This window comes from Gobio gobio, assembly GCF_949357685.1.
Source record: "Gobio gobio genome assembly, chromosome: 3".
NCBI lineage: Eukaryota > Metazoa > Chordata > Actinopteri > Cypriniformes > Gobionidae > Gobio > Gobio gobio.
In genome coordinates, this window is record NC_137099.1 from 13379130 (window position 1) to 13523308 (window position 144179).

The window sequence follows — 144179 nt, forward strand, 5'->3', positions numbered from 1 at the left end:
ATACTGCTGTTTAACATTAGTACTCACATCTGGCGGTAGTAAATAATAACTGTATTAATATATGTAGCAATTAGTATAATGTTGCCTTTTCTATGGGTCTCATTCACATTTCTGTTATGCCATACAGCTGATGCAAGCCAGTCAGATAGCCAGCCAGAAGCCCTGCCCTCTTCAGAGAGAGCTGCACCCATCAAACGGCCGGTGCCCACTGTAGAAGTAAGATACATGTTCAAATGGTGAATTAAATAAAGCCCTCAGAGATAAGATACACACTATTTTTCTCTTTTTCTCCCACAGCTGCTGCTGCCTGAAGGTTGGAAGCAGACGCTTCCAAAAGAGCAGCACCTATGGGTCAGCAAGGCGCTGTTTAGCAGGGACAAGTCTGGGAGGTTGGCGCTGACGAAAAGTCTGCGCCTATGGTGGTCTCCCCCTGGACCCCGCCCGCTCTACACTCAGCCTCCTTCCAAACCTGATGGCTTCTTTCACAGCAGGCTGTTCCTCTGGGTTCCGTACCGGATGTGGGCGTACAGGCTGCTGTGCTCCCAGCCCAACTGCCGTCGCCTTGGCATCCAGCTCACGGCTTGTGGCCTGTACAAGACCGTCCGAAGGGTCTTGGACATAAATGGCTGGTACTTTATGGGAACCGAGTACCTGGAGTGCCGGTCCTGTAAGAGGAAGGTAGCAGCCTGGTCACAAGATATCCTGGACCAGTTGGATCCCAGCCACCGTGATCAATTCCCTGCGGTCCTAACCTACAAGTATGAGTTTCTTTTAAATCTCTCAACATAATACACACTTACACACGTTATGGTCTGACAATGTGCTTTGGTCCTATTTACTTCATATAGGTTGTCCTGTGACAGGGAGGTAGTGAGACTGATGCGGGGGCGCACACTGGGGAACAGTGCCACAGCCCTTTACAGACACCTGTGTGTCAGGCATAAGGAGCATTGGCTGGGCCAGTGTACAATGTACCTCTCTGTGCTGCGGAAATTCATCACCCAGGACACTGATCCCACCCGCCTCGTTGCCCCACTGCCACAGATTGTGCCTGTGCCTAGTCCAGGTTGGCTGTTGTCAGTATATGCCAAAGATGTACTGACACGCCTTCCTGAACTTAAGGCCCGGGTCACATCTGTCTATGGCTCCATCTTGAAGATGGACTCCACCAAAAAGGTAAAGCCTGATTTAGTGTCACATTTAGCGTTATTTTTCATTGTAAAATAAAAAGGTCTTGTTCCTTTGATATTAATACTTCTTATGGTACACTTTAGGTCACCAAGAAGCTAGCAGGTGATGCTGCTGGCACCGCTGCATGGGTGACCGACGTGGGGAACGAAATTGGTCAAGTCCTAATGTGTGTCCTCACAGAAGGAGAGGGAAAAAGCCTGCTCCCTATGTGTTCCGGGATAGTGGATCGCTACCGCCGAGCTGGTGAACCTCCTCCCCAAGTCCTTTATGTGGACCGGGACTGCTGCTCTGCAGGTGGTAAAGGCAAGGCCGCTGCCATGTTTAGTGAGTGGGACCAGCTGGTGGTCAGGCTGGATCTGTGGCATTTTATGCGACGGATCGCACTCGGGGTCACCACGGACAGCCACCCGCTGTACGGCCCCTTCATGGGACGGCTCTCAGCCTGCATATTTGAGTGGGATGCTGGTGATGTGGAGAAGCTGAAGGAGGCCTGCAGCTGCAATCCCACCTCTAAAGAGTTGGCAAGGCACTGTCGTCGTCGCACCCGTGGAGCCCAGGAAACTAAGGAGCTGATAGAACAGCTACTTAAGGACTTCACAGGTGCAACAGACACTATGGGTATCAAGCTTCTGGACAAAGACAGGATGGAGGAGATCTGGCGGATCCAGCAACGACACATCGAATGTATCCAGGACCCACCAGGTGTGCAGCTATACAGAAAGATAGGGCAGGCAAACAAAGGGGGGTGCATTTTGCCCCTGTATCGCTGTGCGCGTGGCTCAACGTCCCTGGAGTCCTTCCATCTGCACCTAAACCGCTTTGTGCCAGGTATGCATGTTTCCTAAACAATGCAGTTGTTTGTTCATGTGTTTTTCATGGTGTTAACTTCTTTCTGCCTGATTTTCTAGGTACATGTGCCAGTGACATGCACTTCCAGATGTACCTACTGGAAGGGCTCGTACAATGGAATGAGGTTCGTGCTGTTGCTGCCGTTGAAGGTGGCAGCAGAAAGGATGTCTGCTATGGTGGCCAACTGCAGCAGTATGCTAACACACTGAGCCAGCAATTTATGGGCCTTAATTTGGCAGAGGATTATACCAGCCCTGGTGAATACACAGGTAACATGGCACACATGAAACTTTTGTGTAGCAACTGTGACAACTGCATTTCACCCGTGTGCTCATCACACTTTGAATGTCTACAGGGGAACTAATTGGTGTGGAATACTTATATTCCCAATCAAATACACCTTTTGAGGAAGACTTTGGTGCTGATCCTGATATTCCGGATGGGATTCAGGATGAACACCTGGAGAGTAATCTGGAGAGTGATGAGGGGTTTGAAGATTTGGACTTCGATGGTGAGCCCCTCGAAATTATGGAGCTCAGCTTCAATCCCCCAGAACCCTTTCAGCAGCAGGCAGCAGCCATACAACCTCCTGTTCTGTCATCGACCCGGACAGATACAGCAGTGTCTTCTTTGCCTGAGACCATGAGAGATGAGCCAGCCACTCAGAGCCAGGTAAGTGTTATATAGGTATTAATACTGTGAAAATAATCAGTTTTTTTTTTTTGAAGTGTAAATTACTGCACTGTCTTAGTTTCAGAGGGTGCAGGGTCATTCAGTAGTGTCTTCCCTGCCTGAGACCATGAGAGATGAGCCAGCCACTCAGAGCCAGGTAACTAAATTACCCTATAGGCATTAATACTGTGATGGTCCATTATTTTGAAGTAGAAGTTACTTCATTACTTTACTTTTAGATGTTTCAGAATAAGCATGATAAGACATATAAGAGAGTGTAATAATTTTCTTTAATGCACAGATGGAGAGCCTGGGACCAGATGGCAGACCTGGTTATGACCATGTCATCAGGTTAGCCAACAGGCTGGTGGACCTCAGACATGAGGGGTTCATCACACAGCACAAGGTGGACGAGATGGTGACTCTGTGGAATAAACTGTCAGAGTTTGACAAGGGCGCTCTCATTTACCCAGCTCGTCATCGTGACAGACTAGTGAAGGGGCGCTTCAAAGTCAGTCATTCTGCAACGAATGTGACCCCTGGAGCTGACAGTTTGAAGCGGTTAATATTTGCCAATCCGTTTGTATAATCTGTATTTAATTCATTTGTTTTTAATCTTTGTATTATACTTAACATTAATGTTTTATTTTGTTTCACAGCTGCTTCATTGGTCAAGGCAGTGGACCTGCTCAGTGGCCCGATGCCAGCCGTCTCGTCGAAGCGATCTGCTTGGCTCTATGCCGTATTTACCCTGCCGGACAGACAGTTGCTGGTGTCAGGTTAAATAGGTGGGGTGTCATTCTGCGGGACTACAGAATGATCAGAGATGTGGTCCTGGACAGCCCCAGACTCATGGCTGAAACGAGGTTACAGCTGTTTGACCTCAATCAGCACACTCTTTCCCAATGGTATGTTCAGTAATTAATTGTTTATGTATGATTATTATCATATACCAACCTTCTCTTCATGTACTAATTGGTAACTTTTTTTTATACATAGGCATAATGGACGGATGAAGAGGCAAGAAAGGGAGGTCTTGGAACAAAGTGTTCCGACTTTTACTTCTTCCTTGGTGGCCTCTGAACCCCTCCCACCTGTGCTTTTTAAGCACCCAGAACCGGTGCGGCATGGCCACCCAGGCTATGTGTTTAGCATTGCCGTGGATGCATCAGGGCAGGCAGTACAGCGTGGGTCAGTGAGCTCCGCAGCATCAGCAGCTGTTGCCATGCCTGTTACCATGCCTGCAGCACAGCATACCCAAGGGCAGCCTCCTCAAGTCCGGGTGGTTTTTGCAGTCCCTAACCCTGCCCACTTGGTTCAAGCCACAGACACTGCAGCTATTGCTGTACCTGCTGCTGCTGCTACGTATTCACCTCCTGATCCCAAGGTGCCAAAGACCACAGCTTGGCGGCGGAGGAAGGCGGCAGAGGCAGCTGCGGCACAAGGTGCAACACCTAAAAAGAGGCAACAGACTGAACAGTACAGGTGCCAAAAGTGTGGCCAACCAAAAACTAAAGCGTTTGGCCACAGTCAGTTCCGAGGTATTCATTTTTGTGCCAAGGCCTCAGGAAAATCTGTGGAGCAGTGGATGGAGGAGATGAAAAAGGGACAAAAATAAATATATTTACATAATACATACAGATTTTTTGTAAGTAAATACAGAGTTGTATATAGTTTAAGTATATTCTGTTGTTCTGTATATAGTTAATGTTAATAAAGATTGTTATTTTTTAATTGATATGTGTTTGGTTTATTAGATATTCATATTTAATGTGCAATATGCAGTCCCTAAAGTATACCTATAGTTAATTCAAACTTTAAAAAAAAAGTTAATTAAAGTTACGTATATATGTGTAGGACTATGGGGGAAAAAAGGAGAGCAAACACATGTTGTTCAACTCGGAGGGTTTGTTTATTTCTTGTTTATTTTTAGTGCAGACATTTGTAGTGTCGGTGCTCTTGTGCTTCTGTTGTGAGAGTGCAGGAGAAAGAAGAAAGGCAGCTTCAAAGCTTTTAAGATTATTATATGAATTTTTTTTTTATGTAAATACTTTTTAAATATATTTTATATATTTTAGATATTCATGTTAATATATCTTAAAATATTGTATCATACATTATAATATTTAAATTGTAAATGTTTTAATTCATTCATTCACTACAGCACATGGCTACTTAATATGCGTACGTATGTATGTCATGACACATGGCTACTTAATATGCCAATGCCGCCCTCCCCTTGAATAACCCCAATTCACTCATTTTTCTCATTTAAGCAGAATGAGTATCTCACGACTTCACAGGGACCCTTATTGGGTTCCTAGGGTCGCCGCTAGGGCTGTCACTTTTGTAAAAAAAATCCTGTTCGATTTTTGAGACACAAGTGTTCATTGAATCGATTCTAAAATCGATTTTAAATGACATTTTCATTTTCAACGCTAAATATATCCTACACCAATCCACGGACAACTAAAAGCATTAGGATGAAAGTAAAGAGGGCGCTTGAGACGCACAAGTCAGCAATATTTCTGATGATTTATTTTGTGCACAATGACAAACAGGAGTGCAACATTCTGGGAAAAAAACATTAAGCAGAGTGGACTGCCATAAGGTCAAAGAAAAACATTAGCTACAGGCTTTAACATGGCTTTGTTTACGATTATAAATTCCACTCCACAACAACAACAAAAAAATTGTAGCCCATGAAAAGAGGTTGAAAATAAATCTTAAAAATTTACTAGCCTACACTGAATGTGAAGTTTGTGTGGATAATAATTTAACGTAATTATTCAACCGTTCAAAATGAAACTTTGAATGAACTTAGCTTGTGAACAGGCCATGTGTTTTTTTTAATTGAACGTAACCGACACTTAGGCTATGCGGGCGTTACTGATGAAACGTGCAAATAAGGCTCTATTACAAATTATTGGACAGGAAAACAAGTCTATCAACATTTTCGGGGTCCACAGCAGAGCGTTTTTTATTCACTATATATGTCCAGCTGTTGAGAAGACGCGCTCCGACCGCACTGATGCAGGGACACTCAGGTACTTCATTGCTAGCGCAAGGTGCGGGTATTTCGAACTGCCAATCTTATACCACAAAAGCGGGTCGCTGTCAGCTGGCAAAGGTGGTTCCTTTTCATAAATCAACATCTCCTGTAAGAGGTCGCTTTCGACGTCATTCACTCTTTCGTAGCCCCTAAGGGCATTTCGGGTTGAGCGAGCGGCGCTGAGAGGAATGAGAAAGCTGCTCTCCATTCTGGAGGAAATAGCGCTCATTCTTTTCTACGCACACAGCATTGTCACAATATGACCACATGCAAGTTTTAAAAACATATTTAAACATATTAATAATACCTGTTAATAACTTTTTTATTTGTTTAATTTGTTCAAAAATAATAGTGTATATTGGTTAAAATCGATTCCCTATTTTCGTTTTCGAAACTTATGTTGGTTGGTCCGATCAATTGTGCAATCAATTTTCGAACGTAAAGTGACAGCCCTAGTCGCCGTCTTTGAGTCCAGTGCCTTGGAGAACTCCCAGGGCCACAGGGGGACACAGGGGGGCCACAGAGAAGATCCATCAGGTTCTTTCGCGCCTCCTGCAAGCCGATCTTCGGTCCAATTTGGTTCCGATTTTCCTATTTGCCTGCACGCTGGTTGGCGCAAAATATAGATCGTGATTGGTCAGTAGGGCATTTCAATTAACGTGCACCCTAATTGGTTCCTGATGCGAAGCTTGCCATTTGTCCGTTTGGGGTTCCGATTTTTTTTATTAATGCTGATTGGCTGATCGGTCAGCGCGTTTTTCAAACGGGAGGAGGAGATCGTCAGAACTGAACAGTGCTTCGGTGTGTGTGCAGAACTGAACAGTGCTTCGGTGTGTGTGCAGAACTGAACAGTGCTTCCATCACTTGAAGGATTATATCATTATCTAATTATCTTATTACATTCATTTCTATGCAGCAGGTAAGGCCAATCTAATATTAGCATATTTTTCGGTGGACTTTGTTAACTGTAAATACTGTAAGGGATGAATGAAGTTCAAACAGCTAAGGGTGATTTAATATTTAGATTGCTGTCGATTCAAGATTTTTAAAAATCAAAAATGTTTGTACTTTTGTAGTAACTTAGTTGAAGTGTCACTTTTATGTTAGGCATTATAAATAGTTTTTGTTAAATACAGTAGTTCTATGATGAATGCATCCTCTATGACAATTAAAAAGTGGTACATTAATGTGTTAAAAGTTTTAGTTTATAAATATTATAAACATCACCATGGTTTTGCTGCCAATTATTGACATGATTGAAATATGGTTACTTTAATAAAACAATGAGAAGTGACTGTGGTTTTGGCTTTACTAAAAATACATTGGTGGACCTTTGCTTTACTGTAGTAAACCATTAATTATTTTTATTTGTGGCTCAGGTGTTGTTTTAAATTACAAATTACACATTGTTATTTGGGTAACACTTTAGAATAATGGTCATTAGTTAACATTAGTTAACTGCATTAGTAAACATTAACTAATAATGAACTGCACTTATAAAGGGTTTATTAATCTTTGTTAATGTTAATTTCAACATTTACTAATGCATTATCACAATCTTGTTAACATTAGTTAATGCACTGTGAACTAACATGAACAAACCATGAACAGCTGTATTTATATTAACTAATGTTAACAAAGATGAACAAATACAGTAACAAATGTACTGCTCATGGTTAGTTCATGTTAGTTAATACATTAACTAATGTTAACTAATGACCATTATTCTAAAGTGTTACCGTAATTTGCAATAACGTACAGTAAATATGAACAGTTTCAGTGTTTTTGTACAGTGCCAAGTGAACTAGTTCTGTCATTCTTTGTGTTGACAATACAGTTTACTCTATGAAATTCTAAATACATTTTTTAATGATGAAGTTCAAGGTACAGTTTACTGTATGCAAAAAACAACCCCCCCCCCCCTGCAGTGCTGTGCTCCCTGGGACAAACATGAAAGATCAGATGTCTGATCTTCTTGCCTATTTGTTTAGTTTGTACTTTGTAGTGGGAAATAGACCAAAGAGTTGATTTTACACACTTTTATGTCTTCCTCTTATCATTGCAGTGCTTGATGTATTGAATAGCTAGATTCGACTAGTGTATTTGTGTGATTTAACATTGCTCTGTCATATGTTTCTCTGTGCCTTACAGAACATGGATTTCAAGTTGCGGAGAGAGGCCTCTGGTGAGCTGACACTAATGCCATCACCTGAGGCAGTGGCCCTGGCCACTGCCTACCGAAAAAATCCCACCCCTGGACGGTCCTGGCCTGTTGCCAGGGTCAAGGAGGAGGCCATGGCTCGTGTTGCCACTGCTGGAGGTGACACAGGGAATCGGCAGCTAGTGTTGAGCGAGAGCGCCTTGCAGTTTGGCCAGTACCGTGGCAAAACCTTTAAATGGTTACTATCCAATGATGTTGGCTATGCAGCCATGGTACTGGCCTCTCATCAACAAGAGCGGGAGTGTGGTGACACCTCAACAAATGCTGTAATGGGCAACAAAGATGCCTTGTTGCAGTACGCTAGCATTTTTACTGACATTGTGGCAGTCATCCAAGAGCGGCGGGTTCGAGAGGGTTCTGGGACACCGGCCCAGGAGGACAAGCTGCTCGTCGGGTTTGGCAATTTTGCCACCTTGACTTTTAAAGATTTATATAATGCAAATGACAAGGAAAGAAAGAGGTGAGGAGATGTTGGTCTAATAGAAGATGCTGGCCGCAAGAATGTGTGGTGTATGGGCTTAAGTTGGTAAAAAACAAAAAATTCTCATTTCAGCTTCATTAGGTGGGTGAGGCAAAAAAAGGACACCCGACCTGGCACTAAGATGGAAGCATTAAAAAATTATATAAGGCGTAGAGATGCTGAGAAGCGCCCAAACATTCCTGGAACAGCACCTCCAGGTACAAGGCTTAATTCTTTTTTTGCTTGCTATTGCATTTTATTGTTTTTATATCTTGTAATTATTAATGCTGTTCATTCTAATATTAACAGCAGTCGCCTCTACCTCGGCGTTTAAAGAAGAGCCATCAGATGCTGATTTGCTTGCTGCAGCTGCACATCTAGATGTTATGGGTGAGTGTGACATTTACATGATTGGGTTTACATTTGTGGTTTCATTTTCAGCAAAACTGTTGTGCATTGTTTAACATGTTGTGCGATTCTGTATTATCAGTCTTCAGATGATGGTTTTGGAATCAATAAGGTAGGAGGTGTATTACACCTTCTGATCATGCCAGCCCGATAACCTGGCTTTTTTACCTCTCTTTTCTGCCTTTTTATAAATTGATTTGCTTTTTAAATTCCATTGCAACTCCATTTATACTTTTTTCTACCACCACAATTTCAACTTTGGGCTTCTAACTTTTTTTAACTCAATGCTACCACAAGCAATTGTGTGTTTGTAACAATCTTATTATTGACACCTTTTTCGCACATCTTTTCATCAATCTCATCATTAAGCACATCTTACACAATTGGTACAGTTCTAATCATTAATCCTAACATACTGCTGTTTAACATTAGTACTCACATCTGGCGGTAGTAAATAATAACTGTATTAATATATGTAGCAATTAGTATAATGTTGCCTTTTCTATGGGTCTCATTCACATTTCTGTTATGCCATACAGCTGATGCAAGCCAGTCAGATAGCCAGCCAGAAGCCCTGCCCTCTTCAGAGAGAGCTGCACCCATCAAACGGCCGGTGCCCACTGTAGAAGTAAGATACATGTTCAAATGGTGAATTAAATAAAGCCCTCAGAGATAAGATACACACTATTTTTCTCTTTTTCTCCCACAGCTGCTGCTGCCTGAAGGTTGGAAGCAGACGCTTCCAAAAGAGCAGCACCTATGGGTCAGCAAGGCGCTGTTTAGCAGGGACAAGTCTGGGAGGTTGGCGCTGACGAAAAGTCTGCGCCTATGGTGGTCTCCCCCTGGACCCCGCCCGCTCTACACTCAGCCTCCTTCCAAACCTGATGGCTTCTTTCACAGCAGGCTGTTCCTCTGGGTTCCGTACCGGATGTGGGCGTACAGGCTGCTGTGCTCCCAGCCCAACTGCCGTCGCCTTGGCATCCAGCTCACGGCTTGTGGCCTGTACAAGACCGTCCGAAGGGTCTTGGACATAAATGGCTGGTACTTTATGGGAACCGAGTACCTGGAGTGCCGGTCCTGTAAGAGGAAGGTAGCAGCCTGGTCACAAGATATCCTGGACCAGTTGGATCCCAGCCACCGTGATCAATTCCCTGCGGTCCTAACCTACAAGTATGAGTTTCTTTTAAATCTCTCAACATAATACACACTTACACACGTTATGGTCTGACAATGTGCTTTGGTCCTATTTACTTCATATAGGTTGTCCTGTGACAGGGAGGTAGTGAGACTGATGCGGGGGCGCACACTGGGGAACAGTGCCACAGCCCTTTACAGACACCTGTGTGTCAGGCATAAGGAGCATTGGCTGGGCCAGTGTACAATGTACCTCTCTGTGCTGCGGAAATTCATCACCCAGGACACTGATCCCACCCGCCTCGTTGCCCCACTGCCACAGATTGTGCCTGTGCCTAGTCCAGGTTGGCTGTTGTCAGTATATGCCAAAGATGTACTGACACGCCTTCCTGAACTTAAGGCCCGGGTCACATCTGTCTATGGCTCCATCTTGAAGATGGACTCCACCAAAAAGGTAAAGCCTGATTTAGTGTCACATTTAGCGTTATTTTTCATTGTAAAATAAAAAGGTCTTGTTCCTTTGATATTAATACTTCTTATGGTACACTTTAGGTCACCAAGAAGCTAGCAGGTGATGCTGCTGGCACCGCTGCATGGGTGACCGACGTGGGGAACGAAATTGGTCAAGTCCTAATGTGTGTCCTCACAGAAGGAGAGGGAAAAAGCCTGCTCCCTATGTGTTCCGGGATAGTGGATCGCTACCGCCGAGCTGGTGAACCTCCTCCCCAAGTCCTTTATGTGGACCGGGACTGCTGCTCTGCAGGTGGTAAAGGCAAGGCCGCTGCCATGTTTAGTGAGTGGGACCAGCTGGTGGTCAGGCTGGATCTGTGGCATTTTATGCGACGGATCGCACTCGGGGTCACCACGGACAGCCACCCGCTGTACGGCCCCTTCATGGGACGGCTCTCAGCCTGCATATTTGAGTGGGATGCTGGTGATGTGGAGAAGCTGAAGGAGGCCTGCAGCTGCAATCCCACCTCTAAAGAGTTGGCAAGGCACTGTCGTCGTCGCACCCGTGGAGCCCAGGAAACTAAGGAGCTGATAGAACAGCTACTTAAGGACTTCACAGGTGCAACAGACACTATGGGTATCAAGCTTCTGGACAAAGACAGGATGGAGGAGATCTGGCGGATCCAGCAACGACACATCGAATGTATCCAGGACCCACCAGGTGTGCAGCTATACAGAAAGATAGGGCAGGCAAACAAAGGGGGGTGCATTTTGCCCCTGTATCGCTGTGCGCGTGGCTCAACGTCCCTGGAGTCCTTCCATCTGCACCTAAACCGCTTTGTGCCAGGTATGCATGTTTCCTAAACAATGCAGTTGTTTGTTCATGTGTTTTTCATGGTGTTAACTTCTTTCTGCCTGATTTTCTAGGTACATGTGCCAGTGACATGCACTTCCAGATGTACCTACTGGAAGGGCTCGTACAATGGAATGAGGTTCGTGCTGTTGCTGCCGTTGAAGGTGGCAGCAGAAAGGATGTCTGCTATGGTGGCCAACTGCAGCAGTATGCTAACACACTGAGCCAGCAATTTATGGGCCTTAATTTGGCAGAGGATTATACCAGCCCTGGTGAATACACAGGTAACATGGCACACATGAAACTTTTGTGTAGCAACTGTGACAACTGCATTTCACCCGTGTGCTCATCACACTTTGAATGTCTACAGGGGAACTAATTGGTGTGGAATACTTATATTCCCAATCAAATACACCTTTTGAGGAAGACTTTGGTGCTGATCCTGATATTCCGGATGGGATTCAGGATGAACACCTGGAGAGTAATCTGGAGAGTGATGAGGGGTTTGAAGATTTGGACTTCGATGGTGAGCCCCTCGAAATTATGGAGCTCAGCTTCAATCCCCCAGAACCCTTTCAGCAGCAGGCAGCAGCCATACAACCTCCTGTTCTGTCATCGACCCGGACAGATACAGCAGTGTCTTCTTTGCCTGAGACCATGAGAGATGAGCCAGCCACTCAGAGCCAGGTAAGTGTTATATAGGTATTAATACTGTGAAAATAATCAGTTTTTTTTTTTTGAAGTGTAAATTACTGCACTGTCTTAGTTTCAGAGGGTGCAGGGTCATTCAGTAGTGTCTTCCCTGCCTGAGACCATGAGAGATGAGCCAGCCACTCAGAGCCAGGTAACTAAATTACCCTATAGGCATTAATACTGTGATGGTCCATTATTTTGAAGTAGAAGTTACTTCATTACTTTACTTTTAGATGTTTCAGAATAAGCATGATAAGACATATAAGAGAGTGTAATAATTTTCTTTAATGCACAGATGGAGAGCCTGGGACCAGATGGCAGACCTGGTTATGACCATGTCATCAGGTTAGCCAACAGGCTGGTGGACCTCAGACATGAGGGGTTCATCACACAGCACAAGGTGGACGAGATGGTGACTCTGTGGAATAAACTGTCAGAGTTTGACAAGGGCGCTCTCATTTACCCAGCTCGTCATCGTGACAGACTAGTGAAGGGGCGCTTCAAAGTCAGTCATTCTGCAACGAATGTGACCCCTGGAGCTGACAGTTTGAAGCGGTTAATATTTGCCAATCCGTTTGTATAATCTGTATTTAATTCATTTGTTTTTAATCTTTGTATTATACTTAACATTAATGTTTTATTTTGTTTCACAGCTGCTTCATTGGTCAAGGCAGTGGACCTGCTCAGTGGCCCGATGCCAGCCGTCTCGTCGAAGCGATCTGCTTGGCTCTATGCCGTATTTACCCTGCCGGACAGACAGTTGCTGGTGTCAGGTTAAATAGGTGGGGTGTCATTCTGCGGGACTACAGAATGATCAGAGATGTGGTCCTGGACAGCCCCAGACTCATGGCTGAAACGAGGTTACAGCTGTTTGACCTCAATCAGCACACTCTTTCCCAATGGTATGTTCAGTAATTAATTGTTTATGTATGATTATTATCATATACCAACCTTCTCTTCATGTACTAATTGGTAACTTTTTTTTATACATAGGCATAATGGACGGATGAAGAGGCAAGAAAGGGAGGTCTTGGAACAAAGTGTTCCGACTTTTACTTCTTCCTTGGTGGCCTCTGAACCCCTCCCACCTGTGCTTTTTAAGCACCCAGAACCGGTGCGGCATGGCCACCCAGGCTATGTGTTTAGCATTGCCGTGGATGCATCAGGGCAGGCAGTACAGCGTGGGTCAGTGAGCTCCGCAGCATCAGCAGCTGTTGCCATGCCTGTTACCATGCCTGCAGCACAGCATACCCAAGGGCAGCCTCCTCAAGTCCGGGTGGTTTTTGCAGTCCCTAACCCTGCCCACTTGGTTCAAGCCACAGACACTGCAGCTATTGCTGTACCTGCTGCTGCTGCTACGTATTCACCTCCTGATCCCAAGGTGCCAAAGACCACAGCTTGGCGGCGGAGGAAGGCGGCAGAGGCAGCTGCGGCACAAGGTGCAACACCTAAAAAGAGGCAACAGACTGAACAGTACAGGTGCCAAAAGTGTGGCCAACCAAAAACTAAAGCGTTTGGCCACAGTCAGTTCCGAGGTATTCATTTTTGTGCCAAGGCCTCAGGAAAATCTGTGGAGCAGTGGATGGAGGAGATGAAAAAGGGACAAAAATAAATATATTTACATAATACATACAGATTTTTTGTAAGTAAATACAGAGTTGTATATAGTTTAAGTATATTCTGTTGTTCTGTATATAGTTAATGTTAATAAAGATTGTTATTTTTTAATTGATATGTGTTTGGTTTATTAGATATTCATATTTAATGTGCAATATGCAGTCCCTAAAGTATACCTATAGTTAATTCAAACTTTAAAAAAAAAGTTAATTAAAGTTACGTATATATGTGTAGGACTATGGGGGAAAAAAGGAGAGCAAACACATGTTGTTCAACTCGGAGGGTTTGTTTATTTCTTGTTTATTTTTAGTGCAGACATTTGTAGTGTCGGTGCTCTTGTGCTTCTGTTGTGAGAGTGCAGGAGAAAGAAGAAAGGCAGCTTCAAAGCTTTTAAGATTATTATATGAATTTTTTTTTTATGTAAATACTTTTTAAATATATTTTATATATTTTAGATATTCATGTTAATATATCTTAAAATATTGTATCATACATTATAATATTTAAATTGTAAATGTTTTAATTCATTCATTCACTACAGCACATGGCTACTTAATATGCGTACGTATGTATGTCATGACACATGGCTACTTAATATGCCAATGCCGCCCTCCCCTTGAATAACCCCAATTCACTCATTTTTCTCATTTAAGCAGAATGAGTATCTCACGACTTCACAGGGACCCTTATTGGGTTCCTAGGGTCGCCGCTAGGGCTGTCACTTTTGTAAAAAAAATCCTGTTCGATTTTTGAGACACAAGTGTTCATTGAATCGATTCTAAAATCGATTTTAAATGACATTTTCATTTTCAACGCTAAATATATCCTACACCAATCCACGGACAACTAAAAGCATTAGGATGAAAGTAAAGAGGGCGCTTGAGACGCACAAGTCAGCAATATTTCTGATGATTTATTTTGTGCACAATGACAAACAGGAGTGCAACATTCTGGGAAAAAAACATTAAGCAGAGTGGACTGCCATAAGGTCAAAGAAAAACATTAGCTACAGGCTTTAACATGGCTTTGTTTACGATTATAAATTCCACTCCACAACAACAACAAAAAAATTGTAGCCCATGAAAAGAGGTTGAAAATAAATCTTAAAAATTTACTAGCCTACACTGAATGTGAAGTTTGTGTGGATAATAATTTAACGTAATTATTCAACCGTTCAAAATGAAACTTTGAATGAACTTAGCTTGTGAACAGGCCATGTGTTTTTTTTAATTGAACGTAACCGACACTTAGGCTATGCGGGCGTTACTGATGAAACGTGCAAATAAGGCTCTATTACAAATTATTGGACAGGAAAACAAGTCTATCAACATTTTCGGGGTCCACAGCAGAGCGTTTTTTATTCACTATATATGTCCAGCTGTTGAGAAGACGCGCTCCGACCGCACTGATGCAGGGACACTCAGGTACTTCATTGCTAGCGCAAGGTGCGGGTATTTCGAACTGCCAATCTTATACCACAAAAGCGGGTCGCTGTCAGCTGGCAAAGGTGGTTCCTTTTCATAAATCAACATCTCCTGTAAGAGGTCGCTTTCGACGTCATTCACTCTTTCGTAGCCCCTAAGGGCATTTCGGGTTGAGCGAGCGGCGCTGAGAGGAATGAGAAAGCTGCTCTCCATTCTGGAGGAAATAGCGCTCATTCTTTTCTACGCACACAGCATTGTCACAATATGACCACATGCAAGTTTTAAAAACATATTTAAACATATTAATAATACCTGTTAATAACTTTTTTATTTGTTTAATTTGTTCAAAAATAATAGTGTATATTGGTTAAAATCGATTCCCTATTTTCGTTTTCGAAACTTATGTTGGTTGGTCCGATCAATTGTGCAATCAATTTTCGAACGTAAAGTGACAGCCCTAGTCGCCGTCTTTGAGTCCAGTGCCTTGGAGAACTCCCAGGGCCACAGGGGGACACAGGGGGGCCACAGAGAAGATCCATCAGGTTCTTTCGCGCGGAAACCATGCTAATCTTCTCTGTATCGATCCAATTTTAGTATATGTGCTGCCTAGACAGCACGACTAAATGGTGGAGAACTACCCACATTTATAGTTCAAACAATAGCTATAAATGTGCTTGATGGTAGCCAAAATTAAGTATAAGAGCTGTCAATTATACAAAAAGTTGGCTATATCGTAGAGCTGTTTATGAGAGATCCCGAGAACATCAAAAAATAATAAAGACGTACATTTTAAGAGGGTTTACTTCTGTTGTAACAAGCATTCTTGGAGATATGCAAAATACTCGCGTCCCTGATTGGCCTTCTCGTTGTTTACGTCATGCCCCACCCCCTCGGCGTGTCTGAAAATCTGAAGCGGGGATTGTATATAATTATATAATCATCGTTTTTATGTATATTATGTTTAGTGCACTCGGAATTTCGAAAATAAAATTATTTCATATCAATTCGAACTATTGTAAACTTGTAATTATAATAGCCTACATTTCTACAGTTCAAAAAAGGCCGACGTTAGCCTTTGTAATCATGCTATTTTCTTATTCCATGTTAGTAATAAATTGTTTATTTATTTCTCGTTTATTATCTTTATCAGTAGCCTGTATAGAAATAATGTTCATCCAGGACTTTTATGGAGCGGATGTAGGTCTTACAATAGACCCGGAAATACACTTACGTACACAAAAATTTTGCGCGAAAATTTCTGTTGTCCATTTATGTACACTCTACCACTTGTTTATATTAATTTGCCACATTGGATGTAAATTCCCTGTCAAAACAGACAAGACACCGCAAACATGGACGAATATGACGAAATGTACGGGATTGAAGATGATTTTGAACAGCAGTTTGCTGATGAATTGGAAGTCATGGCTGACATGGATCGTAAGTTTGAAAGATATGCTCATGTCTACGACTCTCAGGGTTCCTACGGGGTTTGGAAAAGTATGGAATTTAATTTGAGTAATTTCCAGGTCTGGAAAAGTATGGAAAAAATAAATCAGAGTATGGAAAATTATTTATGTTTCCAGACTATTGTCCCTATTTCATTTTCTAAATAATAAATTAAGAATTTCTAAATGTATATAATAAATATATACACAATCGTTTTTTTCAATGAATGAAAAACTTGTAGCCAAGCTATGGCAGTAAAGGTCAGACCTGTGTGTTCCCTCCTTTCCACAGTTCAACAGTGGTTAACACAGCACTTTGTAGTTTGAGAAAGCAAGTTGGGTTTGAGGATAAAACAGAGTCGATAGTGGAGTCCCAAATAGTACACCCAAAATTTGTCATTTATTCACCCCCATGTCTTTCAAAACCATAAGACTTTATTATATTAATATTTTTTTATATTTTAAATCTGAGATGTTTTAGTCCCTTTATTAAAGGACTAGTTCACCCTAAAATGAAAATGTCCTAATCATTTACTCACCTCAATTCCATCCAAGATATCCATGCCTTACTTTCTTCAGTGAAAGATAAATTAGGTTTTTGAGCAACCAACTGAGTTGGTGCCATTTTGGATGGCATTGGGGTGAGTAAATGATTAGGACATTTTCATTTTAAGGTGAACTAATCCTTTAAATATCTTCACGTGTCCAAGATTTCCAAGATTAACAAAAGTCTTATTAGTTTAGAATGACATGAGGGTAAGTATATTATGATAGAAATTTCATTTTTGGGTAAATTAATAACCCTTTAAAAAATTGACTGATTTAGCATTTTGATCGTTAAGGTCACAAAAGGCAATATTTTAATATAGGATTTCTAAATATTAGATAGCCTACATAGAGGTTTTTACTCAGAGTGTAACATACTTGTCGGTGCCGATATCATTGTGGGTACGTGCGTCGCCATGTAGTAGTGCTGTTGAGCTTCTGGAGACCCGAGTTCGAGTCCTGCCTCATGGAATTTTCACAATCCCGCCCCCTCTCTCTCCCTCCTTACTTCCTGTCTAGCTACAATACTAAATCTTTAGAATGTAACACTTGTTAGCAGTTGAATTTGAAAACAATTTATCAGAACAAGTTAAATATGGTTGGAAAAAATCTGTAGGGAAGTCTGGAAATTCGAGTCTGGAAAAGTATGGAATTTTGAAATGAAAATTGTGTAGGAACCCTGGACTCTGATGGCATAATGGCTGACTGTCTGTATTAAAAGCTGGTTTACCTAATAATAATAATAACTCTAACAAAACATGGTTTCTATACATGTACTGTAATATCACGGTATTCTTTGAATAATACCAAGTGCCATTACATATAATAACATTAATAGCATTGTACCATGACATTACCACAATACGTTTTGTTAAAGAAACAAAAAACTTAAACTGCTCTTGGTTAGTGTATTATTATTATTACGTGTATTTGTATTCAGCCTACAGGTAAAAGCTCCTAAAGTGATATACATTGTCATACAGTATTTTGTTTATAGTTTTCACCCCATTCTAACTAGTCAGACTAGTTGATAACTCTAGCTAGATGACATGTTTTTATCAGCTGACTTTGCTCAACATTGCTCAATATATAATATAATCACATAGAATTGAACTAAAACTGTTCATTTTGAATGTATGAATGTGTGTGTGTGTGTGTGTGTGTGTGTGTTTAGGTGAGAATTCATCAGGTGCAAAAGTGTCAGAGTTCCGCAATAAGAAGCCAATCCCACAGACGTTCGAGGAAGCCATTGTGTCCGGTGACGTGCCATCGAGGAAATCAGTAAATAACCAGCATCCTGAGAGCATCTCACCTCTAGTATATGAGGAGGATGAGGAGGAGGAGGAGGTGGAGGAATCCCTGAGTCAGTACATTTATATTGAATTTTCTCACTTGTGTAACAACACAGTACCTCCATAATAGAGCTACAGTACCCAGGGTTTGGGTATCAGCTTTGACATATTTAAACCTGCATATTTGTGATATTTTTTTACCTTTTATTGTCTTATTAAATATAGGCTATGGTTCAGCTTTAAATTTATGTTCTTAAATTTGATCAATAAATGAAACTAGAATAAGACACTGGCTGTTACCAATCAAACTAGTGATAATAGTTTACACTGAAAAATTACAACTGTATTAAATGTTATGAGATTGTTGTAAATATTTTTTAAATATACAAATAAGAAAAGTTGGAAAGAATGCTTAAACATTAAACTAATTTGCCAGTAGGTGGCGGCAGGTGACCGTCTTAATGAGCGAGTCATTGAGTCGATTCGTTCAAATGGCTGATTCATTCAAGAAATAGGCGTGCTGCGTCCCAATTCGCATACTATCCGTACTAAATAGTATTCGAAAAAAGAATTAGTATGTCCCAAATCGTAGTATGTTGAAAAGAGTATTCCAAAGATTCCCGGATGGTCTACTATTTCCGGTCAGAATTCGAAGTGCAGATCGATGCGCACTCTTACGGCTGATATTGCCCACAACCCATTGCGAGATGGACGAGGATTCGATTAGAACTACAAACGCGGATAAAAAGTGTTAAAGAACTACAAACATGACGGTTACGCGAGTCTGACGGTTAAGTGGAGAGGATTAGATAAAGGGGTTTGAGTGAGCAATTATCAGTATTTAACCTGACGAAAAGATATTTATTCAATGTTAGTAACATTATATTTCACCTGCAGCAACATTGAGAACGTTTGTAATGATACGTTTGGCCATTAACTTTGCAAACACATGAGGGGAGTCTCTGCATTAAAGACCCACGAATGGCAGATCAACGTGAGGCTACATTTCTCTCCGATACGGTAGGAAATTAAATTGAATGTGGAGGATTTGAACTGTGACGATGATTGACAGGGCAGTTTAAACGGTGACGGGTCGCACGTAAATAAGCAACAGAGTCCGTTAAAGATGACGAAGTAGTATGTCCCAAAGCTTGCATACTCTTCTGCTACACACTCAAAAGTATGTACTTTTTCTTCACAAAAACAGTACATACTTTTAGGACGTAGTATAAGTAGGCGAATTGGGACGCAGCAGCGGTTTTTTATGAATAGGTCAGTGAATCTTTTATTCAACCGATTCGTTCAAAACGCTGAATCATTCAGTAACACACTGTTGCTGTGAGATGCGTTATGGTTCTGCTGTGATCTTTGTTTGGAACTATTTTCGCTGCTGAAATCGAACAAAAACACTCAATATTGCATCAAAAATGTAAGTGACTTGATGTTAATTAATTGTTTATGGAACTATCATATGAAATCAGTGTCACGTTTTCAGTCGTGATGGTATTCAGGAAAACAGCACTCTTGCTCGTGTGGTGTTGCGTAACTGTATCATATGTTAAAAATATAAAAACTCCTTTTTAAACACATTTTTATCGCAGTATGTTAACTGAGTTTCTCTGTTTGAGCGGCGCTGATTTGTTGTGATTTCTCCTCGAGAGGCGCGAGCATCAACAGCGCAAGCTTGTTACGTCAGTTCATTACATTATATATTATTATCTACTATCGATCGCCACTTACACTAAATTAATGCATAATCATTCTTGCATTTTGGTGATTCCCTAGATTTTTTTTTGTTTTTGAAGTTTTACTCACTTGTCCGTCGGGCAAGTCAAATTCTCTTTCACTTGCCCCTTCAAAAAATCCACTTGTCCCGGACAAGCGTTAATGTCGAGCCCTTGTACCGTTCAAAAGTTTGGGGTTGGTACGATTATTTTTCCATTATTTTGAAAGTCTCTTATGCTTACCAAGGCTGCATTTATCTGATAAAAAATACAGTAAAAACTGTAAAATTGTGAGTATATATTTCAATGTTTAAATAATTTATATTAAAATATTAAAAAAAAAAAAGTAATTTATTCCTGTGATGGCAAGATATTTTAGCTAGATGTTTTACTTCATAAAGTTTTAAATATGGATATTTTTCTTACACAAATGCGCCACTTCACTTCAGAAGGCCTTTATTAAAGGGATAGTTCACCTAAAAATGAAAATAAGATATTTAACACAAAAGAAGATATTTGGAAGAATGTTTGTAACCAAGCAGATAAAGCAACCATTGACTACCATAGTATTTTTTTCCCTACTATGGTAGTCAATGGTTGCTCTATCTGCTTGGTTACAAACATTCTTCCAAATATCTTCTTTTGTGTTCGGCAGAACAAAGAAACTCATACAGGTTTGGAACAACTTGATGGTGAGTAAATGATGACAGAATTTTCATTTTTGGGTGAACTATCCCCTTAACCCCCCGAAGCCATGTGGAGCAGTTATATGATGGATAGATGCACTTTTATGCACTTCAAAAACAAAGCAACAATTCCCTGCCATTATAAAGCATGGAAGAACCAGGACTTTTTAAATATAACTCAGATTGTATTCATCTGAAAGAAGAATGTCATATACACCTAGGATGACTTGAGGGTGAGAAAATCATGGGCTAATTTTCATTTTTGGGTGAACTATCCCTTTAATTACTTTAAAAAAAAAATCTTATTGACCCTAAACTTTTGTTCACCACTAGTGTAAACTTTTTGAGAGTGTATAAAAGTAAAACAGTGTGTCTAATGGTGTTTGTGGTTTCTCGCAGATCCTAAGCCCAAGAAAAGAAGACAAGATGTGGCAAAAAAGCTCCAGTTTGGTGTTGAACACAGTGATGACATCACCCCTCCGTCCTCGCCAGAGGTTTACGACAGACGAGTGGGAGATGGGTAAAAGTTTATGCACATCACAGTTAATCTGTGCTGCTGCATGGAACACATTTCACATCATAACATTACAACCATTGGTTGTTGACGCTTCAGTATGATTTTTGGTTACACTTTATTTAAAGGTGATGTAGTTACATTGTACTTACTCAAATAAGTACTGAGTAATATGAATTAACTACATGTACTTACTATATTACGGTTAGGATTTGAGTTTTGTTTAGGGTTAAGGTTAGGGTAGTGTTAATTTCGTCAGTTATTTTTTAACTTAGTCCTGTGTTAGATATGGTTTTTAGGTATCATCATATTTAGTCAACCGTGTCCTTTTTTTTGGGTTTGTTTAGTCAAGTTTTAGTTGTCTAAATGTTTGAGCATTTTAGTCTAGTTTTCGTCAATGAAAACATTTCCGTCATGCTGCATTGATATTCCTGATTATTTCGCTCAAAATTATAATCACAATGATTGTTGTCATTTGAGAAATGTATTTATTGTTGCACTTTCACCTTTAAGCACAAATTAAGAGAATGTCGACCCATACGCATGTTTTATTTTACCTCATCTAGTTTAATGATTTATTATAGGCTATTTATCATAGAGGCTTAATGGAAAAATAAGAAACTTCTTTAAAGGTTTAAAACAGTGAAATTCCACATCAATTTAATGTTTTTATATTAAAATAACAGCAAGAAAGACTTTGTATTGTCACACAGAGTATGTAAGTGCATTTATTCAGGAAACACAATCACAAATGCTTGGATTTATTACAGTTCATCATTGAGAAGGTTTGATGGCAGATTTAGTCGCACAAGTCGTGACAGAACACAGACCGTCTGAATGACGCTTTAATTTAAGCAGAAAATCTCAAGTATGGGGGATCTATACTTGGAATTTGTGCTTTGCATTTAACCCATCCATCCAAGTGCACACATACAGTAGTGAACACACACACACACACCGTGAACACACACACCCAGAGCAGTGGGCGCCCGGGGAGCAGTTTGGAGGTTCGGTGCCTTGCTCAAGGGTTTCACCTCAGTCGTGGTACTGAGGGTGGAGGAGATCACTGGTTATTCACTCCCACCACCTGCCGGACCTGAGACTCGAACCTGCAACCTTTGGGTTACAAGTTCGACTCTCTAACCATTAGGCCACGACTGCCCCATAGAGATTGCTGAAATGCAGCCTACTTGTTTATGGGTGTTTTCAGATCATCCACACGCGCGAGAAAAGAGCTTGTGTGTACATGGTTGCCAGATTGCACAGTTTAAATAATTTAAATCTGGCAACCGCAGTGTGATTATGGTTTTTATTTTTTTAAATACATTTAAAGACATTTTTAGTGTCGTCTTTTTTCGTCAACGATATTACATGTTGATATAGTCACAGTTAGCGTTTAATGACCTTTGTGTCATCTCGTCTTCGTCTCGTTTTAGTCATTGAAAAAAAAAGGTCATCAACGAAAATTTTTCGTCATATTTTTGTTAACGGAATGAACCACTAGGTTAGGGTTATGTAGTTACATGCAAATACGTCACTTTAAATAAAGTATTTCCTGATTATATCTGACTTTTTTCTTGACTTTTTACAGACCTGCAGTTTCCCTATCCTTAAGTCCAGATACACCAGCAGCCACAAAAATAACAACCAACGTGTTAGATATAAGTGGACTAACTGCATTACAAGAGTCACCAATGCGGGTTACCTCAGCTAGACGTCATGCCCAGAAACGGCCCCCTGCAATTGGAGATTACATCACAGTCACAGACTCCGTGGGAAACAGAGTCTACCTTAACAAGAAAGAGGATGAGGAGAAGGTTTCAGACCCTACCAATAATTATACTTTACGGCTTGCTGGAGTACATTGTGTGAAGTTTATTGATTTTTCTTATCCTTTTTTCTCAGACACCAGACCCAAGAGCCTTTCGTAACTCACTGAATGGACTAGGGCTGCTAGCGGTTCCAATAGAAGTGCTGAAAGAGCAAATTACAGAGAGAGTAAGAATATGTGTGGACATGCAGGCACACCTAAATGAATGATTTGGAGGAAATCTGTCTGAAATGGTTTTGTTTTTTCAGCGCCATCGACAAGTGGTGGAGGAATCCCAAAGATTGACAGAACTTATGAATAGGTGCGTGCACATTTTTGTGTTTATTGTACCAGTCAATTCTTTACTCTTCTCTACACATATTAACTCTGAAATGACTTTTTAGTGGTATCGATCCAGAGCTTATTGCAGAAGAGCAGGCAGGCTCTGGTGTGGATGGCGATGGCGGGGAAGATAAAGGCTCGTCCTCGCGACTGTGGGTGGATCAGTTCTCGCCACAGCACTACACTGATCTGCTGAGTGATGATGTGAGTAAACCCACTCATTTGAAAAACGAATTATTGACAGGGATTTGCCTTGTAATTATTTACATTGTCTCTCTTTCTCTTTAGTTTACTAACCGCTGTCTGCTGAAGTGGCTGAAGCTCTGGGACACCGTGGTCTTTGGGCGAGAGAGGAAAGCTCGTACGGCCCCTGCAGATGTCAGAACGAATTTTACAAATGGTCAAAACCAAAACCAGTCCCAGCGTTTCAAAACCAAGTCTCAAATCACAGAAGAGATACTAGAGGCTGAGCTAGACCAGTACAAAAGACCTAAATTTAAGGTGAGTGAAACTGAGCAACCACAACAGATTTGTTATATTTATATTCGGTTTAGACTTATTTAAGTGAACCTTTTTATATTTGTATTAGAGATTAACATTTAAATGTATTTTTAAGTGTTAGATTGAATAGTGTTTATATTTATATATTTGAGTTTAAATTTATTTATATCATTTAGGTTTTTAATTATGTATTAACATATAAAAATATATTTTATATTGGTTATTTATTTATATATTTAATATTTATAAGAATATATGTATTAGGTATATTCATTATGTAATGAATATGTAAAAAATGTACTTAAATTTACTAAAAATATTGGGATTGACGTTGCTAAATTTGCCAAATTACCATGTTAGCTTGACCGTGATCAAATGTTTTTTATTGTAAAAAAATTAACACAAGTTGCTTGATACATGGTTGGACCATTAGAGAAGTAGTGAACGTAATGCTACAAAGTGTGTATTTCCTATTTTTTAACATGTTCAGTGTTGTTTAACTGTATGTATCACACACCACAGGTGGCACTCTTATCAGGTCCCTGTTGCCAGGGTCAAGGAGGAGGCCATGGCTCGTGTTGCCACTGCTGGAGGTGACACAGGGAATCGGCAGCTAGTGTTGAGCGAGAGCGCCTTGCAGTTTGGCCAGTACCGTGGCAAAACCTTTAAATGGTTGCTATCCAATGATGTTGGCTATGCAGCCATGGTACTGGCCTCTCATCAACAAGAGCGGGAGTGTGGTGACACCTCAACAAATGCTGTAATGGGCAACAAAGATGCCTTGTTGCAGTACGCTAGCATTTTTACTGACATTGTGGCAGTCATCCAAGAGCGGCGGGTTCGAGAGGGTTCTGGGAGACCGGCCCAGGAGGACAAGCTGCTCGTCGGGTTTGGCAATTTTGCCACCTTGACTTTTAAAGATTTATATAATGCAAATGACAAGGAAAGAAAGAGGTGAGGAGATGTTGGTCTAATAGAAGATGCTGGCCGCAAGAATGTGTGGTGTATGGGCTTAAGTTGGTAAAAAACAAAAAATTCTCATTTCAGCTTCATTAGGTGGGTGAGGCAAAAAAAGGACACCCAACCTGGCACTAAGATGGAAGCATTAAAAAATTATATAAGGCGTAGAGATGCTGAGAAGCGCCCAAACATTCCTGGAACAGCACCTCCAGGTACAAGGCTTAATTCTTTTTTTGCTTGCTATTGCATTTTATTGTTGTTTTTATATCTTGTAATTATTAATGCTGTTCATTCTAATATTAACAGCAGTCGCCTCTACCTCGGCGTTTAAAGAAGAGCCATCAGATGCTGATTTGCTTGCTGCAGCTGCACATCTAGATGTTATGGGTGAGTGTGACATTTACATGATTGGGTTTACATTTGTGGTTTCATTTTCAGCAATACTGTTGTGCATTGTTTAACATGTTGTGCGATTCTGTATTATCAGTCTTCAGATGATGGTTTTGGAATCAATAAGGTAGGAGGTGTATTACACCTTCTGATCATGCCAGCCCGATAACCTGGCTTTTTTACCTCTCTTTTCTGCCTTTTTATAAATTGATTTGCTTTTTAAATTCCATTGCAACTCCATTTATACTTTTTTCTACCACCACAATTTCAACTTTGGGCTTCTAACTTTTTTTAACTCAATGCTACCACAAGCAATTGTGTGTTTGTAACAATCTTTTATTGACACCTTTTTCGCACATCTTTTCATCAATCTCATCATTAAGCACATCTTACACAATTGGTACAGTTCTAATCATTAATCCTAACATACTGCTGTTTAACATTAGTACTCACATCTGGCTATAGTAAATAATAACTGTATTAATATATGTAGCAATTAGTATAATGTTGCCTTTTCTATGGGTCTCATTCACATTTCTGTTATGCCATACAGCTGATGCAAGCCAGTCAGATAGCCAGCCAGAAGCCCTGCCCTCTTCAGAGAGAGCTGCACCCATCAAACGGCCGGTGCCCACTGTAGAAGTAAGATACATGTTCAAATGGTGAATTAAATAAAGCCCTCAGAGATAAGATACACACTATTTTTCTCTTTTTCTCCCACAGCTGCTGCTGCCTGAAGGTTGGAAGCAGACGCTTCCAAAAGAGCAGCACCTATGGGTCAGCAAGGCGCTGTTTAGCAGGGACAAGTCTGGGAGGTTGGCGCTGACGAAAAGTCTGCGCCTATGGTGGTCTCCCCCTGGACCCCGCCCGCTCTACACTCAGCCTCCTTCCAAACCTGATGGCTTCTTTCACAGCAGGCTGTTCCTCTGGGTTCCGTACCGGATGTGGGCGTACAGGCTGCTGTGCTCCCAGCCCAACTGCCGTCGCCTTGGCATCCAGCTCACGGCTTGTGGCCTGTACAAGACCCTCCGAAGGGTCTTGGACATAAATGGCTGGTACTTTATGGGAACCGAGTACCTGGAGTGCCGGTCCTGTAAGAGGAAGGTAGCAGCCTGGTCACAAGATATCCTGGACCAGTTGGATCCCAGCCACCGTGATCAATTCCCTGCGGTCCTAACCTACAAGTATGAGTTTCTTTTAAATCTCTCAACATAATACACACTTACACACGTTATGGTCTGACAATGTGCTTTGGTCCTATTTACTTCATATAGGTTGTCCTGTGACAGGGAGGTAGTGAGACTGATGCGGGGGCGCACGCTGGGGAACAGTGCCACAGCCCTTTACAGACACCTGTGTGTCAGGCATAAGGAGCATTGGCTGGGCCAGTGTACAATGTACCTCTCTGTGCTGAGGAAATTCATCACCCAGGACACTGATCCCACGCGCCTCGTTGCCCCACTGCCACAGATTGTGCCTGTGCCTAGTCCAGGTTGGCTGTTGTCAGTATATGCCAAAGATGTACTGACACGCCTTCCTGAACTTAAGGCCCGGGTCACATCTGTCTATGGCTCCATCTTGAAGATGGACTCCACCAAAAAGGTAAAGCCTGATTTAGTGTCACATTTAGTGTTATTTTTCATTGTAAAATAAAAAGGTCTTGTTCCTTTGATATTAATACTTCTTATGGTACACTTTAGGTCACCAAGAAGCTAGCTGGTGATGCTGCTGGCACCGCTGCATGGGTGACCGACGTGGGGAACGAAATTGGTCAAGTCCTAATGTGTGTCCTCACAGAAGGAGAGGGAAAAAGCCTGCTCCCTATGTGTTCCGGGATAGTGGATCGCTACCGCCGAGCTGGTGAACCCCCTCCCCAAGTCCTTTATGTGGACCGGGACTGCTGCTCTGCAGGTGGTAAAGGCAAGGCCGCTGCCATGTTTAGTGAGTGGGACCAGCTGGTGGTCAGGCTGGATCTGTGGCATTTTATGCGACGGATCGCACTCGGGGTCACCACGGACAGCCACCCGCTGTACGGCCCCTTCATGGGACGGCTCTCAGCCTGCATATTTGAGTGGGATGCTGGTGATGTGGAGAAGCTGAAGGAGGCCTGCAGCTGCAATCCCACCTCTAAAGAGTTGGCAAGGCACTGTCGTCGTCGCACCCGTGGAGCCCAGGAAACTAAGGAGCTGATAGAACAGCTCCTTAAGGACTTCACAGGTGCAACAGACACTATGGGTATCAAGCTTCTGGACAAAGACAGGATGGAGGAGATCTGGCGGATCCAGCAACGACACATCGAATGTATCCAGGACCCACCAGGTGTGCAGCTATACAGAAAGATAGGGCAGGCAAACAAAGGGGGGTGCATTTTGCCCCTGTATCGCTGTGCGCGTGGCTCAACGTCCATGGAGTCCTTCCATCTGCACCTAAACCGCTTTGTGCCAGGTATGCATGTTTCCTAAACAATGCAGTTGTTTGTTCATGTGTTTTTCATGGTGTTAACTTCTTTCTGCCTGATTTTCTAGGTACATGTGCCAGTGACATGCACTTCCAGATGTACCTACTGGAAGGGCTCGTACAATGGAATGAGGTTCGTGCTGTTGCTGCCGTTGAAGGTGGCAGCAGAAAGGATGTCTGCTATGGTGGCCAACTGCAGCAGTATGCTAACACACTGAGCCAGCAATTTATGGGCCTTAATTTGGCAGAGGATTATACCAGCCCTGGTGAATACACAGGTAACATGGATGGCACACATGAAACTTTTGTGTAGCAACTGTGACAACTGCATTTCACCCGTGTGCTCATCACACTTTGAATGTCTACAGGGGAACTAATTGGTGTGGAATACTTATATTCCCAATCAAATACACCTTTTGAGGAAGACTTTGGTGCTGATCCTGATATTCCGGATGGGATTCAGGATGAACACCTGGAGAGTAATCTGGAGAGTGATGAGGGGTTTGAAGATTTGGACTTCGATGGTGAGCCCCTCGAAATTATGGAGCTCAGCTTCAATCCCCCAGAACCCTTTCAGCAGCAGGCAGCAGCCATACAACCTCCTGTTCTGTCATCGACCCGGACAGATACAGCAGTGTCTTCTTTGCCTGAGACCATGAGAGATGAGCCAGCCACTCAGAGCCAGGTAAGTGTTATATAGGTATTATTAACACTGTGATAATAATCCTTTTTTTTTTTTAGTGAAAATTACTGCACTGTCTTAGTTTCAGAGGGTGCAGGGTCATTCAGCAGTGTCTTCCTTGCCTGAGACCATGAGAGATGAGCCAGCCACTCAGAGCCAGGTAAGTGTTATATAGGTATTAATACTGTGATAATAATCAGGTTTTTTTTTTAAAGTGTAAATTACGTCACTGTCTTAGTTTCAGAGGGTGCAGGGTCATTCAGTAGTGTCTTCCCTGCCTGAGACCATGAGAGATGAGCCAGCCACTCAGAGCCAGGTAACTAAATTACCCTATAGGCATTAATACTGTGATGGTCCATTATTTTGAAGTAGAAGTTACTTCATTACTTTACTTTTAGATGTTTCAGAATAAGCATGATAAGACATATAAGAGAGTGTAATAATTTTCTTTAATGCACAGATGGAGAGCCTGGGACCAGATGGCAGACCTGGTTATGACCATGTCATCAGGTTAGCCAACAGGCTGGTGGACCTCAGACATGAGGGGTTCATCACACAGCACAAGGTGGACGAGATGGTGACTCTGTGGAATAAACTGTCAGAGTTTGACAAGGGCGCTCTAATTTACCCAGCTCGTCATCGTGACAGACTAGTGAAGGGGCGCTTCAAAGTCAGTCATTCTGCAACGAATGTGACCCCTGGAGCTGACAGTTTGAAGCGGTTAATATTTGCCAATCCGTTTGTATAATCTGTATTTAATTAATTTGTTTTTCATCTTTGTATTATACTTAACATTAATGTTTTATTTTGTTTCACAGCTGCTTCATTGGTCAAGGCAGTGGACCTGCTCAGTGGCCCGATGCCAGCCGTCTCGTCGAAGCGATCTGCCTGGCTCTATGCCGTATTTACCCTGCCGGACAGACAGTTGCTGGTGTCAGGTTAAATAGGTGGGGTGTCATTCTGCGGGACTACAGAATGATCAGAGATGTGGTCCTGGACAGCCCCAGACTCATGGCTGAAACGAGGTTACAGCTGTTTGACCTCAATCAGCACACTCTTTCCCAATGGTATGTTCAGTAATTAATTGTTTATGTATGATTATTATCATATACCAACCTTCTCTTCATGTACTAATTGTTAACTTTTTTTTATACATAGGCATAATGGACGGATGAAGAGGCAAGAAAGGGAGGTCTTGGAACAAAGTGTTCCGACTTTTACTTCTTCCTTGGTGGCCTCTGAACCCCTCCCACCTGTGCTTTTTAAGCACCCAGAACCGGTGCGGCATGGCCACCCAGGCTATGTGTTTAGCATTGCCGTGGATGCATCAGGGCAGGCAGTACAGCGTGGGTCAGTGAGCTCCGCAGCATCAGCAGCTGTTGCCATGCCTGTTGCCATGCCTGCAGCACAGCATACCCAAGGGCAGCCTCCTCAAGTCCGGGTGGTTTTTGCAGTCCCTAACCCTGCCCACTTGGTTCAAGCCACAGACACTGCAGCTATTGCTGTACCTGCTGCTGCTGCTACGTATTCACCTCCTGATCCCAAGGTGCCAAAGACCACAGCTTGGCGGCGGAGGAAGGCGGCAGAGGCAGCTGCGGCACAAGGTACAACACCTAAAAAGAGGCAACAGACTGAACAGTACAGGTGCCAAAAGTGTGGCCAACCAAAAACTAAAGCGTTTGGCCACAGTCAGTTCCGAGGTATTCATTTTTGTGCCAAGGCCTCAGGAAAATCTGTGGAGCAGTGGATGGAGGAGATGAAAAAGGGACAAAAATAAATATATTTACATAATACAAACAGATTTTTTGTAAGTAAATACAGAGTTGTATATAGTTTAAGTATATTCTGTTGTTCTGTATATAGTTAATGTTAATAAAGATTGTTATTTTTTAATTGATATGTGTTTGGTTTATTAGATATTCATATTTAATGTGCAATATGCAGTCCCTAAAGTATACCTATAGTTAATTCAAACTTTAAAAAAAAAAGTTAATTAAAGTTACGTATATATGTGTAGGACTATGGGGGAAAAAAGGAGAGCAAACACATGTTGTTCAACCCGGAGGGTTTGTTTATTTCTTGTTTATTTTTAGTGCAGACATTTGTAGTGTCGGTGCTCTTGTGCTTCTGTTGTGAGAGTGCAGGAGAAAGAAGAAAGGCAGCTTTTAAGATTATTATATGATTTTTTTTTTTATGTAAATACTTTTTAAATATATTTTATATATTTTAGATATTCATGTTAATATATCTTAAAATATTGTATCATACATTATAATATTTAAATTGTAAAAATTTTAATTCATTCATTCACTACAGCACATGGCTACTTAATATGCGTACGTATGTATGTCATGACACATGGCTACTTAATATGCCAATGCCGCCCTCCCCTTGAATAACCCCAATTCACTCATTTTTCTCATTTAAGCAGAATGAGTATCTCACGACTTCACAGGGACCCATATTGGGTTCCTAGGGTCGCCGCTAGGGCTGTCACTTTTGTAAAAAAAAAATCCTGTTCGATTTTTGAGACACAAGTGTTCTTTGAATCGATTCTAAAATCGATTTTAAATGACATTTTCATTTTCAACGCTAAATATAGCCTACACCAATCCACGGACAACTAACAGCATTAGGATGAAAGTAAAGAGGGCGCTTGAGACGCACAAGTCAGCAATATTTCTGATGATTTATTTTGTGCACAATGACAAACAGGAGTGCAACATTCTGGGAAAAAAACATTAAGCAGAGTGGACTGCCATAAGGTCAAAGAAAAACATTAGCTACAGGCTTTAACATGGCTTTGTTTACGATTATAAATTCCACAACAACAACAAAAAAATTGTAGCCCATGAAAAGAGGTTGAAAATAAATCTTAAAAATGTACTAGCCTACACTGAATGTGAAGTTTGTGTGGATAATAATTTAACGTAATTATTCAACCGTTCAAAATGAAACTTTGAATGAACTTAGCTTGTGAACAGGCCATGTGTTTTTTTTAATTGAACGTAACCGACACTTAGGCTATGCGGGCGTTACTGATGAAACGTGCAAATAAGGCTCTATTACAAATTATTGAAAACAAGTCTATCAACATTTTCGGGGTCCAGAGCAGAGCGTTTTTTATTCACTATATGCCCAGCTGTTGAGAAGACGCGCTCCGTCCGCACTGATGCAGGGACACTCAGGTACTTCATTGCTAGCGCTAGGTGAGGGTATTTCGAACTGCCAATCTTATACCACAAAAGCGGGTCGCTGTCAGCTGGCAAAGGTGGTTCCTTTTCATAAATCAACATCTCCTGTAAGAGGTCGCTTTCGACGTTATTCACTCTTTCGTAGCCCCTAAGGGCATTTCGGGTTGAGCGAGCAGCGCTGAGAGGAATGAGAAAGCTGCTCTCCATTCTGGAGGAAATAGCGCTCATTCTTTTCTACGCACACAGCATTGTCACAATATGACCACATGCAAGTTTTAAAAACATATTTAAAAATATTAATAATACCTGTTAATAACTTTTTTATTTGTTTAATTTGTTCAAAAATAATAGTGTACATATTTGGTTAAAATCGATTCCCTATTTTCGTTTTCGAAACTTGTGTTGGTTGGTCCGATCGATTGTGCAATCGATTTTCGAACGTAAAGTGACCAGCCCTAGCCGTCGCCTTTGAGTCCAGTGCCTTGGAGAACTCCCAGGGCCACAGGGGGGCCACAGAGAAGATCCATCTGGTTCTTCGCGCAGGGAAACCATGCTAATCTTCTCTGTATCGATCCAATTTTAGTATATGTGCTGCCTAGACAGTACGACTATTCTAAGGAGAAACACCCATATTTATAGTTCAAACGCTTGATGGTAGCCAAAATTAAGTATAAGAGCTGTCAATTATACAACAATGCTGTTTATGAGAGATCCCGGGAACATCAAAAAATAATAAAGACGTACATTTTAAGAGGGTTTACTTCTGTTGTAACAAGCATTCTGGGAGATATGCAAAATACTCGCGTCCCTGATTGGCCTTCTCGTTGTTTACGTCATGCCCCACCCCCTCGGCGTGTCTGAAAATCTGAAGCGGGGATTGTATATAATTATATAATCATCGTTTTTATGTATATCATGTTTAGTGCACTCGGTATTTCGAAAATAAAATTATTTCATATCAATTCGAACTATTGTAAACTTGTAATTATAATAGCCTACATTTCTACAGTTCAAAAAAGGCCGACGTTAGCCTTTGTAATCATGCTATTTTCTTATTCCATGTCAGTAATAAATTGTTTAATTATTTCTCGTTTATTATCTTTATCAGTAGCCTGTATAGAAATAATGTTCATCCAGGACTTTTATGGAGCGGATGTACGTCTTACAATAGACCCGGAAATACACTTACGTACACAAAAATTTTGCGCGAAAATTTCTGTTGTCCATTTATGTACACTCTACCACTTGTTTATATTAATTTGCCACATTGGATGTAAATTCCCTGTCAAGACAGACAAGACACCGCAAACATGGACGAATATGACGAAATGTACGGGATTGAAGATGATTTTGAACAGCAGTTTGCTGATGAATTGGAAGTCATGGCTGACATGGATCGTAAGTCTGAAAGATATGCTCATGTCTACGACTCTGATGGCATTATGGCTGACTGTCTGTATTTAAAGCTGGTTTACCTAATAATAATAATAACTCTAACAAAACATGGTTTCTATACATGTACTGTAATATCACGGTATTCTTTGAATAATACCCAAGTGCCATTACATATAATAACATTAATAGCATTGTTCCATGACATTACCACAATACGTTTTGTTAAAGAAACAAAAAACTTAAACTGCTCTTGGTTAGTGTATTATTATTATTATTACGTGTATTTGTATTCAGCCTACAGGTAAAAGCTCCTAAAGTGATATACATTGTCATACAGTATTTTGTTTATAGTTTTCAACCCATTCTAACTAGTCAGACTAGTTGATAACTCTAGCTAGATGACATGTTTTTATCAGCTGACTTTGCTCAACATTGCTCAATATATAATATAATCACATAGAATTGAACTAAAACTGTTCATTTTGAATGAGTGTGTGTGTGTGTGTGTGTGTGTGTGTGTGTTTAGGTGAGAATTCATCAGGTGCAAAAGTGTCAGAGTTCCGCAATAAGAAGCCAATCCCACAGACGTTCGAGGAAGCCATTGTGTCCGGTGACGTGCCATCGAGGAAATCAGTAAATAACCAGCATCCTGAGAGCATCTCACCTCTAGTATATGAGGAGGATGAGGAGGAGGAGGAGGTGGAGGAATCCCTGAGTCAGTACATTTATATTGAATTTTCTCACTTGTGTAACAACACAGTACCTCCATAATACAGGGAGTGCAGAATTATTAGGCACGTTGATTTTCTGATCATATTTTTTTTCCAGGCACATTTGACCAATTCCAAACCACAGTAATCCTAATAACTACTATTGATTTAGTATTTAATAATGTATAAGTGATATATAATTGTTCATGAAGGCTGGAAATGAAAATCACCTTATATTCAGGTGTGCAGAATTATTAGGCATGTTTCCTTTTACAGATAAATTGAGCCAAAAAAGAGATTTAACTCAGACTGAAAAGTCAAAAAGTATTAAATGCCCATGAGAAGGATGCAATACTAATGCAATACTAGACATTGCAGTTAAGGCGTGACCATTGGACAGTGAAATGCTCGTTGGGTCAGCAGGATCTGACAAAAACAGGTGAGGAAATCAGTAAATAACCAGCATCCTGAGAGCATCTTACCTCTAGTATATGAGGAGGATGAGGAGGAGGTGGAGGAATCCCTGAGTCAGTACATTTATATTGAATTTTCTCACTTGTGTAACAACACAGTACCTCCATAATAGAGCTACAGTACCCAGGGTTTGGGTATCAGCTTTGACATATTTAAACCTGCATATTTGTGATATTTTTTTACCTTTTATAAAGGACATTTTTTCCCATAATCTTATTAAATATAGGCTATGGTTCAGCCTTAAATTTATGTTCTTAAATTTGATCAATAAATTAAACTAGAATAAGACACTGGCTGTTACCAATCAAACTAAATAGTTTACACTGAAAAATTACAACTGTATTAAATAATGTTATGAGATTGTTGTAAATATTTTTTAAATATACAAATAAGAAAAGTTGGAAAGAATGCTTAAACATTAAACTAATTTGCCAGTAGGTGGCGGCAGGTGACCGTCTTAATGAGCGAGTCATTGAGTCGATTCATTCAAATGGCTGATTCATTCAAGAAATAGGCGGTTGTTTATGAATAGGTCAGTGAATCTTTGATTCAACCGATTCGTTCAAAACGCTGAATCATTCAGTAACACACTGTTGCTGTGAGATGCGTTATGGTTCTGCTGTGATCTTTGTTTGGAACTATTTTCGCTGCTGAAATCGAACAAAAACACTCAATATTGCATCAAAAATAAGTGACTTGATGTTAATTAATTGTTTATGGAACTATCATATGAAATCAGTGTCACGTTTTCAGTCGTGATGGTATTCAGGAAAACGGCACTCTTGCTCGTGTGGTGTTGCGTAACTGTATCATATGTTAAAAATATAAAAACTCCTTTTTAAACACATTTTTATCGCAGTATGTTAACTGAGTTTCTCTGTTTGAGCTGCGCTGATTTGTTGTGATTTCTCCTCGAGAGGCGCGAGCATCAACAGCGCAAGCTTGTTACGTCAGTTCATTACATTATATATTATTATCTACTATCGATCGCCACTTACACTAAATTAATGCATAATAAATTAATGCTTGCATTTTGGTGATTCCCTAGATTTATTTTTGTTTTTGAAGTTTTACTCACTTGTCCGTCGGGCAAGTCAAATTCTCTTTCACTTGCCCCTTCAAAAAATCCACTTGTCCCGGACAAGCGTTAATGTCGAGCCCTTGTACCGTTCAAAAGTTTGGGGTTGGTACGATTATTTTTCCATTATTTTGAAAGTCTCTTAGGCTTACCAAGGCTGCATGTATCTGATAAAAAATACAGTAAAAACTGTAAAATTGTGAGTATATATTTCAATGTTTAAATAATTTATATTAAAATATTAAAAAAAAAAAAAGTAATTTATTCCTGTGATGGCAAGATATTTTAGCTAGATGTTTTACTTCATAAAGTTTTAAATATGGATATTTTTCTTACACAAATGCGCCACTTCACTTCAGAAGGCCTTTATTAAAGGGATAGTTCACCTAAAAATGAAAATAAGATATTTAACACAAAAGAAGATATTTGGAAGAATGTTTGTAACCAAGCAGATAAAGCAACCATTGACTACCATAGTATTTTTTTCCCTACTATGGTAGTCAATGGTTGCTCTATCTGCTTGGTTACAAACATTCTTCCAAATATCTTCTTTTGTGTTCGGCAGAACAAAGAAACTCACACAGGTTTGTAACAACTTGAGGGTGAGTAAATGATGACAGAATTTTCATTTTTGGGTGAACTATCCCCTTAACCCCCCGAAGCCATGTGGAGCAGTTATATGATGGATAGATGCACTTTTATGCACTTAAAAAACAAAGCAACAATTCCCTGCCATTATAAAGCATGGAAGAGCCAGGACTTTTTAAATATAACTCAGATTGTATTCATCTGAAAGAAGAATGTCATATACACCTAGGATGACTTGAGGGTGAGAAAATCATGGGCTAATTTTCATTTTTGGGTGAACTATCCCTTTAATTACTTTAAAAAAAAGTTTTAAAAATCTTATTGAGCCTAAACTTTTGTACACCACTAGTGTAAACTTTTTGAGAGTGTATAAAAGTAATACAGTGTGTCTAATGGTGTTTGTGGTTTCTCGCAGCTCCTAAGCCCAAGAAAAGAAGACAAGATGTGGCAAAAAAGCTCCAGTTTGGTGTTGAACACAGTGATGACATCACCCCTCCGTCCTCGCCAGAGGTTTACGACAGACGATTGGGAGATGGGTAAAAGTTTATGCACATCACAGTTAATCTGTGCTGCTGCATGGAACACATTTCACATCATAACATTACAACCATTGGTTGTTGACGCTTCAGTATGATTTTTGGTTACACTTTATTTAAAGGTGATGTAGTTACATTGTACTTACTCAAATAAGTACTGAGTAATATGAATTAACTACATGTACTTACTATATTACGGTTAGGATTTGAGTTTTGTTTAGGGTTAAGGTTAGGGTAGTGTTAATTTCGTCAGCTATTTTTTAACTTAGTCCTGTGTTAGATATGGTTTTTAGGTATCATCATATTTAGTCAACCGTGTCCTTTTTTTTGGGTTTGTTTAGTCAAGTTTTAGTTGTCTAAATGTTTGAGCATTTTAGTCTAGTTTTCGTCAATGAAAACATTTCCGTCATGCTGCATTGATATTCCTGATTATTTCGCTCAAAATTATAATCACAATGATTGTTGTCATTTGAGAAATGTATTTATTGTTGCACTTTCACCTTTAAGCACAAATTAAGAGAATGTCGACCCATTCGCATGTTTTATTTTACCTCATCTAGTTTAATGATTTATTATAGGCTATTGTATTTATCATATAGGCTTAATGGAAAAATAAGAAACTTCTTTAAAGGTTTAAAACAGTGAAATTCCACATCAATTTAATGTTTTTATATTAAAATAACAGCAAGAAAGACTTTGTATTGTCACACAGAGTATGTAAGTGCATTTATTCAGGAAACACAATCGCAAATGCTTGGATTTATTACAGTTCATCAATGAGAAGGTTTGATGGCAGATTTAGTCGCACAAGTCGTGACAGAACACAGACCGTCTGAATGACGCTTTAATTTAAGCAGAAAATCTCAAGTATGGGGATCTATACTTGGAATTTGTGCTTTGCATTTAACCCATCCATCCAAGTGCACACATACAGTAGTGAACACACACACACACACCGTGAACACACACACCCAGAGCAGTGGGCGCCCGGGGAGCAGTTTGGAGGTTTGGTGCCTTGCTCAAGGGTTTCACCTCAGTCGTGGTACTGAGGGTGGAGGAGATCACTGGTTATTCACTCCCACCACCTGCCGGACCTGAGACTCGAACCTGCAACCTTCGGGTTACAAGTTCGACTCTCTAACCATTAGGCCACGACTGCCCCATAGAGATTGCTGAAAAGCAGCCTACTTGTTTATGGGTGTTTTCAGATCATCCACATGCGCGAGAAAAAGAGCTTGTGTGTACATGGTTGCCAGATTGCACAGTTTAAATAATTTAAATCTGGCAACCGCAGTGTGATTATGGTTTCTATTTTTTTAAATACATTTAAAGACATTTTTAGTGTCGTCTTTTTTCGTCAACGATATTGCATGTTGATATAGTCACAGTTGGCGTTTAATGACCTTTGTGTCATCTCGTCTTCGTCTCGTTTTAGTCATTGAAAAAAAAAAGGTCATCAACGAAAATTTTTCGTCATATTTTTGTTAACGGAATGAACCACTAGGTTAGGGTTATGTAGTTACATGCAACTACGTCACTTTAAATAAAGTATTTCCTGATTATATCTGACTTTTTAAAATCTTTTTACAGACCTGCAGTTTCCCTATCCTTAAGTCCAGATAGACCAGCAGCCACAAAAATAACAACCAACGTGTTAGATATAAGTGGACTAACTGCATTACAAGAGTCACCAATGCGGGTTACCTCAGCTAGACGTCATGCCCAGAAACGGCCCCCTGCAATTGGAGATTACATCACAGTCACAGACTCCTTGGGAAACAGAGTCTACCTTAACAAGAAAGAGGATGAGGAGAAGGTTTCAGACCCTACCAATAATTATACTTTACGGCTTGCTGGAGTACATTGTGTGAAGTTTATTGATTTTTCTTATCCTTTTTTCTCAGACACCAGACCCAAGAGCCTTTCGTAACTCACTGAATGGACTAGGGCTGCTAGCGGTTCCAATAGAAGTGCTGAAAGAGCAAATTACAGAGAGAGTAAGAATATGTGTGGACATGCAGGCACACCTAAATGAATGATTTGGAGGAAATCTGTCTGAAATGGTTTTGTTTTTTCAGCGCCATCGACAAGTGGTGGAGGAATCCCAAAGATTGACAGAACTTATGAATAGGTGCGTGCACATTTTTGTGTTTATTGTACCAGTCAATTCTTTACTCTTCTCTACACATATTAACTCTGAAATGACTTTTTAGTGGTATCGATCCAGAGCTTATTGCAGAAGAGCAGGCAGGCTCTGGTGTGGATGGCGATGGCGGGGAAGATAAAGGCTCGTCCTCGCGACTGTGGGTGGATCAGTTCTCGCCACAGCACTACACTGATCTGCTGAGTGATGATGTGAGTAAACCCCCTCATTTGAAAAACGAATTATTGACAGGGATTTGCCTTGTAATTATTTACATTGTCTCTCTTTCTCTTTAGTTTACTAACCGCTGTCTGCTGAAGTGGCTGAAGCTCTGGGACACCGTGGTCTTTGGGCGAGAGAGGAAAGCTCGTACGGCCCCTGCAGATGTCAGAACGAATTTTACAAATGGTCAAAACCAAAACCAGTCCCAGCGTTTCAAAACCAAGTCTCAAATCACAGAAGAGATACTAGAGGCTGAGCTAGACCAGTACAAAAGACCTAAATTTAAGGTGAGTGAAACTGAGCAACCACAACAGATTTGTTATATTTATATTCGGTTTAGACTTATTTAAGTGAACCTTTTTATATTTGTATTAGAGATTAACATTTAAATTTATTTTTAAGTGTTAGATTGAATAGTGTTTATATTTATATATTTGAGTTTAAATTTATTTATATCATTTAGGTTTTTAATTATGTTTTAACATATAAAAATATATATTATATTGGTTATTTATTTATATATTTATATTTAATATTTATAAGAATATATGTATTAGGTAATATGTAATGAATATGTAAAAAATGTACTTAAATTTACTAAAAATATTGGGATTGACGTTGCTAAATTTGCCAAATTACCATGTTAGCTTGACCGTGATCAAATGTTTTTTTATTGTAAAATATTATCACAAGCTGCTTGATACATGGTTGGACCATCAGAGAAGTAGTGAACGTAATGCTACAAAGTGTGTATTTCCTATTTTTTAACATGTTCAGTGTTGTTTAACTGTATGTATCACACACCACAGGTGGCACTCTTATCAGGTCCTCCTGGACTGGGGAAAACCACGCTAGCACACATTATCGCAAAGCATGCTGGTTACAATGTGGTAGAAATCAATGCTAGGTAAGATGATGCAAGCCCTGGTGCCAACCAATTTTGAAATAGAAGTATGCACATATAAACATCGACACTAATAGAGCTGATCTCTTCTCAGTGATGACCGCAGTGCTGAGCTCTTCCAGAAACGCATTGATACCGCCACACAGATGAAGTCAGTTTTGGGAGCCAACGAGAAGCCCAACTGCCTTATTATAGATGAAATTGATGGGGCTCCTGCTGTAAGATCTGCTCTTAGTTTTATTGGTTGCTTTTAATTCAATGGCGTGTTTTTCACTTTTTGTTATTCTCATTTTGGCTCAGGCTGCCATTAATATTTTATTGACCACCCTGAACCGGAAGGATACCCGAGATGGAGAGGAGTCAGGTGTTAATGCCTTGAAAAAGAAAAAGAAGAAGCAGTCTGTGCTGCTTAGACCAATCATCTGCATCTGCAATGACCTGTAAGTCTTATGTTTAAGAGGCATATGTAAACATTTTGGTTGGATTTTAAATATTAGAATTTCTGCGTATTTTCCCAGTCAACTATTAAACTATCAGAAAACATACAAATAATGTCCAACGCAACTGAACAAGAACATTCAATGGTAACACTTTACAATGAGGTCTCATTTGTTAACATTAGTTATTAACATAAACTACCAATGAGCAATATATTCTACCAGCATTTAATAACCTTTGTAATTGTAAGTATACAAACATGTTCAATATTTAGTTACATAAACTACTGTTAACAGATGCAACCTTAGATCCTAATAAAAATGTATTAATAAATGTTGAGATTAACATTTAAAGGGATAGTTCACCCAAAAATGAAAATTAGCCCATGATTTACTCACCCTCAAGTCATCCTAGGTGTATATGACATTCTTCTATCAGACGAATAAAATCATCAGTTATATAAAAAGTGTCCTGGCTCTTCCAAGCTTTATAATGGCAGTGAATTGTTGGGTCATTTTTGAAGTCCATAAAAGTGCATCTATCCATCATATAACTGCTCCACGCGGCTCCGGGGGGTTAATAAAAGTTGCACGTATGTGTAAAAAAAAAAAAAATCCATATTTAAAACTTTATAGACTCAAATAACTATCTTCCGGCAGTTATTGTGCATCACCATGGCAATATACATTAGCACTGGAAAATCAATACAAAAAATGTAATCCATTTACCTGTACTTTTGTCAGTTATGTTCCAGCTCTAAGGCCACTGAGACAGCAAGCTTTCCTATTGGCCTTTCCCCAGACTCTGCCCTCTCGCTTAGCTCAAAGACTGTCAGAGGTGACACACACATATTCACTCACATGTCTACACAATGATTTCATTAACACATGACTGTAGACTCATGCAAGCTTTTACTCTTGTGTAGATCACACGGCGTCAGGGTATGAAAGCAGATACAGGCACTCTGATGGCCTTGTGTGAGAAAACTGACAACGACATCCGTTCTTGCATCAACACATTACAGGTGAGAGAGATGTGTGCCTTCTTAAAACTTGTCAGAATTAAAATATGGGTTTGCTTAATCAAGTGTGTGTGCAGTTTTTACACAGTCGTGGACAGAAGCACTTGGATCAGCGCAGCGTCAGTTCCATGTGTGTGGGATTGAAAGATCAAAACAAGGGACTATTCTCAGTTTGGCAGGAAATCTTCCAGCTTCCTCGACTGAAAAGGTACTCCAAAACACAATATGCCATACTCAAGCACATGGTCTTTTCACTCAGCCCTCCCCTTGATAGCTTTTCAGTGTGGGCAATGAAATAAAAGCATGCTATTGTGTCACTATTTAAACAGAATCATTTAAATTCTTTAATAATGATTATTGTTCTTATTCATGGAAAGAAGACATGGATTATTTGTATTATTTATAATTATATATATGTTGTTAAAAATTAATTTGTGACCGCACAGGAAAATATTTTAGCATATTTTACTCCCAATTCTCAATTTAACGAAAAGCGAATAATGCATATAATAATGCATATGTATCCTACAGGTATTTAGGATTTAGGTGTTTTTGTCTTTTTACTTTATGACAAGTGTTTTTTTATTTTTTTTTTATTGTTTTTTCGGAGATAAAATGTTTTTTTACTATTTAAAAGTGAAAAGGTAAAATTGGAAAAAATGTAAAACCTTTTATTTGTCAGCCTGACCAATCACACTGTACCACTGATTACTGCATTTTCATTTTATGATGGTCTGGTGATTTAGGAAGCGAATTGGTGGAGATCCTTTTGGTGGTTTTGATGAAGCTGGACCTAAAGATGGTGCACAAAGGATTCAGCACATCTTACATGTGGTCTCATCTAGTGGAGAGCATGAGAAACTCACTCAGGTAACTAGAGCTCTATGTTCTATGCTTTTTGGCTCCATTTAAAGGTCCCATTGCGTGAATTTTTTTAAAATTATTTTATAATGTTTCCTGAGGTGTACTTATATTGTTAATATGATTTTTACATCATAAAATGCCACCTGGGGACCATATACAGGCTAGGGGAGCTCATATTAATGTTACAAAACCTCATAAAATGAAATTTTCATGCCATGGGGCCTTTAAAGAAGAATATCAAAATCATACCTGAACAGTGGCCTCAAAATATTTGGACACATGAATCACAATTAATTTGTTTGCTTAAAATAACAAAATGTAAAAGTAGTTCATCACATTAAATATAGCCATGTTCCTAAAATGTTTGACAACCAGAAAGTGTTGTAATTTTGTATTGAACCATATATATGTTGTTTTATCATTTAAAACCTCACAAGCTTTTTTTTTACTTAAACTGTGTTTGCTTTTGTTGTTTCTTTAAATAGCATATATATACACCGATCAGACATAACATTATGACAGGTGAAGTGAATAACATCTCTTCATCACGGCACCTGTTAGTGGGTGAGATATATAAGGCAGCAAGTGAACATTTTGTCCTCAAAGCTGATGTGTTAGAAGCAGGAAAAATGGGCAAGTGTAAGGATTTGAGCGAGTTTGCAAGCTACTGTAGCTCAAATTGCTCAAGAAGTTAATGCTGGTACTGAAAGAAAGGTGTCAGAATACACAGTGCGGCGCAGTTTGTTGCGTATGGGGCTGCATAGCCGCAGACCAGTCAGGGTGCCCATGCTGACCCCTGTCCACTGCCAAAAGTGTTAATGTCATGGTGGGCACATGTCATGAGCATCAGAACTGGACCACGGAGCAATGGAAGAAGGTGGCCTGGTCTAATAAATTACATTTTCTTTTATATCATGTGGCTGGCGGTGCCTTGACGGGTCAGGGCTGTTTTTGGCAGCAAAAGGGAACCAACACAATATTAGGAAGGTGGTTATAATGTTATGCCTGATCGGTGTGCATATATATATAAATATATATATATATATATATATATATATATATATATATATATATATATATATATATATATATATATATATATATATATATATATATATATATAATATACATATATATATATACATATATATATATACATATACTGTATATGGCAAATGTAACTTGCTTTTTATTACTTAAAACACACTTTAAGTGCTTCGATACCACTGCAAAAACTACTAGCCTAATAAAGTTCAATCGTTTTTAAAGGCAAGTGAACAGTCAGTAAAACATAAAATCAAATTACAAGCATAGATAAATACAGTATTACAAAGTTACAAATAAAGTAAGGTCTAACTGTAGTGTATTCAGGTACAGACATGTAATAATTAGGCCTACAGTGAGGAAAATAAGTATTTGAACACCCTGCTATTTTGCAAGTTCTCCTACTTAGAAATCATGGAGGGGTCGATGAAATTGTCATCGTAGGTGCATGTCCAATGTGAGAGACATAATCTAAAAAAAAAAAAAAATCCAGAAATCACAATGTATGATTTTTTTTACTATTTATTTGTATGATACAGCTGCAAATAAGTATTTGAACACCAGTTCAGCTAGAATTCTGACCCTCAAAGACCTGTTAGTCTGCTTTTAAAAATGTCCACCTCCAATCCATTTATTATCCTAAATTAGATGCACCTGTTTGAGGTTGTTAGCTGCATAAAGACACCTGTCCACCCCATACAATCAGTAAGAATCCAACTACTAACATGGCCAAGACCAAAGAGCTGTCCAAAGACACTAGAGACAAAATTGTACACCTCCACAAGGCTGGAAAGGGCTACAGGGAAATTGCCAAGCAGCTTGGTGAAAAAAGGTCCTCTGTTGGAGCAATCATTAGAAAATGGAAGAAGCTAAACATGACTGTCAATCTCCCTCGGACTGGGGCTCCATGCAAGATCTCACCTCGTGGGGTCTCAATGATCCTAAGAAAGGTGAGAAATCAGCCCAGAACTACACGGGAGGAGCTGGTCAATGACCTGAAAAGAGCTGGGACCACCGTTTCCAAGGTTACTGTTGGTAATACACTAAGACGTCATGGTTTGAAATCATGCATGGCACAGAAGGTTCCCCTGCTTAAACCAGCACATGTCCAGGCCCATCTTAAGTTTGCCAATGACCATTTGGATGATCCAGAGGAGTCATGGGAGAAAGTCATGTGGTCAGATGAGACCAAAATATAACTTTTTGGTCATAATTACACTAAACGTGTTTGGAGGAAGAAGAATGATGAGGACCATCCCAAGAACACCATCCCTACTGTGAAGCATGGGGGTGTTTTTCTGCACATGGGACAGGGCGACTGCACTGTATTAAGGAGAGGATGACCGGGGCCATGTATTGCGAGATTTTGGGGAACAATCTCCTTCCCTCAGTTAGAGCATTGAAGATGGGTCGAGGCTGCGTCTTCCAACATGACAATGACCCGAAGCACACAGCCAGGATAACCAAGGAGTGGCTCTGTAAGAAGCATATCAAGGTTCTGGCGTGGCCTAGCCAGTCTCCAGACCTAAACCCAATAGAGAATCTTTGGAGGGAGCTCAAACTCCGTGTTTCTCAGCGACAGGCCAGAAACCTGACTGATCTAGAGAAGATCTGTGTGGAGGAGTGGGCCAAAATCCCTCCTGCAGTGTGTGCAAACCTGGTGAAAAACTACTGGAAACGTTTGACCTCTGTAATTGCAAACAAAGGCTACTGTACCAAATATTAACATTGATTTTCTGGTGTTCAAATACTTATTTGCAGCTGTATCATACAAATAAATAGTTAAAAAATCATACATTGTGATTTCTGGATTTTTTTTTTTAGATAATGTCTCTCACAGTGGACATGCACCTACGATGACAATTTCAGACCCCTCCATGATTTCTAAGTGGGAGAACTTGCAAAATAGCAGGGTGTTCAAATACTTATTTTCCTCACTGTAAATGTAAAATAACACTAGCGTTCACTGTATAAATGAAATGTATATGAATCTTTTTTTAAAGCTGTGTTGTGATTAACATTAATGGCTTTAACAGCATCCGTTTAACCCCTACAAAAGAGTGATATTTCAGACAAAATGATTTACTCTCTCTCTCTCTCTCTCTCTCTCTCTCTCTCTCTCTCTCTTCTTTAGGGCTTGTATGATAACTTCCTCAGCATGAAGCTGAAGGACCCTGGGATGTTGAGTGTGTGTACAGGTCTTGACTGGTTGTGTTTCTCTGACCTGCTGAATGAGTGTGTGCTACATGGACAAAACTACTCGCTCATGCGCTACTTCCCATTCCTGCCCGCTGCCTTCCACCACCTATATGCCGCAAACTCTGTCCCACGCATCAATTATCCACACAGTCACTACGAGGTGAGAGAATGCAATAGACAGTGACATGTCAGCAAACTCAAATGTTCTAGGAATGAGATGAATGGCCCACAATTTTTAGGCCATTCACACATCTAGCCAATCAGAAAAACTCTCTGACTGATGTGTTTGGGATTGTTGACATCAAGTATGCTGACATGTCTTTATATAATGATAATAAACTTCAACATTATTGTTTTCTATGTAAAATGAAAGTGATAATAAATAAAGTCTTAATTTGTTTCTAGGCTTTCACTAAAACTCAGCACACAAAGAATGCCCTCCTTGCCATGTTGAATGACATCCCACCTGCCATACAGAGCCGTGTTTGCATAAGCAGTCTCTGTTTGGACGTCCTCAGCCTTCTCCTGGAGCTCATCTCCCCCAAACTACGGCCGGTGAGTCACTAAAGTCTGTGTGCAAACAAGGTCACAATGAAACAACAATATTATGCTTGATAAATTGCGAATTGCTTCTAAACCCTAGTGAGATGTCTAGGCAGCATCATATCAGTGAACGCTGGTTCACACAAAAAGAAGTTTCCTAAAATGTGGCTAGCTCGAGCTGTTTCTGGCAACACATATCAAGTGTTGGGTAACCTGGCCTTGTGTATCAAACCCGCTGTCAAAAATGTGGGTGTTGTTTTGACTTTTGATAAGTAGGTAAATGCAGTAGTTAAATCAAGTTTCTTTCAGCTAAGGTTAAGAGTTTTTTAACGTTTGCGGAGTTTGAGAGAGTTATACATGCTTTTATCTCATCTCGACTAGACTACTGCAACTCTATTTGTTAGGTATTTAGGTATTAGCCAATCCTATATGAAACGCTTACAAACAGCCCGAAACACAGCTGCTAGACATCTGACTGGCACGGGCGTCACTAGGCCCTTTTTAGGGGGTCTTCAGCCCCCCCTAAACTTCTGTCCAGCCCCCCTAAAAAAAATGTGTGATTAACCTTTATAACATATGAAACGTTATGTGTGTGTTGATCTGAGCCTCATTGGTCTGTCACCGCTCGTCAATGTCAAAATATTTGAGAAAACCAATCAAATCAGAGTAGGCGGGCTTTATGTTCACACAGAAGCTGCTGAGGCTCGATGTCAAGTGCGAGATATGTAAGTTCATATTTGACAGCTGCTTCTTTAAGTCAGAAATGTTAAACAAATGACAAAAATATTAAGGCAAAGTAATAAACTTTTGTCTAATTTCGCAATTTTGATTTGAAAAAGGCCAATGTAATGTCATTTATAATATAATTAACAAACAAGAAATATTAACAAAGCCGTTTTCTTCAGATTAGGCATAAGATTAATAATGAATGTGTGAATATTGTAAATTAATAGTTCCATTTGTAGCTCTCTGTAAATAAAAAAGCTCTGTTTTTTTTCAGTCTGTATTGGGCATAAGATTAGTAATGAATGTGTATATTATGAATTAATTTAATAAATTGAGTTACCTAGCTTTCCTGTTAGCTTTCAGTAAATTAACATGTCTTCAAAAATGATTCATAAAACATAAATATCAGTTAAACATGTTTACTTTCTTCACTGACAAAAATGGAAAAACTTTATCAGTCATATCTGCCCACTGACATGGTTTTCAAGCTATTGTTATCTAATTTTTTGGCGTTCAGAACATCTTAAAATGCACATATGTAGATCATAGAAATCAACATTTTCTTGAGGGGCCATGCCCCCGAAACCCCCCTACTCCCCCTCACATTTGGGATCTCAGTGATTATAAACCTGCCTACATTGTATGATTGAGATGTACAATATGGTCATGCAGAATAAGGCATTAATATTTGCTTTATAAGTATAAGTAATAATAAACAGCCAATATCCTAATATGCATATATTGGACCCTAAATTAAAGTGTTACCATTTTTTTTTTCATACCCCAAATGAAAATCCTAGAATCGCCCCTGCTGACTGGCACTCGCAAATGCAAACATATCACCCCCGTCTTACTCTCTTTGCACTGGCTGCCAGTCTGTTTTAGAATAGAGTTTAAAATGTTACTCTTTGTCTTTAAGGTTTTAAATGGAGTGGCACCTTCTTATCTTTCTGAACTTTTGAGTATAAACACTCCAGCTAAATGTTTAAGGTCTTTGAATCAGAAACTCTTACTGGTCCCTAGTTCTAGGCTGAAGAAAAAGGGCGACCAGGCTTTTGCCATAGCCGGCCCTATACTGTGGAACAGCCTACCGCGCTCTATTAGAATAATCTCGTCAGAATCACTTTTTAAAGCAAAATCTCTTTAAGAAGGCTTATAATCGCCAAGTCGTATGGGTTTTGTCTAAACATCAATTGTGTGTTTGTGTCTTATTGTCATATTGTTTTGTCTTTTAGTTTTCTTTTAAATATTTTTATTGTGCTTTATAAAAAAATATAGAAATCTCAATTTATTTATAATTATGCTGCTTGGTAACTGTGTTCTAACTCGACGCGACACGATAAGATTCCACAAGCAATTTGTCCACACTAGATGCAACACGAAAAAGAAATCAATTGTTGTATCAAAAATCAATTATCCATAGCTTTCAGTATGGCTATATATGATAATCAGACTCACATTAAATTCATTTAACATTAAATGAAGCACATAATCTGAGTGAGCATTGTCATACTTTGTATGCTGTTGTTCCAATAGAAACGTAGTTTCTAAAATACAGTCCCGTTTTGTGTCGCCGTTGTGTCTGGTTAGAACAGAAACTCTGATTGACATGGGAAAGATACCTTTTATCATGTGTAAGTAAGTTTAGGGTCAGATTTAAGTTTTTTTTGGAAAGAAAGAATTTAAAACTGTTATTCATCAATGATGCATTCAACTGATTAAAAGGGACAGTAAAGACATTTATAATATTGCAAAAGATTTATAATCCAATTAAATGCTGTTCTTTTCAACTTTCTATTCATTAAAGCATTCTGAAAAATAAAATATATCACTGTTTTCACAAAAATATCAAGCAACTGTTTTCAACATTGATAATAATAAAAAAGTTTCTTAAGCAGCAAATCGGCTTATTAGAATGATTTCTGAAGGATCATGTGACACTGAAGACTGGAGTAATGATACTGAAAATTCAGCTTTGCCATCATAGGAATACATTTAATTTTAAAATATATTTAAATAGTAAACGGTTATTACTCTTTTTATTATATTTTTGCTCAAATGAATGCAGCCTTGGTGAGAATAAGAGACTTGATGTGTTTCTCACAGGTCAACCCTCAGCTTTACAGCACCAGGGAGAAGCAGCAGCTTTATGATTTGATTGACACCATGATCAACTACAACCTGACTTACAGACAGGACCGCACACCAGAGGGACAGTACAATTATGTGCTGGAGCCGTGAGTACATGCATATACACAAACAACATCAACCTGATCAGACTCATTGAACACATTGTTCTGTTTTTGGGCAACTAGCCATGCTCGTCTGTCAGGACTTTAGTTATGCAACTCGTACATCACAAGAATACCTACTAACACATGCAGCGCTGATTCCTGTCTATCACGATTTATGAGAGATTAGGCTGCAGCTCTAGATTACTGTCTCTCCGTCCCCTCCTCTTCCACTTTTTTTATTAGTCTCTGTCCTCTGGTTCACTTTGTTGATTCTCTCACATGAGAGCTTGGAGGTTTTTGTTACTTGCCTTTGAAAGTCATGCATGGACGCATGTTCATTACTCAAGCATATAAAAAGACCTACAATCCTCTCTGTGGCTTACCGTGCCCTACCACTCACATTGATTGATGGAAGGGATGCTGAAAATGTTCACAAACAAGCTTTCGACACTCACAAGTCGAGCACTTGCCGCAGAACCTTTGAAAGTCTGCTTGATGGAGCTAAAGGTGGACAAAAACCAGGAGTGAGAAGATAATCAAGGGAACAATCTGCGCTTTTGGATTGGTTTTCAGACAGTCTGTTCAAGCTGGAACTGAAGAAGAACATCTCTGTACATCCGGTATGTTTGCTTCTTATTCATGGAGCATTTCTCATGTTTTATTGCGTTCATTTTTTTTAAGTGTCTTATGCACGCCAAAAACACTGTTTACTATTTAAAAATGTTAAATTAGTGCTGGGCAATCGATTAATCGTGATTAATCACGTCCAAAATAAAAGTTTGTGTTTACATAATATATGTGTCTGTACTGGATATATAAATACACACACATGCATGTATATATTTAAGAAAAATAGGTTATATTTATATACAAAATATTTATATATTACAAAAAATATATAAATATATGTACAGTTTATACATGCAAATATTTCTTGAATATATATACATGCATGTGTGTGTATATATATATATATATATATATATATATATATATATATATATATATATATATATATATATATATATATATATATATATATATATATATATATATATATATATATATATATATATATATATATATATAATATATATTTTTTTTATATATATTATGTAAACACAAACTTTTATTTTGGATGCGATTAATCGTTTGCCCAGCACTAATTTAAATGTAATTTATTCCTGATGACAAAGCTGAATTTTCAGCAGCCATTACTCCAGTTTTCAGTGTCACATGACATATTCTGCTTAATATTTTTTTCACAATTATTGAATAATAGAAAGTTATTTATTTAAAAATAGAGATCTTTTGTCGCATTATAAATTTGCTGTCGTTTTTACCAATTTAATGCATCCTTGCTGAATAAAATTATTTAGTTACAAAATGTAGGTAAAAATATAGGCATGTTTTTGTTTTCACTAAATTAGCACATTTATTTATATGCATATTACAATATAACCATACACCAGGGGTGGCCAATCCTGCTCCTGGAGGGCCACTGTCCTGTAAAGTTTAGCTCCAACCCCAATTAAACACACCTGAACCAGCTAATCAAGATCTTACTAGGCTAAGGCCCTGTCCCAAATGTGCACTTTCGGTCTTGTGGACTTACAATGGCCGCTGCGTGCGCAGGTGCGTTAAGTCCATGAGACCGCAGGGTGTCCCATTTGTCATTTTAGGTCTCAGAAGGGTGCTCACGAGTGCCCCCTTTGAGGTCGAGATGCACACTTCTGCCGAGCCCGCACTGGTGCGGGTTACACAGCGGACTTCTTCCCGGCAGTCAAAGCGGCATTACGTCGTGAAAGTGCAGACTCAGAGGAAGGCCGCAAGGGTTTAGGGTGCCATTTGGGACAGGGCGATACTAGAAACTTCCAGGCAGATGTGTTGAGGCAAGTTGGAGCTAAACTCTGCAGGACAGTGGCTCTCGAGGGCCGAGTTTGGACACCCCTGCCATACACTAAGGGTCAGATTTACTTAATAGGGCAAATTAGCGTGAGAACGCAATTCCAAAAAAACGCACATGGGAGTGGAAAGTTCAGCCCGTGATCTACTGACGACGTGCAAATTAAAGAACACATACTAATCATTTCCATAATGACCAACACAATCTACCAAGAGCAATGCAAATTAGAGTCTGTTTAAGACATGATTGGGCGGTAAATAATGGCACAAATACCAGTAAACTGACGAGCGCAAACCTTAGTAAATCACCTTGCATGATTCACTTAAATACTCTGCTCCCATAAATTTTGTGCCTTAAAGGGAAACTCCTACAAATGCATATGCAATAAGGCCAGCCGCAAAAATAACCGTCCACTCCTTTTCAGCGCTGATTTCTCACTGCGTGTCTTTAGCCAATCCTGACAGTAGTTTTTTTAACGCCAAAAGAGGGTTTTGCACTGGTGCAAGCTGTTAATAAATCTGTCCCTAAATGTAATAGTATCTATCTAACAGTAAACCGATATATTTATCTACATTTCAATTTATTTTTTACCTGTGAAATGCCACAGAGATTTCTGTCAACATTTTTTTTAATGATTCATTGAAAGTTCAAAGTAACTGCTTTGTAAATGAATCAAACCATAGAAGTGATACTGAATTAAAATGCAGTATTATATCATCCAGCCCTACTACAGGCTAGATTAGATGGGGAAAAATCCCTGTGCATGTTTTTTCATAATCATGTTTCTGAAGTTCATTATTTATTTATTTGCGTGTGTGTGTGTGGTAGAACCATGCAGCAGTCGTTCCTGCAGGCCCGCTGCGAGGAGACACTGGTCACCTCCGACTGGGGTATTCCACTGCTGATCGCCCTGTTACTGCTTCTGCTCGTTTACGCCTTCCTGTATCTTCCCGCCATCTCTTATCGAGCTTTAGTCCAACAAGCGCTGAGTAACCACACTGAAGCCATGATGACCCTGGAAAATAACAAGATGGACTGAGGATTGTACACTTCCAAAGCCAAATGTTGCACAACTTGCATTTTCATTGCATTGTCTGATTATGAGGAACATTATAATTCATCTCTCATCAGAGGAGGCCTAAATGGAAGAAATGTCTCGGCTTCATTTATAATTACTGAGATATTTTGACAGGCCATCTTGTCAGTATAATCCAACTATGTAATGTTCAGTCATGCCTATACACGGCAAGCATTTTCATATATACGTGAAGTCTTTTTTGATGATTTAATGGGAGATGCGATGCGATGAGCAGCACATTCTGCACAGGATCTGGATTTTATCTGATTTTAAACTGGAAATAACCTGGCAAGCATCCATCGCTATCCTGTTCCCTAGAACGTGAATGTGAAACATAATATATGGGAACAAACACACAAACTTCTGAACTGCTCTGTATTTTTTTGACAGAACATTCTCCAACTGTCCTAGAGAAATGACTTTGTGTATGTGACCAGGAATAACCTGCACAACTAATCCTGCTTTTGAAGTTTCATCTGCTTGTGTCTATTGCACATATGTCTAATTTCCTTTTATTCCTGGAACGGTGTTTTACCTTCGGAGTAAGAAGGATTATTCAGCTCACCCACTTTCCACTCTTTAAACATCTCATCTTCATTTGCTTTCATATCCTTCCTCATTTGAGTCCCTTGTTCAGATTCTATAATGTTATATAAAGGTTTATGCTACCATTTATACTATGCTTTTTTCAGTTATTTTATGACCTGTATTTCCACAGTAATGTAGAAGATGCGGTGCATTTTCCCGGTTTGCCTCCCCGGAGGCAGCTAACCTACCAGGTGAAGCAGCTGATCGCCAGGGAGACAGAATTAGAGCGAATGAGGAGGGTGGAGAGGGCCCAGCAGAAACTAAACCCACAAAAGGTAAAACACATGGACTGTACACAGATGTGCACATTTATAACCAGTGTGTGTACTAGGGGTGCAACGGTTCTAATTACTCACGGTTTTAGGGTCACGGTTTCAGTACGGTTCGGTATGTGCTAAGTTCAGGGAAATGAAATAAAAATAAACTAAATAAAAACAAATAATTAAACTACAAGCAACAGCACAAATACATACAATAGAGCAAAGATGCATATAAAATAAACAGTACTTTTCAGGTTTTTTAGGTACATAAATTGAATAAAGTAATCAAATATAAAATAACATTGCATATTATAAACTTGACAGTATAAATTAAATAAAGATGAATCATTATTGAAGTCAAAAAAGCTATTCAGTTAAGAGAAGTGATTTCTTTGTCATTTGTTGTTTGATTAACATTAAAAACACAGACAGCAGAAATAGGCTTCTTTCAAATCTTCTTACATGAACACGTCTTTCTCGACAGCTTGGATAGTCGCCAAGATGGGCATGTTGGCATATTTTTTGTGTGAATTTGTCCGTTCAAGCAAAAGACTTCAATATTCGCACGCTCTCTGTGACGCACTGTGTGCACGCTTCAGACGAGTGCACGCACACGGACACACACACACACACACACACACACACACACACACACACACACACGTCTGGCGTGCTATCTTTGTGGGGACTCAACATAGACGTAATGGTTTTTATACTGTAAAAACGGTATATTCTATCCCCTTACACTAACCTTAGCCATCACACACAACTTTATGCATTTGTACATTTTGCCTTTTTTTTTACTTTTGTACCAATGGGGACCTCAATTTAGGTCCCCATGAGTCTGTGTGCATTCAGGTTGAAGTCCCCACCGGGATAGAAAAACATGTCCACACACACACACACACACAAATAAATCTCCTCTCAGTGCGCGTGAGTTCTCTTTCATGTCTTGCTCTTGAATGTTTGCAAGTCTTTAATGAGTTTAGTTTAAACACAGATAGCAACATGTGTGTTCATGTGTATACATACATATATATATATATATATATATATATATATATATATATATATATATATATATATATATATATATATATATATATATATATATATATATATATATATATATATATATATATATATATATATATATATATATATATATACACACTCACATATATTTATACACAGCTTGATATTAACACCCGCCAAAAGCAGGTGGATTTCAGCAGTGACCTCTCTCCTACAGCGAGTTGACACACAAACCCGCCTCCCCTCACTCACTCGTTTCACTTGCTCCAGATGAATATTGTTGGTGTGTTGCAGGGCTTGAATTTTGGTGTGGGATTGCACGTATTGTCCATAATTTAACTAATTTCCATAGATTTTCTTCTCACACCTAAAGTGAACGCACATAAATTATATAAATTAATTATATTGGCTATATAAAACAATATAATGGATCCGTGCGTGAGGTCTTAAAGTGACAGCAGCCTAATATAACGGCTGCCAAATTATGAGATAATATTATAAATATCTATATGGCAGTTTTTCCCCATTACAAGAATTACGAGGCTCCGTTAAATTTCGTCAACAAAACTCAGTCACATGCTCAGATTAGCCTGTTGTGGTAATTAAGTAATCAGAAATATATATCGTCACATGATCATTCAGCAATCATTCTTATATTATGATTTGCTGGTACAGTCAACTAAAGCCATTCCATAGCTAAATGTGATGGACAGAAGAATATTTACATTGTTAAATTAAAGTTCACGGAAACTCGTCTTCCCTCTCTCTGCTGCGGGCCTGTGGCTGTCAATCATTCTCCATTCAGCATTCAAAACAGCGCGTCACCTTCGGTTATGACAGTCAGCATGGATAAAACTCTCCAATATGATATATTCCCATTATTATACTTGATCTGTAGATAAAGGGAGATAAATTACTTTATCTTGCTAGAGTTTATAGATGTTTCTGAACGATGTTGTATCGCGACCTGGTGACAACAAGGACTATTAGCATCACACGCACAATAACTGGAATTTAAAACTGTGAAGAAACAAATGATCAGTAAACTGTTGGACAGATATACATAATACACTAGAATTTGTGCCCTCCACATTTCTTTTGTTTGTAACGTGAACTTTTCAATGCATACTAGCGCTGCGCACTGTGACTCTGTTGCTTTAAGCACATTATTCTGCACCCGGGATGCGCATACGTGGTTTGTGCCGCTCTGTTTTGAAGCATTTCATATTATCATGGTTTTGTGCACTGAAAGATTATTAAAAGCCTATCTTGTTCTGTCGTATCTATCATATCTTGTTGCCCCATTAAAAAGCTGCACATTACATTTACAATAAGCGTCTTTTAATTTAAGATTATTTGTGTAGGCCTATATATAATTATTTACATTCATATATAAATATAAATCTAATCATATAAATTGTTTTTCATGAATGTATTTTATAAGAACACAATGCTGAGTGGCTAGTAACTTTGGGATAACACATATAATAAGAAAAGCAAAAACATTTATGTTAGATGTGATTAATCGACTTGACAGCACTAATATATACATACAGGGTTTGGACAATGAAACTGAAACACTGGCCAATATATTGTTGGAGGTTTCACGGCTATATATGTGTGGCCTGGTGGCCAATCTTCACTGATTTTACATTCCATCTGTAAGAGCAGAGTGTGAAGGTGGAATTAGCAGAGCAATAGCACAGCTGTACATAAAATATTGCAATCTTCACAACATAATGGAAGACATATCATAGTTCAAAAGGGGACATTGTTGGTGCGCGTCTCGAACGAGAGAGAATTAATAATAATATATTATAACATTGCAATGAATTCTGGGACAATGAATTCTGTTTAATCTTTCGTTTCGTTTAATCTTGTTTTTGTTGTGCCTTAAAATAGTTAATACCCATTTATAGGCCCTGTACATTTTGCATATGGAAATCTTATTGAGTAAAATGTGTTTGACTTTTGTGTTTTTCACCACCAGTGTTGACATGTGTGTTTACTTCAGTTTCAGTTGGACTACAACATTATGATTTTGAAAAAAAATTTGTCCAGCTGCAGTTGTACCAGTTTAATCTTTGCGATGTTGGATGAACAGAGCTAGATATTGCAATTGTAGCTTGACTTCATCTACTATGCACACTAGACAGAAGTGAGGCGCAACATGTATTTAATCCTTTAAATATTTGATTAACAATTGTGTTATGTGCACTTAAACATATATGCAGCCCCCGAACAATATACAACGTATAATATTTCATAAACGGGATTGTTCATGTTGCATAGTATTTGTTCTGTGTGTTTAGCCAGAGGCAGTAAAAAGCATTCAAGAGTGAAGAAACAGACAAGCAGGAACCATCAGCAGAGGCTGGAGACCATCGTTAAACAGACTGTGGTGGAAAGCAGGGTAAAGCATCTATATTAAACCACCTTAAATCCTTCAACTACCACAGCAGCACCTGAAATCCTTCCTACGCTCATAAAAATCCCATTTTAAATTGTATTTCCTCTAGTCCAGTCCACAATTTAAATATTTCCATTACAGATTTGATGCTAGGATTGTTGAGTCACAACTTCACTCTGGCATTGTGTGAAACTCATCTATAACTAACCAGTTATAAATGCAGATCATATTTATAAATGAACACTGCTAGTTATAGATTGATTATGACCGAATTTAAACCAGAACATAAAGCCCCTGGTTAAATTAGCCTTTGGATTTTGGTTTTTGCACTAAACAGTGATTCTGTGCCACTATGGTAAATGCTTGTCCTCATATGGTCTCTCTTTATATATGCTTGATTTATGCTTCATCATAATCCAAGATTAATTGGGTTAATAGTGGATCAGGGTCAAAGTGCTCTCTCGTGATGACTTGTTTATTTATCCTTCCCATGGTTATAGCCTGAATTGGATTTCTTTGGACGAGCCATTGTACCCAAGGAGAAGCCTTTGATCACCACAACAAGTGTGTTGTTTGCTTTTGATATATATATATACAATAAATCTCAGCATAAGTGTTTTGCATAGCCGTTAAACATGAGCTGATATCCCTTCTCTCTGCAGGTGAAGATGGCAAAGCGGGTGGAGTGGTGCATATTGGTAAAGCTGTGGGTAACAGTGATGTATGGTTTCGTTTCAATGAAGGTGTGTCTAATGCAGTGCGCAGAAACGTTTACATTCGGGAGTTACTTTAAAGTGATGTGGGCAAGACAGAGGAGGAAGCCCGTGTTCATTTACCACCTTAAATCAATGCATAAAAACCAAAAATGTTCCGAACCTTGTATTGTATGGTTAAAAAAAAACAAAAAGCACTGGTTCCGCTTTGTTTCTTTTTATTGTATTGTTGTATAGTTGTCATACACTTTTATAAATACATGTTTTCACTGAGTAACAGCAGTTTTTTTCTTTCTTTCTTTTTTATAATGTCATGACCTGATTAGAGTAAACAACAAAGCAGATTTACTCAGGATCAATTCATTTGCATCTTTGTCCATCCTAGTCAAAATCAGGCAGTGTAACCATGACAATGGGTGGAGTCACTCCTGTTGCCGTGGTGATGTTTGACAGCTCTATATTATAACACATTTGCTTGACTCCACCCACGGGTTCTCCTTCAGTAAATCTTGATTCAGAAATGGATCCTCATTCATTTTCTCCTCGATCCATTTAGTGAAGCTGAAAATAAATGGATAAGAAGAATATAGAAAAAAAAAACTATAAGCTCTGAAATTCCTCACTTCTGTCAGCCCATATGACCTAATATTGAATTTACAGCACTGAACTATATATATATATATATATATATATATATATATATATATATATATATATATATATATATATATATATATATATATATATATATATAGTACTGTAATGTATATTTAATCATTTTATTATAATTGATTTATTTTTAATTTATACATTTATAAATGTATCTATCTATATATACATTTATCTATTGCATTTATATATGAATATGTTATATGCAAATAAACAATTTAAGTGGATAGATAGATAGATAGATAGATAGATAGATAGATAGATAGATAGATAGATAGATAGATAGATAGATAGATAGATAGATAGATAGATAGATAGATAGATAGATAGATAGATAGATAGATAGATAGATAGATAGATAGATAGATAGATAGATAGATAGATAGATAGATAGATACTCACTCTGGAAGAGAAGCGGATGTTTTCTCTCTTTTTAACTGTAGCTGTTGCTTCAGACTGTCCACGTGATTCTTCAGCTGAGTCTCATCCAGCTCATCCATCTGAAAAACCAGCCGTCATGTTTGTTAAAGTCTCAAAGCTAAATGTTCTGTAAATAATAGCTAGATTATTTTAATATATAAATTCTATAATTTCCGCCTACCGTGATGAATTCAGAGTTATGTTGCTGAGAAGTGAAGTGACAGGATTGTCAGGAGTCCTCCAGCAAATAGCTTGAGTTTGAATGTTTTATTCTTTTGAAGAGGAGGGTGTCTGTTTTTGTTTCCTAGTGTACACGCAGGAGGTTTAAACACACCTGACACTGAGGTTATAGAGCATTCAAACTACTTTGTTACTCAAATTCTCTCTATATCGTGAGCTTTAATGGGAGGGATGTTTAGCTCATTCGATGTATGTAAAACACATGCAAAACTGTTCAATAATGCCATGTCGGCTTTAACTAGTCTTTGCCAGGGACAATAAACTTTAGAATAAATGTTCAGATGTTATCAAGAGACTACTTGTTGTTGTTTTTTTATATAATAGTCAGTTGCTTACATATATAAATGTTATTTAAAACTTCCCAAAAGCATAAAGTCAGTGTATTTGCCAAAAAGCTACATTCTGGTTTCCTTTGAATGATTGTTGTAACACTTAAGCAATACTTGTTTGACAATAAATACAACAGTTGTCATGCTTTTGACACTTGATTGTAACACACTATCGTTCAAAGGTTTGGGATCAGAATAAATAATAAAAATAAATGAATGCTTTTATTCAGCAAGGATGTATTAAATTGATCAAAATTGACAGTAAAGACTGACATAGTTACAAAAACATGTCAAATAAATGCAGTTCTTTCTGTTCATCAAAGAATCCTGAAAAAAATTTAATCATTGGTTTCACAAAAATATTAAATTGCATATCATTGATAATTCAAAATGTATCTTAAGCAGCAAATCATCATATTAGAATGATTTCTGAAGGATCATGTGACACTGAAGACAGGAGTGATGATGCTGAAAATTCACATCTGCCATCACAGGAATAAATTACATTTTACAATATATTACATTATATAACAGATATTTTAAATGTGAATAATATTTCACAATATTCAGTTTTTACTGTATTTTTAGTAAACGTTATCTAAAGCAACACACAACAGGGAGAATGTTGGCGTACTTCTTAGCGCTCCCCTTCCTGTCATTTCTACATGGGATTGATGTAGTAGCAGAAGCACAACCATTGGTTACTTCTACCGTGTTTGCTATTGGGTAAAAAGTGAAAGCACATGTCTGTTAATGAGATCAAGGAAGCGCTACGAGTGTGCAATGTTTGTTGCTAAACCTGACTAAACCGTGTCCTTTAAGCTGCTTATAGTAAAGTACAGCAAATATATCTTGAGTCGTGTGTGTACTTAGAATGAAGAGGTTAGAGCTTGATGTGTTCTTACAGACAGCAATGAGTGGTGGCATGATGCAGATCATCTTTTATTCTGAGTCAGATCAGTGCTTAGTCTTTTTATGACTGCATTTTGAAGAAGAAAAATCCACGTTAAGTCTCAAAAAAGTCTTGCAGTACTACAGCAATAGTGCTAGACCGATAAATCAAAATAAGCTGTGCATTTCCCAGACGTCAGGTCTGAAGTCTCAATGTCAATGTGAATGTAAAAATTAAATATTCCATTTTAGAGATACTCTGTAAAATAAATTTTCCAATTATATGTACATCTAATTTTCTGCCATTAAACTAAGCAATAAAATGTTCTGCATGTACCGAAGGCAACCAGCTCTTTAGTCGTTGGGATCAACATCAGCCATTGCAGGACCCATATTGGTCAACCACAACTCAAAACTACAATGTTTGCTGTTACAGTCAACAGTATTACTGTAGTATCTCATCTGTTAAATGCTCTTCTGGCTGATTTTGTCCGTTCTTCCCAGGACAGTAGCTCCTGCAGCGGTCTCCACTCCTCGCAACCATTCAGAACATTTCAGTAGGACGTTCTGATCCACACTCTGTTCTTGGTCTTCCTCATATTCCACGTCATCGTATCGGTGATGGTCATTCAGAAGAGAGATCTTCACCAGTGGGATGTTGGATCGAGACTTGGCAGGTGGACGGCCTTTCTGGTGCGGTGCCGTTGTGGTGCCACGGAGCTGCTTCTCGCGGCTACGTTTCTGCAGGAGTAAGGTGGCCTCAGGGGTCAGTTTGAGAGAGAAGTTAGATTTGCAATTTAATCCATGGCTTGATCCAGAGGAGGCCTGCGGACTACAAGAGTCTGTTGGGATGCTTGTTGCTGAAACGCTAGCAGGAAGCATCTTGCTAGAGGAGGTTGATGCCAAATTGGTTGCAGAGGTACTAATGTCAGAAGTACTTTTAGAAGAAGTTGGGCTGGAGGAACTTGAAGGATCAGCGGGTCTTGAAGTCCTAATCCTGGCGCTTTTACCCTCCATCCTCATGCCGGAAGTGGCTTGACTGATGGGCAACTTGCTTTTGTGCGGCGAGGCCTTCTTGCTCAACTTCTTGAGCCGCTCCTTCACAGGACTTTTCTCCTCCACAGTCTTGATCGGAATGACCGGCGACGGGCCTGAAAGTTTCTCTTTGCCCGAGTGGGGAAGACTCCTAGGTCTGGTCACAGGCGGGAAAGGCATCTTCACCAGGTAGAGCAGCACGTAGGACAAGAATTCGGTCTTTGTGGTGTAATGCGACAGAAACGGGATGTGATCTTTCTCATGATCAGGACTACCAGTTGTTTCCAAAGCCCCCAACATCCACTTTTTCTTCAGACGCAGCCACTGTGGAAATAGCATGCAGGAATGGCTTGGCTCTTTATAGGGTGTTGGGAAAGGGGTTTGGCTAAGGCAATGAGTGAATCCTTTGCGTAGGTAAGCCTAACACGTGTGGCTTAGGGTTGCATAACGTAACGAGATGTAAACATTGAATGCGGTAGTTGCACTCTAGCTAAACTGGGATTGTAGAGGTGGTAATGCATATGAAAATAGATTTTTCACAAAGCATCCTTTTCACTTAACAGTCAGTCACATTGGTTAAACCTAACTTGGCAGCTTTCATAAAAATTGTAGTTCTAAATACATAATACTGTAATAAAGGTTATGTAGTGTTGTTTGTATGTTGTAATTTAAGATTGAAAAGACTTGACTGGTTTATACTACTGTAGTTCCAAGTGCTCATCAAGCGTTAGTATGTGTATCTGATCCACACGTGTCTAAGCGTTTCCCAATTAAAGGATCTTAGGGTTTACTGAACCTAATCTCTTTAAGAGACAACGTAATCTCTCTCGCACCTAGTCTGTAACTTTCGATTTACTACTTGGCACCAGGTAAAGATTCGTCATCGCGGACATTACAACCAGAGTATAATTGTAAGCAGATGGCCATTCCTGAGGTGAGGCCAAAACATGTCATAACACACAAACCACTGTCAGGGTGCAGAGTCATTAGTAGGCAGTCAATTCATTGGCCTGGGTGGTATATCGCAGAACCTAATTTTACCAAGAGCAAACTGTTCCTGGTTCAATATATTTGTTGATGCTGGAACACATTCCAATCAACCAAATAAGATTTGAGGGACAAGTTTACAGTGTATGTCAAGTTTAAGGTTAGGTACTTCTACTTCAGTGTGTTATTCACTTCAATCTTTTCCCTCTGGTTTTAGGGATAAGTTATGGGTAGAGTTAGATTTAGGGGTAGGGATATGGTCGGGATAAAATTTTCGAACAGGAATGTTGTTCTAGGATCAACAAAATATGTTGACCCAGGAGCGCGTCTAACTCGTGAAATCAGGGCGTGATTATATTTTGGTCACTATTCTTGTTATATTTTAGGAATTCTGAACCGATTTTGCTGTAAATATTCATTGCTGAGTTTAGAACTGTTGGTAGATACTGTATTTATAGCACTAGGTGCTAAAAGCAGGGCTCGACATTAACGCTTGTCTGGGACAAGTGGATTTTTTGAAGGGGCAAGTGAACGAGAATTTCCGACCGGACAAGTATCCTGATTAAAACGTCAAAAAATAAAAAAAAATTAGTACGGAATCACCAAAATGCAAGAATAATTCTGCATTAATTTAGTGTAAGTGGCGATCGATAGTTGATAATAATATATAATGTATAATGAACTGATGGTAACAAGCTTGCGCTGTTGAGGCTCGCACCTCTCGAGGAGAAATCACAACAAATAAGCGCCGCTCACACAGAGAGACTCAGTTAACATACACTGTTAAAATTACAAATTGTGGAGTTTTTATATTTATAAGATATGATAGCCTACAGTTAAGCAACATCACAGAACCAAGAGTGTTGTTTCCTGAATACCATCACGACTGAAAATGACACGGATTTCGTATGACAGTTCCATAAACAATTAATTAACATTAAGTCACTTACATTTTAGATGCAATATTGATGTTGATATTGTTTTTGTTCGATTTCAGCAGCGAAAATAGTTCTAAACAAAGATCACAGCAACAGTGTTACTGAATGATTCAGCGTTTTGAATGAATGACTCAATGACTCACTCATTAAGACGGTCACATGCTGCCACCTACTGGTGGTTTAGTTTCATCTTTCCAACATTTCTTATTTGTATATTCAAACATATTTAAAACAAACTCATAACATTAGACAAAAGAGAACTGGAGCGCTGCTGGAATCCCTTGTATCCTCTGGTGCTCTTGGAAGGGTTAAATGTTGAAAAAGAATTTGGAAAAAAAATCCAAGTCAAGGCACTCAATAGGATGCAAAAGTAAAAAGCCTTTATTAGTTGGGCTAAAACATTAAAGGTCCTGTTCTTCGTGATCCAATTTTTCAAACTTTAGTTAGTGTGTAATGTTGCTGTTAGAGCATAAATAATACCTGTACAATTATAAAGCTCAAAGTTCAATGCCAAGCGAGATATTTTATTTAACAGAAGTTCCCTTTCAAAGCCTACAGCGAACGGCCGGTGTCCTGACATTTCATCCTACCCGTCAGATTGTCCTACCAAGGCTTACTGCGCATGCCCACATCAATATTTTTTGTTTTGTTTTTTTTATATTTACATTTTAAGGGTAGGTTTAGGGTAGGGATAGGGGTAGGTGTGGATATTAATGGATATTAATAAAGCAAATCACATTAATATGATTCTTGTAGCACAATCTGATAGGTAGCATTTTACATCCATATTTAATATTTATTTATTTAAAATATTTACATAGTTTTAAGGGCAGGTTCAGGGTAGGGGTAGGTATGGATATTAATAAAGCCTCAAATCAGATGAATATGATGCTGGTAGCACAATCTGATAGGCAGCATTTTTTGCTGTCGAATTGTGCTACCTACTGTTTTAATGGGAGGTAGCAAAATCTGACAAGGTAGGACAAATCGACAGAACACCGGTTGGGACTACATCCCTGTACATCCTGCTTTAATTACGTCAGTAGAGCAGTTTGTCGACTAACCTCCGCCCACAAGAGTACGCAAAAAAGGGGGCGTGGTCTTGTTGCTCCCGCGTGGATAAGAGGAAGTGTTGCGTTCGGTTGCGTTTGTATAGTTTGTTTGTCGCCATGTCGTCGAGACGCTATTATTTTCATCCCGGAGTCAAGTCACCTTTGTTTGGCTTTCCTAGGGACGCTGTACTTAGAGATCATTGAGCGCATGCATCCCCGTTATGGTGAGAGGCGTGACCTTTCCGGTAACGTGCGCTAAGCTGCTGTCGAATCACAACACGGTAACCGCTGGCACAATCAGAACTCGTTACGTATTTCTGAAGGAGGGACTTCATAGAACAGGGAAATCTTTCAAGCCGTTCTGTTTCATTCCTCCTGACCGCCAGAGGCGGTGCTAAGCACTAGTGGATAATCGCTGCGCCAGCTCGATAGGTCGAGAAAATTATAACAACAAAGTCACGTCATGACGCAGCCCGAGACGCGAGGATATAATCCCCAGCAGCTCGGTGCCCAGCCTCTTTCGCTTTCTCGCTTATGATAGGTCATTATTTCGCGCTGTCCTGTACAGTTTACTTGAGTTGCGAGGATTCGCCCTCCTAAACTGTGACAGCACGCTCAACGCTATCTTCGGGACGGATATCTCGGATTCCATTTCTACGTGAGTGCATACTATTATATTTTATTGTTGTGTCGGCGATACCCTGTGCTTCACGGTACTACCGGTGGCTGGTTTCGACCACGCTTTGGTAGCGTTTTCACCGCAAACCTATATATTATTATTTTATATTTTACTATCTTGGACGTTATAATCTTCCGGTTCTATCCGAAGATTTGAGGGACGTCTGACCTCCGGAGTGGGTGTTATTACAGTTCTGAGTGCCTACGGTGCTACCGAGGACGCGTTATTGACGGAGTCATGGATCATAGCCCTCTCATCCCCGTTTCAAGCTGCAGATTGTGTCCGAATTCGATGCTTCCCGACGACGGACATGATGTATGCCCATCTTGCTTAGGGATTCAACATTTGAAGGAGGCTCTAACTGATCCGTGTTTGCATTGTAGTATGCTACCACTGTCAGAAAGACAGCTTCGCTTGGCTGAATTAGACACTAACTCACCTGTTAGTCTTGCGCAACAGCTGCGACGCGCTCCACCGAGTAAGAAGAAATCTTCACGACAGACGGAAACTTCAGAACATATGTTATCGAAGACTGTGGCTACTCTCTCTTCAGAAATGATGGAGATGAAACGTCTTCTTCAGTCTCTTCAACCCCCAACGCTAACCACCCATACTGGGAACACACCAGTGGATGAGAGTGATTTCCAACCCTCAAACGATATGGATATGGATTTGGACGCTCTCTCCATGAGCGCGTCTAATTCACATTTTCTCGATGCAGAGTTGGCGGAACCTGCCACGCAACCCACCCTCCCACATGATGTTTTTTCCAACCTGTCAGCTACAGGTGGTTCGAGTGGTGGGTCTGTACATTCATCGGGCGCAGGCCCATCTTCTCCAGATGATATTTTATCTATTCTGCAGATGGCTGTGGCTCGTTTGGGTCTTGACGAATCACCTGTGCAGCCCGTTCAAGCCAATGTGTTTTTCAGACAAGCTGCTGGTAGTAATGTGTTTGCAATGCCACCATGCAAGGACTTTGTGACAGAATTCTCCAGTGCACTTACAAGTCCTAACGTACCTAGAAGAAGATCAAAGACAGCCCGCACACTGGCCTCAATGGCCGAAGCTGACTCCATTGGTGTAGGACGGGCACCTGAAATTGAACAGCCAGTAGCAGCACTGGTGGTATCACCGGATGAGGCTTTAAGAGGCAATGTACGCTGCCCAAGCGTGCAGTGTGGACGTACTGACTCTTTCCTAAAGAAGGCATAGGAGTCTGTAGCATATATAACGAGGGCTGAGAATACTATCTGCCAGCTGCTTCTTGCCTGTAATAATACGTTGGAGTCCGCGAGCGTGGATGCTTCCATTCCTCGGTTCTTACAGACGGCTCTGCTGACTATGGGTCATGTGACGCGGGAACTTGGTACACTTTCATCGACCCTTCTAACAGCCAGGCGCCAGGTATGGCTTGCCCAGGCAAGGTTATCTGAAGATTGTAAAAAGACGCTGAGAGAACTGCCAATTGTACCGGGACACCTTTTCGGCCCCAATGTTTCTGAGGTATTGGAGAAGAGAATGAAGTTGTCAGAAGCAACACGACAACTAACTCAAGTACCACGGGCACCACCGTTTAGGATGCCATTGGCTCCGGCTCACCCATGCTACCACGGCTCAGAGCAACGAGTGCGTCAACACAATGTTCATCAGTTTCAAGCACCACAGCGTCATAGAGAGACTGAACCGGCTCAGGGACCCCGCCCTTTTCACCATCACCGTCAGGGGGGGCCACGTCAGCGCCCCCCCACAGGTCCTAAAACCAGAGGCCAAAAATACTGAAGCTATGGGGCCGGCAATCGGTCGTTTTACAGTGCAACACCTAGATTACTGGGAAAATTCAGTGTCCGACCCCTGGGTTCTGGCAACCTTGAACAGGGGATACACTCTGCAGTTCCGACGCCGGCCTCCCAAGTTTTCAGGAATCCTTCGGACAGTTGTCAAAGATACAAACAGTTCAAAGGCCCTTTCCTTAGAAATTCATTCACTGTTGCTGAAAGGAGCCATAGAAAAAGTTCCTCCCCTCAGTCAGAGGGACGGGTTTTACTCCATGTACTTCCTTGTTCCAAAAAAGGACGACAGTTTTCGGCCAGTTCTGGATCTGAGACGCCTAAATGTGTTTTTAAAGTCTCTTCCTTTCCGAATGTTACGCACGGTCGATGTTCTTCGATCTGTGACGAAAGGAGACTGGTTTGTGAGCGTGGATTTGAGGGATGCTTACTTCCATGTTCCCATTGCTCCCCACCACAGGAAGTTCCTAAGATTCAGTTTTCAGGATCAAGCCTATCAATTCAGAGTCCTACCATTCGGTCTATCTCTTGCTCCTCGCGTTTTCACAAGATGCATGAGTGCAGCCCTGTCTCCCCTTTGGTCCAAGGGCATGAGGATTCTGCCCTATTTAAACGATTGGCTGCTTTGTGCCCCAACAAAACAACATGCTATTCGCAACACCAAGGTTGTGCTGGAGCATATTCAGAGGCTGGGTCTAACTGTGAACGACACAAAGAGTCATCTGGTCCCAGAGCAAACCCTAACCTTCATAGGTATAACACTCAACTCCATCACAATGTCTGCCACATTGTCCCAAGCTCGGACGGACAAGATTTGTCAGCTACTGACTCGTTTCCGTCTGGGAACAAAAGTTTCTTATGGTGTCCTTCTGCAACTAATGGGGATGTTAGCTGCCGCCACATCCGTGATTCCCTTGGGCTTGCTTCACCTCAGGCCCCTTCAGAGGTGGAGCAACAGCTTGGGGTTGGACTCAGCAAGACACCGTCATCGCATGATTTCCGTTTCTCCTGCTTGTACCCGTGCACTGAGACCCTGGAAACGAGTGACGTTTCTGAGAGCCGGAGTGCCTCTAGGGGTGGTGCCCTCCCATCGAGAAGTGATCACGACCGATGCTTCTCTAACAGGATGGGGGGCAACTTGGAGTCAGAGGGGAATCAGGGGTCACTGGTCACCAAGGGAAGCCTTAGAACATATCAACATCTTGGAACTGAAGGCAGTGTACTTAGCTCTACTACACTTTTCTTACCAAATCTGGTGGGTCGTCACGTGGTTGTCCGTTCCGACAACACGTCAACGGTTTTTCACTTGAACCATCAGGGCGGCACCAGGTCACTTGCGTCTCTACAGCTAATTCGCAAGATCCTTACATGGTCTCAGGGCCGGCTAGCTTCGTTAAGGGCAGTTCATCTCCCAGGATCAGACAGTCAAGTGGCGGATGCTCTGTCCAGGGATCTACTGCTCCCGGGGGAATGGAGACTTCACCCGGACGTGGTGCAGTTGATTTGGCAGCGGTTTGGCAAGGCGGAGGTCGACCTGTTTGCATCAGAACTGACCACTCATTGCCGCTGGTGGTTCGCGAGAGCCGAGAAGTCCAGCCCATTGGGTCAGGATGCATTAGCCCACGAGTGGCCGAGCTGCCTTTTGTATGCGTTTCCCCCTTTTCCACTTCTGTGGGAAACACTGCACCGAATATACCTATGCAAGCACAGGGTGCTGTTGGTGGCACCTCGATGGCCAGCCAGGCCATGGTTTCCCCTCCTTCTGAGTCTACTACAGGGCGAGCCGTGGCAGCTTCCCATCAGAAGGGACCTCCTTTCTCAGATGCACGGCCGTGTTTGGCACCCAGACCCGTTTCGCCTTCAGCTCTGGGTCTGGCCGTTAGGCCTAGTTCACAGTTAATGGCTTGTGAACCAGCAGTAGTGAACACCATCAGCAACGCTAGGGCTCCTTCAACACGACAGATTTATGCTGCTCGTTGGAGGATCTTTTCTTCTTGGTGTGGGGATCAAGGAATTGACCCAGTTCACTGTACTGTGCCAAAAATTTTGAGTTTCTTGCAGCATCTGTTAGATGACAACAAGGCGGCCTCCACTTTAAAAGTTTATGTTGCTGCCATATCTGTTTATCACGACCCAGTTGATGGTGCTTCATTGGGGTCTCATAACCTTGTTTGCAGTTTTTTGAAGGGAGCGAGGCGTTTAAAACCTGTTCGTTCTACTCCCTTTCCGGTCTGGGACTTACCGCTTGTTCTAGAGTCCCTTTGTTCACCACCATTTGAACCACTGGCTGTTGCGGATATTAAGTGGTTGTCATTAAAAATTTCATTTTTGTTGGCCGTTGCTTCCACTAAACGTGTTGGTGAGCTTCATGCTCTATCAGTGAGTGAACTGTGCTTACGCTGGTTGCCAGAGGATTCCGGGGCCATTCTTCGACCCAATCCAGCTTTTCTCCCTAAAGTTTTGTTACCACAATTTGTGAATCAGTCTATTCATCTGGCTGCTTTTCAACCGCCTTCCACTCACTCATGAACAGATGGGGGAAGGTCTCATCTTCTGTGTCCTGTACGAGCTTTAAAGTGCTATGTTAATTCTACCGCTTCTTTCAGACAGACGGATCAGTTGTTTGTTTGTTACGGTGAAGTACGCAAGGGTGCGCCTTTGTCCAAACAGAGACTATCACGCTGGATTGTTGAAACGATAAAGTCGGCGTATAGCAAATCTCATCAGCCCTTACCAGCAGGAGTTACTTGTCACTCCACTAGGGCAGTCTCGTCGTCTTGGGCTGCTTTTCGGGGAGTTTCCTTGGCAGATGTATGCGAGGCTGCTACCTGGTCTTCTCCATGTACCTTTGCAAGGTTCTACAAGGTTAATGTTGCTGCTTCCCATGATGTGAGCTCTGCAGTCCTTCTGGAGCAACCCTGATGTTGCAGGTGGGTGGCATTCCTCATGACTGTGTTGATATGTGTCATCCACTAGTGCTTAGCACCGCCTCTGGCGGTCAGGAGGAATGAAACAGAACACTAGTTACGTATGTAACTGTGGTTCTGTGAATTCTGGATGACCGCCAGAGTTCCTTGTCATTCGGAATGCGCGAGAAAGCATTCCGAGGCTGGGCACCGAGCTGCTGGGGATTATATCCTCGCGTCTCGGTCTGCGTCATGACGTGACTTTGTTGTTATAATTTTCACGACCTATCGAGCTGGCGCAGCGATTATCCACTAGTGCTTAGCACCGCCTCCGGCGGTCATCCGGAATTCACAGAACCACAGTTACATACGTAACTAGCGTTTTGAGGACAGTGAAAACAGCAGTATACAGATAAGTAAATTGTGTGAAAAATACTGTGTTTTTTTACACGCGAAACATGAACACGTTATATTGCACACTGTAAACACAATCAAAGCTTCAAAAAAACACGAAAAACGGGACCTTTAAAACACCAACGCGTATCGGCCTACTTGGATTTTTTTTCCAAATTCTTTTTAAACTCATAACATTATTTAAAACAGTTGTACTTTTTTTTGTTGTAAATTATTTAATTTGATTGATAACAGCCCTATAGTGTCTTATTCTAATTTAATTTCTAGATCAAATAAAAAAAAAATTAAATGAAAGCTGAAGCATAGCGTATATTTAATAAGATTATGGAAAAAAATGCCCTTCATAAAAGGTAAAAATATCACAAATATGCAGATTTAAATATGTAAAAGCTGATTGAACACTGGTGAGAATATTGCTTCAGAATAAATTATATTTACAACACAAACACACAAAAAATTGTGACATTTGCTTTATGTCGAGCCCTGCTAAAAGGTTCTTTCTACATTGTTGACTATGGCAGGGGTTTTCAAACTTTATGATACCAAGGACCCCCAAATATGATGAATCTTTTATGAGGGACCCCCTTCCTAAAATCTATCTATATATTTTTATGTATGAAATGTTTTTTTAACTATTAGATAAATAGCAAGTGTGACATAACTACAACAAAATGTTTCCAAACTTAAATTGGCTATACTTAATGTTGGATGTATAAACCTGAAGAAGAACATTTTTAATAAAAAATTATTTTAATAAGCAACTTTCACAATAAACATATGTTAGCAGCTTACGTCCTGCGTTAAGAACCCCATTGAGCAAGATAAAGGGGACTGTAGTGAGAAAAACTCACCAGAAAGATACAAAGTCAACATATACAATTCTGTAAAGTATGTATACGGCAAGAAAGGAGAGAAACATTTAGAAATGAAACAGTTAGAATGTTTGGTTGACTTTATACATTTTTGCTTTGTCTTTTCTGGGGACCCCTTAGGACCTTCTGGGGGACCCCAGTTTGAAACCCCCTGGACTATGGAGTAATGTGAATGAATTGCAAATATTTGCTTATATAATATATATTTTGCTAATTGCAGATAGCCGAAGGTGTTTTAAAAGTGAAATGGACTTATTGTTTCATGTCTGCACCCTTTGACAACATAGGTCAAGAAAGTAACTGAAATGTTTTAGATTGTGCATGTTCTTGTGGTTCCATCAGTCTTGAGTCTGTGCCTTAACATCAATGTCACAGTTTTCATTCGAGTGCCATTTTATTAAGCATATTCATCATCATTTCCAGTATTATCCCACACAAAAAAATGGTCTCTTACAGTTTAGTTTGTGTATTTTAGTGTGCCTGGAACGTTGTATTGACCACTCATGATCCTTGACTGGAATCCTTATCTGCTTACGTTATACCTGGATTTTCTGTGTGAAAACATATAGGTCTCAGAGACCTTCAAGTTGTTTTTAATGCTGGCAAGAGGTTGCAGTGCTCAGTTTAGGAAATAGGCAGTGCTTTGAAATAGGCTCCCTCTAGTGGAAATGAAGGTTATGTGTAAATTGTCATAATCATATTTCGCCACATTGGTATACAGCAATACTTGTTACACTCAAGACGATTAATCAGCCATGTACAGAGCACATTAACTGAAAAAAATTAAATTAAAATTTCAAACAAATGAATAAGCAATTACAGTTCTAACAATTACAGTTCTTCTTTCACTGAAGCCTTCTGTTCATTGAGATATTTCTTCCTCAGTTCCATCTCCTGCAGCATAAACACAAGCACAGTATGGTGAGTGGACACAATAAACAATCCATTTCTATTAACGTGAGAAGGAAATATCTTACCTTTGCTTTTTCCTTCTTGGCTTTTTCGATCTCTTTTTTCATAAATGTTACTATAGGCTTCAGCTTCCTTTTGCCAGAATATGGTACTACCTGGCAAATATTTTAGTACAATTATTACAAAATACTAATAAATAATGGACAGTACTCCTATAGAACACAATAAAATCACAACCCATTTCTTTAGCACAGAGGAAAAACAATGAATATGAGATTTAAAATATTATGCAGAGCATGTGAGAACAGACTGCTTACCCTCTCTACATAAAGAGCAGGACATAATTTGATTGATGGGTATTTTTCTCCTAGATGAATGTCTACATCATTGGCAGTAACGTCAATCTTGGCGACAACAACATCTTCATGTTCACTAAAGTGTTCAGCAAGCTCCTCCCACAATGGAAACAGAGCGCGGCTTTCGCTGCTCCAAGGTGCATCTATTAAGAAAGGTGATTTTACCAATATGCTGTATCTAGAAATGTCAGATACAATCATACTCTTAATTCAGTACTTCTCAACCTGGGGCCTCAAGATGACTTTAATTTTAAATGATTTAAAATACAATAAAATAAGCAAAAACAACAAAAAATCTAAATATGTCTTATTATTTGAATATTTTATAGTAGACATACACCTTTCTAGTTATGTCAAAATATTTTATCGGGTAGAAATTGTGAGAATTTATAACAATGTTGTATTCTCATGCTAAACATGGCCAAAACGAGTTGGAGTATTTCTGTGCCAAATACACTTCTTCAGGATTCGGATATGTATGGGAAAGTTTTTTTTTACAGTATGGCCTTGTATGACGCCATAAAGGGAGGAGTTCCTTGTATGGACAATTCTCCCAGATGAGCGTGTGCGCATCATCAAGAGCAAGAGCACGCCCATCAACAAGCTTTGTTCGGAAGCCGTCGACAGCGCTGTCATTCTGTTTTTAGACCGCAAAATCAACAATGTCTCTAAAGAAGTGTGTTTCTGGTTGTGAGGGAAAGATAACCTTGTTCAGCTTCCCAAATAACCCAGCGTTATGTAAACAGTGGATTTGTTTTTCCGGAGCAGCAACAGAGTTCTGCAAGTGTGTTTGTTTGTTCCTGGTCATGAGTCGAAACGCAGGCGGTGAAAGAAACCGCATCAAATGTCTGTGTTTTGTTGGCAATCGGCGCGTAAGTGCATTTAATGTAAATAACACAAACGTATAGTAAATCGAAAGTTCTCAAGGGATAATGCCATGATGTATTTGATATATCATGATTTAAAAATATTTATGTCCGGTACATTTTTCTCAAGTCCCCGGCCATTGGCAGGTGTGGCAAAAACTTAGTTTTAGACCCTGCATAGATATAGGAGAGTTCCACAATTCTAACATATCAGGTACTTACAGAACAAGACAATGACATTTTTGTCAGGGTTGAAGGCCACTTTTTCAAAGTTCATCCCAACGAGCTCTTTCACAGGCTGTGTGTCCCAGTTTTCAGGAATTGGCTCACTCTGCAGCTTAGGCTATAACACACAAATTAGACTGATTTTTTTTGTTAAATTCTATACATTTTATATTATAGTTATATAAATACTGAATAACATTATCATAATTATATACTAGGGCTGTCAAAAGATGATACATTTTTAACACCTGTGTGATTAATCGCATGCTTATCGTGAAATTAAGCATATATACATTTTTCTTGTTTAACACTTTAAGCAGTTTGAATGAATCGCATGTGTTAACATTGACAGCCCTATTATATGCAGATATTAATTAAATGTAATACATTTATAAAATATAGTATATTCCATATTTATTTAATATAAACAATATTATAATTAATCAAAGTATATTTGTATAATAATTATTATATTAAATTACCACACTAAAAAAAGTTGCTGCCTTATATTTTAAGTACAATCAACTTGGATGTGTAAGTCATTTCAACTTAAATTACATTAAACTGACTTAAAAAAAATTAGTTGAATCTTGTATAACTTTTTAAAAAGTTACTCCACTTTTTTTGAAAATAGGCTCATTTTCCAACTCCCCTAGAGTTAAACAGTTGAGTTTTACCGTTTTTGAATCAATTCAGCCGATCTCTGGGTCTGGCGGTAGCACTTTTAGCATAGTTTAGCATAGATCATTGAATCTGATTAGACCATTAGCATCTCGCTAAGAGTTTTAATATTTTTCCTTTTTTAAACGTGACACTTCTGTAGTTACATCGTGTACTAAGACCGACGGAAAATGAAAAGTTGCGATTTTCTAGGTCGATATGGCTCGGAACTATACTCTTATTCCTGCATAATAATCAAGGAACTTTGTGCAATACCATGGGTGCAGCAGGCGCAATGATATTATGCAGCGCCTGAAAATAGGCTAACTTCCGTCACCATAACCAACGTGACAACCTACTATTTTCAGGCGCTGCGTAATATCATTGCGCTGCTGCACCCATGGTTTGTTGATTATTACACAGGAATGAGACTATAGTTCCTAGCCATATCGGCCTAGAAAATCTCAACTTTTCATTTTCCGTCGGTCTTAGTACACGATGTAACTACAGAAGGGTCATGTTTTAAATTGAAAAAATATTTAAACTCTTTGGTCATTTTTAAACGAGATGCTAACGGTCTAATCAGATTCAATTATCTATGCTAAGCTATGCTAAAATTTCTATCGCCAGATCCGGAGATCGGCTGAATGGATTTGAAAACGGTAAAACTCAACTGTTTAACTCTAGGGGAGTTGGAAAATGAGCCAATTTTTTTTTTTAAAGTGGAGTGTTCCTTTAATTTATTTTTATGAGTTAGCGCAATGTAAAAACATGTTATGACATTGTCGTAACTTATTGATCATATCATTTTTTACAGTGCATGTTGCATTGAAAGTATAGAATGATAAAAATCCACTTGTTTCATTTACCCATGTATACTCACCTTAGCTTTCCCATCCAGGTAACTCAGACAGAACTCTAAAAGAGTGTTTGCGTCAAACTCATCAGATCGCAGCTGGTATTGAACGTTGTCTGACAAATTGACCATACGGACATGGGGCGCTTCTTCTGACCTCACACGGAAGTACTCCATCATACGGCCATTCCGTAGCTCGCTCACATCAATCATTACAAACATAACCTGATGATAGAGTTTTTAAAGTGTGTAACATTACTCTAATACAAAAGCAACCAGACAGACAAAAGAAAGACTTCAGGCAATATCATAATAATAATCTACAGTGTTTCTATGGATGTATTTTTATTTTGTTTTATTTTATTTTGTAGAATACTGGATTGATGAGGTCTAAATGCGAGACAATTGGTATACACTGACCTTCCCTCTGAGTTTTTCCGCAGTGGTTTTAAAAGCATGGTATATCTCTTCAAATCCATCCTGAGTTTTATTAATAAACAGAAGCACATGGTTCAGCACCACTGAGCTCAGGATCTTAGATGCTGTCTGGGAGAAACCCAAAAAGGTTTGTTTATTTTTTTATACATCTATTAAATGTCACAATGCCTGTTTATTATTAAAATAGATAAAGTTACCACGCCATTGTACTCGGTCACAAGTTCCATCTCATAAAGTCTGATAAAATGAACAAGATCTTTTTTCACTGTGCTGTTTTCCACCTCAAATTGCTTGTCAGGTTCAGACTAAAGAAAACGATATACATGGATGAGACACAATTTATGTGCTAAAAAGAAGGCTAAAAAGGAAATGATTTGGGGTAAATGTTACAAGTCAGATTCGAAATTGCGCTGTCCAAAGGAGCTCCGACAGATTCTCACCTTTCTGATGAGGAGAACAGTGTCTCCGCTGATCTCATACTTGCTGAAGATTTCATCATGTCCTGTTACTCCAAAGGGCAGGTCAGCGACGTCATTGGCTGTTTCATAAAACACTTTCACTATGCCTTCTTCAAGATCCTGTAATGTATAAACACAGATGAGCATCGTTAAAAACAGTGGCTAATACAGCAATACAATAAAACATCTTTAGCTATGAATTATAACTCGCAAAACATTTGTTCAGTTTCATTTGGACTGATTCTTTTAAAATAATTGTAAAACATGCGTAAAGATGTTTTAATGCATTCAAACATCTTAAGTTATGGCTGACTCATGGATGAATCCTTCATTTGGACTGATTCTTTTTAAAAGGGACCTATTATGCAAAATGCACTTTTACATGGTTTGAACATAAATGTGTGTATCGGCAGTGTGTACACAACCACACTATAATGGTAAAAATCCACCCACTCCTTTTTTTTAATCCCCATAAATCATAAGCAGTCTCAGAACAAGCTGTTTTCCGTTTCTATGCAAACTAACGTCACATTTGCTTAGGCCCCGCCCACGCCTTCTGACGGACTCTGCCTATTCAGCATAGATCCCGCCCTGAGTGAGCTGTACAGTCGCCATTAATTCAATTAAGAGCAGGGAGTGATTTTCTGTTTTTCTTTTGTTGTTTGATTCATATTAACAGCATATAACATTAGGCACTGTATATTACACTGCTTTCACTTTAATACACAAATCTAATATACACATTTAATGCAATTTCTGTACTCGCTTTTTATGTTCTTTGTTTTTGACATAACCTTGTGTGCATTTGACAATTAATTTAAAGCTGCAGTCCGTAACTTTTTGCACTCTAGTGGTTAATAAACAAAACTGTATGCGTCTTGTGGAAGAACATTGCAGCCGGAGCTACTTCTCTCTGTTTATGTCTATGACGAGTCACGCAGGGACTGTGTTCCTCCGCAGCGGTTCCTACCAGACCGGTCTGAAATAGTCCCAATATAAACACGTATTATAAGTGTACTGAATGATTCAGGGTAAGACAAAAACACGGTTTGGAAAATGGATTTATGTTGTACATTCTCATTATATAATTTTTGTAAATCTTGAACACAAAAAAAGTTCTTTAAAACCCTTCTAGAGTCTTCGGGGTCTTTCCTGACCCCAAAGGACATTTGCTCAAATAAATTTTTTTTCCCCTTTGTCCAAATGGCATGAGACTTTGTACGGTTGTCAACACTCTCTAGATCGACAAATAAAAAAAATAATTGGATTGATATCTGTTTTTATATTCGTGTGACAAAAAAAAAGTCACTCAGGAGACCCCGCTTAGAAAATGGACAAAATTCTTGCTCAAAAACAGAAACAACACAGAACACACATACAGAAATTAAGTGGCACACTTCCACCAATGCATAAAACATCCACAATGCAAAATGATCATGCTCTCACTCACACACACACACACACACACAGGAATACATTTGTTATTGCTATTGCATTTTGATGTTCATGTTATGTATGTTTTTACTCAATATGTAATATAACTGTTCATTTCTGTTAATTTTTGTTCTGTTACAGTTAGTAACTGAAGTGTAGATTAAATTCATAGAATTATAAGAAAATCAAATGTTTGAAATAAATGATAAACTCTAAAGACTCCAACTTTTCTCTTGTTCAGGTTTGATTCTAATCATAATGTAACATCATTGAAAAAAATATTTTTTCAGTAGAAAAAAATGCTAAACTTTGACAAAATTAATTAATCGTGATTTCATAACATTTAGATATGAATCCAACTGAAAAATACTTGTGAAAAGATGTCTTTCAGTCAGTCAAATAGCACATAGCAAATAGTGGAGCTCTGCAGCCATTTACTGGTAAAAGTTTTTTTTTAACTGTATTTTCCAAAAGATCAGCAAAAATCTAACGCTAAACCATGTCAAATTATCCATGTTATCCCCACGAAATTTGGGTCTTTTATAAAGTGAAGTTTACATAAAAAAACAAATTTTGTGTGAAAATATGTTTTTAAGTGTATTTATATAAATTAAAAAATTATTATAAATACTCCAAAAATGGCACAGATGTTGAGTAAAAACATTAATAAACAGAGTAAAATTACATTTGTTCTAAAAAAAAACAATTGTTTTGTTACAAAATTACATTTTGTTGCCTGGGGTCTGTGGAGAACCCAAAGTCCCTTAGCGTACAAGGGTTAAGCACAATAACACGTGAAAGAGAACTTAGTTTAATACTAACGGGATGCGCCGTCTTGTCAAGTTTTGACTGATATGGCTTTAAAACGCATTCAGATAATAACCTTTCATGATGATGAAGAACAGCAATAGAGAGTATAATCAAAACTAAGCTGTTTTAGTTTGTGTTTTAGTATTGCTGTAAAGGCTCCACCCTCTTCTGGAAAGCAGGGTGGGGAGCAGCAGCTCATTTGCATTTAAAGATGCATGCTCGAAAACCAAGTATAGGTCTCTGCAGGATATTAATAGGAGTTACCAGGTCAGTGGGCGAGACCATAAACAGAGGGGCATTTTTCACTTTTCACTCCGATTGGCCCACGTCACAGTGTGGGTACGGTTTAGGGGTGGGGTCAGGTGAAGGGGATCATTTTCATTGCGTGATTTATAAACACCCATCAGTTTGAAAACACCCACAAATTTAGAAATGACCCCATACTCACGAAAACAGCATTTACAAAAAACATAATAAACAGTAGTATTTAGTATTTAACTAAAATATATATTTTTATAGCAAAAACGCATATACTTATAATGCCATATAGGTCTTCTGTGGACACTTCTGAGAGGTGATTAAAATGAATCAGTGAAGCATTTTTCACCGAGAATTACTGGGGAAAATGACAGATTCACTCAAATAAATTCCCAAATTACCTTAAATAATCCAAGCACCACAAGTTCATCTTCACCTATGAACTTTTCCAGTTGTGAGAGATTACTGATGATTTCGGCGCTCGGTCCCTTTGTTCTTTTAAGCCATGTCAGGATGGAGGCGGAGCTCTTGAGATCTGGGGGTGGAGTCACACAACAAACATTGACACAATGATCCTATAACAGGGATGCATCCCCATATTCAAGTTTTGAAAGGTGATTAAATAATGACAGATTTTGTTTTGTTTTTGTCCAACATGTCTGTCAACATAAGCCAACATTACCAGGACAGTACACTGGGTTGTTCTTGTCTCCAGACAGATACAGCCGTAGTGATGGTATTATTGTGACATTAAGGGATGCAGCGAGATCTTTTTCCTTTTTCACATCCACTCCTCCCAACCTTACATCAGACTTTGCTTCCTTTAGCGCAATGGCTGCATCTCTAAACTCCAGGATAGAGCCAAGGGACTGGCCAGAAAGAGGCGCATCTACAGCAGGTAGGAGACAAAGCTGCAACAGTTACTCCTTGTTGCAAATATCCATCATAGAATGTTTTATAGGGGCATTTTGGTGTGGTGGTCCCAGATGTGCCGACTCTAATTTGCTTCTAGTCTGTCTCTATACACTTGTGTGTCTTTATTAGTAAGTAAATAGTCATTCAGCAGATGTTTTCATCCAAAACAACATCATTCTCCTCCACATAAGTGACTGGCTCAAAGGCACAGCGGTGGTAGCTCATGGTTCATTTCTTGTGGAGATCGAACCAAAAACTTTACAATTACCCGCTCTGAGATTCAAACTGAATCATTCATCAGGAGTGGGTTCATTTTAAAAGTCTTTGATATTCATGTTAACATCTGGGATATAACTCGAGCAGTATCAACTGGATCAAATTAAAGGTAGCCTAGCTACTCTTAATGTTTTTACTTCCCGTTGGCGCATTGATTTGTCACCTCATGGAGCTGGATTTATGACAGTGACAGCCAGGGAAGCCATAAAAACACATGCAAGAAGATATACTCACAGAAGTGCACCAATAGCTGGTTGTGTTGTTTAAGAGCTCGTTCGAAATTGTCTTTTGTCAGCACTAGAACGTCTTTGTCCTCGGGGATTGAATTGGAATCACTTTCCGCCAAAGCTGCGCGTAAATACACGCACAAGCTCAGGCACAGAGTAATGCACACCTTCATTCTGCCTCCCTTCAGAAGCTGCAACGGACCCCTTCGACCTTTGAGTGTGTGAGAATGTGTGAAGCTACATTAAAAGGCGTGTGCGTATAGTAATCTTGAATGTATGTGCGATATCAGTGTGTACTTTGGCAATGAACAGTTTACAGCCAATACGAAAAGAGAGATAACATTTTGACGGTGACATCTAGAGAGAACAATAGCTGTTTGTGTTTGTAGTAGGCTAACTCATTCTCAATGGTAGTTATAGGTCTAATATAATACTATCGCAGTAATTTTTCCTCAGTAAGGAGATTGATAGTATTTCTAAACAAGTTTTATTTATTTTTAAATGAGCGGGAAGACATCACATGACCAGTGGAATATTAATGCTGCATCCACGTGCTATAGGAATTAAATAAGAGTGTTCTAGTTAAATGTATGGTTATGTTTTTATGTGGCTATATTTCGACATATGATTTCATTAGGGCACTTTATGAACATTGCACAACTCACACGGTTAAACTCTTGCTACAATTTGCTACAATGCTACAATTTAATCAAGCAATCTTCAAACATCTGTTGCCTGTTGTTTTACAGAGATCACCTCTCATTTGCCTTGATTTGCATAATTTCACAGAGACTTAAAATGTTGATGTCAAAACTGCAGTTTTTGGCCCTAAATAAAACACTTAGGCCTATTTAATAATGTGATAATAACATTTGGTCCTAAAAGTCTTACAACTATGTATACTGAATGAAAACTTAGGGCTCGTTGTAATAAAGATGTGAAATGTCGCAACTTCGGTTCCAATTGTTACTTTTAAATTGTCCTATAGTTCATGCTCTATAGCTTCTATGAAGTGTAGTTTGTTGTTCCATCCATTTATCCATTCTGCAAACTGCTTATCCACAGGGTATTGCACTTATTTGCACTATTGCAAAGATTTTCAGATTTTTTTAAACAAGTTGTCTTACCCATGAGATTACTAAAAGATTAAGACGTGTACAATGCTGAGCCAAATTTTCATACCAGTAACAATTTGGACATTGCACCGTAGGTTGTAACACATGCTGGGGTAAGTTGTAACAATTAGACAAAAGAAGCAAAAACAGCAGCCACACCATGCAATATGCTTCAAAAAAAGTTTTATTGAAAAATCCAAAAGAACAATACAAAACAATGTCTCTCTTTCTGTGACCATTATAACTCAAATCCACTTAGGCTACTGTTTGACTCAGGAGTGTGTGCATGTGTGTGTAATTTAGTCTACTAGAACAAACTTCCTTAATGTCATTTATGCTTAATAAACACTCGACTCCAGTGAGCCTGTGTAAAGAAAATGTAGGTCTAACAAAGTTTTAACAATGTTTTCAAAAGTTCTGTTTTTTCTAAAAACCTTATATCTCTGGTATAAGGTGACGCTGTGTTCAAGTTTCTCAGGTTCCTTCAGGACATGCTGTCGATGAACCCTACCACATTTTGTGTCCATATTTAAGTGTATAAGTATAAAAGTGTTGTATATAAGTATAAAATATGACAAAATGGCAGACATGCAAAATTGGTATAGACGGATTCAGCATGACTCCGCAAACACCAAGCTCATAATTCTGAGCAAAAAATAGACTTTTTGGATCTCATGACCCGTATGTTCCTAAATTCCACATGTACCCTCAAAACGTGATGATTCGAAAGATCGAAAGATTTGAAAGTTTGACCGAAATATAGCATCCAATTTGATTTTGGGTGAACATTGTTAACTTCACATCATCATCTTTTGAACAAAAAGGAATATCAAAATTCCGTTCAGTAATTTCTGTGCACTCGGTCCAGTGATCATCTCTGAGGCAATTTTGGTAGGAGGAGTAGCTAAAAAATGGGATACAGTACATTTCATAATGGAGACTACTGTAATGGCCCCTGCTTGGCCCCTAAAAACTGGACATGAATGCCCTCTCAAGTCGTATTTACCACTGGGCAACTCTGCAATAATTTTGATACCCGAGTTCCCGAGTTGGGCGGGCCTTAGACTTTAAACATGGCGAAGTGGAGATCGATGTTCCATAATTACGAGATTTCAACAGCTCCGAATGGAACATGTTATCTCGAGACTCGAGACTGAATGCAGCAAATTATTTTTTAGAAGAGAGAAGTAGGAAATTTCCGATAACACGTGAAGGCAGCAATAGGTGCGTTAACGGCATGTCGTAATTATGAGATTCCAACTTGTAAAAAGCGTCCACGTCCTCGTAGAACTTTTCTGAGAGCTTGCCACAGAAACGCATGAACAGCTATGAGTACAACGCCACGTTTTGTCTTCTCAAAATAATGATATGGGGTGAACGCAGCATTATTTGCGGCCTGGTTTCACAGACATGGCTTAGACTTAAGTTAAATTAGGACATTTAAAGACATGTATACTTTTGTAAACTTGCCTTAAAAATAAACATTACTGGTGAGCATGCTGACACAAAGCAATAGCACTGACATATTTTAAGATGCACTGATCAGGCATAACATTATGACAGGTGAAGTGAATAACACTTATTTTCTCTTCATCATGGCACCTATTAGTGGGTAGGATATATTAGGCAGCAAGTGAACATTTTGTCCTCAAAGTTGATGTGTTAGAAGCAGGAAAAATGAGCAAGCGTGAGGATTTGAGCGAGTTTGACAAGGCCAAATTGTGATGGCTAGATGACTGACTGGGTCAGAGCATCTCCAAAACTGCAGCTCTTGTGGGGTGTTCCCTGTCTGCAGTGGTCAGTATCTATCAAAAGTGGTCCAAGGAAGGAACAGCGGTGAACCGGCGACAGGGTCATGGGCGGCCAAGGTTCATTGATGCACGTGGGGAGCGAAGGCTGGCCCATGTGGTCCGATCAAACAGACGAGCTACTGTAGCTCAAATTGCTCAAGTTAATGCTGGTTCTGATAGAAAAGTGTCAGAATACACAGTGCATCGCAGTTTGTTGCATATGGGGCTGCATAGCCACAGTCAGGGTGCCCATGTTGACCCCTGTCCACCGCCGACTGCACCAACTGTGGGCACGTGATCATCAGAACTGGACCATGGAGCAATAGAAGAAGATCTGAGCCTGGTCTGATGAATCACACTTTCTTTTAAATCACGTGGATGGCTGGGTGTGTGTGCTTCGCTTATATCCATCCATTACTTTGACACGTACCACCTACCTAAGCATTGTTGCAGACCATGTACATCCTTTCATGGAAACGGTATTCCCTGGTGGCTGTGGCCTCTTTCAGCAGGATAACGCGCCCTGCCACAAAGCAAAAATGGTACAGGAATGGTTTGACGTGTTGACTTGACCTCCAAATCCAATCGAGCATCTGTGGGATATGCTGAACAAACAAGTCTGATCCATGGAGACCCCACCTCACAACTTACAGGACTTAAAGGATCTGCTGCTAACATCTTGGTGCCAATACAGCACACCTTCAGGGGTCTAGTGGAGTCCATGCCTTGATGGGTTAGGACTGTTTTGGCAGCAAAATGGGGACCAACACAGTATTAGGTCATAATGTTATGCCTGATCGGTGTATGTCAGTGCAAGTTACTTTCAGTTAAAACAGCTCAAACATGCATTTCAGTGTGGGAGTAGGCACTTTAGTATTTAGTTAGTTCAGACTAAACAGCACGATTTGTTGCAGTGGCCAGGAAAGCATTTAAATGCTATGTGACTAAATAGCTAATTTTGTTAAGATACAGTCTTCAGTGTATCTTGTTATTAAGGATGTTTTTTTTCTTCTATAATTAGATTCATGAAAATGCACCCAACATCTGCTGTGGTTAATATTTTTACATTTTCATTATAATTTCTCAGGGTTCTTTTGTTACAGTTGGTGTATAGTTCCAGAAATACCAAATAATAGCATTTATTTTTGTCTATCTATAGATTTACTGAACAGATGTAAATGTTAACTTTCAGATATACTGGTATTATGGGACTGAAATGGAATAATGTGGAATAATGTGGTAAAAACAAAGTACAGCTGTCAGATCAATTGAAGTTCAATTTAAGACAAGACCACATATACAGACTGTAGAGATAATTCAACAACAGCACTCTCAGGCAAAGACATGAAATGAGGCTTGACAAGATAATGTTCAGTTAAAACAAAAACATGCAAAATTATAGGGGGAAACCTATGAAACCATTTTTGGTAGAGTTAAAAATCAGTGTTTTTGTCTTCAACAATAAAATGTCAACAATAGATTGTTTTAGGAAACTTTATTTTTCACATTATTCCTTCAATTTTTTTTCCAAAGTCATTTTCAGTATGTTCAAAAACAAAAGCAAGTGCATGTTCTCTACATTTTTTGCAGCATTACTCAATAATTCGGCTATTATACTTAAACAGCCCTGAGATCATCATTGAATTCCCCAGTCCAACAACAACAAAACAAACAAGAAAAAGTGCAAAATCTGCCTTTAACTAGTACAACAGATTCCGAGTTCCTTCAATTTTTATAACACACATGTACTTGAAAATAATAGGGTGGTAACCTACACCACCTGTAATTTACTAGTGTTCCCGTTTCATTTCATAAATAGGTCAGGTTTGCGGATCTTCAGAGAAATGGCAGTTGAAAAGTTATGAATAGATAAGAAGTATCTGCCTTCAAGTTTTTAAAGTTAAGTGCATTACAAGGTGACATGGCTAGTCATATCATTCAAATCTCATCTCAATACTGTGAAAACCAAAAGACTTACATTATAGTCCATATGTCCATTCTGGATATGAGCATATTTTTTTTCAGCAAATAAACAGTTTGGAACGAGTTTTGATTCTAAAATATACAAATGAAAAGTCTCTTTGCCAAGCCATAATCTGCTCTTTTAATTTGAATCCATATCCATGTTCAGTCATATCAACTCCATCTTCAAGATCTTAGAAAAAGTGGCACATTTTACTTTACGTATCAGCTGTCTTTTGGCCATTAATGTAGTTTTCTCCGAGCGTTAAGAACATCTGTGTGGATCTGGCTTCCATCTGTGTCATAAAAACAAAAATGTTATTTAATCTCGCAATATAACACTGATGAGATGGTTAAATTAAGCCAGCATTACATTGAACAATCAACATGAGACAAACTCATTTTACTTCAATAATTTGACATTTCCATGTAAAAGAACATTTGATGTTTTAAAATATGGTGGGACCTCATTGTATCCATTGAATTTGATCAGTTTTTGAAAATGAATGGGGTAAAATAAGTCCAGGAACATGTATTACAGTAAATTGAGTCAAATTTGGTTTCATGCTGATTTTAAAACACAACACAACTATAAAGACTGACATCACAGAGTCTAGTTTATGACTAAAAATTCAATGGTTTCTTATTAAACAGATCGTGTACCTTGTATTGATCTGTGAACAACAACAAAAATAGATATTTTTTCTATATTAATTACTAGAGATGATCAGCTGAACTAAAAATAAGAAAACGGAGGCTTTGCATGCATTACTGCTTGAACTTCAAATTAAGTTAAACTATTAATAATAGTATGCTACAGAAATGCAGGACCAAAAAAAAGATACATAATGCAATCAAGTATCAAAACGAACACAATGAACAATGTGGGCATGTTTCAACTGTCACTATGGGCTTTCCCAAAGGTGTGTACATTTACCTAAACCAAAGAGCCATGGTGTTAAAGAATGAAGAGGAGCAGGAGAGGAAACAGGGACAGACAGAAGATGAAGCGTGCTAGAGCACAGCATGGAGTTACCTGAAATAGGAAAGAGAGGAGGAAGAAGAAGAAAACACCAGGATGATAAATGCAACATCACAGCGATGAAGTGCTTTAAACAACATCACACCAGAGTTGTGCTTTAGCTCACCCATTCTATCCAATGCACATGAAGACAAAAGTACAAAAACCTTTGGTGTATATGTGACAGAGATCATGAAGTTATCAAGCCCCTGTAGGCTACGTAGTTAAAGGTGATCAATGTGTCATTTCTAAAATTATAGAACGGTTTTGGGAAACGGAAGATCACGTCGAGTGCACTGCATTGTGCATTATATAAAGCAGAAATATTAAGAGTAGCACGTTTGGAACAAATTCCATTTGGTTCAGCAATTGGAGCATAAATCACACACTTCACCTTTACATAAACAGATGATTCTTACCAAGTTTCCATGCTTATTTTCAGGATTAATATCTGCTCACCGTGTGTGAGACCATGCTGGAAAGTTCCAGGTACTGGGCCAGGAAAAACAGCTCCTTTACAGGCCTGAGGCTGTCCAGGGATCTTGGTGCCAGGGCTGAGTCCAGGGAACGGGAGAGCATGCAGGGGGGCAAAGCTTGGTAAGACACCCGGCTGTACTGTGGTGGGATAGGAGGATGGAAGGAGAGATAGAGAAGGGGTGGGAAGCGCTGGGTTCCCACAGGAGATCTCTCCAGCTGCCTGAAATACAAGCAAAGAAAAACATTTAAGTATTATACAATTTTATTTAAATATATATTAGAAAAACCTTTAAAACCTCAACGCTTCAGACCAATTTTATGTAAAAGCCTAACCAGGGATGAGGGCCGCAAACTAGCCTTATGCTATATGCCCCATGTACACGGCATCGGTTGTCTGTGTGTAACAATGTGTGTATTTGAAATAAAATAAAAAATTTGTTGACTTTTTCACTCCCAAAATGTCATATAATCTCATATAACTCTATATGTAGTCTATACATTACTCTCTCTCTATATATTATATATAATATATATATATACATAAAATATTATTTTAAATACAAACTTAAAATTAACAGTATCAAAGAATGTTTAAACAAAATGTGCGAATCTGATTATCTCTGAGCTCAGCCATAATTTCCGCGAAATGAGGTCAAAATAAGAGCGTGGTCATAGATATATCGATCGTAGATGCCTAATTCTATTGATCCATGCAAGCGGTATTGAGGCATCTATGTATACATCTATGACCATGCTCGTATTTTGACCTCACTTAGCGGAAGTTATGGCGGAGCTCAGAGATGATCACGTTCGTCTGATAAGAGGCAAAATAAAAGCATAAATACTGCTCGGTTTCTCGCAGAAACTGATGGTTTCACTAGATAAGACCCTTATTCATCGTCTCGTATCGTTTAAAGCCCTCTGAAGCTGCACTGAAACGGTCATTTGGACCTTGAACCGTTTGGAGCCCATTGAAGTCCATTATATGGAAAAAACCCTGGAATGTTTTCATCCAAAACCTTAATTTCTTTTCGACTGCAGAAAGAAAGACATGGACATCTTGGATGACATGGGGGTGAGTAAATTATCAGCAAAAGTTTATTTAAAAGTGAACTAATCCTTTAAATAAGATATTATATTTGTATTTTCCTCTTCAAATCATGAAGTTAAATTATCAGGATATGACTATATATTATAATCAAATTAAATAATATACATTAATTATTACAAAAAATGGCATTAAAACAAAAAAGATTTCAATGTAACATCCTACATTGGAGATTATGTTAAGGAAGGATTTTGTACGACACCACAACTTATACCTATATGATGATCCACATGCAATAAGCAACCAATGTGTCTTTCCTGTAAAGAACTCACTGCTGCCATAGAAACGGGGGTGTCGCCCATTGAGGTGGTAGTGAGCAGCCTGGCCACTCCCTGCATCACTGATGGACAGTCACCCTGAGAACCATCTGGGGGCGCCACCAGTGTCAGTTTTGAAGTCGCCTTCTCTCCAGCCTGGAGTCGCTTTGAATCCAAATCCATAGCAGACTTGGTCCACATCATCTGGACCAATCCAGCACCCTCTGCGGTCACCGGACTTCTCTGAGTGCTGGCATGATGGTTCTCATCTCTTCCCATCCCTTCCTTGTGGTTCTGATTAGATGGATGGGTAGAGAAGTTGGCAGATGTTTGTGTGTTTGATGGAGTTTTGGCAGTGGTGCTCAACGTTGCTGCGACTTCAAGTTGCATGCCTGCAGGTACACTCAGACGCTTGCGTTTCAGTGCTGGTGGGCCCTGGATTTCCGGGTTATTCTTACCGTCCTCTGGGGTGGCGCTGGCCTGTACATTTATTGAATAAAGCAAGATTTACAAACAAAAGTCAAACTATATTTTCCTAAAAAATGCAACATTCCAGACAGGGATTCACAATTATTTCTGATGTACCTTTTTTAGTTTTGTTGTACCTTTCTTCCTTGCCCTGTAAAATGAAGAGAAAGGGTTCAATAAAAATTAACAAAGTGGAATTTTCTTTGTTAACTATTAAAAAAATTTCTTCAGAAACATTGGCTAAATATCTAGGAAGTGTGTAGTAGTGTAAAATCATACTTACACCACACCAGTGATGTGACCATGTGCTTTTCGGGTTTCTATAAGTAGTATCCTTTAGAAACAATGACAGAAATTCAGCAGAAACTCACCATTCTGAAATAATTATTATTATAGATAAATATTTAGCAGCACAGCTGTTTTCAACATTGATAATACAAAATGTTCCTTAAGCAGCAAATCAGCATATTTAGAATGATTTCTGTAGAGTGAATGAGACGCTGAAGACTGGAATAATGATGCAGAAAATTCCGCTTTGCCACCACAGAAAAATACAATTACGGTTTAAAATACTAAAATAGAAAAGTCAATTTAAATTGTAATAAAATTTCACATGATCATAAGAGACTTCTTTTGAAACAAGCAAATCTTAATAAAAGATTTTAAAACAAAAGTACAGGTTTAAATCTGATATTGAATCCCAGTTTTTAGTGTGGTATCAGACTTTTTGGAAGACGCATTAAAACAGATATAATGTTTAAGAGCAGTATAAAGCTGCATTATGTAACTTTTCCGTCCACTAGAGGTCGCCTATTCAAAACAAAGGCGTAGTTTGATGACGCCAAGTTTGAGCGCAGAATCTTGGGACATGTGGTCTTCATCTCACAGAAGACCGGACCTTTATTATAGCATAGTCGCTGGGGGGGACTTTTATTATGCCACAGTCACCGGTAGGGTTGGGAATCGTGAGAAATTTTCCGGTTCCGGTTCCGGTTCCGGTTCCGCCTAACGATTCCGGTTCCGATTCCGGTTCCATTAAAATTATTAAACAAATAGTGGTAAAGGAAAAAGGCACAATACGCAACTCAAACAATCCATTTTGTGTTTATTACTTGCTCTAAAATTAATTTACAGGTTGGCAATGTCAAAAAAGTCCTGTACTGTACATATATTACAGTATTAATTAAGCCATTCTTGCAACACATTTTTTTTCAAATGAACACCTCTGAAATTGTCTTATTACATTTTATCTCTCTGTCTCTGAATAAAACCAAGTTATAAATTATATTTATTAGTTATATTTATTAATTAGTTATATATTAATTTAATAGTAATTCAGTTATTCAGTGAACTTGTAAATAATAAATTGCAATTCAGCATTACAAAGCTAATTGTGCCTAAACGCTTACCTAAACCATGGTGACTCAACGGTTGACAAATATATATATATATATATATATATATATATATATATATATATATATATATATATATATATATATATATATATATATATATATATATATATATATATATATATATATATATATATATATATATATATATATATATATATATATATATATATATATATATATATATATATATATGCCTTTCACTATAAATCTGGTATAAGCCCTGTGGCACTCTGTGCTGTAGCAAATGTTTTGTCAAATTGCTAGTGCAGCCTCCTTTGCATGTTATTAACTTTTCACGTGTTACATTTTGCTTCATTATCATTCATTCTTTGGAAATGAATCCATACTTGTGACTTTCTCTTCGCTATGCTGGTGGTCAACGAGAAAATATCTGACGCAAAACCGTAAATAGCGCGAGGGCTTTCAGTGCTGAACTGCTGCACTCCTGGAAGCGGCAACGTAATTAATATTCATGATGAGGTGAGCCAGGGTTGCCAGGTTTTCACAACAAAACCCGCACAATTGCACAATCGTTTCAACCCGCGGACATGAAACACAGCCCGCGGCAACAGTGGAAAACGGGAAAGCGGGAAAATCACGGAGTTGGCAACACTGGCTGTCACTCGCTATGAAAGGATACGCTTCCAGCGCTTCACACACACATTGCACCAGAACCGTTTTCGGAACCGAAACTTAGGAATTTCACGCGGTTCTGGTATTTTTCAAAAATCAGTTTCGGTTCTGTATAAGAACCGGTTCTCGGTTCCCAACCCTAGTCGCCGGCACCATTTCCGCTTTTCCGGTCATGAGTATGAGGTAACGCAGCTCTGTTTATCATATTAGATACATTTGAGTGTGTTGAAAATGAAGTTATGACGTTATTCGGTGCGTTTGGCTAATATTTACAAATAGTTGGGAACATTTGGGATATTGTAAGTACTCAACTGAACAAAATATATAACACTGGCCTAGTGGTTTTTGGATATTTTACTGAAAAATTTTTACATAGTGCACCTTTAAGTGTTTAAAAGTAATAGACATGCAAAGAACAAAGGAACATTGTGACCAATTACCCACTTTCTTTAAATATGAGATTTCTCTTGTATCAATACAATGATGTCCAAACTTCTTAATGATTTGATCTGTATACCTGGATTGCATCCATCCTTTAGGCCACAGTGGTTTAATATCAGCCTCCAGGAATGCTTTTAGATACTCCTCCAAACTAGAGCATGCGGGCGACTCAGATTCATAAATCATCATCTTCAAACTGACAATCTCACAGAGCAACTCCCTGTAAAAGTCAATAGAGTGACATTTGTGGATACAGGTGATCAATATATACAACTCTACAAATAACTCCTTTTTCTATAATTTACTAGTAGCTATCAAGAACCTTTAATAATCATGCACACGCACAAGAGACCAGACCTAATCTCTTCATTCCATCTGAATCTCTTGCGAGGCCCAAACACTCGTTTTCCGCTCCTCTCCTCTTCTTCCTCGTCGGAACCATCAACCGCTCGCTCTTTCTCGAGCCTTAAAACACAAAAAACAAACCTACCTGAGCTTGTATACAAACAGAAAACGGCATATCAATTAAAATGTCAGTGATACAATGAAAGTGATCAAGTTATCACGCATTAGAAATGACTGATTACTTGGCAGCTCTGGCTTCAGAGTGAGCTTGGCAGTGATTCTGGAAACGGGTGATCTGTTCTGGCATGGACCTGGCCACCGCATTCTCCAGCTTCTTCAGCAGCTCCCGCAGCTGTTCATCCTCATGAGACACAATCTTACAGAGACATTCAAATGGATTTCACATTAAACTGTACAGTATACGTATACACACACACACGTAAGGTCTTAAAAATGTTTTTGACCATTTCTTATGGTCACCGAGGGTGCATTTATTTGATCAAAAATACAGTAAAAACAGTAATATTGTGAAATATTACAATTTAAAATAACTTTTCTATTTGAATATATAATAACATTTAATTCATTCCTGTGATGACAAATCTGAATCTTCAGCATTATTACTCAAGTCTTCAGTGTCACATGATCCTTCAGAAATCATGCTGATTTGCTGTTCAAGAATATTTTTTTTGTGAAAACTGTGATGTATGATTTTCAGGATTCTACGATGAATTTAGCATTTATTGGAAAGCTAAATCTTTTGTAATACTGTATATTAAGTGTTTTATGATCACTTTTGATCAAGTTAATGCAGTATTTAATTTATTTTTAAAAAATGAAATAAAAAAACATCTCTTACTGACCCCAAACTTTTGAACAGTAGTGCGTCACATATATAAAAGCTAAATTTGATTCATTTTTAATGTTTAATTGTGATTAAAGGTTTTGGAAATCATGTACAATAAGAATAAAGCAAATAGGAATACGTTTTTTACTAATTAGTAGACATGATGTCCCAATCAAGTTTTTTGTGTCCCCGATCTGATCCGAGTCATTGGATATTGAGTATCTGCCAATACAGTCCCGATCCAAAACTTGTATTTTCCTAGTGCTTGCTGCACATTGCAGAGAGATTCTGAGGGGCTCAAATGTGAAAAGGGGCCGTTTGTCAATACAGAGTAATTCCAATATAACAATTAATACAGTTATTATATTTATAGGCCTACATACTGTATACTGCTATAACTAAAGCATAGCATTGAAATTCACACTAACAGCAAGCTCCGCCTTCCTTGATTTGATTGGCCATCTCACTCATTCTGACAGTAGTGAGCGCTATTAGACCGCTGAGGCAGACCAGCCGAAAAAAGTAACATTTAAATATTTTTGTCATCCTAACAACAAACAGAGCGCTGCGTATTGGGTAATAGAGTACAGCAGAACAGCATTAAGAATATATATATATATATATATATATATTGGGAGGGACTTGTCCCACTCAATGTCTATGGTGGTTACCGCCCTGTAGCAGCATGTTATGGCAATGATGTCTCAGTCTGATGTTATGTAAAAATTACTTTTGAGTGACTCGTTACAAAAATATGCTAAACTCTGAAGCTCGAATGCGTGTGTGTGACATGCTAGAACGTCACATTTAAGCTTCTTTTCCTTTTAATGCCGGTTGGCAAACCTACTTGAAAGTGCATTTTCCACCCCCTGCTGCGCGACACCAGCGTGACAGCTGACGTAAAACAGAGTATCAGATGGGATGGTGATGTTTGCTACGCTGAGGTGTCAAGCAGTTTTGTACGTTTACAGACCTGCTGTAGATTGTGGAGTTTTTTGGCTCTTTTAACCAGAGTGCCTTTGCTGCAGGACAACTGTGATGCCAAGTAGGAGAAGATTCTGGAGCGTACTTTCCCACTAAACTGTTTGGCGTTCGCCTCCACACTGAACATACAAAGAGAAGGAATCAATACACTGATTTAAACTACACGATTTATTATAGAACAGGTAACATCTTGGTTGTATTGCATTGGTTGTAATGTAACTTACTCTAGTAAAACACTGTTGAGCTCTGAAGACAAAATCTCCATCTTATTTTGTCCTTCAATTTTCTTGACAGCCTAAAGAACAAAATAAGTCATGTATACCTGCAAACTCTTGTCTAATCCTCTTAACCCTCTGGTGCTCTTCGTTTAGGGGTTGCATTGGTTGTCTTCCCGGCCATAAGTGACCGGACACCTAATAATTAAACTTCCTCCACCCCAGTAAAACCAATGCCATTTATTTTTCTTCAATACATTTTTTTCTATTTAATTTTGTATTTTGAGATGATTTTATGGTATTTTTTTTTTATTTTTTGCAATAATTAAGGTCTATTGTTGCCACTTAATTTCTTTTTTTTTTAAATAATAATTATTTATTAATAATAATAAAATTTTTTTTTTTTTTTTTTACATTTTTGGAAGGCCTAGTCTCTATTTTAACCTGAAATACTGCAATAAAAAAAAATGTTTTATTGCAGTATTTCAGGTTAAAATAGAGACTAGGCCTTCCAAAATTTTTTTTTTAAGGCAGATTAGAGCCCTCTTTTGGGATTATTTAAGAAATCATGCAACCATGGGTGTAATCAGTCTCTATGGAGAGGCTTGAGAATTCCCTAGTTCTCTTTTGAACACATTTATGGATTTGAATATATATTTTAAAAAATCTCAAAGACTATTTATAAAGTTTCAGATATTTTTTTGTTTTGTTAGAAATAGATTTTTTTTCTGTGAATTTGTGTTTTTGCACAATTTCCCATTCATTTCCTATGGTGGTCATTTTTGACCGAAGAGCACAAGTGGCAGTATTTTTTTTACGACCACTTAGCATGCTCGAATCATGACCCCAATTTTTGGTGCGTTTACATACATAATGCTAGAAAAGTCACCAAGTTTCATATCATTCTGATGAAGCTGTGATTTTTAAAAACGCAAAATGTGGTTCATAGGTTCAGTTTTTCATAGGTGTGTGTGTCTGTGTGTGTGAGTGGATGTGTCAATATCACACTCTTGATGTTTTAGAGTGTCACCCCTTTACTGCTGTGTACTTTTTTTCAGCATCGTGGCCGATTTGTAGATTGTACACACAAATATTCTGAGAATTTTTGTGTTTTTGCCGATTTCCCATTAATTTCCTATGGTCGTCATTTATGACCGAAGACAATGAACGCTACTTTTTTTTTTAAGACCAATTAGCATGCTCGAATCATGACCCCAATTTTTTTTGTGTGTTTACATACCTGATGCTAGAAAAGTCAGTTTCATATAATTCTGATGAAGCTGTGATTTTTAAAAATTCTAAATGTGGTTCATAGGTTCAGTTTTTCATAGGTGTGGATGTGTGTATAAGTGTGCGTGTGTGTGTGCGAGAGTGGATGTGTCAATATCACACTCTTGATGTTTTAGAGTGTCACCCCTTTACTGCTGTGTAAATTTTTTCAGCATCGTGGCCGATTTGTAGATTGTAAACACAAATATTATTTTGTGTGTTTACAAACCTAATGCTAGAAAAGTCACCAAGTTTCATATCATTCCGATGAAGCTGTGATTTTTTAAATTTCAAAGCAGAAAATGTTCCGGTCAGAAATGACCGAAGAGCACCAGAGGGTTTAGCCATAAAAGCAAACAATACCTGGGAAAGTTGCTTAATGTGTTGCTCTAGTGTGGGTGGCAGTCCATCGGGGAGTGATGTGGGGGGCTTCTCAGTGACGGACACCACCAGAGCCTCTCCGTTATCTTCCAGGCTTGGAGAGCAGACGTTCTGCGGCTCCGCCAAGAGCCCGTCCAAGTCAAAGTCTTGCTCAGCTGCTTTGACTGCTTGAAGGAGGTCGTCTGCACTGGCAGAACCAATGAGTGTGAGAAGAGGGTCAGATGATATGGGTGGTTCTTGAACCTCAGCTTGCACGGTGGGACCAGTGTCGTTGAGAGCATGCGATTCTCTCTCTCTAGCATTGAACATCTGCAGCTGCTGAAGCTTTTCCTTATGGAACTTCTTCAGCATCTTATCAATACTTAGCGGCTTCTTGATTTTCTTCTTCTTTACAGGTGATTTGTCTGGTGGGGTGCTGAGAAGAAAACCAGAAGAAGGAAAAAGCAAACAATGAGGACAATTGAGAAAGAATCAGTGGAAACCTTGTTCCAAAAGGAGGCTGTGAAAAACTTTAAAGGGAAAGTTCACCCAAAAATGAAAATTACCCCATGATTTACTCACCCTCAAACCATCTTAGGTGTATATGACATTCTTCTTTCAGACAAATACAATCAGAGTTTTATAAAAAAAGTCCTGGCTCTCTCAAGCTTTATAATGGCAGTGAATGGCTGCCCAAAATTTGAAGCCCAAAAAAGTACATCCATCCATTATTCTCCGCTGGGTTAATGAAGGCCTGCTGAAGCAAGTCAATGGGTTTTTGTAAGAAAAATATCCATATTTAACACGTTAATCAACTTACGAAAAAAAGCATAAATGGCGCAATGCCGTCGGACGTAGCGTAAGCACTGCGAGAGGCGATACACTTTCTTTGTAAGTTGAATATGGAAGGCGGTCCGCCGGAATATTTTACTTGATAACGTGTTAAATATGGATATCTGTCTTACAAAAACACATCGCTTCGTTTCAGAAGACCTTTATTAACCCCCCGGAGCCATGTGGATTACATTTATAATGGATGGATGCAATTTTTTGGTCTTCAAATTTTGGGCTGCAATTCACTGCCATTATAAAGCTTGGAATAGCCAGGACATTTTTAGATATAACTCAGATTGCATTTGCCTGAAAGAAGAATGTCATATACACCTAGGATGGCTTGAGGGGAAGTACATTTTGGGATAATTTTCATTTTTGGGTGAACAATCCCTTTAAGCCAGGGACACATCAAGCCGACAGTCAGCGATCGGGCCGTTTTATGAGCATCGACCGACTTAGTTTTTTCTGTGCGTTTCGCACCGTTGGCTCTAGTCGGACGACGTCAGGTTTTTTTTGGGCCGATTCAACATGTAGAACCGGCGTCTGACCATTGGTGAGAGAGAGAACTCTGATTGGCTGTTCAGCTAAGCGAACGAGAATAAGAGCAAAAGTGATGAAAGCGAGCAAGTAAATCAAAACTGAACAGACAGAAGGCTGTTATTATAATTTTACGTCATCTTACCTGAGCAACACTGCCCGAATACTTTCATAATAACATGAGCGGAGTGGAATAAAGAACGCATGGACTTCGGAACCATTGTATGTGGGTGGGACAAGACCCACCCACTTTTTAAGACCAATGATATTGGACCCACTCACTTTTCTCTAATTCAGCGCAAGTCTGTTCACCTACCCCTAACCGATAAACACTATTATTAAACACACATTAGATGCTTTATTTCCACTTTTCTAATATTCTCTTCATTTTTATTGAAAATAAATGCCTTTCCGATCTGATATGTGATGGGAAAAGGGAGTAGAGTGAGTTTGGCAAAAGGTGGATTTGAACCTTGGGTTGATTCGCGTCAAAACTTTCTACAATGTGCATTACCCCCATTACTGCTGATAATTCCATTATTTTGTCTGGCCCAACCAGACATTTAGTAAACAAGATGGGCTTTTTGCAATGTAAATGGCCTCTACTCCAGTAAAAAAAAAAAAAAGTTTTTGCTTCCGACGCCCATGAAAGAACGTGATCAGCGTAAATGACATTCAAAACGTTAAGCAAGCAATCCTTTATTTATGGTTTGTATATCTGCAGTCTTGGTTTCACTTTCCCTTTTTGAATGACGAATATAGACGGATATATCTGCTTAAATAGAGTTATCTCCTTTACACACAGGTGTAACCCCTCCTGTTCAAACCGCCCGCTCCAAGCGGGACTCGAACCCGGGTCCACCGCCATGGGAGTCGGACGCTCTATCAAGGAGGCTAAAGGCTGCAACCTCTAACGTCAGTCACTAGAGCATCTCTTGAGATCATAGGAGTGAGGTTTACTCGCACAGCAACTACTAGCTGGCCTCCGTTACACCGGCGCAGAACGAGAGTGCTAGTTGACAGTCGCCTGTAGTCCTTTTGGTCTGTTCAGGTGCTGTTTTTCCCCCCGATGCAGGCGAAGCGAGGCGACAACACAGTCGGTTTGGTGTGTCCCTACCTTTAAACATTGTACTCGCAAACTAAATTGATCTATGCAGCAGCAAAAACCTCTTCCTGACTTCCTCCTCTTCCTTCTTAGCAAGCATGCCATCTTCTCTCTTTTTCTTCCCCATCTTCTTGTCTTTGCCTTGCTTAAGCTTTCGTTTCTGGGCGAGGAATCAGACCAAATGAGATAATGTTGACAAATGGAAACGTTCATATACAATTTTGCAAATCTTTTGCATAAAGCTAAATAATGTTTCCAGTTTTTTGCAAGATAGTGGGTACACATGGGTTTACGCACCTTGGGTTTAAAACCGTTGTTCTCAAAATCATTCTCGTTATCTCCCTCAGAGGCTGGCCGGAACTGGAGAGTTCCAGAGTTGATGTAGAAGCCTCCATATCTGGTGGTGAGACAAGCTGGGACGAGCTCATCATACTGTGGCAAGCAGTGGCAGCAGAGAAAAAGACGACTTGAGTAAAACATGCACGTGTTCTATAAGGGGAATAATCTGATAAAGGTGGTTTTAGCATCTGGCCTGAACTCACAGCCTCAGAGTTATCAATGAATGAATCAGATTCATCGTAACCAAAGCCTATATCCACCAGGTCCTGTAATCTGTCTTTTTTTCTTTTGCAAGCATCGCCCTAAAAAAGCAAATATTCATGTAGATGAAATACAATTTAAAAAAACACCACCTCTATAGTTTTTCCCCCCAAAATAAAAATACTAAATTTCACATTGTGTAGTTATGTAACCCAGTCGCATCATAACTAAAACAAGTGCAACATATGACTCGTGCTGTTTAATTCCACCTTTACCACAGTACGGGCAGTCTGGGGTATTGTTTCACATTTTGACTCTTGATATTTACTCGTCTCCACAGCACTTTGGCAACCCAGCTTCAGTTCGCTAATGTTGACAGACTTACTTGTGATGAAGCTAGAAATATAACATCTTGACAGAATTCACACTCACATATTTCGCTTCAAACTTCCTTGCAAGCGCCTCCAGTTCATCTCTCTCCCTGTCCTCCACCACCTCATCTAATGTTTGAAGTTTCTTTTTCTCAGTGGTTTCCTTAAAATGAGAGAAGAAAAGTTTCCCCTAAATTCACCAGTACTGGTTTAATCCTTAAGAACTGATCTGTTTGAAGCAATTAAAACAATTGTTTAACTAAATATGGGTCAAATACACATCAAAGTTGCTGTCAAAAATGACAACTGTTCAAAATAACGAAAAAAGATGCCATGTTTATAGACATTGAATGATGCAAAGAAAACCAGTTTATATTCACGCGCATATTAAACAACACAATACTAATGTTCTAACCTAACCCTAACCCTATTTGGTGGAATAACCCTGATTTCCAAATCACAGCTTTCATGCGTCTTGGCATGCTCCCTATCAGGCGACTTGATGCCACTCCTGGCGAAAAATTCAAGCAGCTCTGCATTAATGGCTGGTGACCCTCTTGATCACATTCCAGAAGTTTTCAGTGGGGTTCAGGTCAGGAGTTTGTGATGGCCATGACACGGTCTGCATCTGGTGGTCCTCCATCCACACCTTTATTGGCCTGGCTGTGTGAATTGAACATTGTCCTGCAGGAAAAAACAATCCTTCGAGTTGGGGAACATTGTCAGAGAAGTGAGTATGTTTTCTTCCAGGGTAACCCTGTACGTGGCTTGAGTCAGGCGTCCTTCACAAAGACAGATCTACCTGATTCTGATCTTCTCTGATGAGTGCAGTTTTCAGCTTTTCCCAACACCTGGGGCCTATACCATGAAGCCGGTTTAGCTGGCTAGCCAGATATGTTTATGCTTAGTTTGTGCCAATCCTGGGTTTTAGGTACCATTAAAGTGGTTTGGCTTTTAGCAGTGTTCATCTCCATAGTAATGTACGGTCCACGGCTAACCTGCTCCAGGGCAGGTTATGTTCTGGATTAGAGATCTCAAACTGAAATTGGACACACCTCTGATGCAATAAAGTCACTCCCCCTTTTTCTACTCCAAATTAAAGGTTACTCAATAGCAAATGGTTTATAAAGACTAAAGCGTCTGGCTTTTAACAAATGCTCATTTATAATGATAATAATTGTGAATGATTTGTATATGATTTATGTAACATTACCCTTAATCAATTACACATATAATTTTAGTTAATCAATCATTAATAGGCACTTTGTTAAAATTATCTAAAGGTTATACAAATAAGCTTTAAAATCAATAAATAAAGCTATAAAAATTACTACATGTGAGCTTAAATTTTCAATTCTCTCTATATATCAACTAAACTAACTTCATAACTTTTATTTGCATTGACGTAGTAAGATTTTCTTCTATTTTCTTTCTCTTTTCTTCTTGCTGTGTAAATTTGTTTAAATTATAATATTTTTCAATCATGTAATATTCTGAAGAAGAGAGAAGTGAATCTCAGTTTCACTGATCCACAGCGTGTGATTGGCTGTTCACTACTGATGTCACAGCTAAACTCCTAAACTCAGGATCAAAGCCTGAGTTGACAGAGAAAGCTGATGATCAGCATCATGGGACCAACAAAGCCTGAATAGATTGGTTTGGATTTGTCAACTCAAAACTAATCCTGTAACCCAGAGTTTGCTAAACTACCATCATGGTACAGGCCCCAGGTTCTCTAATGGTTAGACACAGACCTGGAGAGGCCTACAACCCACAATCTCACACACCCACTGTGTAATTCAATGGAGGATTGGTGATGATCTGGTGGTTATTCTGTAAGGCTAGAATCAGGCAGATCTGTCTTTGTGAAGGACGTGTGACTCAAGGTTACCCTGGAAGAAAACATGCTTCCTTCAGCTCTGACAATGTCCCCCAAATCGACGGATTTCTTTTTCCCGCAGGACAATGCTAAAATCCACACAGCCAGGCCAATCAAGGTATGAATGGAGGACCACCAGATGAAGACCCTGTCATGGCCATCACAATCTCCAGACCTGAACCCCACTGAAAACCTATGCAATGTGATCAAGAGGGTCACCAGCAATTCAATCGTTTTTTCGCCAGGAGTGGCATAAAGTCACCCAACAGTAATGTGAAAGAATGGTGGAGAGCATGCCAAGACGCATGAAATCTGTGATTGACTTCTGAACTCATAGTGTGTTGTTTAAAAGTCAATATACAGTGGCATGAAAAAGTATGTTCTGGATGCTCCAGAAGGAAACTCGATGCATTAAGAGCCAGGGGGTGAAAACCTAATGAATTTGAAAATCAAGGTAAATTGTACTTAATTTGTCTTCCGGGAAACATGCAAGTATCTTCTGTTGCTTCTGAAGGGCAGTACTAAATGAAAAATATATTTATTTAAATAAAATAAGAAAAATTGACATCTTCATCCTGCTCAAAACTTTTCACCCCCAGCTCCTAATGCGTCGTGTTTCCTTCTGGAGCATCAGTGAATGTTTCAACCTTTTTTTAATAGTTGTGTTTGAGTCCCTCAATTGTCCTCAGTGTGAAAAGATGGATCTTAAAATCGTACAGTCATGGCTGGAGAGGGTTCAAATATGCAAAAGATGCTGGAAAACTGAATAATTTGCAGGACCTGGAGGATTTTTCTGAACAACGTTGGGCAGTTTAACTGCTCAGGACAAACAAGCGACTCATGAGCAACCATCACAAAACAAAAAAACAGCCGTGGATCATCCAGGGAACGACACACAGCACTGAGAATCAATGGTTCATAAACTTTATCAGGTTTTTTTTTTTAATAAATTCAGCTATTTTTTTGTCTTGTGGACTATATGTAAACATTTTTTATGTAAAATATCTTATTCAGGACAGTACTAAATAAAAAATAACATGCGTTTTGTATGAATCCTCTAATTTAGTTAAAATTATTCCCATTTTCACAGATTCTGCAAACGGTTCACATACTTTTTCATGCCACTGTAAAGTTACTTTCTTTGCATCATTCGAGGTCTGACATGGCAAACATTGCATCTATTTTTCGTTATTTTGACCAGTTGTCGTTTTCTGCAAATGCTCTAAATGACAATATTTTAATAACTTTTCACAACTTTCTAAATTTAAACAACATGGTCGATACTTGCTTTAACACCATTGTTAGATATTTCGGATCAAATATAGTAGGCCTACTTTTCCAAACAAACCTGTGACTTTTATAACCTGTTTTAAAACCTGTTTTTGTTTATAAATTCCTAAAGTGATAAAATATAAACTGGCAAACCAAAAGTGTTGAAATTTAACTTTGGAAGATTAAAAAAAAGAAAGAAAAAAAAAAAAAGAAAATACATTCATGTCAATGATTGTTTACCTTCGCGCTGACTAAATCCGGGTAGCAAAACTCCGGGCAGCGTTGTTCATCCGGCTCGAAGAGTTTTAATTCCACTCTCATTGCAGCATGAAGAAGTGGTGGCGATCCGACGGCTTGCGTCGGCGCTAGTAAACCCTGTTTGACAGGTTGGTCACTGGCAGTGGGTACCGGGGGGACGGTGGGAAGAGGAAAGTGTGCATTGCTTGAGATCGCGGTGAGATGAATTCTTCGTGGTGCAGCCATTGCTCAGACCGATAGCAACGGTCCACGATTCTCCCCGAACAGGTGCGCGTTTGGTTGATTAATTATGAACCTGTGACGCCAATTGAAGTCAGTGTCATTTTCCTGCTTAAAAAGGGAAGCTGGGTAAGCTGCGCTTCGGAACCATTCTCCTGAAGGCCTGAACTACACAATTTGAATGTCACAGCTGACAAAACCGTTTCAGTCCTTGGAGTAGCCTAACGACTTGTCTAAAACAGGCTTAACGTTGGTAGCAGTTGTATTTGTAGAGTAGACTGTTTATATGTGAAAATACCTAACCTAGGTCAACTTATTTGGTAAGTTGACGCAAAACTTCAATATAACGAAATCAAAACCTGACCAAACTGTAACGTCGAATTTAGTTTTTTAAATGATTCAGAAATCACGTCACACTACAACGTTTGTAGAACGACATGGTGTAGGCCTAGCCTAGTACTGATTATTGGCAACTATTCATCCATATTCCATGCTGCTTATTCCATATGGGACGCGGGAGAACATATCAAATATGATGAAAGGAGGTTAACATAACGTTGAGGGAACGTTACAGGAAGGTTAGGGTAACGTTCTGCAAACCTAAAAAAAAACCCGTTATATTTTCGTCCCGGCTAACCAAAAACAAATGTTACAAACACATGTTCTGGGAAGCAAAAATTGTTTGCGGAGATGTAATTTCAGTTGTTTATGTGGTAAACGTCGCGAAGTACGCAACTGCAACGTTGTAAAAATGCATAATTATGTCGTATATCTCATAGGAAATGAACAATTGTCAACATTTTCACAACAATGTTTTCACAACATTTTAGATATTAGTTATGCTTGCCGGCCATTACGAAAATTAAGGTTTCACTACAAAAAAAAACAACAACAACAACAAAAGTAGTTAAACCATGGTTACCACGAATTAACCATGGTATATACTGTGGTTATACAAATTGGTAATCAATCTGCCAAAAAACATGATTACTACAGTTTTAATAAAGTAAAACCATGGTTCATTTTCGTGGAGCAAACGGGATGTGTGTGTGTTTAGGGAGACATACAAAATGTCTCCAGGAACCTGTTTGGGAACTAGGCTACTGCCATTTCTGAAGAAACCTCTAGAAATGAAACATACCACAGATGTTTATCCATGTCATGTAATGGTGACTCGTTGATATGCGGTTTTGTGTGGCATGTTCTGAAGTCTCCAGCAGCCGATCTCCTCTGAGGGGGTTCATTCTATCTCCGCGGCCCTCGGTGAATCGCGTAGCCGTCGTCACACCGGCAGTCGAATACTCTCCATAATGAATTCGCTCGAATTATCATGGCAATGGAGGATTGTTGTTTTCAGATGCGGAGCGCAAACAGGAGACAGCCAGGCTTTCTCTCTATTATGGATTGGTCGATGGCTCGCTTTATCGATCAGAAGACGTTTTGTTAGATCTAGCCTATTGAAGATCAGTTATGCTGGTAGCGATACATCTTTACTAGACAACATTTAATCGCTGATATGGACACCCACACCTATTTCCAAAATCACAGTTCACTGCTGTCATTGGACGGACCACAGCTAGTCAGTTTAGTCGTCATCATCCTGCGCCTGACTTACTTTTAGTGCAAGCAGTAGAAAATTGAATGTGGTCTCCCGTTGTGATTCAGCTGATACAATCAGGTAAGGTTGAAGAACAATAGCCTACTTAAGTGTTACTGTAAATATTGTTTTATATGACATTTTAACATTTAACATAGGCTATATCCATTATAAATTTCATGACCAACACGGCATTATGTGACTAATATCCACCACAGTATTATCTTACAAAAGGTGCGCCGTGGTGCTGTCCATGGTGCTGAATGATATCGGTCAAGACATCCACCACTAAATACTTATGGACGAGTCTTTCAAATGCATGCACGGCAAGTGTAATGATATCTACAGCACTTATAGGCTATAATGTATTTGTAGCCTATATTATTTTGTTTCTGCTTAGTTGTAGTGTTTGGCGAGGTTCTGCCTATTTTCACCCAAATACTAGAAGCTATCCCTGAGATTTTTTAGAAGGCTGTTCTAGTCAAATAATATGATTTTTTTTTTTTTGACATTCACATTACTTTAAAAAAAAAACTTTCAGTTTCAAGCCTCTGCTGGATGTCAAAGTGACCAGTAGATGGCAGCAGATTTCTTAAAACCGAAGGTACTGAGTGTTAATCAAACTACTAATTTGGTGTGTGGGTGTCAATATATTCCAATGAAGTCAGACCAGTCACATTAATGGACAACCTTTTTACATTTTAGGCTTTGGTCATTATTTGATCAAATAAAGTAGGCAGCAGTTTCATTTTGTGCTACCATTTAACGATTACTCAAAAACAGCAGAATGAAATTGAAATGATATTTCAAGGTTCTAAATGATAGAATAATTTAATTATTTTTAAATGATTTAGAATTAAATCATCTAATGTGATTCTTATATTGGAATTTTGTCCAAATTGTGTGTGTTCATGTTTTTCTATGCCAATGGGGACTTCAACCTGAATGCACACAGACGCCGTGTTCTCCGTTGGGATCTAAATTGAAGTCCCCATGAGGAAACAAGCTTATAAATCATACAGAATGAGTTTTTTTTGCAGAAAGTTTTTTGTGATGGGTAGGTTTAGGGGTATTGTTAGTGTAACTGTAAGGGGATAAGAATACACAGTTTGTACAGTATAAAAACCATTACGACTAGAGTCCCCACAAAGAAAGCGAACCAAATGTGTGTGTGTTAAAGATAATGCTTTGCAAAAGATATAAAATAAAAAAAACTGAGGAGGCACGTTTCATGCATCTGTGGCCTTCACATATGGTGCATTAGCATTGAGAGCCACGTTAGACTTGACCATTGTCAGCTGTTTCAGTCCTGGCCCAATAAACTTTTGATATTAGAAAGAGAGAGAGATCGAGTATGCTGGATCTGCACACCTGGTTCGTCCTCACAACCAGCAGTGTTTGTCTATCTCTCTAATTCTGATATGAATGATAGACAAGGTCAGTTTAAAGCTTCTGTCCTTTTCACGCCGACTGAACACTCATCAGGAAATACTGGCAATAGGCCTAAATGTAGGTCATTTTACCAACTTTATATTGCTCGGTCTGCTTTTGGTTTCCTCCAGCGGAGTCTTCTCTTTAGCTGCATTAAGATTCACCTCACTTTCTTCTCTACGGGCGCTCACCGTGGAACGAGCCTCTTATGAATCGAATTTGACAGTCACAAAGGCGTCATAATTGCAGTCTGTCGCATTCCATTCCATGTTAACATATCACAAACTTATTCAAACGTAATTCGGGACGCATATGCTTTCGCTATCTCTCTCTCTCTCTCTAGCAATTATAAATGAATTTCACGGTGTAGGCTTTTAATGCTAATAAGATCCCCCTCCCCGCTGGCTTGCGAACGAACAGGCCAGTCGCACTGACAAACAGGGCGCGAAAACCCGTGGTGCGAGAGAGACATGTATGGCCTCAGAGAGAGAGAGAGAGAGAGAGAGAGAGAGAGAGAGAGAGAGAGAGAGAAAGATGGGACAGAGGATCAGATTGCATCTCTTTTGTTTAACCAGACTCCTGTTTCAATGAGCTAATGGAGCGGAAGAGATTGGCGCCCCGCGGCTAGAGAAGGCCGACAGAAGCGCCGAATTAAAAAAGGTGTCAATAAATGTGTGAAAGACAATGAGCTAAAATACACACGCTTTATAGGGAGGACAAAGAGGGACAGATGGAAAGTGAGGAGGGGGTTCCGACCAGTGACAGGACCCCTCAGCGTTTCATCAGAGCGGAGAGAGAGTTACAATATTGTCCCGGGATGATTTAAGGCGCTGTGGGACTCGGGTCCCCAAAGTGAATAATTTAGTCCTTTTATTAACTTGAGCAAACATGAGCTGTTTTTAATTAACCAGTTAGATCCGAGCACGGCGGCCAAATGCATCCATCAGTGGGTAGTTTAATAGAAACACAGCTTAAAGTAAAACAAGTTTGACTTTCGGTATAGAATGTGCTTCAACGAGTCTGAATAGTTTGGGGAAAGAGGCCTACTCGCTTCCACAGCTGCTATAGGCTAATTGTATTCCTATGCCACGCTGTAAACCCGAATAAGCTGGCAAAACAATCCGTTGCCTCAATTTTTTGAAGTTAAGAAATTTTAAGTTTAAGTTAGCCGAAGATTTTAATTGCTCTGAACTTGAAATTTTGAGTAAGAGAATTCGTACATTTAAAAAACTCAAGAAACTTGACTAGCTTTAACTAGCTATTCAATAACTAATTGCTAATTGGTAACACAATGCTTTGGTAGCATTAGCATAGCACTTGCTGAATGAGGACAGCAATAATACCGCATGTAGGCCTATCTGTTCTCAAAGGAAGCACAAAAAACATAACAGAAACTCTTTTAAACTAGCATAAAACACCACACTACAAAATCTCCCACTTAACGTTAATCTTGCACACACACACAAAAAATAACATAATATAACACTTAATTTTGGCATTTACTGTCCTTTTGAGTGTCATGGTAAAGCATGCTGGGAAATAGAATCCTGGCCCAGTTTCGATTAAATTTAATTTAGTCTAAATTAAAAGAAAAGTTCATAAAACTCAAAACAATGAAACAATTCAGATTACGTAAAATGTGTCAGTTTTGAGAACTCAAAAGAAAAAGAAAGTTAAATACTCATTAAAGTTAATTTATTTGAACTAATTTGTTTAATTTGAGTTGGCTCTACTCATTACTTATTTTGAGAGTTAGGGTTTACAGTGCACATTTTAGTTGGATGAACAGGCTATGTGCAGTATAATCGCATGGTATCGTGACTATAAACTAGGCCTAATCTTTAATTTAATGTGGGCAGATGGAGTTTTTGGGAGAGGCGATGACTCGGATCACCACTAGGAAGCGCTGTGACGACCATCAGAGTCGTCTGTTGAGTAGCTTAATTAAGCAAAAAATTAAGTAGGCTACATTTAATTAGACTGGGGTTCCATAAACACAATTATGTATTTAATTGATAGGCTCGTCTAATTATTCTGTCGCACAATTTACACCTCCTTTGCTGAGAACCATCTTTTGGTAATGAGCGAATATAATTGGAGAACAAATGATTGAATAATAATGGCCGAGCGAGAATTGGTAAAGTTTGGCGGAAAAATAATAAATCTTAGGGCTATAAGATTTTGGGTGAGCCTCCTTTATGGGACACTCCCTGTTTAGGTCTGGAAACCTAATAATGATCTAATACTATTGATGATATAAATAGATGTGTTTAATAAGAGAGACTGTGGTATAGGCTACTTCTGCACTAGTCTGGAGAAACTTGCAGTGTTTTTGGAGGGGGCCGAAACAAGCAGCTCTTTTGGACGACAAGGGGAGGGCAACGAAGGCAATTCATTAAGCAGCGGAGTTAACCTGCCTCGCCTTAATTAAAACATCTTCGCTAGTTTACAGTGTGGATACTGGGGCGTCTCTGGGGTGTTGGGTTTCCTGCGCGCAGCAGATGGCCGAGTCGGCCGAAAATAATAGTTGACGCTCCTCCTCCCATGCTTCATTGTACCAGATCCGAACAACCGTGAGCCCGCGAGCCACCAGGGGATTAGAGCAGCGTGGATAACAAAGACATATTAACTATTCAAGGCCCCGAACGACCGCGGTCAGTGTACATCTATAGAACCTGATTGATACCCCGGCGGATGACACGATTCACATGACGTCTGAGATTTATACACTTCGAGCGAGAGATGGGTGATCTTGAGTTGTGTGAGGAACCGAAGTCTCCCAGCAATTCTTGCTCATTATCAAAAAGCGTCCACTGACAGATTAATGACATTTTATAGGAGGGGAGTTCATTTTTAACTCTAGAATGATCAGTAAACCACTTTACGTTTACGATTTTTGTTGTTGTTGTTGTTGTTGTTGATAACATAAGAAGAGGGGTGGCATCTATTAAAGTAAAAATACAAATAATTACTTGAATACACATTTTCTGTAATTAACATGTTTTCAGTTCTCTCTTTCTTTTTTAATAACCTATTTTATTAGGTGTTTCAAGTAAAAACAACTGTCCAGACAGTAGTCTAGGCTAATTAAAATGCTGAAATTCTAAAGATTAGTTTGCAATGCATAATTAGTTTGCATACTTTATTTGCTTATAAAACCCGTGAATACATTTTGTTTTAAAATATTAATAGGCCCTCTTTGAAAAACATTTGTCAATGGGGTGTAACCAACATCAAACGCCATTAGGCCTGTCATAGAGCCCCACAACTGCTTTCTTTCTTTCTTTCTGGTCAACTTTAAGAATTAGTTTTACATTTAAAACTTTTTTTAGCCTATTTAATTATGCCGTTATTGTAAAGAGATTAAATCAACTTGATTGTTACATGGTGTAAAGGTTTTTGGTTTGACGCCATATAGACATCTTTTTTGACACATTGGCACCTAACCATATAAAATCGCACGACGCTAGGTGGCGATAAAAGAATGGTTTCTTCTTCCACATGGCAGTCCAAGTTTTTGACAGCTGTGATACCTGTGTGCTTGATCATCAGTGAAGTCGTGTCACAGGTCTTTTCTGCTGATTTTCCTCACTTTTCATCGGGATGGAGAGAATCAATATGCTTTTAGCACAAGCGCGCGCGCATAAGCGCCGCCACACAGAAGCGCACTCCAAGTGCAAATGCGACACATTCATGTGTCCTTCAGTTTCAAAGAGTGATTAACGGGAGAAAATAGTGGACTGTAAAAATATGTAAATTACTCTCACAAAGCCTTCGAAAAATTGGCGTCATCATCACCATTGCTCAAATGATATTATTACTATATTTTCAAAATGTTAATCTGTTCTGCGGATTTCCCTGGGGAGGCAAGTAAATTAGTTCTATTTCCGTGCATACCAGCGCGAGGCAACGGGAAGCGACAAGCACCTTCGATTCGCTGATTACAATTAGACAATCCCCGCTCGGGGTCCGTCAAGCATTGATAATTTTTGGCATATTAAGCACGTTTTAGCAAAAGGTGATAAGTCAGTTTTAATTGAAATTAAATTATTACTCTAATAGAAGTTTGAGTTATTGTTATTAAAAGGATTCCGTTTGGCCCTGCCTCATAAATGCAGACCAGGGTAAGATTTCTGAAGGGCGTTGTAGGTTGGCAGGGCTGAATAAGGTAATTTGAAGGGGAATTGCGTTTTCCCTCTCTCTCTCTCTCTCTCTCTCTCTCTCTCTCTCTTTCTCTCAATCAGAAATGAAGTGAATTAAAACTCGGAATCAATCGCTTTTACTTTCTGCTTTCTCTGCAGCCAGACCAACAATTGCAGATAATTAGTGCGCGGGAAAGTTTTAATTGCATGATTAGCTGAGCGGGATTAGAGGGAAATTTGCCTGGTGGGATAGCCTAGTTTCACACTAAAACACCAAACTCTGTGCTCGAGTGGAACACAAACACAGAATGGAAAATCATTTTACACTTTAATTGGTTCCGTTTGTGGATCAAATGACTTTTCAACAATTCATTTACGTTTCACACTCTAATTATCTGAACATCGACTAATGTGCAGCTCAGTTTTGATGGCGTCAAATGAATTCACATTAAGTTAATTTAGTAATTAAAGACCTTCAAAAGAAGTATATTGAATTTTTAATTAATATGTTTTATTGAGTCTAATGGTTATTTATGATTATCATTTAAAAACATGTTGCTCCGAGCTTCAGAGTTATAGATGAGAGGTTATGAACAGCCCATTCCATAAAGTCTGTATGGATTTGAAAACGACTATAAATGTATAGAACCTCTTTAACTTCTTTAAAAGGGTTTATTTCAATAAGTGTAAGTGTTTTATTTTACTCTTAGCTGGTAAAGGGTTGTACAGTAGGCCGTATGTGACAAGAATGTATAGCAATGTCAATGTACAGATAATCAGAAAAAGCATCATCCAGGTGGGTTCCATATACCGGACTCAAACGTTATGAATTGATTGGGCGATATAAGGTAACACTTTATTTGACAGTGTCCTTGTTGCATGTACTTACCACAGTAATAACAAATCATGCATAATTACATGCAACTAACCATCAACCAAATCCTATTCCTAACCCTGTAGCCTACTTAATTCATATTATTCAGTACTTAATATATAGCCTACACTGTAACAATGACACTTAAAAATAAAGTGTAACCCAATATACATTTCATTTTGACACGTGTTGATTCTTAAGTTTTTATATATTGGCTAGTAACCTATATAATATCGCCTTGACTTGGGTAGATATTAAAATAGCGCAAGTGGGATAAAAGTGTGCGAAAACGCACTGAACCCTGCCCATTGTGTGGCTTGCGTCCTTATGATTATCAAGTTAATTAAAGCCCGCGCATCTGACACAGTCACTCCGCCGGATTAAAAAACAACGGGCGCCTTGCAACGCTTCGCAGGGGCCGCGTGTCAAGGGTTGTCTACCCAGGAGCCGCGCGCGTCTAGCGGATAGCGCTTGCTCAGAACTGGAGGGGTGCCCTTTCAAGAAGCGGTTTTCAAAAAGCAAACGACAAGAAGCCAATTATTGAACTTAGATGTCGGGGGAGGGCCAGAATGAAACGATTTCCATAATTCCTGTATGCGAAGTGATGAAATGTTTAGGGATAAAGAGTGGAGGAGAGAGATACAAACCTAGAAGCATCAAACGCGCGCTCACGCCGGGAATGTGTGCTTTGAAAGCGACCAGCGCTAGTAGAGAGGCCTTTTTTTTCTTTTTTCAAAGTGCTGATTTGAAATGAACGCATTGAAATGCAGAGAGGCGGCCAGCCAACAGACTGCGGGGTCAAGTGACGAACGGATTATATGCTTCTTCTTAATAATATTAATTAAACAATTTGCATGCTAATAAGGTAACAATTATCGTGCCTCTCAGTTGAAAGATTTAGGTTATTACTACACACCATCCGGGTGCTACTGAGGGTCAGCGCAAGCGAGCGAGTGGTGAGAAATTTCAACTCAAATTAACGTTCTGGCAGCTGGAGAAATTGGATAAATAAAGTGGAATTAATTCTCGGTAATGGAGGAGAGCAGGGAGAGGGAAAGACCCGTATACTTTATACATGGACAGGATTGATTACCATCCTGTATTCAGAGCCACATCTCTCTCTCTTTCTCTCTCTCTCACTCTCTCTCTCTCTCACACACACACACACACCACACACTTTCCAAATCCAATACAAGAAAAAAACCTGTGCTGGACAGCGTTTACATTTAACAATTATAGAGGCGGGGAACTATAAAAAAAAAGCTAAGAGTTTACACTCATTCCCTAATCACATAATCAGGAAATATTTAGTAATTATTATCTCCCTCTTTTAAAAAATAAAAAACATATTTTCATGCACAATAAACACGAACGTGTGATGTGTGCAATATGATTAAACTTTATTCAATTCAGGACATCATTTTTCAAACAATCTTATTTAGGAAACATTGCCCTTTATACTTAAAATAAGTCTGAATTTTTTTTTACCTTCTTTTAAATTTTAGTATTTTTTTTGTAAAATGTATTTATATGACCTCCTCGCACCACACTCCCTCTTGTAGATACAAATGATCAGTGGAATTCAAGCATCATTTTTATTTTTATTTTTTTGCATGACATTGTTTAGATATGTCTGTAAGCCAATAAACTGAAATATAAAAACACGTTTGTGCTTTCATATAGCAAGTTACCCCCCCTCACGGTTCTTCTGTCAGACTCACTTCTGTTTCCACCTGCAGATATTTTTTTCATAACACCTGCCAAAATCATGGCCACAGTAATCAGAACTGTGGAAATGAGTTCGAGGCGCGCTCGCGTGTAGATATTAGAAAGGCTGAGGTGCTTGTAGTTTTAAATTCATCTTGACAGCTCGCAACAGGGTGGGCGATTCTTCCTCCGTTATAGGATCACTCTATTCATGGAACGAAGCCTCCGCGTAATGGGAGGACATCATTTTACGCATTCAGAGAGAGCCAGACGTTCCTTGGAAAGTATTAGATACGAGGCACTTGACGCTGTAGGTTGTTAGTATGTGTTATTTTGTTTTTATAAAACAAACGCGACGTTCAGAGCAGAACAGTTAGCTATTGGAACAGACTCATTGTGTGTTTATGTAGTCGCTGTTTAGAATGTAGTCAGGAATCAATCAATTTGCCGGTTTCGCCTCCTCCCCTTTCTCCTCCCTCTCGCCTAGTTGTGATGTCTCATGTCGTGTTGTGACAGCGCTGGTATTGTTTATTGAGGTGGATGTCAGGTATAATTAGCAATCGATATGGAAAACGCTCGTGTCGTTGCTCTTACGTCACCGGCGATTAAGCTTTCTCATTGGTCACGAATTCCCTAGCGCGAGAGCTAGTTATTTGGACAAGGGGAGAGTTGATGTTGACAAAGTAGAAGAGAGTGAAAAAGCCTGCACGCCTGCCTCGGTCTCCTTATTCCTTAATTGGGATCGCAAAGCATGTCAACGCCGCACGTCCTTTCACGGCTGCTGCATGCGCTCTGAGGGAAGAGTTGGAGCTTGTTTGGGCCAGACAGACGCTTCCCTGATTCCGGAGATGCAATGATGGATAGCCGGATCCTCGAGCATCCTCATGCCCAGTTTGGAGGCTCTTTGGGGGGCATGGTTGGAATGGGTTTCCCCTACCACCTCGGTCACCATCATGTTTACGATATCTCCGGACACCAGCTACAGTCGGCCGCTGTACCCTTTTCTATAGACGGATTACTTAACGGATCGTGCTCAGCGTCTGTTGCAAACTCCAACCCATTGCTCGGATCTGGATGTGGCGTTAACGGGGATAGTCAGTATAAACTCAGCGGTAAGAGAATGGTTACCCGCTTCTATTGTATTGTTGAAAATAGCAGGCTTTAGGTACAGTTATATTGTCAACAGTTTTGGGAAAATATTTTAGAGTTACGCGAGGCCTCTCGCCAAAAGATTTTTTTGTTGTAAATTGTACACTTTAGAAATGGAAGCTTTGTTTCATTTTCATGGATTCAGGTAAACTAGATAGTAGGCCGATTTTATTAGGACTTATAATACACTGATACTAATGAAATATATTATTATCATAATCATGATAACACAGATTATTTTTCGTGGGTTTGATTCATGTTTTAAGTCTATTTGCAATTCTAGACGTTGCAAATCAATAAACAAGCATATTATGTAGGCTAAACGTCTTATAAATTACTATGAAATAAAATATGGCATTTAACGTTAATCACATTGATTTTATTTGTGTTGGCTGTTTTTGAAAAATTGTTATATTGGCAATCACAAGTATTTTTTAAAAGTAGGCTATACGGTTAATTAGTTGGATGTCAATACATTGGGCACTGCATTTATGTGAAATATTGTAGCCTATTCTACATTTTATTTGAGAACCACCACTGTCTGAATTGTTATAAAATTGTAGTGTTTAAAATAATTTATGTTACCAAAATGTTATGTAGAATATTCTGAGTAGAATTGCTAGTGTTCATGTTTATGTTTGCATGCGCGTTCTCACATGCTCTGTGGTCCTAGATGCCGGAGACCTCGACAAGGAAAGCCCTGGTTGTAAACGGAGGCGAACGCGTACAAATTTTACGGGCTGGCAGCTGGAGGAACTAGAGAAAGCGTTCAACGAAAGCCATTATCCGGACGTGTTCATGCGCGAGGCGCTCGCGCTACGTCTAGACCTTGTTGAGTCACGTGTTCAGGTAAACGATGGTTTGTTTTTATGTCATAACAAAATATTTCATTGACCTTTATTATAATGGCCTATTTATTATTAACAGACACGGGGTTAGCTATAGCAGGTGTACTCCATGTTTTATATATCCCATTGGCCTACTTTTATCTTTTCTTTTTTTTACGAGAATGTAGCCTAATTAAAAATGTAAGTTTTAAATGCTAAAAGTTTGCATTATTATTATTTTTCCAAATTCATGCCAACAGGATAGACATTTTAAAATAATAGCAAGGTTTAAATGTTTAATGTTCAACCATCATATCATCAATTAAAAACATGAGAGATCTTATAACATTAGCCTAATTGAATTAAACAATGTTTTCATGTCAACAGATTTAGCTGCAAATGCTTGTAATTCTAAAGCAGATTAGTATAAACAATTTATTAATTTTATTATGCTTATTTGTTTAGTTTTTTTTAAAATGATATACATGTTCTGGTTTATTGACTAATAAACACCCATACTAACATTTAGGTTAATATGATCAGTTTTAAATATAGGCCAGTGAATTGTACATTGTCCTAACTATACTGTAAACGTTGGACGTGCAGCCTTTGTCTGCATTTTCCCTTTTTTATAGAAACTCGACGCTGGATGAGAAGCAGTCTTGTTTGGGGAGTTAAAAGCTAAGCTTTGTATTATTCTTATTCCTCAAGGAAGATTAGCCTTCTTTATCGTTAGGTTTGTCTGCTCACAGATTTTACCGACATTAACATTTCATGTGTATACACAGCTATTGTCATGTATAGCCTCGATGTCTCTATGTTAGTATGCGTCTTAGCCTGCTGGTGGATGCTAACTCTTGTGTTATCAGCGCTGAACAGACGGCAGTCGCCATGTGAGGGGCCTGGGTGTGAGGTGCGAGCCTGCTGCTCTCTACCTCTTCTGGGCCAAATCTGTCCTAGCGCTTATACGCGCCTAAATGAACTTTAGGGGAACAGGCCCAAATTAGCCAGGCAAGAACCAGGCTTAATTGAAAGATTGAGAGTGAGCCATTACATTGAATCAATTGACAATTAAGACAAGCGCATCTGTGGCTATGGGCTTTATGCTAGAAAATATGCCTGGATGAAAACATTTGCTCTGTCCAAGTCGTGTCATGGCCTATTGTTGATAACCCTTGGATGAATATCAAATAGGCCTGGAAAAACAATACATTTCAGAAATCGAGCATCTCTTTAGAAAAGAAATGCTGCTTAACCCTAAGATTTTTTTTGGTTTGTTTTTTAGGATAAATATTGCCGTTTTGTTTAATTGAAAAAAAAGAAAGAAAAAAAACCTGGATAATATTGCGATACAGAATCGAAATATTTGTAGATTTCAGGTGCTTGTCAGATTTATTCAAGCGGGTTGCTTAACAATAATTTTGCCATTCGAGGTTAATTTAGCCTATATTAATTGAGTCTGCCATATGTAGTAGCCTACATGCTTATGAAACTAAAAAAATCTCAATCTTTGCTTTCTAGGTGTGGTTCCAAAACCGGCGAGCTAAATGGCGCAAAAAGGAGAACACGAAGAAAGGGCCCGGTCGACCGGCTCACAACTCTCACCCCACTACCTGCAGCGGCGAACCAATGGACCCAGAGGAGATCGCACGACGGGAGTTGGAGCGCTTGGAAAAGAAGAAGCGAAAACAGGAACGCAAACTGCTGAAATCCCAGAACAAGCTCTTAGCTGGTGATCTCTTCCATACGCCCGGCTCTGACAGCGACAGCGGAGTATCGCAGAGCACCGATAGCGAGTCCACCCCACACCCTAGCGCTCACCGACAGCAAACAGAACATATATGTGACCAACATCCACACCACCAAAGAGCCAGTACGGTCAACGAGACCGCGGAGCCCATCATGGACCCCACGCGGAATTCTGCGCTGTGCCCCGCGAACGCCATCACACGCGCCTCCGCGCTCCAGAAACTCAACCCATTCAGTGTGGAGAGTTTACTATCCGACTCAAGTCCCAGGAGGAAAACTATCCTGGATTTTTCTCAGTTACCACCGCAGCGACCACTGGTTGGTAAAGGCCATTTCCTTCTATATCCCATTACCCAGCCGCTGGGTTTTATTGTGCCACAGACAGCGATGAAACCGAGTCAGGATTCAGGAAACTCGGGTCACAACTGTTCCACGACAGACATCTCAACCTCAAACCAGAAAAACATCAATCACACACACGCCAGTGCGAATGCGTCCACGAACGGCGAGCTGCAAAGAGAAAGCAAGAACTCTTCCATTCAGACTTCAAACACAAGCTCAGAGAAATGTTTCGCAGAGTCTAATTCGTTTGAAAATGACTCCGAGTCGATTGTCACAAACTCTAGCCAGAAAGAAAGCGTCTCTCCTAACCTGTCTGAATATTCTGACACGAAAACCCGCAGTTGTGCTGACACAAATACTACAGATGGAGAGGACGTTGACATGGACTGAAATATAGGTCAGCAGCAAAGTGACTAGTCATAATCCCAAAGTTGATAACTGACACGTTTTTGTATACAAGACTGTTTTGACTCATTTTTTTATACTGTTCAGAAATGGATAACCTATTCTTTATTCAGGTCAACTATCTGTTTCGGCTTAAAATATCTGTTCTAACTTTAAGGAACAAGTTGGCTTACGAGCTGCATACAAGAACAACATATCCTCAAACGTTGTATAAATGATAAAGTATCGAAAATATTTATATATGTAACATTTTGATAAGTCATAAGAAGAAGAATAAAATATTGTCAAAGAAAAGACCTTGTATTGCCACCTCAGTGCTCACGGTTAGCCTGTCTGTTTTGTTTATCGTTTTGAGAGGCTGCTGTACAGCAGGCTCGTGTTTATTGCTTTAACAAATTCATTCATTCAAAACCTCCAGTTAAAATGAGGTCTCACGCCGCGGGCGGTAGGACTCGGTCAGCTCCTGTGGAGTTTTGATATGAAAGTAATTATTTTCCCGGTGGCGGCTGGGAGGATACGTTTTTTTTTCTTCTGTTAGCCTGAAGGGTTATTATACATTACCGATTCCAGCTATATGAAATCACATAAACTTCCAACAATAATAGAATTAGCATGAAAGGCTGGCGAGTCAGATTGAAATGGGGAAATAATAGCCCAGGCAGCTGCGAGCGTACGTGTGAGGATGTGTGTGTGCGCGCGCGCGCCTGGGTGATTCGCGGGGTGGAATTTTCATGAGGCGCGCGGGCCTGTCAGGGCACGCGTAGGCGGCAATATTAAGATAGATGTTCGATGATATCCCTCATTGTTCTGTCGCGTACATTGATGTTCCTGCCTTATCGGCCTATTGATCATTTGTCGCTCTCAGTCCCCACTCTCTCTCTCTCTCTCTCTCTCTCTCTCTCTCTCTCTCTCTCTCTCTCTCTCTCTCTCTCTCTCTCTCTCTCTCTCTCTCTCTCTCTCTCTCTCTCTCTCCATAATAATACTCTAGCTAATAATGTTTCATAGGGTCAACTCAAGGCACATTAAAGCATCTGCACTGGAAAATAGTAGCGGGGTATAAGTGAATTAATAGGCACATGGTGATCAATATGATCAGGGATGTCTGTGTCAAGAAAGAAAGTCGGTCCCAGCATGGGTCTGATTTTTTTGGATTCTTTAATTATCACGTTTCTTAAAAGATTTTCTCAACACACAGTTTAGATTCTGTACAAGTGGGCAGTTTTATACAAATGTAAAACCGCCACCCTCCGGTCATCTTCATTGAGCCCCCGTATTTGCAAATAAATTAAAAGTAAACGGAGGGAGTGGAGCTTTATCCTATGAATGACATCTTCCAGCCTTAATAACATTTACATAATTTCTTATTTCGGGTTACTGCTATTTGCACTGCATGAGACCTAGCTTATAGGAAAAATAATGAGAGAAGGGATCATCTCTTGGGGGATGTGCTACTTCAGCGAAGAAGAAACACAAATGTTTTAGTGTAGTTATGAGTGTAGGAAAGGCTATATTTTACAGTGGTGCAGTTGATTGTGAAGGTCTAACGCTTCCCCCATTCCAATGCACATCCACTCGCTCGGGATCCTGCTAGCACTAGGCATAATAATTTATTAAGACATACAATGAATTGATTTACACTAAATGAATTGATGATACTACAGTCTGGTCAGGCCCCCAGCACTGTAATCTAGTCTTGTGCACGTTATGAACTCGGTTTATAGATCCAGGGAGTAAAAAGTTTTCACTTTGAGCCCTGAGACTCATTATAAACGGAGAAGGGAGGAGTGTAAATTGTTTTTACGCTATTATCTGTCCGTAAGCCGCAATTTCTCTTGCTAATTACGAAGGTGTTGCTTCTCATCGACAGCCGGCTGCTGATTTTCAATTTAACTGATCATCATACATTCATTTCTCCGCTTGATAAATCTACAAGGCCGCCATGCCCCGGGTACTGAGTGGAGAAACAGCAGCGAGAGGAGGGGGGTGGAGGAGGTGGAGAGAGTGTGGCAGTCAGGGCGAGTTAATGGGGGAAGTGTATGCGCCAATGAGTGCGGATCAGGGAGCTAATTTACCACCTCCCGTAGCCTTCTATCTCCGTATCTCATTTCCTCTTTTCTCCCGGGAGAGATTGCCACCCTAGAGCCGCGTGCACAGACAACGGACAACGGGGTTGTCTGTCTTTTTAAAATCCGCCCATAAAAACCTAAACGTGGATGATGGCCTAAAACATTGTGTTTTGGAGTCAGGATATCAAGTTTCATTAATTCTAGTTGAGTTTCTCATTTAACTGCATGTCACATTTTTATACAAAAAAATAATAATAAAATAAATAAATAATACAACGTCAATTCTCACTCTCGCTTAATTTCGTTGATGATAAGCAACATTTTTGTTAATATTTATGTGAATGTTAAAGAGTATATTTTATGTGATTCTATTTAGGTTTATTACGTTTTAAAAAGTGCAAATGTTCACAGGAAATCAACTTCTTAAATAATTTTAATGTAAATTCCCCATTCCATTAAAAAGTGCACAGACTGAAATAATAGCTACTTGCAGAAATAATGTTATGAAATGCAATATTTGAAACATTAAATTGTAAATAGAAACTTGAATCGATTAATGAAAATCTGAAATTCTAAATAAAAATATGAAACTACAAAATAAAGATAAATATAATCATGACAAATACAAATTTTAAGTAGAATAATGCTCGAATTTATATGCCTCAAAGCTGATTCTGTGCCATCGTGTTTACAATAAATTTGGAGCAGACACAAAGCCTGCTGCAGCGGACCACATGGCCGTATAAAGATGCTTTTAGATGCATTTTGGTTCACCTTCTCGAAGTCATGCACTGCAAATTTGTGCTAAATTCATCTTAATTTTCATGTGATTAAATTTACACACCGACCAATTCTACTGGTTCTTGTCAGTGCAATCAAAAATGTACTGTATGGGAATAGCCTTTATTACACATTGATACACAATGTCAGTCTGAATGCATTCGATCAACAGGGTTAAAAGCGCACTGGGGTAAAAGGCGCATTTGACTTTATTCTCTTTTAAACCACTAGATGGCACACAAATTAGCTCAACACTTTTCTTTACAACCGGTTTTGGTGCTTTTTGATGCACATGGAAATTTGACTGATCCTTAAAGCTGAGAACACAGCCTTGCAAAGTATACTTCTTTTGACTGGTATGTGTCAAGTGTGCCACACAAGTCCTGAAAAGTGAAGCCAAAGTGTCTCGATCGCCTCCTAGGCGACCTGGATGCAATAAAAGTCATAAACTCCGCTCCAATGTAATGGGACATAGACAAACGAAGCAATCAAATTACATTTCAAATACATATTTTCCAAAGATGGTTTCTGTCATTTTAGGCAGTTTTTAATCACGCTGATGTTAGTACAAAGTATGTGTGGTTACAAAAATCCGGCGGCGCATTCAGACGAAATTTGCGCACTGTACGCTCACCCTCGTGCGTAAAAAGTAAAGTAGGCCTACTTTGGCCTTTACGCGATCTCGAACAGCAAGGCAAAGTTGATTCTGCACTAATTTGATATTTTAATGGGTTTTTTTTTTTCAATGTTGTAGATTTATGTAGCAAATGAGAATGGATCAAATCATTGTCTATATTTCAAGACAAAGTTCTTCTTAATGTTTTTCAGTTTTGTTCAAGGTAATTAAAGCAACAGTTTTTCAATAAAAGAAGAATATGTGAAAGTATTGGGGCAAAAGGCACCCCTGCTGTTGGGGATAAAAGGAACAATTAACAGGATAATAGTAGACTTTTCCATTTGTCGACATGACATGGTTAGATTCACATGGTAAATATCATATATCAAGTTGGTTGTTAGAGATAATCACCATATTTATAATAAAACCATCATATTAAATATGTGATAGCCTAACCATATCATATAATAAAACATATTTATTTGTTACTACTTTAAAGCTATATTCAATTATTATGGGATCTCATTTAGTAATACTTTCAGAATCTTTACTTTTTAAAATAATTTTGTTTCTGTATTTTTAAAATGAGCGTATTTTAATGGCAGTATCTCTACTGAACAAAAATATTTTATCAAAATAAACCACAAATAATACAGACTTTGCTAAAGTGATTATTTTGAACAATTTGTATCAATATTGTGTGCCATTTGCCCCATGCTGGTGAGCCCATGTGTGGGATAAAAGGCCCACCTTGCCACCTACATTTATAAGATTTTTAAACAAACAAACCATTTTCTCCATCGCCATCAATGTTCAATAATAACATACAGGCCTATATTTTTTCTTCAATCATACACTATGGGAGTAGTGAAAAACAATTTTTTCTTAGGGTTAGCCCCATTGTACTGATCATTTCTGAAAGTGTTCAAGCGATGCTACTGTTGCTATTGTTACTTCGTCATGCTAATGCAATTACAGCCCGGTCTGTTTAGCAGCAGGTGAAATTGAAATGTTGTTTTTGGGTGACTTAAAACACAACGGAAACGTTCTTAATGCTATATAGAGATAACCCGTTAAAAGTAGTTTGTAAGACCCCTAACAATTTGTTTTGAGATCCTTTGAGTGGGGGTGGGCCTGTGATGGTACACCGCTTGAGGGAGTAGCGCACAATTTCCTCGGTCGTGTCTTTAGGCCTCGGTAATTTGGTAGATAAATCAAGCACGTTTTGGTCTCAGGTTTAGCCGTTCAAGCTCGGTGATTGATTCGGGACCCGCGGAACTACAGGGTCACTGACAGTCTGGATAAATCAGACCAGTTTCGGCGGCCGACTAATGAGACCAGATTATTTCAACAGCCCGAAACGAGCGTGAAAAATAAGATCTCCCCTCATTCTGAGGTGTCAAATCGATTCAACATCACCGTGCAAATGCAGAGGCCTGCACACATACATTTGAGCACGGATGGGTCCTCATTGTTTAATTGGACCTAAAGCACAGGTAGGCTATCATATTAAATTGTCACAATCCATCTATTGCCTACCGCTCAATGCAGCAACTGAAGAATGTTTCACTTAATATTTTGAATTAGCCTAAAGGCCTAGACTTTGAACATGCCCTTCTATCCAGTTGACTAATATGAATTAACATTGGGAGTACATTGGAGAGGTGCGTCAGAGAAGCACATTTTTGTCTGTTCAAAATCATTTTTTATCAACTTTTTAGTCAAATGAAAAGGGCAGCTAAAGACAGTAGCTAGTACACTGTCAGGGAAAAATAAGTACAGCGCTGTCACTGGGGCAGTACCCTAAGGTACAAAAGCGAAAAAGGTACTAATATGTACTTTTAAAGTACTGATATGCACCTTTAAGGTATTAATATGTACCATTTAGGGGTAAGTAAATGTACAAACCTTTTCACTTTTGTACCTTAGGGTACTGCCCCAGTGACAGAGCTGTACCTTTTTTTCTGAGAGTGTATAGCCTCTGGTGTGAGCGAGACGAATCTCGACAGATCAAGTCAAGACTATTGTAGTTCTGAATAGAAACCGAATAGAAATCTTGTAGAAATAGATGACTCCCTGAAACCCTCCCCCTCAATTCCTATATAATGTAGGCCTGCATCTATTTAATATTTCCATATTATGCTTGTTTATTTATTCAATAAATGCCAGGGTGGAAATAGCTTACTTTGTGTGTTGAACATCAGGCACAGGCCTAGCTGTTAAATCGTAAAAATTTAATTAAGGTACCGAATGTGATGCATGACAAACATTATTAAAAGTTTGCATGAATTGAAATGTTCGGATGACATGATCTGATTTTGTTTTAAATCAATTCCATGTCTTGTATAAGGTCAAATGGGACAATAACAATACAGAGATTATTTTCTCGCATAAGTGAAAATAATTTCCTGCTCAAATAATCAAAATTGAGTGACATCATGTAGGTTGGTAGGGCAGGCATCAAACCCTGAAATGCATGAAGTGATGAAAATTACATAAGTTGTAGGTGGTTTTCATAATAAGGTCATACATTTGTCATAGCTAAATTGCACAAACATTTGATGAAACATGAAAATGAAAGTGTTAATATCATGTCATGTTCAGAATTAGGTTGTTTTTATTTTGTCCTATCCACCCAAGCACAATTTGGATGGGGCAGTATGATTTTGGTTTATTGGGACAGTGTTTAAAGGCTTTGCTAATTAAGAAAATGCTCTGTATGCTCTAAATCGGTGGTTCCCAACTTCTTCATTTGTGCAACCCCTAATCAACCACAGAAATGTTCATGAACTAGCTGGATTTTGCTAACACAAAACAACCTTATTTTGAAATAGAAACATGATGGTATTTATTGATTTTACCAATTTTGTAGCATCAATGCACCCTATTCATATAGTTTATTGGGGATGGAGCCATCCAAACTTTAATTAAAAAATTACCAGAAAAAGAAAAAAGGGGTGCATGATGAATTGAGAAATCAACTTTCCCTTGAGCTTTTGATATATAAAAGGTCATGGTAATATAAGAATATCCTGTAAGTTTCAGAGCGGAAAACTTCCTTGTTAGTCAAAGAAAAGCTTTTATTGACACCAGGCCCAGCAAACGCTCGATCTCAGAATGTGCCCCAAGAGAAGAACAATGCCTAATTCTGTAGCCCCGCCCACCGACTTGTGCCACTAACATGACATAGGCCTAAAGCTAAACCGCATCGAATTTCTAAACATACCGCATAAGCTTCATTCGGATTCCAATATTATGAATGCATGGATGAACTTTATTGTTAATGAATATCCAGCTCACGTGGGGAAGACATTGCCCGTCTGTTTTTTTATTTCACCGAATTCGTTTGTAAACAAGAGACTGGATTTGCAGACAGGATGAGATTAACCTCACTTATGTGAGTAAAAATGTTTTTTATATGTGATAGTATTGCATTGTTACAGATCATTTGATATATATGGATTATGTGTACGTTTCTAACTGAACATTAGCACGCTGTCAAAGGCTGAAGAATCCTTTATTTGTGGTGTTGTTGGTTCATTGCGAATCGGGATAAGACTCGGACATGTATGGGCCAGGGCTCGCAAAGCCCAACGTCCCGGGGCTATGTGTTTTCCAGACGGGCTACCAAAACGTAAGCCGGGCCTGCCGACGGGCTATCTTAAATAGCGAAATAACATTCCTTTCTTGATGTGCGTTCACTCTCTTGATTTGATATTTGAAGGAAAAATACAATCGCGGAAGTTTTGATGATGCAGTCTGCAACATACTTGGCGTGTGTGTGTGATATGCACAGTTCACGCTTATATCCACCGATCGGGCGGGCCAAGTACAAAAAAAACATTCCAATCAATCGCGGGTGGATGAGAGATAAATCATTGTGTTTGTCTGATAAAGATATTTTGCGAGCCCTGTGGGACGAATCAGGGGAGCTGAAGCTCATTAAATATGCAAAACTGTTATGCAATTCTAGCCGTGGGCGTTTACTTCCAAGTCTTCAGTGCGGCACACCCATCAAAACCCAGTGTTTCTTGAGTGAACCTTAAAACCAATAGCCTGGATGCCATCCGAACTTAGCCCCACCCACAACATTTGACATCGGGAAGTTCGGACTTGATCCGTTGTGGAGCAACTATGCCCGAACAGAAGCTGTTTTCTGTTTCTCCGAAAAAAATGGTGTTTGGGAGGTAAAAGTTTTGTTTTTTTGGCAGGGTTCCCTGCTAAAATTCGCATTCCTGGGTCTAAATATCACATAATTGGGGTCGCTTCAACCCGTGGACATGGAAAAACAGGTAACTTGGCAATACTGTGTGCAGTTGAGTTGACATTTGACAACTAACGTTATGCGTCGCTCCGTTGCTCTGATTGGTTGTAGGTCTATCCAATTGAGGTCTGTCCTGGTTCGGTTGAAACACACCCCATAATCACAGCCCAATGGAGCAGTATCAGCCTATTACTTATTCATTATGATGTTTTTGGATGTAAAAACCATGCGAACGTCATAAGTTGACCTCAGACAACAGTATAAAAAAAGCCAGTTCATGACCCCTTTAAATTTTGGACATCAAGCCTTCTTTTATATCAATTACATGTTGTATACTGTATGAAATATGAATTGAGGATGGATTTATAAACTCTTAATCAAATCTTGCATATGAACCTATTTCATAGTATGAAGCAATATATCATATATGAAGTAACTTGTTCAATAAATATGTTTAAACTAGCCTAAATCAATATGTGCAGTCCCAAGTTACCCAATTTGACCAACAAAAAAAAGCCTTTTGGTTCAGTTTTCTTAAAAGGGTATTACACACTCTTTCATTACAATATAACATTGTTTCCTCCTTAAATGGATGGGTAACCTCTTCAGTAGGGCCTATTACAGAAATGTGTTTTGTGTTTAGCTGATGTTTTTAATTTATGGCAAGAACCCTCACACAAGGCTGAAATTAAAAAACTGTCCCAATCACCCTTAATTCACCCTATAAAAATCACCAGACTCTTTTCACACCCAAACAACACGCCCACCAATTTTCCTCTTCTCTGAAGGAGTTTATCCCATTCAATAACATTTATCATCCCAGTTTATGTCAAATTTAAAAAAGAATGTTGTTATGAAGACTAGAGAGATGTAGGCCTACTTCTTTAAATGGACCCCCTGCCTTTGTGTGGGGCATGTTGGTGTTGGTAACGATCTCACACCCGCGATTCTGATTCTCCAGCCTTATTCTGTCATTATCACCTGACCAAATGTGTTTCATTACAAGCTTCTCCAATTTTAAGAATTACTCGCTGAGTGATGGTCACACACGGTTAACCCTGTATGTACCACACTTTACTGCCCTTAAATACATTTGATCTGTTTTGAAGTGACCATTGGAATCCAAAACATGGATTTAAAAGTGTCAAGGAAGATACCGAACCAGTCATCTGTAAACGTGTTGAGGTGTTGGCACAGAAGGCATGGGGAGAAGCAGCAGATTGGCACACACTGAGGCTGGGCTATCTTTATTTTGTGCCAGGGGAGTGCCAGGGCAGGGCATGGTCAGAGCAGTTGGGCCCAGTCTTACACACATGCCCACTATACCCCTCACCTGGCATCTATCACCAGGAAACCACGATCTTCTGACCTGGGGATGAATTTGGGGAAATCAATGCAAGGAAAGGGGTCAAGAGTAAATAGCAAGAACAGAAAAGGACAAAGAAAGGGAAGAATGATCCCTTGAAAAAAAGATGTAGGTACATAAAAACAAATGAAACAATTCACTTAGAGGTCAATTTTTTTTAAATGAGCAATAGTGAATATATATGACCGGTAATATATACCTGACCGGTAATATATAAAAAAAAAATAATACAAATTTAATTAAAAAATAATAATAATAATAATATATATATATATATATTTATTTTTTTTTTAAAAAAAATTGTCAAAAGGCTGAATAATTGAACATAAATGTATGCCACCCTTGGTACAAATGCTATGACAATAAGATTTAATTTTATGTGTATCCAAGTTGAATAAAAACTACTATGCTTTAACCTTTTTGGACCTGATTTAACCTCAAATTCTGTACATAAGAATGACCAATTGAAGCACCATTAAAACAACACAATGTCAGTAAATGTTCTCTTAAACCGAAAACATGAAATTAAGAGGGGCTTTCTAACATTTTCAAGCTGCAATGAAACAGTACTTTATCATCAAAAGATGTTTAATTGATATTCCATTTTGAATGGTTAGAAATTTGGGGAAATTACTTCCTCATCTGAATATCTTTTATATTCTGTACCTGTTATGCAGAAAATAACACCTTTGCATCCTATAGGAAAGAACTTCAGGAAAATAGCAACGTTAAAAAGTAATAAAACAGGGTGTACGATATAATATCACAGTGTATAACATATTAAAGGTGTTATCAATTTGATTATAGATTTTTTTTAATTGGCACCGGCAGGTCTGCTTGTTAAATGGGCATTCCCAATACAGCAAAAACAACAATGATTTAAAAAAAAAAAAAAATTCACATTAAACCCAATTAATTAGTTTTAATTTCATTCTAAATGCACTGAAGTGCTTGTTAAATGGAGGATGAGGCGTATTAAAAAATGCCAACCTCCGCTCGCACACACATACACTCGCAAGGAATGGTAAATAAACAGCTTAAGCCTGCTTTCCGGTGGAATGGGCAACAGACTCCCTTGGTGGCACCCGGCAACCATAATCTGGCGTAAATAATGACATCTCTCTTCACGGCCGCAAGCTTTAGCCAAATTAAGACACACACGCTCACACACACACACACATGCACATAGACAAAGAGCTCCAGCCAGTATCACTAATTATTTACTTTGGGTTGGACTACACTGACCCCCTGGCCACACCAGAGCCTGCCAGGACCAGCAGGGAGAGACGAGTCAAGCATCTGCTGAGAGACAGAGAGCGAGAGAGAGAAGATTCAGTCTGCTGTTCGCTTTAGTGAGTGAGATATCAGACCCACAGGTGTGTGTGATTGGATGAGGACGAAAAAGTCTGAGGGGCCGTTTACACGACACCGTTTTCAACTAAAAACTGAAAACTTTCTATGGGTTTTGACTGTTCATTAACATAACACTGTTTTGGGGTCCTGAAAACGCAAACCTTTGTAGGCGGGTTTCAAAGTGCACGTTTTTGAAACCGATACCGTTATAAATGACAAAAATGCTATTTTGTGAAAATGTTGATGCTATGTGCATACGTATTAAGTGCTCGGTCTATAGCCACCTAGTTTTTTATTACAAAGTGGCATCGCCAACTACTGGCCTGGCATGCATAATAGCTACAGCATTTTTAGTCCTTTTCACTGATTTTTAGTACATCATTGTCTTGTTCCCTGAGATTAATGGTTCAAGCACCAAATCTTTTGTATAAGCTTGGTGATATAAGAAAATAATTTAAAGAGAAACTATATCAGTAGCATGAACTAGGGGATATTGGCTATCATCACAAGCAAGTCTATGGTGACATGATGTGTGATAAAGTCTCATTGGCTGGTCTAAATTGTTGAGGTGATTCTCTTAGAAAACGGCATAAGTTGAAAGACTTTTTAAAAACCTTTCATCATTATGTATGCTAAAGAAGTTTAAAATATAAAACCTCCATTCTACAAATAGTTTACTGTCTGAGTCAGAAAATAAATATAGAGTTAAAGAGGGGGTGATATCATCATGACATTGTGCTATCTCATAATTCAATTTGAGAACTTAAATGCAACAATTACTTAATTTGGACAACATTTGCATGATTCGTTTATTGGTCATATGCAGGGCCTAAAACACTTTATCTATTTCTTCACTTTATCTTTTTACACATTCATTTCCCACATATAAGTTAATGAGGAAAGGAAAAACAAATACTACTTGAACATACATTTTGTTCTCCTTTCTTTCTGGCCAGCAAATTTCTCAATGACTCTCTGATTAAAGTCAGTCATCTCAGTAGTGTCATGACGTTTGCATTGTTCAGTTAGATATTTAAGGTCTCTTACCCCCGTTGTTGTCCACAAAACTTCAATACCGACACTTAGAAATAAAAGACAGGGAAAGCAATAAAGGGCATTGCTAACAACACATCCAGCCAGCCCCCTACGTTTCTCATAACAAGCGCGTGAAGCTCCGAGTGCAGCTGCGTCCTGTCACTGGCCTGCTGCTGCTGGATGTGTAAATCGCGTTGGTCCGGTTCGGGATCCTTTTTTTTCTTCCAACGAATGCCTTGTGAAAGAATTTGGTTTAACTGCTGCCATCTCTACGAAACTGATCATCCTAACAAGGTTTTGGCGGAGTCGGAGTGACGATGTCGTCCGTGCACTTTCACTTTAGTGGCCAAGAGCGGAAAGTTGAATGACAGGTGACGAGAACCAATCAGATTGGATAAAATAACACGCATCCAATTCTGATTCGCCAGGGCCTGCGCAGCGACCTGCGTCCGGAGGAGGATCTTTAAGAAACCAATTAGAGACCAGCTTCAGGTCACATGCTGCCCGTACATTTTTGGACTCAGATAGATATCCATTTGTCCGGCGTCCCTCGCCCATGAAACCGCATGAAACATATTGAAGAACATATAAAATAGTTAACCGATCAAAGCCAGTTTTTATTAAATACTGAGGCTCTTACTAACAGCCAGCACATCATATGAGTAAACTATTTTATTTTTATTTCACTTTTATATAATTTTTGTATACATGTATTTTTCTGGAATTTTGATGGGGGCGGCGCCCCAGCGCCCTCTATTGACCAGCCGCCACTGTGACCCAGACAGCTGTGATTGGTATACTGCGTGCAGCGCATGTCAGAAACGGAACCCCTATCACCATTACTGGATTACGGCTTCTCAAGTGTTGAACATTTTATACAGTGTATGAACAAACATGGCATCAATTTTGCCTTATCAATTCGAGCCGGAGTCCGACGAGGAAACGTCCAGAGTTGCTGATGAACCACAAAGTCAATCGTAAACACGACTGGAGCAGAACCTTTCTCAACGGTAAGTGTCAATGTAGTTTATGGCACTTCAGGCCGATTGAACATGCAGAATCGGAGTAAGAATGTCTGATAAGTGACGTGCTGTAATCTTATTAAAGGGGGGGTGAAATGCTGTTTCATGTATACTGAGCTTTTTACACTGTTAAAGACTGTTAATTCTCATGCTAAACATGGGCAAAGTTTCAAAAAAAGGTTGGACGTTTGATGGAGTATTTCTGTGCCAAAAATGCTCCTTCCGGTTTCTCATAAATTTCGGAACGTTTTTTCCAAGTATGGGTATATGTGACGTCAGATGGGGCGGAATGTCCTTGTACGGGCCCTATGGGCTCTCCTGGGCACGCGCGCGACTAGAGCGAGAGAGCAAATGCACGCCCATTATGCTGCGTTCACACTGAACGCGAATAGAGCGTCTGAGCGAGTGATTTCCATGTTAAGTCAATGGAAAGGCACGTTGACGCGCGTCTGGAGGTCCTGCGGCGCGATGGACGCGATTCCGCCTCATTCGCGCGTCCAGTTCGCGTGAATGACGCGTTAACATATCAGGACCCTGGTTGCTGCTGTCACGTGGTAAAGTGACGTGATGAGAAACCCTGCATAATTTAAAAATACTACTATTGTGTCACAACATGTAGTTTTAAGACTTTTTCAGGTGGGAATGTAGTTGTTTAAAGTTCAAATCTATGGTTTAATCATAAAGAGAGTGCCTATTATACAAAAATAATCTTGTGTTTGTGGAGTTGTGAGATCCAGGCAATCACCGGGCGCCCAGCGCTCATCAACCCCGGCGAGAGCAGCCTTTTTCCTCGGCCAGTCCTTCTGACGTTTGCTGCTGGTTCTGATGTCCTAGTGGTTCGTCTTGTGTGGATCTAACAGGCGATCTTTGGTGTCATGAATCTTTTTGTCGTCTGCCAAATCATTTTGACTGAGGGCAAAGAGAAGTTTCATAACTTAATTTTTTTAAGGATATTTAAATATAAATGCTATATTTTTAATAAAAATGAAAAAAGGCTGAGTGGTGTTTTATGACATATTTCTCCTGGAGCGCCTTGAACGCGCGTCTATTTCGTTTCAAACGCTCGAATTCTACGCGCGTCCAATTCGCCGCGGACGCGTGAATGGATTCAAAATGTTCACGCGTCAAACTATTCAAGTTTGATGTGAACGCAGCATTATAGCGCTGTGCTCGGCTTTAGGGAAGCTGGCGGCGTTGCAGTCATAGGACGTCACGAAATCAACAATGTCAACAAAGATGTGTGTTTTTGGTTGTCCGGGAAACCCAAGACAACCCTGCACAGCTTCCCAAAAAACCCAGCGTTAATGGGATCCCTGCATTTCGGCGACGAGTTCAACTACCAATTTGTAGCTCGTCTAACGCTGAAAGATGGAGCGGTTCCAGCGTTTAAGGTTGGAAGCAGGCGGTGAGTAAAACTGCTTCAAATGTCTTTGTGTTGTTAGCTATTGACTCGTTCATTAAAATGCGCTATTATTCCATTGTTTTTCTATGTAAACATGCACTAGTCTGACTTGCAAAACTGTTCCGCTTGCTACTGCTAACATTAAATCGCATACAGTCCATAAATCAAATTATGTCCACATAAACCATGAGTAAACATACACAAATGTTGCAAAACTTGCGCATGACAAGCTGCTATAAGCAGATAACATTACCCTTATAAGTTATACGTTTTACAGTACATATCATAGAGACGTCCTGCTGTAGTCGTCGTTGCTGCTTCTCCAGTTCAATTTCAGCCCCTAGATCTGATTCTGGATCATATATGTATGACTAAATCTCCATGGTTTATTTAGGATAACGTTTTTTTCCACATTTAAGGATGTCACAGCTTTCTTAGCTCTCAACGCAATAGCTGCGTGCGCTCGTCATTCTTGTCATTAGCTCCGCCCAAACGATACGCCTCCAGCCACTCGTTTTTTTCTAGAAAGACTCGGTACAGTGTATCTTTCTTTTATAAATATAATGAAACTAAAGACTTTTCGGAGATATGAAGGATGCAGTACTACTCCATAGGCACTCAAGATTGACATGAGATTTACTGAAACTGAGTGTTTCACATGGATTAATCCTTAAATTTAAAAATAAAATTACAAAAGTTATTCAGTCAAGAACAATGAGTGATTGTTCTTTGTATTTTGTTGTTTGATAACATTAAAAACAGACAGCAGCAGAAAAATTAGGCCTCTGTCACTTTAAGAGTGAACGCATGGATCCAATATACTGATACACATGCGTTTTATTTCTCAACTGTTTCTGTTCACTTAAGACATAACTGATTTTGTTTACAAAGATACTTGCCAAGATGGCATTTTGACTACGTCGGTTCAAGCTCAAGAAGACGTGAAAGAGAGCTTGATTTTGTATTGCGCGCTGATGCAGATTTCTGTGCGCACAAGTTCTCTTTCGCGTTATCTTGAGCTTGAATATTTAAATTTGGCAAGGCTTAAACTTTTGTGACGATGCAACACTGCCCCATAGCGTTTGTTCACGTTCATGTTCTTACAATTTTGCTTTGTTAGAATTCATAAAAACGTTACCGTTTCGTCACCGATTTTTTACTCGCATTTGGTGCTTGGCAAGTGTTAATTTAAGGCCCTGGTCATATGCTAAAAGCAAAGTGGAAGTCAGTGATTATAGTCATTTCCAGCATGTTGAACATTCAGATTTCTGCTGGCTGTCTAAAATATGTTACATTGACAGGAGAGCAGACATTTTCACAAGGAAATGATCGATTTCCCAGTTCTCTTGAAGAGGAAAATGAAGAAGAAAAAAATTGCAATTGAAAGGTTTTTTTTTTTTTAAACATTTTTTACCTTTAATTATCACCAATCTTTTATGCTAAAGAATTGCAGTTCACATCCTACAAACTCCATTTTCAGAAGAGTCAGAAAAGAAATACAGAGGTAAAGAGAGGGTAATACAAATCTGATATCATGACAGTGTGCTATTCCATAATTCAATTTGAGAACTTTGGGTTTTATGACTTTATTCTGACAGGAATGATTTGGTGAAATGCTAATAGTTAAGTGGATGTCAGTGATTAGTCATTTCCATCATGTTGAACACTCTGCGTTTTGTTGACAGGAGTGCAAAAATTTTCACAAGGAAATGTTCGAGTTTACATTAATATAAAATTCTCTTGAAGGGGAAAATGAAGCAAACATCCACTGGTATTGAATTTGTAAACAATTATATTTCTTGTAATCCATTTAAGCAAAAAAATATGAAAAAAGAATAGACACACACACACACTTTGGCTCAAGTCCATGAGATATAATGGGTTTTAATCTGGCATAACTCATATGCTAAATTAAATAGTGTCCATTGTTTCCAATGTTTCATTTGACAAATCTTATTTCAGTTTCCATTTGCTTTGGTGCGGGCCAGTGGGCATAGTCTTCCTGCAATTAAAAAGGGTTTGATGTGAGCGCTCTCTCTCTCTTATTCTCTTTTAGCCCTTATTCTCTCTCTCTTAAACCTCTAGCTTTAAGAGTCAAAGAACAAGAGAAAGACAGCTGTGCTCTTTTTCAATTATACTGTTTACAAGCAGAGATTGTTTGGAGTCATGGTGAACTATACCTTTGATATACAGATCTAGCTGTGTGCATCTGCTAAAAATAGCATGTCTGAGAAAATGTCAATGAAACTGTTATATACTTCATATTTTTGGTTAATAAATCTTCAAGAGAGAGAAATACGTTGAGTTTACCGACTGCTGTTCAAATCATTAACTATATAAAAAACAATTATCTGCTTTATGGAATACTGAATATTATTATAATTAAGTCATGTCTATTAATCAGTTAAGCAAAAATAATTAACCCATAATCAAACTACATGATAAATGTAGAATATGTAAATTACTCATTACACACACACACACACACACACACACACACACACACACACACACACACACACACACACACACACACACACACACACACACACACACACACACACACACACACACACACACACACACACACACACACACACACACACACACACACACACACACACACACACACACACACACACACACACACACACACACAACTAAAATAATAATGATGAAACTATTTTGCTCACTCTTTTTTATTGAAGCATAAAAAATGAGAAGCTGAAAAGGTTTAAGCCTATTTTAAGCCTAAATAAAAAAAAACCCTAAAATCTTATGATGAATAAACTAAATTAAAGTTCCCCTATTATGCTTTTTCAGATATTACCTTTCATTTAGTGTTTAATAAAACTGTTTGTGAATGTAAAAGGGTAAAAGAGTATCTACTTGAATGGGGAAATCCTGAAATCTAAAAAACAACTTGCCGAATTTACATTTCAAATCAGCAACACAATCTGACATGAACCATCCAATACATGTTGTTTCTTATGCTCAAATAGGATTAAAATAGCAGGGAACATTTTGGGGATTTCCGCCTGGATTTGGCCTACCCAAATTGAAAAGCTTCCCATACCCACATACAGTGGTCTAAAATACACAATTTTGGTGTCATTTTACAGGAAACCCTTTTGAAGACACATAAATAACAGCTAAAAGTGATAAACATGTAAGTATATGTTGTCTGAGCTGTAATAGCAGTGACACAATGACTTTACCAATCAGTGTTTGGCTCTTTTATTTAGAAGGCGGGACTTATTCCACCATATTGCGTGTTGCACTTTCTCTTATTCTCTTTAAGTGCATCGTCTTTGTATATTTAAAGTCTTTGGTATCAAGTGGGAAGCTTCTGGAGCTAAAAATCAGATATATAATTGTCGTTTAGTTTTCTATAAGCGGTCGACCAATCACAAAAGACTGGGCCAACTGACCAATCAGAGCAATGAAGATGAAGAAATGATGAAGAAATGAAGATATTTTGGTTGAAATCTGATGGCTCTGAAAGGCCTCCATTGGCACAATGGCACTTTACACGCTCAAGACCCTTAAAAGGTACTAAAGACGTCGTTACAAAGTCAATCTCACTACAGTAGTTCTAAAATAACTTTATAAATCGGCGAGAATAGTTTTTGTGCGCAAAAAAAACCTAAATAACGACTTACATAGTGATGACGATTTCAAAACACGGCATCATGAAGCTTCGAAGCGTTATGAATCAGCGAGTCGAATCAGCGGTTTGAATCGCCAAATTTCAGCAGTTTGGCGGTTTGACACGCGATCCGAATCATCAATCGGCTAATTGATTCATAACGCTTCGAAGCTTCATGATGCCGTGTTTTGAAATCGTCATCACTATGTAAGTCGTTATTTAGGGTTTTTTTGCGCACAAAAACTATTCTCGCCGATTTATAAAGTTATTTTAGAACTACTGTAGTGAGATGGACTTTGTAACGACGTCTTTAGTACCTTTTAAGGGTCTTGAGAGTGAACCGTGCCATTGTGCCAATGGAGGCCTTTCAGAGCCATCAGATTTCAACTAAAATATCTTCATTTGTGTTCCGAAGATGAACGGAGGTCTGACGGGTGTCGAACGACATGAGGGTAAGTAATTAATGACAGAATTTTCATTTTTGGGTGAACTAACCCTTTAAAAACTACAGAGTCACTCCAAAGAGAGTTATTCTCTATATCAGTGCTCACTGTTTCTGAACTCCCTGAAATGCCTCGATTGTAGTGTTGAGTTTTCTACTGATAATGCACACGTTAAATAATTCCTGTCCACGACATATGCAAAAAAAGGGGGACAAAGCCTAGTTGACTTGCCTTAGTAATGTGTTGAAACTCACAGTTATGGTAAGAGGGCGTGACATTTCCAAAATGCGTTTGAAGCAGCTGACCAATCGCAACACTTTAGTCCAGCCGACCAATCAGAAAACATTGCGCTTTTTGGAAGGAGGGACTTAACAAACTACTAACAGACTGGGAAGAGAGGTGCAGCAATATTGTAAAATACATTCATGTAAAAAAGAAAGGACACCCTTTTGAATTCTATGGTTTTACGCAAAATCATACGTTCCTCGGCAGGTCTTGAAATTAGGTAAATACAACCTCAGGTGAACAACAACACATGACATATTACACCATGTCATTATTTTGCCAAAACTAGGCCAAAATGGAAAAGCCATGGGTGACACCTTCACTGCTTCCATAGGAATTAAGATCAGTCAGTCAGTCGCTGCTAAACAAATGCCTTTGATTAACTGATCCTGAGCAAGTGTGATCACCTCTATAAAAGCAGAAGTTTGTCAGTTTGGTGGTCTGGAGCATTCAGGTGTGTGTTACACAATGACAAGGAGGAAGGACATCAGCAATGATCTTAGAGAAGCAATTGTTGCTGCCCATCAATCTGGTAAGGGTTAGAGGCCATTTCCAAACAATTTAAAGTCCATCGTTCTACAATGAGGAAGATTATTCACAAGTGGAACATATTCAAGACAGTTGCCAATCTTCCCCGGAGTGGACATCCCATCAAATTCACAGGTCAGACTGTGCAATGCTCAGAGAAATGCAAAAAAAAAAAAAATTGTTTTTTTTTTTTTTTTTTAAATGAAGAGCTACCCCTCAGATTCTACATGCCACAGTTAATATGTTAAATATTACAGTTCATGACCATACAATACTGGACAACCGTAAAAAGACTGAACAAGTATGGCATGTTTGGAAGGGTTGCCAGGAGAAAGCTTCTTCTCTCTAAAAAGAACATGGCAGCACGGCTTAGGTTTACAAAGTTGCACCTAAAGAAACCACAAGACTTCTGGAACAATGTCCTTTGAACAGACGAGACCAAAGTGGAGATGTTTGGCCATAATGCACAGCGCATTTGGTGTAAACCAAACACAGCATTTCAGCACAAACACCTCATACCAAAAGTCAAGCATGCTAGTGGACAGGTTATGATTTGGGCTTGTTTTGCAGCCACAGGACCTGAGCATCTTGCAGTCTTTGAGTCGATCATGAACTCCTGAAGTATAGAGTCAAATGTGAGGCCATCCGTCCGACAGCTAAAGCTTGGCTGAAATTGGGTCATGCAACAGGACAATGATCTCAAGAACGCCAGCAAATCTACACCAGAAAAAAAGAAAAGAAGGAAACCCCTTCGCTTCTCCTTCCTTCTGGCTTCCACGCCGTCCTTGCTCACTTCGTCGTTGTCCTGCCGAGCCACGGACTCTGCCTTGGTCCTGTAAGCAGGAAAAGAAAAGAATCAAGGTGTTGCATTGGAATGTTGTGGCGGGACCTTTAGAGAGTTGTGCATAAACGGATACCCACAAACCTCAATGAACTGAAGCAACGTTGAAAAGAAGAGCAGGCCAAAATTCCTCCAGAACGACATGAGAGACTGATAAAGTCATACAGAAAATGATTACTTCACGTTATTGCTGCTAAAGGTGGCTCTGCAAGCAACTGAATCATAGGCTTTACTTAGTTTGTCACACATGGCTTCTCCATTTTGGCTTTATTTTTGTTAAGTGACACAGTGAAATGTGTCATGTGCTGTTGTTCATCTGAGGTTGTATTTACCTGACTTTATGTTCTGATACTATAAAACCATATCATTCACTGACTGTGTGTTAAAAAACGAAAAAGGGCACAAGAGGTCCCCTTTAATTTGAGCATCTAGAAAATGCAAACAAGAGAACTCAGCAGACAATACACCCAATGATGACGGTTTCCTCGCTTTCACAGACGAGGCTCAAGCTAGTCCCAGACTAAAATTAATTTTCATATCTTAAAATATGTCAGTGCCTTTGTTTTGCCTCAAGATGCACACCAGTAATGTTTTAAGGCACGTTTATAAAAGCCACTTAAATGTCCTAATTGGACTAAGGCCTAATCCTGGCTTAATCTAAGCCCTGTCTGTGAAGCCAGGTCCTTGTCATTTTAACAGCCAACTAAACAATGTTAACACGGTTATTTTCTCAGAACGATTCGTTTTTTACCTTTAATTATCACCAATCCTGTATGCTATCGCTAATATAAAGCAGCAGTACTATTGGCCTTGTAGGCAAAGCACTCCAGCGGTTCACAGTATTAGCCGTGACTAATGTCAGGTTGAACTCTGCCCAGGCCGCTAGGGTGAGCAGACACAGTAATAACAGCCATAGCTCATTTAGTGCGCAACCTACCAAGGACATCAAACTAGAACACACAGTTACACTTCTTCACATACACCAACACATTCATAGACACGTGTACTCACACATTTTATATGCGTTATCTTTGCGAGTTGTGTTTAGCCCCTGAAGGTTTCCAGGTTTCGGATGGCATTTCCCTAAACACCAAGTGCTAAATGGGAGCTGATGCATCTTCCAGGGACTGTGAACGAGCTGCGTGAATATTTAACACTAAACAACAGAGAGAGTGAGAGAAAGAGAGACAAAGACAGAGAGAGAGAGTGAGGAGCCTCATTTTAAATCAGCTGGATGAGAGTTGATGTTTTGTCCACAGATTCTGTCAGGAAAGTCAAGAATCAAATGTCACCGATCCAACACACCCACTCCAACACAAACAGATATTGAAGGTAAAACGCCAGTGATTCCATTTCCTCTTACTGCACTATTTCTCCTACCTGTTAAAATCAAAATGATCCCGAGTTAGGTCACACACACACACACACACACGCACGCACGCACACACTCAAAACCAACACAATAATTGAAATATTTTCAACCTGATTAAACCTAGCACCTCGGGCTATGCCAGTTGCTATGGCTCTGCGCCTTGGTTGCTAGGGGGAGTAAATCATGGTGCATTATTTGATTTTTGTAATAGATATGAAAGCTCGATTCGGCCGATTAAATGTCTCCCCGTCTAGCACCTATAAGACCTGAGGCAGAGCGCGAGAGAGTGAAAAAATGAAAAAGAAATGGAGATTTGATATGGCTTCAAAATTGCAATAAAATGTTAATGGTTAATGAGATAAATGTATAAAAAATATATTTATGAAAATATATATATAAAAGTGTTTTAGTAATATAGTCACACATTCATTTAGTAACAATCCTTTTTATTATTATTATTATTATTATTATTTTTACATAGGGCTATAATGAAAACTGCGGCTAGTTGTTACACTTTTTACTCCAGTGAATATTCCTCAGGGTGGGTCTATTTTTGAAAGTCAATTTCTGTACAGAATCAGTCTTGGCTACAAAAAAATCTATAGGACATTTCCACTGTTACCAACCACAAACAGATTAAATACCTCCAATAGCAGGAACATATTTGGGGTAAACCATTAAACATCCAATTCAGCAACATTTAAACAATTATGAAACTAAACAATTCACAAAAAGTCTCCATGAGCTGCTTTTACATTAACTGGTTAACATGCTTTACACAGTTACATTTTCCTCTCCCCAGTTTTATTAGCTACATTATCTTTTATTTTCTGAATGTTGCATTATAATAGTAGAACTTTGTCATCTCTTAAAGGGTTAGTTCACCCAAAAACTATCCCATGATTTACCCTCAAGCCATCCTAGGCGTTTTCTTTCAGACGAATACAATCGGAGATATATAAAAAATGTCTTGGCTCTTCCAAGCTATATAATGGCAGTGAATTGCAAAAGTAAAAAAAAAAAAAAAGTAAGCCCCCCCCCCAAAAAGTACTCCACACTGCTCTGGGGGTTAATAAAGGCCTTCTGAAGCGATTCGGTGGGTATGTGTAAGAAAAATATCCATATTTAACTAGTTTTAAAGTAAAATCTTAAGTTGAATATGGAAGGCGGTCCGCCGGAAGCTAGATATTTTACTTTATAAAGTTTTAAAAATTTATATTTTTCTTACACAAATGCATCGCTTTGCTTCAGAAGGCCTTTATTAACCCCTCGGAGCCGTGTGGATTATTTTATAATGGATGGATGCACTTTTTTGGGCCTCAAATTTGGGCTGCCATTTACTGCCATTATAAAGCTTGGATAAGCCAGGATATTTTTTTATATAACTCTGATTGTATTTGTCTGAAAGAAGAATGTCATACACACCTAGGATGGCTTGAGGGTGAGTAAATCATGGGATCATTTTCATTTTTGGGTGAACTATCCCCTAAATAGAGGTTTTTATAAATAGGTTTTTAATTGCCAGATATTTCAAAATCTTTCAACAAACAACTTACTTGTAATAAATTACATTTGAAAAAAAGTTATATTTTACAACATTACTGTTACTTTACTGTAGTAAAGTAACATTACTGTATTTTTGGTTTAAAAAGGGTATCCTTAGTGGAAAAAAACAACAACATTACTCTACACTTTTGAATGGTATATTTACTAAGGATGGGTACAACCAAAACAACATTTTCACATAATCCATAGCATTTTCCATCTACACCCCTACAAAGCATCATCCGCATTAACATAAATCAATTTGCATCGTTTTTCTGACAGTACATAACCTATAGTAAGCGTCCATATTCGGCTTTACTTCATACGAGTCATTGATTTTAGATGATGCATGTCCTATGCTGTCCACACCTATCTGTGTCCTTTTAATCTCATTTGTCTTTCCTTGGCTCTTGTTTAATTTTTCCCCAGAACGGTCTGATGTGCCTGTGGGAATGTTCTGCGCTCATAGACTCTGTGATGTCCAGTAGGACACCAGGAACGTTCAGCAGAAGATTTGAGGTATTAGAGTGTCACCAGTGCAGCTGCTGTATACGGTGACGACAGTGATGTGTGATTGGCAGAAGTATAATTGCATTTTAAGTGTTGATGTGCATAAAGTGTTTGTGAATACCTGCCTAGAGAGCGCGCGTGCTGAAATATACGTTTGTCCGTGTACTAATTAAAGCATGACATCCAGCTTTGTTCATCCTCTATGATTCTAATTAGCAATGAGCTGTGCTCTCAAAAGACAGTTCTGAAATACACTACACAAATCACTATAATACTGCTGTTGACATGAGAGGCAGAGAAAAAGAAGCGAGGGAAGAGTGTGGGAGAGAGAAAGAGGGAGAGGATGGTGTGAAAGCGGGCTTTGAGAGATTAGAAATTTACATATCTTAATAGACAACCACATACTCACATTCTTTCATCAGGAAAGTCCCAGTGCAGCACTGGAATTGTGGGTAGTGGACTGGCAAGGCGGTGAAACTGATTGTCTAATAAGACACACACACACACACACACACACACACACACACACACACACACACACACACACATACGAACATACAAGAAAAGACCAACTCTGGCCTGATGGAACAATTAGTATTTTTGGAATCAAGCAGAAAAAGCATCATGTGTAAAACGGAAAGAAAAAGAGTTAGTTAGAAAAGGTTAGTTATTTTGTATATTTATTTATTAATAGCTAAATAAAGATCCTTCAAAAACAACATACATACACACACACACACACACACACACACACACACACACACACACACACACACACACACACACACACACACACACACACACACACACACACACACACACACACACACACACACACACACACACATATATACACACATACATACATGTATTATTTATTAGTTCATTTATCATACAGCTTTTTGGAATTCTTGATTCTGATTGGTCAATCTGAGCAGATATATGCATTAAAATATATTTTGCATGCTAGTTTCATTTCTCACGCATCACTCCACAGCCTCACTCTTCTCACATAATAAAATTATTTAAACTCAGATCAATATTTTTCTGTTTGTTAGCCTTGCAATAAGCAAGATACAGTCAGTTGATAATTACAACAAAATAAACCAACAAAGTAGTTCATTGTACGGTACAAATGATTACATATTTTGTGTGGTTTTTGGAGCCTATTTAGCATGCTATAATATAATATAATAGGCAATTATCAGGGTAAATAACTAATTATATTATATTTTATATTATATATTATTATATTTACTGCATGGTAAATAGGCTCTAAAAACCACACAAATTATGAATAATTTGAACTTCTCTTTTGATGTTTATTTGGTGACAATTATCAACTGACTGAATTATCTTGCTTATTGCAAGGCTATTTAGCAAATACATAAATGATGGACATTTATTTAATATATAAATAATAATAATATTATATTATTGCATGCTAAATAGGCTCCAAAACCAACACAAAATAAGTAATAATTTGTACCATACAATGAACAATAATCATTTGTACCAACCAATCTTTTGGTTTATTTTGTCGTAATTATTAACTGACTGTATTATATTATATTATATTATATAATATTATATTATTAGCAACTCTGGTAATTGACATTAACATTATTTCTGCCTTACCTTATTGTAAGATGTTTGAGTACAAAAGTGTCAAAAATACAAATGTAATAAATAAATGTACTACAAAAACAAATATGCGTATAATATATGTAAGCACATATGATCTCTCTGGAATTATTATTTTGTCTTTTGTGTGTGTGTGTGCGCGCGCATATAAGTCTAGCGGTGTCTGACACTTCCCTCTCCTCTGGAGAATATGACCTCTCCCCCAGTCTCACTCAGTAATTGGCTAACTAATGTGTAAAGAAGGAGGAGGGGATGGAACTGAGATGAACATAATGTAGGACACCGTGTTTCGGTAGTGCAACCAGTGGTAATTCTTTATTCAATTTCAATCGCCGCTTGAGCTTCATTTCTGAATGTACATACTTTCTCGTTAACCCTGATTAGCTGATTGAGCGCTTGTCGATGCGGAAGGAAACCGATGGGGGTGTTTATCTATAGGTGTGTGCTCTCGTGAGCGGTCTCAGAACGTGAGCTCTAAACTGTCTTGGCAGGTGTTGATTGGAGGTCATTGGTCTTGCTGTAGTCTGGACCCTCAGATCAATAAAACACTCCAATCTCTTTATCTACCACCTAACAGCTATCAGAGAGTGAAAAGGGTGAGACAGACACAAACACACACACAGAGAGGAGGGCTGAAAAGAAGTACTCTCTGTGTTTCCCTGTGGTTGGTCACTTTCTGAAATTGGATTACGTTGAAACTAGTTGAATATATATACAACATTTTTGAACTTGTCCCTTAAATTATAATCACTGAATCTCTTTTGGTTTTAAAAGTAACAATAAAGTAACAAAATTGTCAGAGCATATTATTCCAAACAAAACAAATGTCTTTGTATCTTAATCTAATTAATTGAACTGTAAACCCACATTTTTTTTTATAGGTAATCATTTATATCAAAATGTTTAAGTTAAGACATTCAAAGTTTAAGTAAGCAGAACTGGCAGATTTGTTTTTGTACTGAAACATTTTCATTGCTCTTAACTTTAAGTATTTGAGTAATTTATATATTTAACTTAAAATTAGGGGAGAGCAGGGACGAAAGTACCATTTTTCAGAAAAACTTAATTTTAAAAGATAATATTTTAGACCGAGATATATTTTTGCTGTGGTCAAGAACTCACAAGTGTGGTCTATCAATAGCAGGTGGTATTTTGTACAAATGTAGAATGACTACAGTATATTTTCACTTTGAACATAAGCTGCACATTGTTACTTTTGACCCCATCAGGTGGAACGAAAGTAACACGCAGGTGGGTCAAAAGTAACACAACAATACAAGCTAGATTTTTTTGTGTTACTCTTGTTTTTTTAAAACATACCCGACTATGACCATGTTAATATGTAACTGCAAACATATTTTGTCCTTAATCTTTGCAAAAAAATATTAAATTACATTTTCATTTTAAATGTTAAAGTTCATCAAATGTTTCAAATGTAACCTGACAGTACAAACTTGAATTGTTTAGAATATTTTTTTATTTGCAATGTCAATCTATTTGATAAGTTTTTTCTTCAACAGTATGAACAATATAAAAATTAAATTAAATTAAATCAGCATAATATGCATTATATATATAATAGCGGGACAAAAGTAACAAGTGTTACTTTCGTCCCGACAGGAAGTCCTGACATTTAAACACGATTTACTTTTATACTGAAAAACTCTGAAAAGACAAACCTTCAGGGTGTGTAACAGCACTAAATAACCCGTAGATTGATCATAACTGTGACACATGAAACAAGAAACACAACTTGTAATTAGAAAAAAAGAACCCCTTCATTAATTTACTTGCCGTACTTGAAAACTGCATTTCGGACCTAACCACGGAAAACGATTACGGAATCACGTGATATTTGGCAGATCCGTCAAGGGTTGTGTGCTGAACGTGCTGTCATGGCTTGGAATTCAAATGTAGTCAAGGGCTCTGAGAAAATCGCTTTGTTACTTTCGTCCCGTGTTACTTTCGCCCTGGTTCTCCCCTATCATATAATCTCAATTTAAATATTTTTTGCAGTGGAAACTCGGCAAGCTTTAAAGAATTTGTTCACCTCAAAATGAAAATTTCCTGATAATTTACTCACCCCAATGCCATCCAAATGATGTCCTATATGTCCATTCTTTCTTCAGTGGAAAAGAAATTAAGTTTTTTGAGGAAAACATTTCAGGATTTTTCTCCACACAATGGACTTCCATTGCAACCAAAATGTTGAACGTCCACATCAATGCAGTTTCAAAGGGCTTTGGAGTGCTTCAAATGGTACTGCGCGATCCCAGCTGAGGAATAGGGTCTTATCTAGCGAAACGATCGGTCACTTTATAAAAAAAATATATTTATTCATTTTCTAAAATTCAAATACATTTTAACCATTTTTTTTAACAAAACAGGTAAAACGATGATAAATTAAATAATACATATGTCATTCAACATACAATAAAATTTGAACGATCCTCCTTTTCCACACTTTTAAACAATGGGGCAGTACTTCCGCCCACGTTCGGCGTGACCTTTTTAACGTATGCTACGTAATGCCTGGCGATCAATTGTGGTTAAAAAGTATATATTTGAATTTTTTTAGAAAATTACCGCTAGATAAGACCCAATTCCTCAGTTGGGATCGCACAGTACCATTTGAAGCACTTCAAAGCCCTTTGAAACTGCATTGATGTGGACGTTCAACAATTTGGTTGCAAATGACGTCCATTGTGTGGAGAAAAATCCTGAAATGTTTTCCTTAAAAAAATTCGTTTCTTTTCCACTGAAGAAAGAAAGACATGGACATCTTGGATGGCATTGGGGTGAGTTAATTATTAGCAAATTTTCATTTTGAGGTGAACTAATCCTTTAACTAGCTAATTCAGTAAATGCTAACTTGCTAATTGGCAACACAATGCTTTGATAGCATTAGCATAGCAATTGCTGAAAGTGTACATCAATATACAGTAGAACATTTAGCATATATCTGCTCTCAAACCAAGCTCATGCTCTACTTGTCACCATGGTAACCCCCCAAAAACCCAACATAACGGAAATTAAAGCTCCCACTTAACATTATTCTTGGACAAAAATCATTATATAACACTTAATTTTAGCATTTACTCTCCCTTTCGAGTGTCATGGCAAAGCATGCTGGGAAATAGAAATCCCAGTTCAGTTTCAGTTAAATTCAAGTTAGTAAATGAAAAGAAACAAGTTCATAAAACTCAAAACAATCAAACAATTCAGATTACTTAAAATGTGTCAGTTTTGTGAAGTTAAATACTCATAAAAGTTCATTTGATTTAACTAATTTGTTCAATTTAAGTTTAACCTACTCAAACCAATTCATTATTTTGAGCATTAGAGTTTGCATTTTGCCCTCCTTCTTACTGTTGCACTCATAATATGTCTATGGGAGTTTATGGTAAAGCATAAATAAAGAAAACATGTAACAATCCTTCCAACCACTATAGATAGATTCTCAAATAGCTTACCGGATCTGTCTCAGCTGCTAAGTGAACCCAAACAAACAGATGAACTAGAGGAAATGACTAGCAGTATGAGCACCATTTTCTCTAGTACATTAGAAATTGTAGCACCAATTAGATTGAAAAAGGTTAGAGAGAAAAATAAAGCACCATGGTACAACAGTGCTACACATGTTATCAAGAGAGAAACTCGTAACTTAGAGCGTAAATGGAAACAAACTAATTTAGAGGTCTTTAGAATCGCATGGAAAGAAAGTATGTCACGTTATAAAAAGGCCCTAAAAGCAGCCAGAGCTGAGCATCTCCGCAAACTAATAGAAAATAACCAAAATAATCCAAGGTTTTTATTTAACACTGTGGCTAGACTAACAAATAAACAAGCATCGCCTGAGCAAAATATTCCGTCACAGTTTAGTAGTAATGATTTTATGAACTTCTTCGCTGACAAAATAGAAAGCATCAGAAACAAAATTGTAAATGTACAATCATTAATGATGTCTTATGATTCAACCGCAATTATCGCCCCTCAAGATTTACTATACCGCTTTACAACTATAGGACAGGAAGAGCTAAATAAACTTATCATTGCATCTAAACCAACAACATGTTTATTAGATCCAATACCCACTAAACTACTGAAAGAGTTGTTACCTGTAGTGGAAGAGCCTCTTCTCAATATTATTAACTCGTCTTTATCTTTAGGTCATGTTCCAAGAATATTCAAGTTGGCAGTCATAAAACCTCTCATTAAGAAGCCACAATTAGATCATAATAACCTAGCAAATTACAGACCAATTTCAAATCTTCCATTTATGTCTAAAATACTAGAAAAAGCTGTGTCCGCTCAATTGTCCTCTTTCTTGCAAGAAAATGATATCTATGAAAAATTTCAATCAGGATTCAGGCAGCATCACAGCACAGAAACCGCACTCGTTAAAATCACAAATGATTTACTTCTAGCTTCTGATCAAGGCTGTATCTCAATACTAGTTCTACTCGATCTTAGTGCTGCGTTCGATACTATAGATCATAAAATACTATTAGATCGACTTCAAAATTACACTGGTGTTCAGGGACAGGCATTAAACTGGTTTAGATCGTATTTATCAGACCGCTACCATTTTGTCTGTCTAAATGGGGAAAAATCAAAGATAACATCAGTAGACTATGGGGTGCCGCAAGGATCCGTGCTAGGCCCTCTGCTATTCTCAATATATATGCTGCCACTTGGTAATATTATAAGAAAACATGGAATTAATTTCCACTGTTATGCTGATGACACTCAATTATATATTTCATCACGACCAGATGAAAACGCTAAATTATCTAAACTGACAGCGTGTGTTGATGATATTAAACACTGGATGACATGTAATTTTCTGCTATTAAATTCAGATAAAACGGAGGTATTACTTATTGGTCCAAAAAACTGCCCACAAAACCTCTCACAA

General features: G+C 38.9%; 6 protein-coding genes across 13 annotated transcripts; 2 read left to right on the forward strand and 4 right to left on the reverse strand.

Moving 5' to 3' along the window:
- The first annotated feature begins 32757 nt into the window (after positions 1-32757).
- Positions 32758-57254, forward strand: chtf18 (CTF18, chromosome transmission fidelity factor 18 homolog). 2 transcript variants are annotated; one of them, XR_013816243.1, is made up of 22 exons: positions 32758-32968; positions 33492-33680; positions 36231-36351; positions 37942-38167; positions 38256-38348; positions 38430-38482; positions 38565-38706; positions 38791-39003; positions 39526-39623; positions 39715-39838; positions 39921-40060; positions 40802-40895; positions 40984-41082; positions 41157-41287; positions 41826-41949; positions 45122-45346; positions 45592-45741; positions 48562-48692; positions 52392-52536; positions 55869-55969; positions 56467-56530; positions 56629-57254. XR_013816243.1 is itself a non-coding variant. In XM_079813161.1 (22 exons), exons 1-22 carry the CDS (start codon positions 32881-32883, stop codon positions 56757-56759), a joined length of 2898 nt encoding a protein of 965 aa, XP_079669287.1. In that variant the 5' UTR covers positions 32758-32880; the 3' UTR covers positions 56760-56832. The 2 variants fall into 2 exon arrangements, 1 of the variants encoding a protein (XP_079669287.1); XM_079813161.1 differs by having other exon boundaries at positions 52392-52552; positions 56629-56832.
- On the reverse strand, positions 57135-57848 carry gng13a (guanine nucleotide binding protein (G protein), gamma 13a; the record flags this gene model as incomplete). Its single annotated transcript, XM_079813162.1, has 2 exons — positions 57135-57240; positions 57751-57848. The coding sequence occupies 2 exons, from the start codon at positions 57846-57848 to the stop codon at positions 57135-57137; spliced, it is 204 nt and encodes a 67-aa protein (XP_079669288.1).
- Positions 57849-59693: 1845 nt separating this feature from the next.
- LOC307123446 (proline-rich protein 18) lies at positions 59694-60443 on the reverse strand (the record flags this gene model as incomplete). Its single annotated transcript, XM_079811979.1, has 1 exon — positions 59694-60443. One exon carries the CDS (start codon positions 60441-60443, stop codon positions 59694-59696), a length of 750 nt encoding a protein of 249 aa, XP_079668105.1.
- A 10289-nt stretch (positions 60444-70732) lies between these two features.
- On the reverse strand, positions 70733-78765 carry LOC307123447 (protein disulfide-isomerase; the record flags this gene model as incomplete). Its single annotated transcript, XM_079811980.1, has 11 exons — positions 70733-70795; positions 70879-70968; positions 71131-71312; positions 72258-72378; positions 73804-74001; positions 74197-74322; positions 74412-74519; positions 74655-74792; positions 77576-77709; positions 77857-78063; positions 78600-78765. 11 exons carry the CDS (start codon positions 78763-78765, stop codon positions 70733-70735), a joined length of 1533 nt encoding a protein of 510 aa, XP_079668106.1.
- Positions 78766-82984: 4219 nt separating this feature from the next.
- Positions 82985-101919, reverse strand: ubn1 (ubinuclein 1). 6 transcript variants are annotated; one of them, XM_079811639.1, is made up of 18 exons: positions 101459-101899; positions 100081-100393; positions 96751-96852; positions 96321-96419; positions 96076-96210; positions 95841-95938; positions 93306-93738; positions 91683-91753; positions 91448-91577; positions 89870-90003; positions 89640-89747; positions 89359-89502; positions 87074-87124; positions 86908-86941; positions 86338-86802; positions 84940-85177; positions 84397-84495; positions 82985-83755 (listed from the first exon to the last, which is right to left on the reverse strand). In XM_079811639.1, the coding sequence occupies exons 2-18, from the start codon at positions 100321-100323 to the stop codon at positions 83703-83705; spliced, it is 2637 nt and encodes an 878-aa protein (XP_079667765.1). In that variant the 5' UTR covers positions 100324-100393; positions 101459-101899; the 3' UTR covers positions 82985-83702. The 6 variants fall into 6 exon arrangements, with proteins under 6 accessions (XP_079667765.1, XP_079667764.1, XP_079667766.1 ...); XM_079811638.1 differs by having other exon boundaries at positions 100081-100425; positions 101459-101877; XM_079811640.1 differs by having other exon boundaries at positions 100081-100428; positions 101459-101877.
- On the forward strand, positions 101347-114826 carry uncx4.1 (Unc4.1 homeobox (C. elegans); the record flags this gene model as incomplete). Of its 2 annotated transcripts, none has more annotated exons than XM_079811644.1 (3): positions 101347-101995; positions 111891-112066; positions 113566-114826. In XM_079811644.1, the coding sequence occupies 3 exons, from the start codon at positions 101959-101961 to the stop codon at positions 114523-114525; spliced, it is 1173 nt and encodes a 390-aa protein (XP_079667770.1). The 2 variants fall into 2 exon arrangements, with proteins under 2 accessions (XP_079667770.1, XP_079667769.1); XM_079811643.1 differs by lacking the exon at positions 101347-101995 and adding an exon at positions 110922-111180 and having other exon boundaries at positions 113566-114525.
- Positions 114827-144179: the final 29353 nt, after the last annotated feature.

What these genes read in the sequence shown, in the direction of transcription:
- chtf18 (XM_079813161.1), top strand. Translation starts at nt 32,881, where the DNA reads ATGGACGAATATGACGAAATGTACGGGATTGAAGATGATTTTGAACAG. An exon ending in GGAGGTGGAGGAATCCCTGA is followed by an intron (nt 33,681 to 36,230) that starts GTCAGTACATTT and finishes GGTTTCTCGCAG; the next exon opens with CTCCTAAGCCCAAGAAAAGA. An exon ending in TCTCCCCCAAACTACGGCCG is followed by an intron (nt 45,742 to 48,561) that starts GTGAGTCACTAA and finishes TGTTTCTCACAG; the next exon opens with GTCAACCCTCAGCTTTACAG.
- ubn1 (XM_079811637.1), bottom strand. Translation starts at nt 100,323, where the DNA reads ATGGCTGCACCACGAAGAATTCATCTCACCGCGATCTCAAGCAATGCA. An exon ending in CGGATTTAGTCAGCGCGAAG is followed by an intron (nt 96,853 to 100,080) that starts GTAAACAATCAT and finishes TCTCATTTTAAG; the next exon opens with GAAACCACTGAGAAAAAGAA. An exon ending in AACTCCACAATCTACAGCAG is followed by an intron (nt 90,004 to 91,447) that starts GTCTGTAAACGT and finishes TGTCTCTGTAAG; the next exon opens with ATTGTGTCTCATGAGGATGA.